The sequence below is a fragment of the Culex pipiens genome, chromosome 2 (assembly GCF_016801865.2).
Source record: "Culex pipiens pallens isolate TS chromosome 2, TS_CPP_V2, whole genome shotgun sequence".
Taxonomy (NCBI): domain Eukaryota; kingdom Metazoa; phylum Arthropoda; class Insecta; order Diptera; family Culicidae; genus Culex; species Culex pipiens.
Window position 1 is genome coordinate 101,336,042 of NC_068938.1, and position 144,179 is coordinate 101,480,220.

At 37.7% G+C, this 144,179-nt stretch overlaps 4 protein-coding genes and 2 long non-coding RNA genes across 6 annotated transcripts in view; 3 read left to right on the forward strand and 3 right to left on the reverse strand.

The window, feature by feature from the left end:
- Nucleotides 1-16,375, reverse strand: part of LOC120413105 (meiosis regulator and mRNA stability factor 1) — a 17,662-nt gene extending 1,287 nt beyond the window's left edge. Inside the window, exons 1-9 of the mRNA XM_039573811.2 lie at nt 16,103-16,375; nt 15,856-16,022; nt 15,086-15,646; nt 14,333-15,008; nt 4,658-5,373; nt 4,160-4,600; nt 3,940-4,093; nt 3,498-3,602; nt 2,542-3,425 (exon numbers count right to left, since the gene is read on the reverse strand). Of these exons, the coding sequence (XP_039429745.1) occupies nt 2,542-3,425; nt 3,498-3,602; nt 3,940-4,093; nt 4,160-4,600; nt 4,658-5,373; nt 14,333-15,008; nt 15,086-15,646; nt 15,856-16,014 (3,696 nt within the window). The 5' untranslated portion in view covers nt 16,015-16,022; nt 16,103-16,375. The remainder of the gene's footprint in view (nt 1-2,541; nt 3,426-3,497; nt 3,603-3,939; nt 4,094-4,159; nt 4,601-4,657; nt 5,374-14,332; nt 15,009-15,085; nt 15,647-15,855; nt 16,023-16,102) is intronic.
- Nucleotides 16,376-31,895: 15,520 nt separating this feature from the next.
- LOC120413087 (uncharacterized) lies at nt 31,896-32,826 on the forward strand. Its single transcript, XR_005604907.1, has 5 exons — nt 31,896-31,985; nt 32,048-32,124; nt 32,187-32,252; nt 32,313-32,388; nt 32,448-32,826. It is a non-coding gene; the product is annotated as an uncharacterized LOC120413087 (long non-coding RNA).
- A 6,510-nt stretch (nt 32,827-39,336) lies between these two features.
- Nucleotides 39,337-40,714, forward strand: LOC120413101 (transcription factor atoh8-like). Its single transcript, XM_039573806.2, has one exon. It carries the CDS (start codon nt 39,665-39,667, stop codon nt 40,538-40,540), a length of 876 nt encoding a protein of 291 aa, XP_039429740.1. The 5' UTR covers nt 39,337-39,664; the 3' UTR covers nt 40,541-40,714.
- A 19,076-nt stretch (nt 40,715-59,790) lies between these two features.
- Nucleotides 59,791-105,845, reverse strand: LOC120413090 (uncharacterized). Its single transcript, XM_039573797.2, has 3 exons — nt 105,325-105,845; nt 68,801-68,876; nt 59,791-61,240 (listed from the first exon to the last, which is right to left on the reverse strand). The coding sequence occupies exons 1-3, from the start codon at nt 105,455-105,457 to the stop codon at nt 61,078-61,080; spliced, it is 372 nt and encodes a 123-aa protein (XP_039429731.1). The 5' UTR covers nt 105,458-105,845; the 3' UTR covers nt 59,791-61,077.
- Nucleotides 105,846-127,918: 22,073 nt separating this feature from the next.
- On the forward strand, nt 127,919-129,404 carry LOC120413131 (uncharacterized). The gene is made up of 4 exons (XR_005604915.2): nt 127,919-128,725; nt 128,784-129,061; nt 129,122-129,208; nt 129,267-129,404. It is a non-coding gene; the product is annotated as an uncharacterized LOC120413131 (long non-coding RNA).
- A 3,277-nt stretch (nt 129,405-132,681) lies between these two features.
- The window catches only part of LOC120413102 (uncharacterized), a 19,027-nt gene continuing 7,529 nt past the window's right edge, over nt 132,682-144,179 (reverse strand). Inside the window, exons 2-10 of the mRNA XM_052708766.1 lie at nt 142,507-143,061; nt 142,270-142,445; nt 141,962-142,208; nt 141,362-141,903; nt 140,549-141,304; nt 140,305-140,485; nt 134,631-134,759; nt 133,742-134,441; nt 132,682-133,217 (exon numbers count right to left, since the gene is read on the reverse strand). Coding sequence (XP_052564726.1) covers nt 133,130-133,217; nt 133,742-134,441; nt 134,631-134,759; nt 140,305-140,485; nt 140,549-141,304; nt 141,362-141,903; nt 141,962-142,208; nt 142,270-142,445; nt 142,507-143,061 — 3,374 coding nt within the window. The 3' untranslated portion in view covers nt 132,682-133,129. The remainder of the gene's footprint in view (nt 133,218-133,741; nt 134,442-134,630; nt 134,760-140,304; nt 140,486-140,548; nt 141,305-141,361; nt 141,904-141,961; nt 142,209-142,269; nt 142,446-142,506; nt 143,062-144,179) is intronic.

Genomic DNA, 144,179 nt, shown 5'->3' on the forward strand with positions numbered 1-144,179 from the left:
GTAACACTTTTCAAATTTTTTTGATTTGAACGATTTATTGACAAAATACATGACAATTTGACATAAAATTTCACTCAGTGTGTGTTTTTTGGAATTGCAAAAAATGTTGTATGGAACTCGTTGCAAAACTTGATTTTTTCAGCACTCTTCGTATTTATCCAACTCGGTGAACCTCGTTGGATAAATGTACGACTCGTGCTGAAAAAATCCTCTTTTTGCAACTTGTTGCATAAACTACTATTTTCGAAAAGATCGGAAAGTTTAACGAATGTTTCATATTTTAACATTGAAAATTGGACCATTAGTTGCTGAGATATCGACATTAGAAAATAGTGTGTTGTTTGGGTGGGACTTAGAAAACATCAATTTTCCTGTTTTTAAACCTTTGCATGGCAATATCTCAGCAACGAAGGGTCGTATCAACAAAGTTCAAAAATGCAAAATATAGAGAATTTTTTCAGCTTTTCAAAAATATTTTTTTCAAAAGTGGGAAAAATGTGCACTAATTTTTTAAAATTAAAAACTTTGATTATTTTCAAAAAAGTGACCAAAAATGGATTTAACTTGAAAACGGTGCACTTTATCAAAATTTCACTGAAGCACTTTTTGATTGCAAATTTGATTTTACATCGAAAAACGAAGTTGAAAAATTTTTGCGACAAATTTTTCGATTTTTTGAAAAAATCAGTATTGATTCAAAAATTCATAATTCGCTCAAAGATTTTTTGCACAACCTGGAAATTTCTGAAAAGTTGGCATTTGATGTCCTCTAAAACATATGAAAAAATAGTGTTTTTTTGCAAATCAAGTTTTAGTGACAAAAAGTGAAATAAAAAATCACCATTTTTTTTTAATCCGTGTATCATTTGTTTCCACTGTAGTCCATATCCATACCTACAACTTTGCCGAAGACACCAAATCGATAAAAAAATTCTTCAAGATAACGTCATGATTCGAAATCCGGACACTTAGTAGCATATCATTTTTGTTATAGCTGGCAAAAAATCATGTAATAAGTTGGACATGAAGAAATATCATCAGGATGTAGTATTAACAGTCAGTTTTAAGAGAATGCATGCAAAATATGTCTTTTCTAACAATTTTTCATCTGAATTTGAAAATTAAAATGACTTGTTGTGCTTCGAATCCCGGACACTGACAAAAGCTGATTCGAAATCCGGACACTTTTGCTTCGAATTCCGGACACTCGATTTTACTTATGAATCGCACAAATTTGGACTGAAATGTTAGTGAATGGCATTCTTTAGGTCTCAAATAAGCTGTTAACATTAAAACAATCGATAGTTTATATAAAAATTTGCTAGAATTTAAGAAAATCGAAACCATAAATTTCTGCTTTGCCTTCCCGGTGCTTCGAACGCCACTGAAATATTTCATGTGAAATGTTTCGCATTTTTGGTAAACTTCTAATTTTATTGTATTTAATTGTTTTGGCATTAACTACAGCGTTCAAACAAACTTTAAGTGAAAGTTGATGTTGGAATTCATCAAATTACACAGTTTTGACATTCATAATGCGAACTTATATCCAAATAATTGATAAAACAAAATGAAGTGTCCGGGTTTCGAAGCGTCCGGGAATTCGAATCATGACGTTACAGATTTTTTGAATTTTCATACATCATTTTTGTATGGCCAGCTGCCAAATTTGTATGGAAAATTATATGGACAAACTAATGATGCAAAATGGCTTTTTTTGGGCATACCGAAGTAGGGCGTCCAATTTTCCCGGGTTTTGAATTTCCCGGGAAACGGGAAAAATATTTTTGAAATCCCGGGAATTCCCGGGATTCCGGGAATTTTGAAATATTAATAAAATCTATGTTTTCATGCTGAAAACACACATACCCACACACATACACACAGACATTTGTTCAGTTTTCGATTCTGAGTCGATATGTATACATCAAGGTGGGTTTTCGAACTTTAAATAAAAAGTTCAATTTTAGAGCAGGATTATAGCCTTACCTCAGTGAGGAAAACAAAACAGCAAATAAAATCATACCTACAAATGTAAAAATCTGTTTCTGTTTTAACCGAAATCAATCAGAAAAATCAAAACATTATGCAAAAAAATAAACTGAAACAGCTGTTCTGATTCGATACATTTGTCTTGGTTGCCAAAGATGTTTCATAAAAAAATATATACCGAAGGCACCAAAAAAGTTTCAGTCGGTTAAAAAAATACAAAAAAAAATTGAATGACCGAAATCTGAGAGAACTGCTCAGTAATTTTTAAACAATTTTCTTTTCGAGGATATATAAATCAGTCAGAAATTTTGTTGTCAAATAAAATAGAATAAAACAAATTGTTTTGAACTTTCCTGATCAACAGTAAGGTTTCAAATAAGATTGCAAAGGATTTTCACATCAATTGATTTTTCAACAATTTTTTAAAATAAAAAAAACGGCTTTAAGTACCTACTAATCTACTGAAGTTTGAATGAAATTATGTACAATTAAAGTGTAAATAAAAAAATTTAATTTAATGGTGGATAATGTTTTTTCTGCTCAACTCACCCTGGACGGTGGCGTGTCCGGCTTCGGTGGCTCGTAAAACTCCGACAACAGTTCGTACGCGAAGCTGTTACAATTGAGGTATTGTAAGCCCGACGCAAGTTGCTGCTGCTGCTGTTGCTGTCTGCGCTCGTACAGTTTGGTCATGGTCGCAGAAGCCGTGGTCTGGCCAGCAGCCTGGTCCTGCTGCCCAGCGTTGGTTGACGCAGAGGCGGAGGCGGCGGGTGTTCCGGCCCCAAGAGCTGCGGTCATCGCGGCAACGCTGATGGTGGTCGGTGCCGATCCGTAAGAGTTCGTGCCAGCGGTTGAGGCAAACTTGACCTGGGTGTTTTGGGCAAGTTGCTGCTGCTGCTGTTGTTGCAACTGTTGGCACTGTTGGAGCTGTTGCTGCTGCTGCTGTTGCATTGCGCCGTAACCGTAGTACAGGTTCTCCTTGTTGGCGGTTTGGTTCTTCAGGACCAACGGCGGTTGGTTGTAAGCGGCCATGGTGGTTTCGGTGGCCGACACTGATGAAGCCACCATGGTGTTGTAGTTGTTGCCATAGTTGAAGCGATTGTTGGCGAAAAACGGAACCTGGCCCGAAGCATTGGACGTCGGTTGGAGGTTCATCTGTTGCGACGGTTGCAACGGTTGAAGAGGCTTCAGGAGCTGCTGCTGTTGCTGTTGCAGCAAATTATGCTGAGCAACTGCTTCCTGTCGGCTGTAGAATAAATTCCTAAAATCATTAGTCATCGAAACGTGGGAAAATTTATTTTCGTCAATGGCTCCTCCGGCAGCAGCGGAGGTGGCCATCTTGGAGCTCGCGGGGGTGGAACAATTGCCAGCGATGGCACCCGGACCGAGCGTGGGGGATGTTTTGTCCTCGCACGTGAAGCAAGCTTTGCACACTGAAATGAGACCGGGATGAAAAATTATCTTTTCGGTTATTAATGAGTTTTGCGGTGTTCGGAGCTCCTTACAAATGCAGTCACGGTTCAGCTCAATATCGGCCCGCTCGTGGAGGTAATTGTTGCTGACGAAAATGTCCGGAAAAGCGCCGATTAGCGAGGAAATGTTGGGATATCCTGGAAAGGGTGAGAATTACAAACGTGACAGTCATTGTGATAACTTTCGTTGTGAAGTTAACATGTTTGGTATTTTTTTGGCTAAGCATTTGTAGAAAATTTTACATTCTGCATAATTAATTGATGTAATTATGATTTTACTAAAGAATGGTCAAGGCAGAATATTGCAAAGGGAAAAAAATCTCACTTCATTTATTTTAACGTCAAAAATATCAGCTTCAGTAAAAATAATCATATCGATTTCACATCGTACTAAATAAAAAAATCAATAATTTTCATTCTTTTTGCTCATCTTCCGAATTTATATTTTGTGGTTTTCGTCCTTCCGCGAACTTACCATACTCGAAACACGTGCATAGCGACATCTTGAGCGTACTCTTCAAATCGAACAAACTGATCGGACTTCGCTGCTTGAGCACCTGTACGATGCGAACGACGAATCTCATCAGTGGTGTCATCGCCACAGTTTGAGTTCCCTTATCGAGCTCAATCTGCAGAAGTTAAGAAAGAAAAGGATCAGCTCAATCCCCGTGGGAACAAATTGAATCTTCCTCTACCGTTATGGCGTGCTTCATGTCGAAAATCTGCTTCTCGGTAATGTTCTCCTTGAACTTGGCCAGGTAGCAGCGGAGAAAGTCCGTCAGCGGCATACGATCCTTTTGCGATTCCAAGACGCAAATGCACGCGGCGTAGCACCGCATCCGGAACACGGGATTCTCCATGTGCGAAATGACCATAAAATCGTTGCCCGAGTCAAACAGTTCGATGTACGGTAGCGCCTTTATCGCGTCCAACATGTTGGAGAAGCCCAGACAGCACGGTTGCAGCTGATAGCCAAACTTGTTCTTGTGGAAGTTCAGAATCTCGCTCAGCCGAATCATCGAAATGCTGTTTCCGGTGAAGTGCTTGATGATGTCCTGGATCTGCTCGGCAAAGATGCGCACCGCCACCTTGTGGTTGAGGAAGATTTTACGATCCTCGTCGTTGGTTTGCTCCATCTGAAAGTAACCGTTGAATCAAACTCATTGTTCAACCACCACCCGGCCAAAGCTCACCTCAACGATCCCCGAGATGGCCTCCAGCAGATCGGCCAACTTCATCAATCCATAGTCACTCAGCCGGCACTGGTACCCAAAGTGATAATGGTACGAGCGGACAAACTTCTTGAACAGGATCGAGTACTGGGGCGCATTCTTGAACAGCTCAACGACCTCGCCCGCGAAGATGCACGTCTTCTCCAGCTCAGTCGCGGTTTGCTTCCGTTTGACGATCGAAATCAACACGTCCGTATCATTGTACACCTTCGTGACGATCGAGTTGTTGTACACCAGCCCGTCAATGATGTCAAAAATGTCGCACACACCATAGTCCGTCACGTCAAACAGTCGGTTTTGGGCCTGCGAGAAGATGAGTGGCAGCTGGGACAACAGAATCGACTTGTTTGCCTGGCCGCGCAAAATCTTCAGCAGGTCGCTCGTGAATCGACGAATCTGGGTCCGATGAGTCAGCGTAATCTGGCGATTTTCACCATCACCCATGACCTGGACCACCGGCGCGAGTGCCTCAAACAGCTCGATCAGGCGGGTGTAGCCGTAGTCGGCGACCCGACACTGCTTGCCAAAGTGATTGTGATAGGCCGGAATGAAGCGCGTGAACTTCATCGTCGACTTGGGTGACATCTTGATCAGTTCGACCACCTCGCGCGAGATCTGCTGCAGGAAGTCGCTGTTCGGGCCCTTGGGCATGTAGCGCAAGTTCACCGATGAGGCATCTGGGAAAGAACGGTTAAGATAGTTCTTCTGATTATAAAAGACAATTTTGCTTTAGAGGCAGTATTTGTAGATTTTGCTCGGTTTGTTCTTGAGGTCGTGTCGAGCTAAGCTATGCTATGAGAAAAAGTTAAAACAATCCTGGATGTTTATGGCACATTTTGAAGGGGTGCAAAAGGCCTATCGAATGCATCTAAGAGATTTGGAATTGATGAATTTTACCGAAATGCGAGCAATTTTAAGATTATTTATGGTTTTCGGACCTCAAACTTCAATGCCCGTTTTACCCCACTTCCCTTTGTTGTAGAGGGCTCATATTTGACATGAGCTCATCTCATGTATAAACAAACAAACGCTGAAAGTTTCATCCAAATCGGAGCACCTAAATACGACCTGTTTCACATTGGAGATAAACTCGCTCTAAAACTTTCCTACACCCAGAACTGGGCATCGGTATACGAGAGGATAAGGAGCATGGTTCGGTAGTAAAATGGCACTGTGAACGGACGGAGAGGATAAATCCCGAAATTACCGAGAGTACTTTACTCATGGGTACTTCACTCATGGGTTCATTTTCCAAAAAGTTCACTCTTCAAAAAAAAAGTTTCGATACGGAGATTCGAACCCGAGACCTTCGGCATATTGAACTGCGCCTTTGCTGTATCGGCCACCACAGTTCGGTGATTAAGTGGCGGTCATTTCTCCATACAAGCCACCGAATGGGATGAACAGTTACTGTTTTAATGAACGAATGAACACGATTTGTTGTTGTTGTAGCGCGAGAGGACTTTACTCTCGTCAAATAGTACTTTCCTCTCGTTTCATTTTGAAAGGACTATCCGCATGGGTTTTAACTTTGGGTGCATATATCTGTTTAGGATACTAAAGAACGCTTTTGGAATTTACGCATAATTGTCACATGTTATTTTTACATTTTGTTGTTCGCCAAGTAGTAGTCTGTTCAAGAAATGTACTTTGTTCGGACAAATTGTAAAAAAAAACTCAGTAAGACGAGGAAGACAACAAGCATGATCGTAATTTCCATACACTTTAACGCGCCATTTTCCAACCAAGTTTAATTTAAAAAAAGAATATTTCTGTCAAGTATTTAATTTTATTCTATCTGTTGCATTGCAAAAGGTTCTTTAAAAACGATACGTGATTAATTTCCATACAAAAAAAAACTGTTTTATATGGAGCGTGGACAACCGCCATACCATCCCACCACACACACCGACATTTGCTCAGAATTTGATTCTGAGTCGATAGGTATACATGAAGGTGGGTCTAGGAGGTCTAATTGAGGAGTTCATTTTTCGAGTGATTTTATAGCATTTCCTCAATAAGGTGAGGAAGGCAACAAGATTGATTAATTGATTCGATTAATTCAGAGCTCTTGGGTTGGGATAATTGGGTCCTAAAATTAAGCTACCAACTCACACGAAATCGGGAAAAGTTGCCCCGACCTCTCTTCGATTTGCGTGAAACTTTGTCCCAAGGGGTAACTTTTGTCCCTGATCACGAATCCGAGGTCCGTTTTTTGATATCTCGTAACGGAGGGGCGGTACGACCCCTTCCATTTTTGAACATGCGAAAAAAGAGGTGTTTTTCAATAATTTGCAGCCTGAAACGGTGATGGTATAGAAATTTGGTGTCAATGGGACTTTTATGTAAAACTAGCGCCCGATTTGATGGCGTACTCAGAATTCCGAAAAAAAACGTATTTTTCATCGAAAAAACACTAAAAAGTTGTAAAAATTCTCCCATTTTCCGTTACTCGACTGTGAAAATTTTTGGAACATGTCATTTTATGGGAAATTTAATGTACTTTTCGAATCTACATTGACCCAGAAGGGTCATTTTTTCATTTAGGACAACATTTTTCATTTTAAAATTTCGTATTTTTTCTGACTTTGCAGGGTTATTTTTTAGAGTGTAACAATAATCTACAAATTTGTAGAGCAGACAATTACAAAAATTTTGATTTATAGACATAAGGGGTTTGCTTATAAACATCACGAGTTATCGTGATTTTACGAAAAAAAGTTTTGAAAAAGTTACTTTTAACGTTTCTTTTTGTTTCGTCGTCCGTGTCTGTCGCGGGTGACCATGAACGGCCATGATCGATGACGACCAACTTTTTCAAAACTTTTTTTTTCGTAAAATCGCGATAACTCGTGATGTATGTAAGCAAAAACCTCATGTCTAGATATATTTTTTTTTGTAATTGTCTGCTCTACAACTTTGTAGAACATTGTAACACTCTAAAAAATAACCCTGCAAAGTTAGAAAAAACACGAAATTTTTAAATGAAAAAAGTTAGAAAAAACACGAAATTGTTCTAAATGAAAAAATAACCCTTCTGGGTCAATGTAGATTCAAAAAGTACATCAAATTTCCCATAAAATGACATGTTTTAAAAAATGTTACAGTCGAGTAAGGGGAAATGTGAGAATTCAAAAAAAATAGTTTTTTTTCGATGAAAAATACGTTTTTTTTCGGAATTCTGAGTACGCCATCAAATCGGGCGTCTAGTTTTACATAAAAGTCCCATTGACACCAAATTTCTATCTCATCACCGTTTCAGGCTGCAAATTATTGAAAAACACTTCTTTTTTCGCATGTTCAAAAATGGAAGGGGTCGTACCGCCCCTCCGTCACGAGATATCAAAAAACGGACCTCGGATTCGTGATCAGGGACAAAAGTTACCCCTTAGAACAAAGTTTCACGCAAATAGAAGAGGGGTCGGGGCAACTGCTGTGTGAGTTGGCGGAGAATTACCCTGCTTAGATTGCTGATATTATTGTTTACAGCGATAAAGCTTATTTTTCTAAGTACAATGACCCTTTGTATGACAAAAAAGAGTTTAAAATGGATTTCTATATCAATTTTGAAAAAATTAACCTTGTGGCCCTTCTTGAGAGAAAAGGTCCTACTTGACAACTTTTTCCAAGGGGACCATAGTTGATCCATCGAAAAAGTTTTGTATTTTGCATTAAAATAAAAAAAGTAATCGAAAATGGTTTTAGAGCCTCAAAAATTTACATTTTTGAAAAAAAAAATTTAACAGGTTAAATCCCATTTTATGTTGAAGAGCGGAGCAGCAGCTCCTGTTACGTCCAATCAAGCTCATATTGTAAATGATACAAGAACCGAAAAGAAATTTTTTTCAAAACTTGTATCAAAAAGTAACACTTTACGATTCTGTTATCTTTTGTGAAAAAGTAGGCCTGCTTGTCAGTGGTTACGCTAGCCACCACAAAATAATACCAATGCAGTTTAACGTAATCTAATGAGTGGTCGATTTCCAATCCCCTTTCACGATCTTTCGTTGCGCTTTTCTGAGAAAGCAAAAGATTCTTCGGCGAGTGAGTGTAAATGAGGAAAAGATAAGGAGTGATAGAAAGAGAATGCGCTTGCTGGCAGTTATGAGATATAAAAAAAAGAATTTACGAGATATCGTGACGGTCGCTATATCCTCTGATATTTTGGTGCAAGAATCAGCAAATTATTATTTTGCTTCCATACCTTTTTTTCTAAAACTTCAAGAGGTTCTTCTTTTCATTGCTTTTTCGATTTCATTCATTGGTTAAAATATGGATTTTTGGCGGATATTAAGATCGAAGCCGTATTTTCAAAAGAAAGAGACATTTTTTCTGATATGCCCTGTAACATTCGAAATTCGATGTTACGAGGTGGATCAGATCAGTCATTATCGTTTATCAGATTCCTGTTTTGTAAAAATATAAGGGTCATTCCTTCCCAAGTGACCACGTGTCCAACATCGACCTTCACCAATTCTGCTCATATTTGGCATGGGGGTTGTTTTTGCTCCAAAAACAATGAATCCAATGTTTGGTGACATTTGGTCCACCCCCGCGCCCGTGGCACCCTCCTCTTTTTCTGAGATTTTTGAAAAACCTCATTTTTAAAATGCATTTTGCTAAGGGACCATCCACAAACCACGTGGACACTTTTTTGGAAATCGCAACCCCCTCCCCCCTCGTGGACAATTGTCCATACAAAAAAAAACTTTTTTGTATGGAGCGTGGACGATCGCCATACCCCCCCCGCTAACTATTAATAATTTAAGTATGTCTCCAAAAATTTCTTCAACGGAACAACAGAATGCGAATGAAATTCTAATTTATTGTCAGAATTTCAATCGCATGAAAAGCCCAGGCAAAATGAAGGAAATTTCTTTAAACATTCTCTCACATTCTTTCGACATTATTCTTGGAACTGAAACTAACTGGGACGAAAGCGTCCACCCTGAAGAAATTTTTGGAAACAATTATTTTGTATTCCTAGGCAATAGAAATTTAAATCTAAGTCAGAAAAAGTCAGGAGGCGGCGTCCTCTTAGCCATAAATGCCAGACTTAATCCAAAAGAAATTGTAACTGAAAAACATTTTCAATTTGAACAAGTCTGGGCCAAAGCCACTATTGCAGGCCAAGTACACATTTTTGCATCAGTATACTTTCCGCCGGACCATGCAAATAAACAGTCGTATGAACTATTCTTTAAAACAGTAGAAATCATAACATCAAAAATGGAACCGGAAGTAAAACTTCACATTTATGGCGACTTTAATCAAAGCAAAGTCGAATTTATATCTGACCAAGAAAATGAAGCAATTCTTCTCCCAGTCATTGGGGAAAATGAAACATTGCATTTTCTCTTTGACAATATTGCAAATTATGGACTTTTCCAAATCAATCATGTAAAAAACCAAAGAAATTCATTTTTAGACCTTTTATTCACTAACTGTATTGAAGACTTTCATGTACAAGAATCTGTAACCCCCCTTTGGAAGAATGAAGTCTTCCATACAGCAATTGAATATTCTATTTATGTCCATAAAAACACTTTGCCCATTGACTGGGAATATGAAGAAGTCCTGGAATACAATAAAACAAACTTTGTAGAAGCCAAACGTAAACTACTTGCAATTGACTGGCAAAATTTATTTAATAATGAAGGAAATGTCGACGAATTAGTAGGAAAATTCTATACGGAAATTAACACTATAACATCTGAAACCGTACCTACTAGAAGAAGACGACGTAATAACACAGGCAATAAATACCCAGTGTGGTTCACTCCACAACTAAGAAATTTAAAAAATAGAAAACAAAAAGCCTACAAACTATACAGAAACAATACAAATGACACAAATCTTCTGAATTATCTGAATATTTCCGACCAATTTTTTTCGGCACTCAATTCTGCCAACGAAGAATATAATAGTAAAGTCGAATCTGAAGTCAAATCATGCCCGAAAAATTTCTTTAATTACGTAAAATCCAAATCCAAAAGTAGTAACTTCCCATCGCAAATGCAACTGGACGAAAATGTAGGCAGTAACTCAAAAGAAATTTGCAATCTTTTTTCAAAATTTTTCAAAGAAGTATACACCTCATTTTCCGAAGAAGACCGCGACCGCGACTATTTTTCATTTATACCAGAATTTCCAAATGACGTCTCAGTCAATTCTTTGTCAGAAACGGAAGTACGCCAGGCATTGCAGGACTTAGACTCATCAAAAGGACCAGGACCCGACGGAATAGCACCTGCATTCCTAAAGAACCTTGCAGAAGAATTGACATTTCCACTGCATTATCTCTTCAACATGTCAATAAATACTGGAAAATTCCCACAAACATGGAAAAAGTCTTTTTTGGTGCCTATTTTCAAATCAGGCCCAAAATCAGACATACGTAATTATCGCGGAATTGCCCTTTTGTCTTGCATTCCAAAACTTTTCGAATCTATTATAAATGAAAAAATCTTTCAGCAAGTAAAAACCGCATCACATGTAAACAGAACGGCTTTTTTAAAGGCCGCTCTACTAGCACCAACCTTTTAGAATTTGTAAATTTTACACTGAATGCAATGCATAATCGCAATTTCGTAGAAGCAATTTACACAGACTTTAGTAAGGCATTTGACAGAATCGACATACCATTATTAATCTTCAAACTGCAGAAAATTGGAATTCAACCGAATCTTTTGGAATGGCTTAAGTCATATTTGACTAAGCGCGAACAAATTGTTCGCTTCCAAAATGTACTATCGGAATCAATTCACGTCACCTCTGGGGTTCCGCAAGGATCCCATCTAGGACCTCTTCTTTTCATCTTGTATGTAAACGACATTTCCTTCATTCTTAAAAAAATTAACGTACTTGTATATGCAGACGACATGAAATTGTATATGGAAATAGGAAATGCCAACGACAGTCATGTATTCCAAAACGAAATTAATCTTTTCTACACATGGTGTAGTAAAAGCCTACTCCAATTGAATGTAAATAAATGTAATTCCATTGCCTTCAGCAGAAAACATGAAACACCAAACATAACAGTATTATTAGGAAACCAACCAGTAGAAAAATGCAAAGTAGTACGTGATCTAGGTGTCATCCTAGACTCACAACTAACTTTTGTAGAACACTATAACACAATAATAAACAAGGCAAAAAGTACATTAGGCTTTATAAAGCGCTTTGCATTCAACTTCCAGGACCCGTATACTATTAAATTACTCTATATAACGTATGTCAGGCCACTCTTGGAATACTGTAGTATCGTCTGGAATCCATACTATGCCGTACACCAAGCACGTATTGAATCTGTCCAAAAACAATTCTTACTGTACGCACTACGTAAACTTAACTGGACTGCATTTCCTCTCCCATCGTATGAAGCACGCTGCATGCTCATAAACATACAATCATTACAAGAACGTCGTAAATTTGCCATGCTCTCTTTCATCAACGACATTATTTCTCAACGCATACAGTCAGCAGCATTATTGTCAGAAATACGCAATAGTATTCATGAACCAAGCCGTACTCTTAGACATTCACCACTTTTTAGAATAACTGCATACACGACAAATTATTTAAAAAATTCGCCATTAAATCAAATGATGCGCTTTTATAATGAAAATTCACAGTACATACATTTCGACATGTCTAAACCGGAACTACGAAAAAATCTATACAATAGAAATAATAGCTAGTATGTAAGAAAATTGTAAGTAGTCTACATAAGCTTGACGAATAAACAATAAAAAAAATAAAGTGTCCACGTGGTTTATGGATGGTCCCTAAGAGAAAAGTTTACAAAACGTGATTTTTTGAGTATGCATATTTGAAGATTTTTTTACGTAGAATCGAATGACATACTCAAAATTTACGTACAGTGTTGTCAGATATGAAAATTTTGCGCTTTAAGTTTTAAAATGCTTTTTTAACCCTTTGGACGAGCACTTACGGGAAAACTGACAATTGCATTCGATTGCTGAGAGATTTTTACATTAAATTCAATCAAAACCTCAGGGTAAAATGAATATTTCTTGAGATATCACATTTTTAAGATGGAAAGCTCTGTATTGCATAGCAAATGTTTTACTTAATCATCAATTTTCAACAGTACATTGCGTGAGGGCATAGTAGGCCTTGAAATTTGAATAATCTTTTTTTCCATTTCTTAACGGAAGCAAGTGACTGCCCAAAATTGAATTTATGTATGTATGTATGTATTGTATGCATGTATGTATTTGTGTATGTAAGTATTGTAAGTATGCATTTGAACCCCCGTCTTGGCAGGACTTGGCGTGGTTCATGGATATAAAAAAATGACAAAATGTTTAATTTCGAGCGCTTCAACAGGAATTTTCTAGTTTTATTGCCCCAGAAGCTAGCCTGATAATATGAGCTTATTTGGTTAGGGTTGGTGGGTCCAATTTTTACTAGAAGGATTTTTTGATTATTTTTTTTGCAAAATTTAAAACATGCTCAAAAAATTAACCTATATATTTTCGGGATCAATTCCTAGCGCTTTGCGATGTTCTACAAAGTTGTTCCCCGGATAAAAATATTTGAGAATTTTGACAATAAGAAAATTTGATAGCATTTTGAGAAACTTTGTCGAAGAAGATGTTAAAAGTGAAAATTCCCCATAGTAAATTAATTATTAATTAAAGTAACTTCAGGTCAAAACTGGACCCACTAAACATTAACCAAATGGACTCATATTATCAGGCTAGCTTCTGGGGCCATAAAACTAGAAAATTCCTGTTGAAGCGCTCGAAATCAAACATTTTGTCATTTTCTTATATCCGTGAACCACGCCAAGTCCTGCAAAGAAGGGGGTTCAAATGCATACTTACAATACATACATACACAAATACATACATGCATACAATACATACATACATACATAAATTCAATTTTGGGCAGTCACTTGCTTCCGTTAAGAAATGGAAAAAAAAGATTATTCAAATTTCAAGGCCTACTATGCCCTCACGCAATGTACTGTTGAAAATTGATGATTAAGTAAAACATTTGCTATGCAATACAGAGCTTTCCAACTTAAAAATGTGATATCTCAAGAAATATTCATTTTATCCTGAGGTTATGATTGAATTTAATGTAAAAAACTCTCAGCAATCGAATGCAATTGTCAGTTTTCCCGTAAGTGCTCGTCCAAAGGGTTAAAAAAGCATTTTAAAACTTAAAGCGCAAAATTTTCATATCTGGCAACACTGTACGTAAATTTTGAGTACGCCATTAAATTCTACGTCAAAAAATCTTCAAATATGCATACCCAAAAGTTCACGTTTTGTAAACTTTTCTCTTAGCAAAATGCATTTTAAAAATGAGGTTTTTCAAAAATCTCAGAAAAAGAGGGGGGTGCCATGGGCGCGGGGGTGGACCAAATGTCACCAAACTTTGGATTCTTTGTTTTTGGGGCAAAAACAACCCCTATGCCAAATATGAGCAGAATTGGTGAAGGTCGATGTTGGACGCGTGGTCACTTGGGAAGGAATGACCCATAAGTTAACGTTGTTTCAAACTTGCCTTTATGCGATCTTGACAAGAGTTTTTCAGATAAATCATAGAAATATTTTTTTCAAAATAGATTTGATACCAAAAGTCAACAAAACTCACCATCATTATCCTTGGTCGAGTTGAGCTCGTGATCCAACCAGGTCATAACCTTGATCCCAAAGTTATTGTTGGTGATCTGCACACCGCGGATGCAGCACAGCAGGTGCTCCAGCGGAACTCCGTTATCGTTCGGAACGATCTTAATCTGCAGCTCGTTTGCCACGCAGTACAGGATACTGGCCACCGGAATGTCGTCCTTGTGGGTTTTGAGCAGCGAGTAGATCAACGACTGCAGCTGACTGATGCTCATCATCACGTTGGGCAGCGGTTCGATCTCCTGTTCGGCCCAGCCCTTCTCCTTTTCCTGCTTGAAGTGGTAGATGCAGTACGGAACGCTGTGCTGCGACGACTCGACCAACGGATTGCTCTGCAGTGTGTTGATCACGTCCGGCTGCAGGCAGATGTACTTCTCCTCGTTCTTGTCCAGCGTGATCGTGCACACGTCCGGCATGCGGTACAGGTCCAGCACGCTGATCGACGACTTGAAGCGCGATTGGAACAGCTCACGGAACTTGTTGATCGGCAGGCTGTAGTAGGGCACGTCCTTGAGCAGACCGGCCACCTGGCAGCGCAGCGCTGACGATTCGGCCGACGAGGGGTCCTTGATGTAGGACACGACCATGCGCTTGTGGCCAATCTTCTTGCGGTGTAGATTCGCAACGACCAACTTGGCAAACTGCGGGTTGTAGTGCAAACGTAAGTTGATTAGAATTGCTTTGGGACACTGACCCAGAAGGATGGTCAACAACTCACCTGCGTTGAGGGCACCTTGACCTTCGCCAGCGAAGGACTTTCGATGACCAACGAGATGACCGGCGTGATGGACTTGAGCTGACACAGCAGATACTGGTGCATCTTGTGCTCGTCGATGGACGGGTCGAGATTCCCGATCTGCAGTACGACCATCTCCTTCTGGTCCCCGCCGGTCGAAGCCATCCCGTTGCCCTGCTGGTACGAACTGTTCAGCCCACTTCCGGTTCCGCCACTGGCGCTGCTGTTGCTGCACTGGCTTGTGTTGCTTGAGATGGCACCGGAGCTGGTGTTTGAACTGCTGGTACTGTAGAAGGTCGAGTTCTTGCCAGAGTCCGAGCCGGTACTGTTCAGCGACGAGTTCAGTGACTTATTGGCATTTCCGTAGCTGACATTAGCCGAGGAAGACTGCTGGAACAGGTTACTCTGATTGGAGGCCGACGACGACGATGACGCTGTGGTCGATGGAGGCAACGGTTGATTGTGACCGTGGTTACGGTTCGGGTAGGGCGCGTAACGTTGCTTCTGGTAAAAATTGCCATACATCTGCGGAACGTACGGTGTCTGAAAGGTTGGAAAAATATTCAAAATAAAAGTAAACACTCTTTTTATTTTTCACAACGTGTTCATAAAAATTTCATAAAACCTTATTGAAATAAAGTATGAATCAAAGTAGGTTATGTTTTAAAATTTAGTAAAAGTACGATAATTTTTAGAAAATATGGAATACAAAATGGTCATGATCATAATTATAAAGAAAAGTCTAATCTCACCTGGTAATTGTTATAGTATTTAACGTTGTAGCCCTGGTTGCCGTGGTTGCCACCGTAGTGCCGGCCATGGTGCTGCTTGTTGGCATTCTCGGAGGCCAGACTGGCCACCAAATCCGGGATGGTCCGCTGCGGGGCATTGTAGTAATTGCCGCTACTCATGGTCAATTCTGGTGGGAGCACATGTATGCCAGAAAAAAAAAGATTTCAGTTTAGAAATGGGGAATGACACCATTTTGTATCGACTTACCTTTTGTACGTTAAGAAAGCTTCGTAACGTGGAAAAAGTTAGAAAAAAATCTGCACAATGGTTATATTTTAACACGATTAAAAAATTGCTAGTGTAGACGTATAAAATACAATTGTTTTTGACAGAATAAAAAAATATAGGTACACTAGAATAATATAATAATTTTATGTATAATTAGATTAACGAATAAATTTAGTGCGAGTAACAATTAAAACCAGTTGAACAGATAATGCATGCTTCAACTTATTGCGTGCCTGCAAAAGAAGCAATGGAACTTGTGAACAATAGAAAGTAAACCAGAAGCCGCAAATCCAGTACGAGACTCTCTCAACAAGATGTGAGTTACTCTTTAGTGGTGAATATAAGTCGTAGAAAAGGGATGTGCATTTTTTTTATAAAAGACATCGATCCAGATCAAGAAGCACCAACTACATTAACTTTTTAAAGAAAAAATATAAATTTGCTGAAACTGTTTCGATCTATAGTACATGTTGAGAAATAATAATTTTTAAAAATGCATTAGCTTTTATTTTCAAATTTCTTATTAGGCAGGTACAAATTTGATTTAAAGTTTTTGTTCCCATCCTCCCCTCCCCTTCAAAGTTGTCCCGAAAAATTAGGGGGCCAAACTAATTTTTTTTCTAAAAACTTCAAAATTTCAAAGGAAATTTAAATACAATCAGCTGAAATCAAGAGAGAATGCGTTTCCCTGCGTTTAGAATCACTTTTAGCATGTTTGAGTTGATTTAAGGTATTCAATATTTTAAGCACTTTTTCATAACCCTTTGAACAAAAAAATGGAATCTGGAGTGTTTTGAACAATTTTGAGTATTTGTTTCATCAGTTTTTTGTTTTTGAGCAGAAAAATAGCCATTTGAAAAAAAAAGTTTTTTTTTGCCTGTTATGGACCCCCTTTTCCTATAGTGGACCCGGGTCCACTATAGGCAAACTGTTATTTTTATACCTAATTTAACCGATATTTGATGTTTTGATGCATTGTGTGGGTCTAATGATAGATATAATGAATAAAAGATGGATTTTGCTCACTTTTCATCATGAACAAATATGTTTTGTTAACAAATTTGGCTTTAAACAACAAAAAAACCTAACAGACATTAAACACATTTATTTCCGAAAAAGATCAGAGAAAACGTTTCAAAAACCACTGTAAACATACAAATAATTTAAAAAAGTAATTTTGATGCAATGTTTTCCATATTAATTACATAAATGATTGACCGAAACTAAACAATAGATTTGTTTACAGTTTACAGGCTGATAAAACCACGCATGTTTATTTAAAAAAAATTTTTTGTAATTGATTTATTATTATAAAATATCATTTCAAACTGCAACTATGATGCTTCAGTTAAGTACCATTGACTAAAGTTTTGATTAATTATAAATTCTTTCGGCTTCAGCATATTTGGTACTTTTAACATGAAAACAGCTATATTTATACTCATAATTGAAAAAAATATGCGTTTAGGTTGATTACAACAAGCATTTATTGTATATTTAAGAGAAACTTTTGCCTAAATACACAGTTTTCTTTATTTTTGTAAGTTAAATTAACAGGGGTCCACTTTTGGAAAAGTTTAGATTTTCGTTGTCCTATATTGGACCCCCCTAATTTTTGCTCGAAAATGAGCAAGTTTATTTTAGTAAACTTTCTTAAACTCACATTATTTCGACCTGCTGAAGTTGAATAATCAGTCAAAAAATGATTGAATAGTTAATTCAATCATTAAATATAAATACAGTTTTGTTGTGAAAATGGCCATGGCTGATTTCAGATGTCGAACTCAATACACTTATTTTGGCTGAAAGGACACGTCAATGTCAGCCAACATTGATTAAAATTATGCTGAACATGCCAAATAACAGATTTGTAGACAAAAACACGCTTGAAATTGTGATTTTATTGATTTTTTCATCAAAAACACTTCAGAGGGTCCACTATAGGAAAGGGGTCCACTACTAGATAATGTACCCTATAAATCTTTTGAATGTTTGAAAATTTTCAATGTTTATTTCGCTAAAAAAAAATTTTCCTCAAATCCCGGCCAGAGCCGAGGGACAAAAGCTTTGCAAAATATTAACATCGGCCTTAATTGCATCTTCAGCCAAAGTTCGAACAGATTTAGGTCAACACCTAAACTGAACATAACAGTTTCACCAACTTCAATTTTCTCAGGTAAATACTTCTAAGAACATCTAGCACCTTCTTATCACAAACATTTCGCACCATGTCCATCAAACCTTGTTCCTAGCATCATAGCTGACCCTTCAAAACTCTACACTCCAGACAATTTTCACCGAATCGCGGCTTATCTCCAGACATAATTGACCTTGTCCGACAACTCCTGAACAGTCAAATCGCTGAATCCCTCAGGGCAATCCCAGCATCAGGAAGCAAATCCATCGGCGATAGTCCCACAGTTGAGTTTATTTTATTGCCATCCCAACTGCAATAAAGATAAACCCGAGGCATACACTACCGAAGATCTATTTACACGCATTGTTGGACCAATTCTTGCGCCAAACAATCATTTTCGTGAGCCTCTACTTTTGTGTTGTTATCTCTCTCGATGACCGGGTCCAGTCGACATCTCTCCTGGGACATCTTCTCGGCAGGCCGTCAACGACCGCTCGGCGACTCCTCAAATCTGTGCCGTACTTGCCGGTGGCGCTAAGGACAACAATTGTGGGCAGGATCGTGTAGGAAGAAATGAATGACTTTATTGCGTCATAAATTTTGTCTAATTTGACAGGTTTTAACAACCGTAAAATATGAATCCAAACTACTGATTCTGCAACATCAGCAGCACCAACAACACAATGCCTGGAGGTGTTTTGCTCTCACCTTGAATTTTATCGATTTTTGTCTGCTCGTTTACTTCTGAGCAACCTTTTCTTCCCAAATAGGACAGTTTTAAGGCTAGGTCAGAGAGGAGAATTATTACCGGTGTGGAAGCCGGGTCCCTTGTCCCAGACAACTTAATTACCAGCAGTGTGTCCCCGCTGCCGCCGGGAGTGCGAAATTTGGGACTTGCCTTTTTTACCTTTCCCACAGGAGAACAACGCAACAGGTCACGGTTACAGCAGCATCCAATAGGGACCAACGTGGGAAGTTGTTTGAAGTGAATCAATCAGATGGAAACGCTTGGAGATTGATGAACGCGCTGCCGCGTCCAATTTAAGGGGCGAGGTTTTATCAAACGGCTAATTAATGACAGGGATCAAACGGTGACACGTAATTAAATGTTCTTCGGAAACAATTTGGTGATTTTGTGTAAGATTGATTTGGGAAATTCGGGAAACGGTGCCAAAAAGGTATTGTTTATAATGTGCTCGAGGTTTGATTGGTTTTCAAAAAGTACCCCTTACTACAAATTGTCGAGAGAAACAGATTGGACTATGCAAAATAAATCAGCACTGGCAACGTATGTTTTGCGCTTGCAACACTGCCAGTTTTGCTGGGCGTAAAGGGCGGTTGGTGTCCAGCGCGTTTGGATCTGTCAAACATTGGCCAATCTGTTTCCCTCGACAATCTGTACCCCTTACCTTCCAATAACACCTTTTTGATCATTTGTTTTCAATATTGCAGGATAAGGTTTGATTATGAAAAAAAACTCAATTTTTGTAACCACTAGTCAATTCCGATTGTCCTAATTTAAATTTTCGGGTTATACACCTCCTTAACCTGATAAAAAGTCTGACTTACAGGATATTGTAGTTAAATAAAATTACAATTACAATTACAATTCGTTTCCTTCTATTAAAAATCTTTCAAATAATCAACGATGTCACAGGTGTATCTTGAATGTAGAAAATTAAATATATTTTTAATATGAAGCTTGACCACAGTTGATTCAGTTTGGTCATTGCAAAGATAAGATATCATGGGTTACGATTAACGATATATAAATTTTGGGCGGTTGGAAAAGTATATTTGAGTGTAATCAATCCTGATTTGAAAATAACATTCAAAATCAAATCAAATTATTCGCTCTACAGCATTGCCTTGGCGTTCTCGATTTCGAGATTCCTACTCGAAACTAGGTGTCCGAAGGTTTGATTGTTGAGGCAATTGCAAACCTCTTTTTACACCTAAGCTTCCATCCATCCCGGGATTCGAACTGACGACCTTTGGATTGTTAGTCCAACTGCCTACCAGCGACTCCACCGAGACAGGACCCAGGGAGACGACTCCTACACCTGGGCTGAGCTTACGACCTAACTTTTTTTTTAGGTTAGTCCGGGGCCAACATTTACTTCCCTGTCCGACGGAAGGCGTGATCAGACAAACTCGTCTCAAAATTTGCCACCGGGACCTTCTGGGATCGAACCCAGGCCGACTGGGTGAGAGGCAATCACGCTTACCCCTACACCACGGTCCCGGCTTCATAACATTCATTTTGTGTAAATTTGGAAGAAGTTATTTTAGAAGGATGAATATTTAAAAAAATATTATCACATTTTTTTACTGTGTAGCATTCAAACATTTGTTCAGAGAAACCGATGAGAAGCAGCTACAAATATTTTTCAAAATAATGTAGAGGACATTGACTAAAAACAAAGGAAGGCAAAAAACTATACATAAATTAAATAAAATTATTTCAAGCTAGGGATTTATTTCATCAATATTTTAGCAACTGTCTTGCTGTCACTAGTTTTCAAAAAGAAGCTGTTCGAGCGAGTCTGGTTTGTGAAAAGTAAAAATTCAAACATGCTTAATCTGAACTGAAACACAGGGATGATCCTGTTGAAATATTTTTGAAAAATTCAAAGTGCACGCTTCCCCACGAGTTGAACCTACACTATTAGAAATCCTGTTAGCCATTTTGGTAACTCTATTTTGGCGAATTTTTAAACATTAAAATGATTCCGAAACCGTTGAAAAATCGTTTTCGACGTAAATGTTTTCGTAATCGACAAATGTGTTGTTCAACATCAGAAAAAATGTTGACGGTTTTGGAAACATATGAATGTTAGTTACTTGGTAAGCTTACAGTATTTCAAACAATGTACGCTGTCACTTTTGTCAATTTTTGTAGATCATTGTAATTTATCGATTAATGTTCATTCTTGCTGATATGGATTCTAATTTGTCTAAAGTATAAGTCTCATATTTATATTCTGGCTGGAAGTGGGGACGCGAAATCGTGATTATGCAGGTTAATTTTTTTGTGTCGCTATTCGTATGGGGTGAGTGATCGTGGTAATCGAATAATAGCATGACTTACTGAATTATTTGTTTCTTGAGCGTAATTTTCGTTGAGTAATTGGTGTTTTTTTCTGATCTTAATTAATTGTTTTGTGATTTTCAAAGCCTTTCCTATATCATCGTTGATCGGAAGGCACGGCGTCGGGTAAATTGTGTATAATTTTTTGAATAAGGTTTTATTTTTTATGGTGAAAAAGCCATTTCTATATAATGATCGAAAGACGCACTGACAATTTGGATCGTTGAGTTAATAGTGGAGCAAATAACTGTGTGTGAGTGAGTTTGTGTGTTAACCAGAAAGACCTTCCCATAGCATCGTTGCTCGGAAGGCTCGCCGACGGGTCTGTTATGAAAGTCCTCCCCATAGCGTCGTAGCTCGGGAGGCATCGAAAAGCCAATACCTTATCCTACTAACCCAAAAAAAAAATTAATCACGTGATGCTTGAAGGAGATGCTGTGGATTCAACGGTCTCAAGCGGTATCAACAAGTATATAGCGAAAAACTGTGTGCTTGATGAGTCTGCAACTTCAACTATCGGACTAACATTCCTCCCTTTCGTTGAACTGCAGGCTTCTTGGGAGGGCGCCGGTATTGACTAATAAAGTAGGGATCTTCAGAGGTTAAACAGTGAACGTATGGTTGGCTCCCACTGATCATTTTTGATTCATTGTTTAACTTCAGCTGATCTGTCAATAACGGAGTAGCAGCTCATTGGCAGTCAACCATGCTCATGCTCATGCTCAGTATAAGTCTCATATTTATATTCTATTATTTATATAATAATAGTCCGAGCTGAAGCTGAACATGACTGTTTAGTGGATAAAAAGTATAGAATTTTCTAAAAATTCATCAGAAATAGAATTTTTCATAAAATTCTCGGTTTTTGTGTTAACCAAAACATGTTTTGTAAAAGAGTAAAAAAAAAAATCCACTTATACTAAGAAGTTTGTTATCTTTTCGGAAGTCAAGTGCTTTGGCGTTTCATACAAATGCCCTTACAAAGTGTGTACAAAGTATTCGTATGAGACTGCCGGTGGGTTAAAAATCAACATCTACCAGAAAATCAGTTCTCAAGGAAATCTTTTGTTCTAAACCCATTTTATCAGTTGAATGCTCAAAGTTCGTGCAACCTACAAATACTAAAACAGTGTTGTATGTTTATTTAGAGAGAAAAAATATTTTTCAAAAGCATTCCAGAGACCTCCCAAAAAATGCACGAAATGTGGAAATTAGGCTAAAAGCATTCCGCATTCCTGTAGGTTCAGTTAGCTACCGTTTCAAGTGAATTGTATTATTCCTTGAAAACGCGCTACAACCTGGGAACAACGATTTCGGCTAATAACTTCTCCCCATACAACATTAGAACTAACAATGCACATCGCACCGAAAGTGCACTTTGCAGAGCATAGTAGGGTAATGATAATAACACCACGCACATACCTTCTATTCACATTCGGGCACGAAAGGATGCAACCGACCAACCTTTTGTGGGCCGTCATTTCGCGGTCTCCTGAGGACCATATGGCTGCCACCGAGAGAAACCACAAAGGCTCCAACCAACCAACAATAGAAGTCCGACCACAAGTCAGAGCAGAGCTCCAACCCTATGGGGTAGCCGGAAATGGGAATCTGCTCCTTTTGTGGTGTGCGGTGAAGGCAGATGAACCCCCGTGCAACATGTGCCAATTAAAATAATGATAACACTGAACTCTGAACTTGAAGACCTCCTTTAAAGGAGTAAATTTCTGATCCCACATTGCATAATTCTCAGATTGTACAAAAGATATGCCTGATCTCACGATGCTGACCCCTTCCTTTGACCGGAAATACCTGTTGCAGCCTTTCTTTAAGCCCTCTGCCATGGGAACCATATGCTCGGAGTGTTACAAAAGGGTATTAACAATAAATCCGACTTCCTCGAAGCAATATTCTTCCGTTTTTCAATTGAATGACAAACTGTGCCGCGCACCAGGAAAATGCACCTCAGTGGCAAACTCTTATTCAAAGAAGGAAGCGGAAGTAGAGCCTGCAACGTGCCAACGGAGGGGATATTCATTGCATTTGCGCGCCAATTGAGTACAAGACAAACAGAAGTTGAGAAATTGTGCACTCTTTCTCGTGGTGGGTAATGCTAACACCACTTACGCGAATGATAGTTTTGCTTGAAGCGAAACGGCACACTTCAGACCTCTTCAGATAACATCGAGAGGTGGAGGAGGAAATTATGCAGAAATGCCACGTTGCAATCGCGCAAAACGGTAAGATGATAAGTAGGAAATGGCAAAACAAAGGAGTGGGTGGAAAAGGAGTTGTTTTGCAATCGAAGTATTTGATTGCGTTTGTGAAAATAAAATGTAAATTTAATTGCTGGCGGTAAGCCTTGAAAAGAAGTAATTGTTTCGCAACGTCTACAACAAGGATCGAGCACAACACATTCGTCGATTCTGGACTACTTGTAATTTCAAAAATTATGGATTTGATTGATCATTTCAAGTTGGTGAAGTTATGAATCGAGTCGTGAAAATGCAATGTTTTGAAACATTTTTCTTAAAACGCTAGGGTCTCTGGGAAATAAAATCATTCTCTTGATTGCATTCTGTACAGGTTATAAGATGTACTAAATGTTTATTTCAAGACATAAGAGAAAGTTTTTCACCAGTGTGTAACAGGTCGTATCGAGGTGCCCCGATTTGGATGAAACTTTCAGCGTTTGTTTGTCTATACATGAGTCTAAATATGAGCCCTCTACGACAAAATGGGAAGTGAGGTAAAACGGGCATTGATGTTTGAGGTCCAAAAACATCAAAAAATCATAAAATTGCTTCCATTCCCGTAAAACTTGAACATTTCCAACTCTCTTAGATGCATTTGATAGGTCTTTTGAAGCTCTTCAAAATGTGCTATATACATCTAAGATTGGTTTGACTTTTTCTCAAAGCTTTTGCAAATTAGTGTTAAAAATTGATTTTTTGAAGCCTTAATATCTTTTTGCAACAACCTCCAACACCCATACTTCCATAGGTCAAAAGATAGGTAATTTCATGGACTAAAAACCTACGTAATTAATTGTTTGGCGAAACGCAGTTTTTCTCATAGATTTACGATTTATTTATAACCAACTTTTTACAACGTTCACTTTTGCCCTGTAGCCCAGGAAGACGGCACGTGAAATTTCCCGAGGAAAAATCAATTTTTTGCAGTAATTTGCAAAACTATGAGAAAAAGTCAAACGAATCTAAGATGTATATAGCACATTTTGAAGAGCTTCAAAAGACCTTTCGAATGCATCTAAGCATGATTGCTTGATCAATATTGAGAGATACTTAAAAATTATACATTTTTTTAATTGTTTTCGAGCATATTTTTTCAGATAATTTAACATGAGTCATTTACAAATTCCGTCCCTTCATTTTTTATGCAATTTTAATAGGTATTTTTGAGATACTTTTTTAAGAAATCAAATTCATTGTATTGGCCACTTATTTTAAGAAACTATCCAGTAACCATGAAATTATTTCTTGGCTTTTGCATCGTTAGCTTTGGGCCATCCATAACTCAAGTGGACACTTAAAGGTTGTCAGTTGTCTCCGCTCGAAAAAAAAACCTATTTTAGTATAGACGGATACCACAAGAGCAGAAATGAAAGTCTGAATGTCAATTGATATTGGAATAATACAAATTTTAATTTTTACTCTGTAAAAATTGTGATAAGATTTGTAAATGGTTCTGCTGCTGAGAAAGTGGGAAAGGGTGTGAAGTGGGAGAATAAGTGAAGTTTGGTGCTAATAAATATTACATTGGGCAAAAGTTGAGCTATTCCGGATAGGCGGGAAAAAACCATAGTTTAACATCCACAGAAGCTCTCCTGAAAGTTTCAGCCAATTTGGTTCAGATTCCGAGGTGCCTGGTCGAAACTGTATGTATGTGATATTATTAAATGCAATTTCTGGATTGTATGAAAGTGCGATGAACCACCCTAATCTTTTGTTCATATCGAAAAGTTCAGTGAGCAGTACTTATAAATATGTCGTTAAAGATACATTGGGAGAAAATCTCATATTTTTTCATAAAGAGTATAGGTAATACCGTTTTTGAAGCAGCAAAATAAAATATCCATAATGTATCCCGTTTGTAATTTTAGTAGTCAATGTTTAATGCTAAAACATCTTATATTCCAAGAATTTTAAAATACCTCACTTTTGTTCACTAAATTCAAGTCTCTGCATCAGTTTTGGTTGTAAAAATGTTTGGCTCATTTTACGGAGTAATTTTTGTTTTTTTCCCCCTGAAAAATATTTGTTTCTCCTTAACGCCCTGCCACGCCCAATCACAACAAGCTGAAATATGTCTGTACGGGATATTTTTCAGGGGATATTCAACTATAACTTGAAGCCCCAGACGATCAAATTTGAATAACTTTAGTATGTTTGTGGGTCTCGTGGCGCAGGGGTAGCGGCTTCGGCTGCCGATCCCGATGATGCTATGAGACGCGGGTTCGATTCCCGCCTTATCCACTGAGCTTCTATCGGATGGTGAAGTAAAACGTCGGTCCCGGTTTCTCCTGTCTCGTCAGAGGCGCTGGAGCAGAAATCCCACGTTAGAGGAAGGCCATGCCCCGGGGGACGTAGTGCCAATAGTTTCGTAGTATGTTTGTTACGTGCACTTCTGAAAAATACTCGAAAAAGGCACTTCTTTCATTAAAGCCCAGCGCGCGAGTTTTAACCCATTTTTGGGATTTTGTTGTTGCTTGGAAATCATTTTTGTCTATTTTTGTACACAGTGAAAACAAAGTTTACTTTAGGAAGGTTCTAAATTGCACTAAAAAATTTGGAATATTAAATTTAATGAAAGCGCTCATTTGACGTAAAATTTGTTCATGTAAATGAGAATTTGATGTAAAATTATGTTTGTTTTGCCGTAATAAGGCCAAATTTACACTGTCATGCCTTTGCCAAACATTACATTATGCGAAATCTAATAAAGCATAAAGTTTAACCTAATATTACATTAAATTTGATGCACATAACTAGAGCGTGTTTTGCCTTCCTCACTGAGGTAAGGCTATAATCCTGCTCTAAAAATGAACTTTGTATAAAAACGTCGTAGACCCACCTTCATGTATACATATCGACTCAGAATCGAAAACTGAACAAATGTCTGTGTGTATGTGTGTATGTATGTGTGTGTGTATGTGTGTGTGTATGTGTGTGTGTATGTGTGTGTGTATGTATGTATGTGACCAACAAACTAGCTCATGTTTCTCGGCACTGACTGAACCGATTTGACCCGAACCTGTTGCATTCGACTTGGTTTAGGGTCCCATAGATCGAGTTTTATACAGACTGAAGTTTCGATAAGTAGTTCAAAAGTTATGTATAAAAATGTGTTTTCACATGTATCCGGATCTCACTTAAATGTAGGTAAACTATGTCCGGGTCTATCATCCGACCCATCGTTGGTTAGGTTATCAAAAGACCTTTCCAACGAGTCCAAAACATTGAAGATCTGGCAACCCTGTCTCGAGATATGTACACTTAAGTGACATTTATGTACTTTTTTGAAGCTGGATCTCATTTAAATGTATGTAAACTATGTCCGGGTCTATCACCCGACCCATTGTTGGTTAGGTTATTAGAAGACCTTTCCAACGAGCCTAAAACATTGAAGATCTGGCAACCCTGTCTCGAGATATGCAAACTTAAGTGATATTGATGTACTTTTTGGAAGCCGGATCTCACTTAAATGTATGTAAACTATGTCCGGGTCTATCATCCGACCCATCGTTGGTTTGATTATCAAAAAAACTTTCCAACGAGTCCCAAACATTGAAGATCTGGCAACCCTGTCTCGAGATATGGCCAATTAAGTGATATTGATGTACATTTTGGAAGTCGGATCTCACTTAAATGTATGTAAAATAAGTCCGGATTCACCATCCGACCCATCGTTGGTTAGGTTATCAAAAGATCTTTCCAACGAGTCCAAAACATTGAAGATCTGGCAACCCCTTCTCGAGATATGCAAACTTAAGTGATATTGATGTTCTTTTTGGAAGCCGGATCTCACTTAAATGTATGTAAACTATGTCCAGATTCACCATTCAACCCATCGTTGGTTAGGTTATCAAAATACCTTTCCAACGAGCCTAAAACATTAAAGTTCTGGCAACCCTGTCTCGAGATATGTACACTTAAGTGATATTGATGTACTTTTTGGAAGCCAGATCTCACTTAAATGTATGTAAACTATGTCCAGATCCACCATCCGACCCATTGTTGGTTAGGTTATCAGAAGATATTTCCAACGAGCCTAAAGCATTGAAGATCTGGCAACCCTGTCTCGAGATATGCAAACTTAAGTGATATTTATGCACTTTTTGGAAGCCGGATCTCACTTAAATGTATGTAAACTATGTCCAGATCCACCATCCGACCCATCGTTGGTTAGATTATCAAAAGACCTTTTCAACGAGTCCAAAACATTGAAGATCTGGCAACCCTTTTTCGAGATATGTCCACTTAAGTGATTATGTACTTTTTGGATGCCGGATCTCACTTAAATGTATGTAAACTATGTCCGGATCCACCATCCGGCCCATCGTTGGTTACACATGAAAAAAAAGTTGAATTATGGAATGTTGAAAATTTGGTAGGTTGAATATTATCTCTTTATTTGTGTAATATTACATACAAAATGTGTAAAAATGTAAACCTGATGAAAATGATGAATATTCATCAAAAACTGATGTAAATTCAAAATTTTCTGGGGTAAAATTTATCATTTATTTTGCCACAAAATCTGTCACCATTTCCTGATGAATATTACCATCATTTTTTTCTGTGTAGGTTATCAAAAGACAGTACAATTCCATCATATCAGCCATTGTTGGTAATAAGTGAGGAAGGCTCCAACCACATAGGTGGATTAAGTTAGTTTTTAGATGTAATATTACCGTCAGTGGGGGTGACATTGGGTCTGGGGGGGTGAGATTGGGTCAAAGTGATTTTTGACGGATTTTACCATTTCTCAGGTTCTTCTCAATGAAAATGAATTCTGTTGAAAGGGTTGTGTAGGGGACATCTTAAGATGACTTCGCTGAAAAAATCTCGTTCCTAGAACAAATCCTGCTATTTTGGCAGCTGTCTAAAGTTGGGGTACGTATTTGGCCAAAAATGACCTCTCGAAAAATCATTTTTCTAATATTTTTGTTAGAATTACTCGAAAACTACCCAAATGTTTGAAAATCTCCATTTCAAACATTGTAGCGTGTCAATACGATTCCCTCGAACAAGAAACACTGTTGGATGACTTGTTTTTACCATAACGTTGTATTTGAGCATCATTTTAGTTTCATTTGACCCAATGTTTCCCCCTCTAAGGGGTGAGATTGGGTCAATTTTCAAACTATTAACATTTAAGGTAATGTTCATCAAAATCCACCATGTTTTGGGAAAATGTTAGTAAACTATCTAAGAACAAATGTACGTTGAAAGATTTTCGATGCTATTTAAATTGTTTTTGTTATTAAGAAAATACGAGAGGTGTATCGTTTTTTGACCCTTAGTCATCCCCACTGACGGTACATCAGATAAAACAGAATATCCACGTTTGCCGAATGTGTTATGCAAAAAAGTGACAGCCATATTGAAAATCGTGGAAGTAACTGTGACTGGAGATTTTCTCCTCATTTATTGGCGATGTTTTGTCGGAACTTGCATTAAACGACCATCAGGAACATTTACAAGCGGTAAGCAAAGGTAAATATACTATATTTACGTGAAATCGGATCGGATATGGGATGAATATTACCTCTTTTTTGAGTAATTCAACTAAAATAATGTGTAAAAATGACAAATTCAAATGAAACTGATGGAAAATTCACCAGTTATGACTGCAAACTACACATTAGCTTGACTCAAAATCTGTCATAATTATCAGATGTAATATTAAAATTATGTTTTTTTACTGTATAGGTCGGTGTAAATTTTGGTCTAATTTTGGGTAATATTGAATCAATGTTAACAAAAATAATTGGTTTTCAGTTTGTTTGAATTTCTTCATACCAAAATGAATTCTAGTGCGCACCTTTGTCCCGTAAAATGATTCGTTTTTGGGAAAATAAATGAAAATGTTTTTTTCGTACCGTAAACTGGGGTCAATCGGGACACATGGGGCGAATTGGGACAGCAGATTTAACCATGTTGGAGCACAATATTTTGATTTTTCTGATTGGTTTCGGTTAGAACAGACTCAGGCCAACAAAATGTGTACATCCATCTCCAAATTTAAAAGCTTTAAGTGCTCTAAAAACTGCTGTCCCTATTCAGACTGTAGTCCCGATTCACCCCAGATTACGGTAAATCAAACGTCGAAAATCTCAATATGAGCTTTAAGTATTAAAATGGCTTCTGCCCCGTCCAACTCTATGGCATTTTTGGACGATTTGAGTGTTTTTTTGCCTTCCTCACTGAGGTAAGGCTATAATCCTGCTCTAAAAATGAACTTTGTAAAAAAACGTCGTAGACCCACCTTCATGTATACATATCGACTCAGAATCGAAAACTGAACAAATGTCTGTGTGTATGTGTGTGTGTGTATGTGTGTGTGTATGTGTGTGTATGTATGTATGTGACCAACAAACTAGCTCATGTTTCTCGGCACTGGCTGAACCGATTTGACCCGAACCTGTTGCATTCGACTTGGTTTAGGGTCCCATAGATCGAGTTTTATACAGATTGAAGTTTCGATAAGTAGTTCAAAAGTTATGTATAAAAATGTGTTTTCACATATATCCGGATCTCACTTAAATGTATGTAAACTATGTCCGGATCCAGCATCCGACCCATCGTTGGTTAGGTTATCAAAAGACCCTTCCAACGAGTCCAAAACATTGAAGATCTGGCAACCCTGTCTCGAGATATGGCCGCTTAAGTGATATTGGTGTACTTTTTGGAAGCCGGATCTCACTTAAATGTATGTAAACTATGTCCGGATCCACCATCCGACCCATCGTTGGTTAGGTTATCGAAAGACCTTTCCAACGAGTCCAAAACAATGAAGATCTGGCAACCCTGTCTCGAGATATGGCCCCTTAAGTGATATTGGTGTACTTTTTTGGAGCCGGATCTCACTTAAATGTATGTAAACTATGTCCGGATCCACCATCCGACCCATTGTTGGTTAGGTTATTGAAAGACCTTTCCAACGAGTCCAAAACATTGAAGATCTGGCAACCCTGTCTCGAGATATGGCCCCTTAAGTGATATTGGTGTACTTTTTGGAAGCCGGATCTCACTTAAATGTATGTAAACTATGTCCGGATCCATCATCCGACCCATCGTTGGTTAGGTTATCGAAAGACCTTTCCACAGGTTCAAAACAATGAAGATCTGGCAACCCTGTCTCGAGATATGGCCCCTTAAGTGATATTGGTGTACTTTTTGGAAGCCGGATCTCACTTAAATGTATGTTAACGATGTCCGGATCCATCATCCGACACATCGTTGGTTAGGTAATCAAAAGACCTTTCCAAAGAGTCCACAACATTGAAGATCTGGCAACCCTGTCTCGAGTTATGACCACTTAAGTGATATTTATGTACTTTTTTGAAGGCGGATCTCACTTAAATGTATGTAAACGATGCCCGGATCCATCATCCAATTCATCGTTGGTTAGGTAATCGAGAGACCTTTCCAACGAGTCCAAAACATTGAAGATCTGGCAACCCTGTCTCGAGATATGGCCCCTTAAGTGATATTGGTGTACTTTTTGGAAGCCGGATCTCACTTAAATGTATGTAAACTATGTCCGGATCCACCATCCGACCCATCGTTAGTTAGGTTATCGAAAGACCTTTCCAACGAGTCCAAAACATTGAAGATCTGGCAACCCTGTCTCGAGATATGGCCCCTTAAGTGATATTGGTGTACTTTTTGGAAGCCGGATCTCACTTAAATGTATGTAAACTATGTCCGGATCCACCATCCGACCCATCGTTGGTTAGGTTATCGAAAGACCTTTCCAACTATTCCAAAATAATGAAGATCTCGCAACCCTGTCTCGAGATATGGCCCCTTAAGTGATATTGGTGTACTTTTTTGGAGCCGGATCTCACTTAAATGTATGTAAACTATGTCTTGATCCACCATCCGACCCATCGTTGGTTAGGTTATCGAAAGATCTTTCAACGAGTCCAAAACATTGAAGATCTGGCAACCCTGTCTTAAGATATGGTGTACTTTTTATTCCGGATCTAATGAAATTTGTGTACAGCCAGTGTTGGTAATGAGTGAGGAAGGCTCCAACCACATAGGTGGATTAAGTTAGTTTTTTTTACCAGTTGTTACGTCATCTGACGACGTAGCCTCCGTAACAAACCGCCGAACTCTTCGCCCGAGGTTACAGAAAAATACAACGCAGCTCTAGAATGATAGGCCACACCCAGTACCATCAGAGGGATCGTTATCATACGCATCGGCAATAGCGAAAGAAGAGAAATACCTAGTAGGAATAAGAAGTGAACTTGAAATGAGTAGGCCTTTGTAATAGCTTCTATTGTATCTACAAAGTACTGCACCGAGGACGCGCTGTTAAAAGCTGGACTAAGATCGTAGAATATTGTGCATGGCAGTGACCTAAATTTACGATCGCAGGTGAAAAAGCATACTATATGTTGTACACGCTGCGGTACTTATATTATTGACCCCCATTCTAGCCCTACTGCGCGTTTTACCCCAGAACAAATTGTGCGCCACGCTAATATGATCCCCGTAGATCGAGCGCAATAATTAGGTAACGATTAGGCTAGATTTGTTGATTTTTGCGTCCTCACATTTATACTATCGTCCTCGTAGAAATTGAATTCCCCTCGTGCGAGGCAGCCCAGCCGATGAACGGTTTAGAAAAGTATAAATATTAAGGTAATTTCTCTAAATTCAATCCATAAACAAGAGCTACATGTAAATCTATTGTTCTAACAGTAAGCCACAACCTCGCTGTTGGACCTACCGTCAGTGCATGCATTCCGGCCGTTGAACGGTTATAAAGGGCATAAACGTAAGTTCGTGCAAACTTTTCCCTAACGCTGGACTGATCAATTGAATTTGTATTTGTAGGGAAAATTTAATCACGTCAAAATAAACGGATTCAAATTTGTGGAAAACTCTGTTACTTGACCAATTCTCGTAACACCAGTGATAGTGAAGATCTACCAGCCTAATGAAACAATATAACCAAACATGATAAACAAAAACAACGATTCAAAAATTCCTTCGCCACCACATTCCTTCATCGTCCTGAAATTCCAGCCTCGTCATCGCGATGATGCCGATCTTCCACATAAATAATTCCGCTTGCCAGCCCAGACGTAGCAGTAATGAATGGCTGCAAAGATAGAGCGCGAACGATCGACCTTATCGTTTGGAGGGGATCAAAGAAAGTGTGGCACAGGAAAATATCCTTTGCGGACAACGACCGACTCAACTTTGAATTAAGTTCAGATCAACAACAAGAAAAACTACAGCTAAAAACAAGGCAATCAACCCTCTTTTGCTAAACGGGAGCACACGTTACCGGCCACGTGTCAGAGTCGGAAAATAGACGAGGTTTTTTGAAAGTCTAAATGCGCTTTTAGGAATTAACACCAACTAACACTCATTTTAAAGCGTAGTTTCATGAATAAAGATATAAAAGCCTTGAGCAAACTTTTTGAAGCCTCGTTCATTTTCAGCCACATGTAATGAAAAACAACGGGGCTCCCAAAGAAAACTCCTTATCGGGATATCCCAGGACACGAGCCGATCATGGACACACTTCAGAGGCTACACGAAGAAGGGTCTATCGCTTGGTCTTCAATGAATTCCGTCGAACATCTGTCCACGCTTAAGGCCACTGTTGGCCGTTTTTTTTCACGCCACGTCGCGCCCCGCTTCCCTCGAAGAAGAATGAAGAAGACACGCGACCAACGCAACGCCAGAAGACGCCTCAAGTCGTTGACAGCTGTTCCCCAGCAATGGGTGAGGAGGAGGGCCACGGCGAGAGTGAAAGCATTGATAATGTATGGATTTAAGATGGGGATTTCTCCAAATTGTTCCTGCAACGGAAAAGCTGTGTTGCCCCCCGGGAAATCTGGCACTTTCTGGAAGGACACTTTCAGGTACAGCTGAATATACAGTTAAGCACCATATGTGTTGTAATGAATAAATCAAAGGTTGTTGAAGCTGTATCAATTTGCAATCCAATTAATTCGCGCTAATGAGTCCGTTCTTTGATAATTACGAGGAGGCGAAAAACATCTGACAGAGGGAGGTGGGAAAAGGGACCATATGGTTGGGTTGCCCTTCGCACCTTTTTGTTATAAGGTAGATAGGTAAGAGAGACTTGCTCCCACGTGAATGTGAAAAAGTGAATTATTTCATGGTATCACATCCCGTAGAATAGTGTTAGTTTGAATCTCTTTGCAATTCCATTGATCCATATCTGGATCCATTCAAATCTTATAAAAAATCAACGATGTTTTCTTTAAATTTTTTTCGTTAGACAAAGTTTAATATATTTAAAAAAATCCAATAGTAATCTTTCGTTGACTTTATATCCTTTTTTTTACTTGTAGTTCTGGATAAGTTCTAACTAGGATTTTCATGTTAACTTTTTGAATTCCTCGGACAACATCATTATTGGCGCTATGGCACTAAATGAGCAATTCTCTACGAAATCGGTCTTTTTTCTTCAATTTTAATTTTTGTATTTTTTAATCCGGCTGAAACTTTTTTGGTGCCTTCGGTATGCCCAAAGAAGCCATTTTGCATCATTAGTTTGTCCATATAATTTTCCATACAAATTCGGCAGCTGTCCATACAAAAATGATGTATGAAAATTCAAAAATCTGTATCTTTTGAAGGAATTTTTTGATCGATTTGGTGTCTTCGGCAAAGTTGTAGGTATGGATACGGACTACACTGGAAAAAATAATACACGGTAAAAAAAAATTGGTGATTTTTTTATTTAACTTTTTATCACTAAAACTTGATTTACAAAAAAACACTATTTTTAATTTTTTTTATTTTTTGATATGTTTTAGAAGACATAAAATGCCAACTTTTCAGAAATTTCCAGGTTGTGCAAAAAATCACTGACCGAGTTATGAATTTTTTAATCAATACTGATTTTTTCAAAAAATCGAAATTTTGGTCGTAAAAATTTTTCAACTTCATTTTTCGATGTAAAATCAAATTTGCAATCAAAAAGTACTTTACTAAAATTTTGATAAAGTTCACCGTTTTCAAGTTATAGCCATATTTAAGTGACTTTTTTGAAAATAGTCGCAGTTTTTCATTTTTTTTAAATTAGTGCACATGTTTGCCCAGTTTTGAAAAAAATATTTTTGAAAAGCTGAGAAAATTCTCTATATTTTGCTTATTCGGACTATGTTGATACGACCTTTAGTTGCTGAGATATTGCAATGCAAAGGTTTAAAAACAGGAAAATTGATGTTTTCTAAGTTTCACCCAAACAACCCACCATTTTCTATCGTCAATATCTCAGCAACTAATGGTCCGATTTTCAATGTTAATATATGAAACAATTGTGAAATTTTCCGATCTTTTCGAAAAAAATATTTTTGGAATTTTCAAATCAAGACAAACATTTTAAAAGGGCGTAATATTGAATGTTTGGCCTTTGTGAAATGTTAGTCTTGATTTGAAAATTCCAAAAATATTTTTTTCGAAGAGATCGGAAAATTTCACAAATGTTTCATATATTAACATTGAAAATCGGACCATTAGTTGCTGAGATATTGACGATAGAAAATGGTGGGTTGTTTGGGTGAAACTTAGAAAACATCAATTTTCCTGTTTTTAAACCTTTGCATTGCAATATCTCAGCAACTAAAGGTCGTATCAACAAAGTCCAAATAAGCAAAATATAGAGAATTTTCTCAGCTTTTCAAAAATATTTTTTTCAAAACTGGGCAAACATGTGCACTAATTTAAAAAAATGAAAAACTGCGACTATTTTCAAAAAAGTCACTTAAATATGGCTATAACTTGAAAACGGTGCACTTTATCAAAATTTCAGTAAAGTACTTTTTGATTGCAAATTTGATTTTACATCGAAAAATGAAGTTGAAAAATTTTTACGACCAAAATTTCGATTTTTTGAAAAAATCAGTATTGATTAAAAAATTCATAACTCGGTCAGTGATTTTTTGCACAACCTGGAAATTTCTGAAAAGTTGGCATTTTATGCCTTCTAAAACATATCAAAAAATAAAAAAAATTAAAAATAGTGTTTTTTTGTAAATCAAGTTTTAGTGATAAAAAGTTAAATAAAAAAATCACCAAATTTTTTTTACCGTGTATTATTTTTTTCCAGTGTAGTCCGTATCCATACCTACAACTTTGCCGAAGACACCAAATCGATCAAAAAATTCCTTCAAAAGATACAGATTTTTGAATTTTCATACATCATTTTTGTATGGACAGCTGCAGAATTTGTATGGAAAATTATATGGACAAACTAATGATGCAAAATGGCTTCTTTGGGCATACCGAAGGCACCAAAAAAGTTTCAGTCGGATTAAAAAATACAAAAAAAATCGAATGACCGAAATCCTAGAGAACTGCTCAAATGGAAACAAGCGATTTCAACTCTCCGCATTTTCTGTCAAACTAAATTTGGCATTTCTCGATAAGTGTGTAAGCCAAGTTTGTTGTGATTTTATCTATCTTGTTTTGATTGTCAAAAATTTCAATCCCTGTCAAGTTCAAAGAAAAACGAAAAAAATATTACCCAAACGACTTGAGAAAACAAATTCTTTGGATTAAGGGGTTACATACATGTAAATCGGCATAAATGTCAGAGGTTGGTTTGAGCACAAACATAAATATTTTTTAAATCTGATTTCAGGGCATTAAAATATATATTTTTATCTGTTAACAAAACAAATTTGAGGACATTTGGTTGTATCATGGCCGAGTTATAGGTATTTGAAGTTGGCAGTTTCAAAAACGGGTGCCACGATATCTCAACACTGCATTGACCAAATCGGCTCAAAATTTTGGTGAAGACTCGTTAAACCGGTCCCGTGTGCATGACGAAGGTCGATTTTCAAAAAGTTTATTTTTAAAAAAGATAAAAATATTTTTATGTTTTTCATATAAAAAATCGCAAGTTTTTGATTTTTGTATTTTTAAAAAATGCAAAATTTCAAAATCGCGCTTCGTCATGCACACGGGATATGTCTTGCGAGTCTTCACCCAAAATTTCAGCCAATTTTGTCTATCCCATGTCGAGATATCGTGGCACCCGTAAATCAACTCGGTGCTCAGGTTTTTCTCTGAGCACCGAGTTGATTTACGGGTGCCACGATAAGTTTGACAGTTCGCTTTGCGCATGGCAAAATTTTCAGCTAAAATCGCCTGTAACTTACTTTAATCATAAAATATCTTCATGAAACTTTCAGGAGTGATAGAAAATCATCTTTTAAGTTGATTCAATAAATTTTCTGTAATATGAAATTTTGTGATTTTCTACATGTATGTAACCCCTTAAGCGACAATAAATGATTAATTCGCAAACCGCTATGTTTATGTTTTTTCAGTGACGTTCTTCCTCGTGTTCATAGCCAGATTTTGCCGATGCAACAAAATCAGGGGTTTTTAAGACCCCTTCAAAAATGGAGCAAAAAAAGATTTTGACTAAGTTCCAAAAGATTAATTAAATGGTTCAAACGATTGAAGATCTGATATAATGTAATTTTTACTTAAATGTTATATAAGAGCAATTCCAGCTCAAATCAGGAATTTTTCTGGTATTTTTGTACCCGACCCTCTACGATTTCAATGAAACTTTATAGACATGTTATCCTAGACCTATATAAGCCATTTTTGTGTACATGGAGCCAATAGTTCTCGAAAACAACATTTGAGAAGGGTGTAAGGAATTTAAATATTTTTGTATTTTGCAACATAAAAATTACTGTATCTCGAAGCAGTTGCGTCGTATCAAAAAGTGGTCAAAGACAAACTTCTAGGAAATTGGACGAGCTTTCTGAAAAAAAACACTGAAACAAAAATACACGCCACTTATATGAGATTTTTTGATTTTTAAGTCTAAAACTTAAATTTAAAGGTGATGTCACGATTTTTTTTCGTTCAAAATTTTTGAGGAAATAGCCTAAGATGTACCAACAGACTGACGAAAAATGCAGGATGGTATGTCTCTCCTCAAAAAATACAAAAATCATTAAAACGTCGAAATTTTCAAAAACCGGTAGAGGGAATTGAATCCCCAGACAATTTTACATTAAAGTCTCCATATTGGCCATTATCCTATGTCCAATTCTTGGGAAGATACAGCGGTTTTAAAAATAAAAATGTTGAAAAAATGGGTTTTTTGTGGTTTTTGGAAATTTCTATATGACAGACTTGGTTTTTCAGTCTGGTAAATATTTTTACCGGAAAGCTCGTCCAATTTCCCATAAGTTTGTCTTTGACAGCATTTCAATTGGATGTAAAGGCTTACAGATACCTTTCTTACGCGTCCAAAATATTAATGTTAAATCTTAAATGTTAATTATACACTTTTTTAAGCCAAATCTCAGATTTTTTGATAAAAATGATGTCCGAATCAATCATGCGACCCATTGTGCAACCTCGACATTATTGAAGTTGATGTCAATAAACGCTTCAGTTTTGTCAAGGTATTATAGATTTGGGTTCCCTGAAAAAGCCCCAATCGAGAGAATTGAATTTTAGTGAAAGTGGCAATAAATAAAGTAATAAATTTGGGAATAAATGCTATGGAATCATGTTTTTCTTTACGGAAAATTCGCAACCCCTTGTGTGCTTCTTTTGCGTTTCAGTTTGTTTTAGTTTCATGATGTTTTGTTAGTAAAATTGGCAAAACGAACAAATTGAACTTTTGTACATATTTTTCCCTTTGCACGGTACGCTACTTTTAATCAGCAACTGCTGTAATCACTATGCTTAACTTTGAAAGCATCTCAATTGCAAGAAGTACCAACAACAAGCACCATATCCAAATTTGTTAATTGCTTAGGAATTTAAACTCTCTTGTGAGTAATTTACAAACATTCATACCGTACGTGGATCATTGCAAGCAAAAAATGAAAAAGAAAAAGCCAAATTGGACAAAACAAAATAGAATAACAACCTAAGCCTGAACCTAAAGTCCCGATCTCCCAGCAATGACCTGCGCGTATAACAGCAAACAAAAATGTTGTTGCATTATTACGAGATAATTTTTCCTGTGGGTTGTAGGTTTTGCATCATGGAAGCAAAAGGCAAAAATAAGGGAGAAAAAACTCGCACTTCAGAGCTTTAATTTGAGCGTGCCGCTAGGAAGCGCAGCTATTCGGGAAACAAAAAAAAATCGGAACTACAGAACGATGATCTCTGGCGCTGGCTGGCCGGTGAACTGCTCTGCACCAAACGAGGAGCAGCTGATCGGGAAAATTGCCCATGATTGCGTAAGCAATCGCTTAATTGATGCTTCCTCATTACGTGCTGGTGTGGAGTTCGTGGAAGAGGTTTGAGCTGGGAATGGCGAGAAATATGGATTTTTGAAGGGCACTGGCACTGGAAGCTGGGATGGCTGGGAAATAATTGCTGGTGAAATTTTGCTGGAATGTGAAGTTTTCATGGCTTTTTGAAGCAATTGAGATTAAAACTTCGAAATAATTGTCCCTCAACATTTAAATCTATAAAAGCATAAAGTTCAAAGGATTAACTGAAGTTTTTTTTACAAATACAACCAGTACCAGACCTCAATACTGACGATCATTAAGTCAGAAGGGACACAACACATATGCGCTCTTCCCTCCGTTTGCTCCAATTAATGCCGAAACACATTTGCTCGATCCCCGAACACTCACACAGGATCCCGATCCTGTCGGCTGCGTCCGATAAAGGCACGACGCGTGCGCGCCCGAATTAAGGAGCAGCAGCAGCACCGAAGGCCAAAAGCCGACCGCGCAGGTCGAATGCCATCGCAGTACGTTCGATGCACTCGTGCCGACAGGATCGTTGAACTAAAGCCGCGAAACCCGAGGAGGGGCCGATAATAAAAACACTTTTTTATGTTACGCAACAACGAGAGCGAGGTTCGTCGCTGGCTGTTCTTTGTGCTCGCGCGCAAGTCACTTGAAGAAAACAAGGCGTTAAAGTGGCGCAGTCGGAAGCAGGATATTACTGGAGTGAGAGACTGCTTAAAAGAAGTTAAGATAAATCACGAAAAGATTGAAGAAGGCGAAAAAGTGATGATAATTTAAGTGTGAAATCGTGGCGTGGTCGAGAACAAGCTCAAGAAGATGCAGGCTAATGTAGAGCACTTCCCAGTGGCGACGACGACGACGACGTTGGTTCCAATGGTCGTTGGATTGGATCGCATCAGCGGCTACGGGATGATGGAGGGCTATTTGCCGAATTACCCAACCGACACGTCCCTGTACCGCAGCTTTAGTTCCTCGGGCGACACAAGCCCATCGTTCACGGGTCACGACGGCAGCAGTCTCAATTACAGTTCGAGTGTTGGCGGCGGCGGTCTCGTTTCGTTCACGGAAATGATGATCGACGGCGAAAGCTTTGTTCCGGTGCCCGCAGACGATAGCTATCTGGATCAACGACTTCTGGACGTCGGCGTCGAGCACGCACCCATAACGACCACTCAACCAAATGACTCAATCAAGCCGCAAATCACCTCCAGCAAGTCCAGGCGCCGAAAAGCCTCCTCCACCTCAAATAAATCAACAAAACTAGCAAAACTAGATCAAGACCAACCCAACCAGTCTTCAACTCCACCGAGCCCCACAGTGGTCCGGAAGCGTCGCTTAGCGGCCAACGCTCGCGAGCGGAAACGGATGAACAGTTTGAACGTGGCCTTTGACAAGCTCCGCGAGATCGTCCCGTCGTACGCCCCCGAGCACAAACTGTCCAAGTTCGAGACGCTCCAGATGGCCCAGACGTACATCAACGCGCTCAGCGAGATGCTCGAGAAGGGAACCGAAGCCGATGCGTACAGTCTGTTCGTGGATGATTCGGACGAAACAGGGGTGACATCGCCGGAAGATCGCCGAGAGGACTCTGGCCACGGTAGAAGCGGCAGTGATAGCAATAACAACGGCCACAGCCAGGACCAGAATGTGGTGTACGAGATTCAGAGATATTATGAAGTGGATTTTATTTGAATTATGACCTCAACAGGAAGTGTGAGACTGTTTCAGAGTAGAATTAATATATGCACCAAATATGTAAAAATCAAGCCAAATCTAGTCTTAAGGCAAATCGATGATACTCATTCGGACAATGACACGCACATCAATCAAACTTATTAAACAAGTGTACTATTTACAACAATCTTAAAACAAATAGTTTTGATTTATTATCACAATTTCCCTAAAGCATCACTCACAAAGTACGGAGATTTGTAGGAAAGCGAAATAAATTTTCATTTAAATGGGAAGCTAAAACAGTCTGAGCCACGGAGATCCGGGTTCAAATCTCGGCGCGGACCAACACAACTGGTGAAATCTCTTCCCTTCTGGATGCTTAGTAAGGGAGCGTTCTTTTATTACGTAACGCAGATGGGGGGAGGGAGGAGTTCACATTAACTAAATTAATAGCCACTGAAACCGCTTTGTAATTGCGGCCCCGGTATCCTTGACCTGTTAAAGAGGGGCCCTTTTAGACAATTTATGGCAGTGGTTGTCAACATTCGTGGATCTATTTTACCCTTGAAAAATATTTAAGAACTTTATTCTAATTTTCAACTAATTGGTATCAATGCATAACAATCATCAATGTTACGGAGAACAGCATCTAATTGCATCGCGACTCTAAATGTTACTATATCAGCACTTTGACGTTCAACTACAGCTCATAATAAGCGCTTTCAACTGATATCGAGTGATAAATAGCTCAATGGGAAGTGAGCGAGCTAGTTACTATCCACAGTTTTACAAAATCAGTTGATTAAATAGTGAAAATCATCTAATTGGTTGGAGTTAGGAGCGAGAGCTTATCCTGCTTAACATTCAAGAATTTCCCCTAATTTACTTTCGCCAAAAAATAAATATAATTTTATTTTTTTTTTCAATATGTATTCATTACCTTCATGCAAACTCATTTAATTAAATTACTTTTGTTTAAAAATTCAGCAAAACGTCAAAGAGTTCAATCATATTTTTTTTATTTCTCTTAACTTATCTAATGTAATCTAATCTAATCTAATCTAATCTAATCTAATCTAATCTTATCTAATCTAATCTAATCTAATCTAATCTAATCTAATCTAATCTAATCTAATCTAATCTAATCTAATCTAATCTAATCTAATCTAATCTAATCTAATCTAATCTAATCTAATCTAATCTAATCTAATCTAATCTAATCTAATCTAATCTAATCTAATCTAATCTAATCTAATCTAATCTAATCTAATCTAATCTAATCTAATCTAATCTAATCTAATCTAATCTAATCTAATCTAATCTAATCTAATCTAATCTAATCTAATCTAATCTAATCTAATATAATCTAATCTAATCTAATCTAATCTAATCTAATCTAATCTAATCTAATCTAATCTAATCTAATCTAATCTAATCTAATCTAATCTAATCTAATCTAATCTAATCTAATCTAATCTAATCTAATCTAATCTAATCTACCACAAACGCATCCAGTCAAATGAAAGCATGCTGGAAAGTCTTGTGTAAGATTACGCCACAAGCACTTTCTTTGTCAATACAGTCGACTCTCTGGTTGTCAATATCCAAGGGACCGTCGAGGAAGAGAATCATCAGTTTACAGAACTATGCAAAATGAAGACTCGATTGAAAATATTTTTTTCTTGATACCCATCTATGGGAGAGAATCATGGCAACGTCCATCAAACAAAAACAAACTAATGTCAAACACCCTTCAAACCTTCGTTTCGCCAAAAAAATGTCTATGCAAGCCATGAGAAAGTGAAATTATTGACAACCGGAAGAGATTTTTAAAGCAAACAGAATCCAAGGGACCGTCGAGGAAGAGATCCTGCAAGCAAGGGAAAATATCGAGGAATGAAGATAATTGAAGTATGCAGATTGAAGGGACTGAAGAATTCATCGATAGATGGAGAATTATTGATATCGAGAAGATCGACAGCCAGAGAGTCGACTGTATTAATAATTGCAGTACATCCGAGAACACACGAAAATTTATTGCAAAAATGAAAGCGGGCAGCCCTACTACGATGTGTTTACCGCATAGAAAATTCTGAGAACGGATCGCATTTCACAGAAGCTACATGGGGTATGGACAATGCGTACCAAACGCTCCAGATTACAGTTTCATTTGTATTTTGTAGGATGTGTTTAGTGAAAATATGGTGTTGTTATATAATCAATTAAATATAGTAATGCAATACTATGATAATTTAATAAAACCTCTCCATCAATTTATAATCACCACTCACCCAAGCACACAAACAGTTACACAAATAAAATCAAAATGAGACTGTGCGTCATCGTGGCCAACACACTCCAATCATAATATTTTTTTTATTTCTCCCAAACACACACAAACAAATAAGAAGAAAGAAAGCAAAACTCATAAACATATTGTTTGACAACTTTTTTTTTAAGTTTTTAGTAATGCTTGAAATAATCATAAAATAATAAAAATAATAAATTTTGTTCTCAATTAATTTTTATATTGAAAGGATACAAATCCTCACATTTTTGAAAAAGTATGCTAATTTGATAAACATTTTAAAGGGCTGATGAATTTTTTAAGCAAAAGCCAGATAAGTATTGAGGATTTTGGCAAAAATGTTTTTAAAAAAACATTGAATTTCCATTGCATCCTGGTTCCTCCACAAAAATGGCAAATTCCCCCACTGTTTTTTGTTGTTGTTGGATTTTTGAGAAATTTGGTGTCGAAGGGACTTTTGTGAAAAATTGGACGCATCACTGTTTTTGGGAATTTGATAGGAAATTTCTTTGGAAAAAGTAATTTAAACTTACTCGTACTGATCCATAACATTATGCATCAATTCGCCTCGAAAGACTCTAAAATATATATCATAACAGCAAAAGATTTCAAACTAATTTTTGTTTATTAGGGATTAACCATAAACCACGTGGACATATTATAAGATGGGGTAGGAAGTTTATTAGGGGCTAACCATGAACCACGTGGTCATATAATAAGGGGGGGTCTTAGTAATTGTCCACGCTCCATACAAAAAAAAAATTTTTTTCTGTATGGACAATTGTCCACGAGGGGGTGGGGGGAAGTTTCCAAAAAAGGGTCCACGTGATTTATGGATGGTCCTTTAAGGTATTTTTGAATGATCCCCTGGGATCCTAAACTAATTTACGAAGGTCAGGTCACGTGCCCCTAAGCCTGCCCCCATCATGGTAACACCAGTGATCATTTGTGCACGGATTAGCTTTTCGTTTGATTTACAAGACAATTTTAGCTTAGTTTTCAGGGGAATTAAAAAAGTAAAGAACGGGGAAATATGTTATTAAGACTCTTTAATATAATAGTATTTTACTTAGAGTCTTGCTCGAAGTAAATCCGTTCCAGTCCGTTCGTTAGACTCTGCGGCTTCTGAATCACAAGCAGAAATTTCGGGGATCATATCTCGGTTAGTTACTTGAAATTTGGAACTCAAACAGCTAAGCGAAACTCTCCTGAAGGAGATTCTTATATCACTTCTTGCAGTAAATGACGATCTTGTATCTCTTTCTCACGCTCAAATTGGTTGGAATTGGAAAACCTTTATTATTTTAAGCAATATTCGTAAACGAAATGAAAATCTTTAAACATTAAACCGATTAACTTATGAAATCTATTTTTCCTAAATTCTTAGATGAGTTTAAATAGTGAAACATTTAACAAATCACAAACAACGTATAAAGTTAAAGTATAAAGTTAATTGATAATCACAGTTCGAAACCATCCCTCTCCATATGGCTCCAAATCGAAACCCAACCGTGGCCAATTGATTCGAACGTGCCAATAGAGCGCACCTAACCTAGTTATTATCTTGTTTTGCCTTCCAGAAACCCATCACCCCCGCCAGGAACACGTGTCTGATCTCCGTTTGAGTCCGATCAGCATACCGTATAGGGTGAGGAGAGCACCACCCTAGAATGCTTCGTCGTCAGTCAGCCAGCACGGGAGGGTGCACTAAATGAGCCTATTTATTGATGCTTGAATGACCTGTCGAAAGGAAAGGATCGAAAACAGGGCGACATCTGGTCAACTATCGAATCGAGGCTTCATGAAAATGTTTGAAGAAGATCACCGCAGAACACACGGGTCATAAATTTTCAATTTGAAGGAAGAAAATTGAATTACAGGAGGTATCACATCGAATTTATTCAAAGGGTTTTGCTTATAATTTCTGATAAAGTTTTAAACATAAAAGTACCTTTCTAACATTTCCAATAACACAAAATTGTTGCAATCATATAACAAACTTCACATATCAGTAACTTTGACACGAATAACATCCCTCACTTTCAACAAATGTGATTGATGATCCCTTGTTGAAAAGCGAAGCCAATCAAGCGTTCGAGGCAATGATCCAATTAAAAATGAATAAACAAATCGATCCCGCTGGCATGACGCGAGGGTGTCATCCACGTGGCACACGGCAAGGAAAAAAAAGGACGAAGCTATCAACCGTTTGCCGTTTGTCGGTTATCTGTCCAACTTGGACTTTTACGATCCCCCTCGGCACAACGTGTTCCAGTAATGTTCAGAAGGCACCCTCGTGTCGTCTCGTGCTGCAGTGGAATTTTATTCGATCTAGATCCGACCGTAATTATTTCGAAAAAAAGGAAGATCCTGTGTCAAGGGGCTTCGTGCAGCTAACTTTGGGACAACAACTGTTGTCGGTGTGTGTGTGTTTTATTTTTTTCTCGGGACCACGATCGGGAATTAATGCGGAATAATTATATTTGGAAGCATGGTAATTGATGGAAGCAAACAGTATGGCACATCAACCGTAACGATTTTTCTTCCCTGCTCTTGTTTGAGTGGAAGATTCGTTAGGGAATGTGGCTAGTTTATTTACGGAATAAGTTTATTAGGTATTTCAACTCTGTATAAACCCAACTTCGGCTAAAGTTTCGATTTATAAATTTGAGAAAAAAAAAACATATTCAACCAGTTTTTGATCTTTACAAAGAATTGGGAAGAATTTTTGCACGTGTACAAGTTCGCAAATTGAGATGTTGAATATTTTTGAGTGTTTTGACATTTTAAGGTTAAATGAATTAAGGTTGCTGTACTTTTTGAAACGCTATGTTTAAGTGCCACTTTTCTAAATTAAAGGTTTATGGATAAATTCATGCGAAAAACATGCTTAAAAAATTCAAAAATCAACTGACAAAAACGAGAAAAGCAACCATAGAAATGGTGAAAGATGTAATAGGGTTGTAGAAAAAAAAAATTACAACCAAATACAAACAAACTGAAAATAAATATAAAAAAAGGTACAAAAAACTGGAAGAAACTGTAGAAAACTCTAAAAATACGCCTAACACAAATTTGATCTCAAGAATGAGACATTAGACATTACATTTTTCATGAAATGTTATAAACAAATATCGTTTTTGAGCGAGCAAAATAAAAATACCCAAAATATATGCCTTCCCGTTTGTAATCATAGTAGACAAAGATTTATGCTTAAAACGCTTATGTACTAAGAATTTTGACAACTCGGCACTTTTTGTTCACTAAAATGCAAATATCTCGGCTTTGGATGGACATAAATTGAATGTTAAAAAAGCAAAATGTTCTCCGCGAAATTTCCTATAAGCTGCATGCATTAGTTTTGGCTGCGATTTCTGATTTTTTTTAACAAAAAAATACAATGATTTCTCCCTGAAACGCCCTGCTATGCCCAAACATAAGCTTTTATGGAGTATGTCTGTACAGGAATTTGTTCAGGGGATATAAACTGTAACTTGAAGCTCAAATTTGAATGACTTTAGTATGATTGTTGCGCGCATTTCTGAAAAAAAAACTCGAAAAATGCACTTTTTTCATTCAACCTCAGCGTGCGAATTACCATTTTTGGGATTTTTTGATGTATGGAAACATTGTTCCTGCCCCCAGAACTGGACATCGGCATACGAGAGGATAAAGAGCACGATTCGGTAGTAAAATGGTACTGTGTGCTGACTGAGAGGATAAATCCCGAAATTACCGAGAGTACTTTACTCATGAGTTCATCTTCAAAAAAAGTTCATCTATCAAAAAATAAAAAGTACCGGTACCGAGACTCGAATCCAAGACCTTCGGCATATTGAACCGTGCCTTTGCCGTATGGGCCACCATGGTTCGGTGACTAAGTGGCGGTCATTTGTCCATATTAGCCACTCAATCAGATGAACTGTTCCATTGAACGAATGAACACGCGAGAGGACTGCACTCTCGCAAAATAGCACTTTCCTCACGTTTCTTTTCGTGAGGACTATCCCCTCGTTCTTTAACTTTGGGTGTGACATCCTCATCTATCATTCTAGAGGTGAGCACCGAAGTTTTGACAACTTTGCATTTTTTTGGGACGCCCTAATGATACATTTAAATACGGATTTCATGATTCGATTATCCAAAATTAATCGAATCTTCGTATATTAGAGGCTGTAGCAACTGATGTCTTATAAATACATTTGATTAGTACTGTATTGCACTTGCTCATAAATTGTTCCTTATTATGAGCATATTGTCGACATGACCTAATTCATGCGCATCGCTCGCTCGCAGAACAATTTAACGAAAGCAATCATCGCGGTTATTATCGAGTTTTCGAAATGAGAATTCAGCGCGAGTCAATTTGCATTATCAACGACGATGCACGTTACTCACTAAAAATTCGACATTTGACTGGCCGTCAACTTGATTGACACATTATTATCTGCATCGGGCACACAATAGACCTTCATTGAATAATAATGTGTGAGAGGGCCCCTCGCGAACCTCGTCGCCAGTGTCGCGATTTCGCGTTGGTCCGCGTTGATAGTGAACTTTTCTGTCAAAACATACAAAAGGTTCCCCGAAGAACCGGGCCGGGCCTTCAATCAATCTCCCCCGAAATAGCGGCATGGCCCGCAAAACGCCAACAAGGAAGACAAAAGCCAAGTTGACCGGCTCCGGGTGAATCTTCCGTCACGACACGTGTGATAGAGCGGGTGGAAAAGGTCAAAACCTGTGGCAGCACGTCGTAGCTGTCGTCGTCACCGTTGTACGGTGGGTTTGAGATCTAATTTTTTCAATCAGTCTTGAATCTTTGAATCTTTGAATCTTTGAATCTTTGAATCTTTGAATCTTTGAATCTTTGAATCTTTGAATCTTTGAATCTTTGAATCTTTGAATCTTTGAATCTTTGAATCTTTGAATCTTTGAATCTTTGAATCTTTGAATCTTTGAATCTTTGAATCTTTGAATCTTTGAATCTTTGAATCTTTGAATCTTTGAATCTTTGAATCTTTGAATCTTTGAATCTTTGAATCTTTGAATCTTTGAATCTTTGAATCTTTGAATCTTTGAATCTTTGAATCTTTGAATCTTTGAATCTTTGAATCTTTGAATCTTTGAATCTTTGAATCTTTGAATCTTATATTTTTTATATATGCCACAAGCCCACCGTTACTCTCTTCCTAGGGTAATTCCACCCGCAACAATCCCCCTGGTCCAACCTTCCGCTACTTCCCCCCTGGTGGGCTTTGGCAGGAAAAACAACAACTTATCACACGCGGCGTCCGCTCCACCACGCATCAATAACAGAAGTTTGCCCCGTTCATCTTCATTAGGGCGATAATCGGCCGAAACTATCAACAAAAACTTTTGACGCCATCTCCGCCGATTTTTGTTTGATTCCCCTTTGATGTTGGTACGCGTGATCACCTCGATTTCTTCGCGGCTTTGTTTGAAGAGCTTTTTGAAGTCTAGCGCGCGGGTGCCGCTAATCATGGCTTTCTACCTAAGGTACTCGCGATTGAGTGTGTTGTAGTGCGGTTGTCAAAATCGTTATCTCTGACTCTCTCACTCCACTGACACTGACATTGTTTATGTTTTGGTTTTCCTGGCACGGTCCATTGTTCGTTTGTTATTGTTTTGGTTTTAGTGGCACGGAGCCATGCACTCACACTAATGCAAAGTAAGATCGCGAGTACCTATGATATACAGCCTTGGCCGCTAATATCTTTCATTTTCCTGGTTCCCAGGACCCGGAATGTGTGTACGTGAGAGCGTGCGAGGGGCTCATACAGTGACTTATGGAATTTGATCAATCAGTTGCTTATCTGACCATCAGAAGCAACCAAATACAGGCAATCGAATGTTTTATTAGGTGATATTCGGATCTCGGTAAGCGATTGATTATGTTTTTGAGGCAAGTTAGGGTAACCAATTCATTCATAATTTTAATTATTTAAAAATGTAATACAAAAGGTCTAAAAAACAAATCAAAGCTGATTCCATATCCTTTCACATCTTTTTTTTTATTTTAAAATGAAAGTGTTACAATATAGTATAATATTTTTTTCGTAGGCTATCGGTCTTCATTTCTTTATATTTGTAGTTCGCTAATTTTATGAACATTCTTCTTTTTGAATTTCACTATCCAACTTACTCAGCAATGGTTATGAAAGTACGGTCCGTAACTGGAATGTAAATGGAACCGATTTTTATCTAAACATTTTTACACATGGGACATTTATTTGAATAACTTTGGTAACGTTGGATGGATTTTTGGGACATTTTTAAAATATCATCCAACTTTTTTCGCAAAAAAATGCAGCATATACAACAGTAGGGTGACAATAAAAAAATCTTCATGAGGGATACCTCTTTTAAATACTTTATACTTTTTTACACCTAATTAGCCTCTAAATTTCAACTCGTCTATTGTGTGCTATCTTGTGACAACGACCATTTAGTACTTTTTGAGAAAATCGATTTTTAAAGTTTGATGGTAAATAATTTCAAAACTATGAGGGATGGAGCCAAACTTTTTGAAGCAATCGGTTCGTATACTATCGCTTAACAAACGCTCAAAGTTTCAACTAATTTTGTTACACCGGTTAAAAGATACAGTAAATTATGTAAACAAAAATCTGAAAAACACGTGTCACAAGTGTGTTTTGAAAGTAAATTTGTACTACGTGTCACAAGTGTGCACAGAATTCCCATACAAACTAAAATAAGCTCAAATCAATGGTTTAATCGACTTAATCAGTATATTTTCAAAAACAAAAGATGAAATTGCTTTTAAAAAATAAGTATCAACACAAATTTGTGAAAAATAAGAAATTTTTTCCACATTTTCCAACAACATGTATGACGTGTCACAAGTGTGCACAATCATTTTGATGATACATTGGTCTATGTCACAAGTGTGTATTGCGATATCCGGGAAACGGAAGCGAATTTCCAAAATCGGATGTAAGCATCTTGTAGTGTTTGTTAAGTATAGCAAAACGTCATCATTAACTCATTTTCGACCAAAATGGTCGTTGCCACAAGATAGCACACAACAGACGAACTGACTATTGATCCGATTTGTGATGTCAAACAATAAAACCTATGTGAAATTGAAATAACTAAATTTAGAAAATCAAGCATTATTTTTGAAAAGGTCTATAATAAATGATTTTTCTAATTTCCTGGTTTGGACCAAATGATTAAACTTGAAACAGTTTTAATAAAAAGATCAGGAAAAAGTTTCATTGGAAATCGGATCATTAGTTTCCGAGATATTGTCAGTTTAAAATTTCAGGCCAATTTTCATTTGCATCGATTCAAATTGCTTGCGAGACTGTTTCACAGAAACTAATGGCCCGATATTTAATGTTCCAGAGAGAAAATTGAGGAAAATTTTCTGAGCATTAAAAAAACGTTGCCACTCCAATAAAGTTGATTTCAGGACACCCTAACCGCAGCTATTTGTATCAACCCCAAAACCCTCTAAAGACCACGCGGTGGTCGCGGTATTGGAGGATGCTTTGAAGTTTGGATATCATCATTTTAGGATGATTGTTTCCTGCTGGCAGGGGCATCAAGCAATAAAGCAAAGTAACGTGGGCAGCGGGGGCGAAAGGTAAGTAAAACCACCCAAAATAGCTCTCGAGCCTTATCGATTTCACACCTTCAAATAAACAGCGCACGAAATGAAGATGCCTGATACCGGCGTTGAACTCCCACCCGGAACGCGCCACATCTCAATCAGGCCGCTGAATGCGGAGCAATTTGTGTACTTGAAACGTCGGTAAATAGAAATTTATGTGGCGCAAGGTTCGAAATACGATAAATCACGCGAAAGGACCGCCAGGCCACAGTCAGTGAAATAAGCAGAAACAGCAGCCTCGGGGGCGTCGAAGTTGAACAGTCATGCCCCCTCCACACTGTTGGTGGCGGCGAGGTTTAGTGATGGAGAAAAAGGGCGATAAGATTCTTCTTGTATCTGCCGCCTTTAATGGTTTTGTTGTTGTTCGGTCTAAGACAATATCTGGGAATCATAAATCAACACCTCAGGCGCTTGGAAGAGTTGAGATTGGGCGAAATTTGGAGGAATAAACATACTCTATCACATTTTTTCAGGATCAACTCGTTTGGCAGAATGTTGAGTGTTACGTTAAGAAATCGTTCCAGAAAAAAAAACTTGATCCTCTATGTTCAACGTACTAATATCAAAACCATGACTACAGTTTTCAGAATAATCAAGAATAGCTTTCTAACTATTGATTTTCCCTTTTGTTTTGAAATCATGAAACAAGTCTAGTCCACATGCCCTTTCTAGGATTCGATGGAAAACAAAAATAACTCTTTTCCAAGATTCTATGATGTAGACTGTAGAGCCGGCCTACATGCTTGATAATAAATTCCATGATTGATTGATCATTTGCATTGTTGTCTCGTTATCTCGTAAATCTCATATTAGCTTATTTTTAGGATATGATTGCCAACAATCCTCTATCACAGAATTTATTTCTATCTATCTTAATGGCGAATCACCGTTCCGGAAATAATTTTCCCATAATGGTTGCAATGCATCATGTAAAATGCAAATTATCACCGCTCGTTGGCATGTTTCTGTGGAAAATCAATTTTCATTACCAAGGATGGCTCGTTTTTCGATTTTCCTATTTCGGACAACTGTCCGCGATGCCGTGACGACGAATGAAGAAAGAAATATAGATACATATCCGGATGGATAAATTGGATTGCTAAAAGGGCAGATTAGCATACGGTGGGCCGGGCTAGACCGTTATCGGAATATCGATTACCGCGGCGCGGGCAGAGATAGGTGGACATTGTGTGGTGAGCTAATGTTAGCTACAAACCAAACTGATGCTATCTTGGTGTTGTAATGTGTAACGTAAATATCAGTAGATTCGACTGATGTGTTTAGGTAAGGTAAGCTATTGAATTCGAATTCACTCAGAATTTTTACTGATATTGCATAGGCAATAAGTTTCTTTTATTACCAAAAATCTAGTTAAGAAAGGAGAAAAACATAATATTTACTGTCTCGTGATACTTTGTGTCCTTGCTTAATTTTTAGACTATTTTGACCAATTCTTAGCACTTGTTTACCAAACAGTCATTTTTCAAATTAAACTTTGGATGGATCTAATAATTTTCCATGTTTTCCAACTATTTAAACCATACAAAAACATATTTCCACACCTTTTCTAAACATATCTGTGAGCAGAAGTTATAAAATGTATAAGTGCTGGAAATTTTAAATTTTGCAAAACTTTTTTAATAAAAGTGCTCAAATCAATGGATGGAATACAGATATTTAATTATTCTAAAGAAGCGTTCTTTTATTACGTAACGCAATAGGGACGGGAGGGGGGGTGTTGGAGGCCATGTGACGCTCAAAACACATTTTTTGAAATGTGTATGGAAACTTTGTTACGAGGGGGGAGAGGGTCTAAAAATCCGTTTTTTGCGTTACGTAATAAAAGAACGCTCCCTAAAGCTCTCTTATTGATAAAAGCAGATTCTGTTGGTATAAAATTATACAGGATATTTTAAAAGGGGGTATATGGAAGCGTTGTCCCATCACGAAAAAAAACAATTGTTTAGTTTGCTATGGTTCATCAAGTGAATGGAAAAACCACCATAAAAGGATTTTAAAGTTAAATCAAAAACCGTCAGTGGGGGTGACATCCTGTTATTTTAGCAGCTGTCTAAATTTGAGGTACGTTTTTGGCCAAAAATGACCTCTCGAAAAAATCATTTTTTCTAATATTTGTGTTGTATTTGCTCGAAAACTACCCAAATGTTTGAAAACCATTACTACAAATATTGTAGCATGTCAATACGATTCCCTCGAACAAAAAACACTGTTGAATGACTTGTTTCATCGTATCGTTGTATCTGATCATCATTTTAGTTGCATTTGGCCCAATGGGATGGGATTGGGTCAATTTTCAAACTATTAGCATTTATGGTAATGTTCATCAAAATCCACCATATTTTGGGAAAATGTTAGTAAACTATCTAAGAACAAATCTACGTTGAAAGAGTTTCGATGTAATTTAAATTGTTTTTGTTACTAAGAAATTACGAGAGGTGTATTGTTTTTTGACCCACAGTCATCCCCACTGACGGTAGTCAAATTTAATCAATTTGGGATTGCTGAACTCGGATACGACCTCTTGAATAATCCAAAGTATTCAGGGAATGTGAAATTCAAGATGGTGAAGCTAGACCATTGGAAATTTTTATACAAAAATGGAACAGGCAGTCAACAAGTCAAATCTAATTAATTAGGGGTTGCTGAACTCGAATATGAGCCTTACAATTCCCTAAAGTAGGGGAAATTCTCGTTTGTTTGGCAGGTTAATCACTCGCTCCTAACTCCATCCAATTTGTTTATTTTCAATATTTGAACAACTAATTTTGCCAAACTTTTGATAGAAACTTGCTTGCTCACCTCTTATTGAGCTATTTATCACTCGATTTCAGTTGAAAACGCTTTTAATTAGCTTTAATAGAATGTCAAAGTTATGACCTGCCAACCTTAGAGGCACGCTAGAATTAGATGCTGTTCCCCTACTCAGGGAATGCAATCCAATATTCTACCTTCGCCGTATTGGTTGCACATTCCCTGAGTACTTTGGAGTATTAAATTGGCTTTTGCAAAATATCTGCGTTGTCCCGACACGAAAAGAAGTGCCTGTCAAACCAACCAAATTTGACGATATTGGTTGATTCAGAAAGCAAAATTTTGTTTTTTTCATTTTCGAAACAACTGTAGAAAAAGGGTTTTCACAAACTCACTAGGAGCGCAAAGTTCTTCACTTTTGTGTTTTAAAGTCAAAATGATCCAATTGTACTATGTTGTCCCGTCACGCTACATTTGTATCTCTCTTGACTCAAACTTTGTGTTTTTTAATGTTTGCTGCATTGAATTTAATTGTAAATTTAATGTACTTTCCAAATTTGTGAAAATATTGGTACCTTTTCCCACAGATTTTAAAGTTATCAATCAGTTATCTAAATAAGCCATAGTTCCCAGATCTTAAAAAGCGTATTGTTAAATCCACAAGACGCTTGCATTCCAATGCTGTCATGAAAAATTTCAAATCTTCCAACCACTTCTAAACGGTGACCTAACCCCGAAAAGATAACGAATCCGTGACAGTAAACTTTATTGGACGCACATTTCAACATTAAGCTTGGGAACTCCACACAAAATTGCGAGATATTTTTATTTTATTTATCATTTGTGATTTGGGAATCGATTTGAAAAATTCAAGAGGGCTCCCATGAATTTTCATAATAGTTTGAGAATGTTCCCAATGCATCTTTTCTTCAGTTGGTATCCCAAATATTTAGAAATGTCCTTTTATGAAAATTGTCAGCAAAAACTTTCCATTTCAAATTGGCATGGAATCGTTGTCCCGCTGTCATCCAACCATCTCCGTCACGATCCGTTCCGGTGGATTAAGCCGAGCAGCGGTTTTCCAACGGAATCCCGCAAACGCCTGATTTGGCGTCAAATCTAGCGCATAGTTCTGGTGGTGGGCGAGGACGGTTTGGTCAGTCGCGGTGGTGGGAACCTAATCCACCGCCAACGTTCATCCAAGAAGCAACGAACAAGTGGAATTTCCTGTCCGGACAGCTTCTCCACTCAACTCTACTGGCTGCCCTGTAGCAAGTGTGGTCGATTTCTGGAAAATCAATATCCGGATAAAAAGATAGAAAGAGTGGCCATGTGAGTGTGTGTGAAGTAAGCGTGTTCCCTGGTTAGATTACTTTTCTTGTTCCTGAAGCCAGCTGACTACGTGCAACCCGATGGTGGTGGTGTGGGAGCTTCTGATTTCCGGAAATGTAATCTGCACAAGTACAGCTAATAACGAGTAATAAAATTAAAGCGCTTGGTTTGGGGTTTGATCGATGGGGCCAAGGTTTAGTGCATTTACACCATATGGATCGGAAGTATAACAGCAAAAAACCGCAATTTGTTATATGAAGTAACCAAGTTTGGATGTGCTAATTGCTTTTTGGTCTCTTGTAATCCAATTGGAAGATCATCCAGCATTTTTAATCACTTTTAGCCCAGAAGCTTAGAATAAACTATATTCGGCTTGTGAAGTTTGAAAACTGTTCTCCACATTCTAGGCACCACCATAAATGGGAGAGAAAATCTGAATAAATCAACAAAGTTAAAAAAATGAAATAAAAATATATTTGTTTTTAAGGTAAAGATCCCCAAATACCAAGTTGAAATGTTTGAAGACGATTTGACAACTCCTCAAAAACAACCTTCAAGGACATGAAATCAAAATCCACCAGGTGATCCATTACCCTGCCGCCAAACAACAACAACATGTTTCTCTAAGGTCATATCCCCACATCATAGCCGCGGTACGTTGTTTGTCCATTTTGGGGAAATTGGTCCTATCGAATTACACAATAAACAGTCGTTATTCGAGGACCATAAGGACGCACTCCACACGTCGTCGTCTCTGTCTCTTCAACGTTAGAGCAGCAGCAGCAAAAAAAGCTCTCTAACTATACGACGGTATAGGTGACGGACGGTGACTTATCCCTCCTGCGTAAGCAGTGAAGTCACTGAACTATGACGAACGTGTGGCTTTTCGGAGGGGATGAGGGGCGCGTTGCTTCGAAGGGTGGTCAACGCGACGTCGTCGTGGTCAGTGTCGCGTGGCGCAGGACGTGTGCCATCTCTTCCAAGTCCGTCACTGTCCAGTGGATTGTGTTTGTGGATTGTGGTGGTGATGTTTTAGGGAAAAGTGCAGCCAACCGTTGAAAGTGTAACGCGTGTCCTTTATAAGGAATAAGAAGGGAGGATTCACTCCTAGTTGCAGTCACTAAAATTAAGCTCATTAATAAACATAAGCCACGTACCGTAATTTGGAACTAAAATTTAGTTGAAGGCGCTTCTTTAAAATGAATGGTAACGTTTAGTATGAACGTTAAAAATACATATAGTTCATGACTAGGGAATCTTAACATCCGAAAAAAAATTACCACACTGAATATGGATTCGTTAGCAATAAATGTTTATCGAACTGCTTGAATAAAAAACATGACCTTTACGATATTGAACGTATCTGTTGATTGTGATGGATCACTGATAAAGCTTCTAATAAAATGAAGGCAAATGTAATTTGAGATAAGTCTGAGCTTTTACAGCAGCAGCTAGGTAAATTAGGTTTACCGATTGACGTCAGCGGATAGATGAAAATAATATAACTTGGTAGAAGAAATTATAAATTTACTTAAGTAATTTTTTTGACCATTTTCTACGAAATCGGCAAATTTCATAAGAATATATATTTGTTGTATTTTTTATTTGACTTTCTATGCCAAAGAACCATTATATTTAATAATTCGTCCATAGAATTTTGACAGCTGTCTTTTCAGGCAGGCGTGGCCGAATGGTTACGCTGCCCGCTTTGTAAGCGGTTGATCATGGGTTCGATTCTCATCTGCTCCAAGCATCCATCGGGTGGGGAGTAGGGAGTCGGTCCCGGCTTTTACTCAAACTCTGTTCTCAACTTTGAATTAATCAGCTGTTGAAAAGTAGTCCAGATTTCAGCTTAGGTTTGTAACTTTATACAAATATGCTTAAACAACAAAATACATCAAAATGAATTTAAAAAACTGTCCAAACTATCGTTGGATGGGTAACTGTAAGACCTTTAAAAAGAGTTTAAAACTAAGAATCTCTGGCAACTCTGTTTGAAGTTTTGACCACTCAAATGATATTTATGTAATTTTCCCATGCGGATTATTCATGTATTTCTTTGATTAGGCATATTTGTTTAAAGTTACAAACCTAAGCTGAAATCTGGACTACTTTTCAACAGTTGATTAATTCAAAATTGAGAACTAAATTTGAGGGTGCCCAAGGTGGAACGGTACGCCAGTTTATGGACAATTTCTGTTCAACTAAAAACAATTCCTTACGTCGACAGATTGCTTCCTATATAGTACTTGTTTAAGTTACGACGTATTTCTTAAAGGAGCACCCAAAAACTGGAGTTGCAGTGTCAATATGGCTCTGCCTTCCCTTTCCACCTTAAGGAGTCAAGTACACTCAACCCTTGGTGGTTGGTCACTTTTTCTTTTGACATTTTTTTAAGTTTGTACCCCGTTGCTGTTTGGACTTAGTCAAACTAAAAAGTGACGAACGTCACTTTTTACACGGGACTCACACGTACTATCAAACCAAACTTTGGTAGTAGGTGTGAGCTCTGTGTAAAGATATACTAAAAACCAGGGTGTAGAATAGTGGTTCGCAAAGCGGCCTCAATTTAGAACTATCAAAGTGGAACCAATTTACTGTTCGTAAAATGATATAGTATTGTAATCAATCTGTAATTTATTTTGCCAGGAATAAAAAAAAGTCGAAGGCGTCGAGCTTTTGAACTACTCGAAGTCAACAAATCTTAAGAAGTGGTTTGGAATCGACATTGACATAATTCGTCGCTAACATTTCGATAAGCGCTGTGTCTCGCGCAAAACCTATGTTAATGAAGCTTTTGAAATGTTAGCGATAAACTATCAATAACAATATATGGCACCTGCCAAATAATATTGAATAATCTTGCTACTATATTATCACTGCGCTTCAAAAATACATAATCTCGGAACTCCCATTCGGTTGCTCTTCTGATTCACAAAATTTCAACCACTTCTAACGCTATTTTTTGTCACGTGGAAAACAAAAAAAGGTCTCTTTTGGCCACCTTACGTTTAGTTTACTAACAAAAAAGCGCGAATCACTTATTTTTTGTGCGAAATTTTTAACATCAACAGATCCAAATGGTTTCAAAACAAGTAACTTCAGCAGCAAATAAAAGTCACGCTTGAGCTTGAACATAGCCTTCTACTTTGTTTATGTTTACAGTTGTAGTAGTGGGGAGCAGTGGAGAAGGGAAAATCACTTTACGCAATCTGTCTTATCAGCACCCAGCTAAAAACTAAAAAGTGACCCCGTTCGTTTGACAACAATTGGTGTCAAACCATCAGGGTTTATGTGTAAATCTACTGAAGCAAAAACGTTACACAATAAACTTCGACAGTTAAACCCTAAAGCGACCTGCTGGTCCACAATTTTTCGGTCAGTGCTGAGCTAATCAAGTGACATTTTTTGGAAAATACATAACCCAGGCACAGTTTTCTATTATGATTCGATTGGTATAGATGATGGTGGATCTATGTGCTTTCTATTAAAAGTTCATTTTTACACCCTATTCGCACTGGCTCCTTATGTAGCCGGAAAAAAACCATTTTTAAAACCTCAACTGTCAAAGCTATATGAGTTAAAACCTTGTTTACATTTTTAAACCAGTTATAAGAAGCCCGTTTAGAGCAGCCTTAAAGCCATTGGAAGGCAAAACAACATTGTTTATCCTTTCGAAAGTCGCGTGTTTTGGCGTGTCATATAAGTGCCCTTACAAAGTGTGTACAAAGTACACGTATGCGGCAGCCGGTGGGTTACGATCAAGAGTTACAATAAATAAAAATAGGATATAAATCTAAGATGCAAATTATGGGTTGATAGTAGTGTTGGTTTGTTTTGCCGAACAATCGTTCGACACTCTTATTTTTTGTTGAAAAATAGTCCGTTGCGTTTCCCCAGAAGATAACGAAAAGTTAGTTGCTACGAAACGCTATTGAAATTTAAGAAAAGTTAAACGGCGCAGAATTGACAAGGATATCTTCTAAAGTGGACGCCAAGAGAAGTGGGTTTGGAGCAAATACGGGTCATCACAAAATTCTAGGGCAGTCATCATTTCACATTGTCATCTCAAAAGCAGCAAAAAATAAACACAACAATCCTTATGTAGGAAAGAAAAACCAGGCGCGAACCGAGTTGCTTCTAGTTTTACTATAATTTCATATATTTATTTTGTTTTTGTATTCTTTTTTTCATCATATTCCCTCATTGATCTTTTTTTGAGACTGATCTTGTTCTCTTCATTTGCAGTGCGGTGCTTCTTCTGTTGCAACCCTTTTCTTTCTTCTATAACTCTTTACAAACTTTATACACATTTACAAAGGGGCGGCTGCTCAACTATGATAAGATGTTTTTGCTTCATTTTTTTTAAAGAAAATTAAAATCAAATTCTGTGAGACGTGTGTTATGTGTGTAAATGTGTTTAAGTTCCGGAAATTACTTGCGAAGGCGTTACTTGATGAAGGTCCACGGTCCTTAGGGCCAAGTCTCCTCTGGAAAGCTTCCACCAACTAGAAGGTCGCATGGTCTGTCCTCCTACGAAAATAAAGCTTCTACTAGGGGGGGTTACAGAGGAGAGCGAGGACATTTAGCCGGAAAAATTGGCCTCTAATTCGTAGAAGTCATGCCGCACACCACACCGAGCTCCCGTCACCGGACTGCGTCGCGAGATATGAGACCTGACGTGTGAACGTGTGATTTATGACTTTGCCATGTGGCCTTCGGGAAGGGGATCTGCGGAAAGATGCTTTTCCTGTGGGGGTGTTGGATGATGGGTTTTTGGCCCGCAGCGGGAAGGTTGACCGGATTAACTTAATGGAGGGTAAAAACCAACGGCGTTGGAGGCGGAAAATAACAGGATCGCTTTTAGAGGTCGTGGCGAAGCGATGTTTTCCACCACTGCCTGGCGGGGCGGATAAGAAGGCAAGAAGTACTTGTGCTGCACATCCACAACCTACAGAAAGTGTAGGAACTCAAGAGGGACAAGGTGACGGATTGCAGGGCTGATCCGGTTTGAGTTTGCAATATCGGTTTTGTCGTGTAAGCTCGTGTGAGTGTTTGCATGTGTGTACAATGTATGTGTGTGTATGTGTTTGGCACAGTGAACAAACAGTTTTCGATTGCTCGCTGGAAAATGGGAGACAAATCGTTACACACTCCTGGGTGGATAGATATAGAAGAACATCGGAGAGGAAGAGTCTGTTTTCAATGTGCCTAAAGCTTACTCGTAGTTTTTTTTTGTTTTACTTTTAGTTATATGTATTTATGATGTACTTTATGAATTATCGGGTAAATTTATGTCTGTTGCTTGGGAATGGGGAAAAGTGCTTGCAGAGGACTTTTCTCACTCGGCTCTGACACTCACTCGTTCTTAAAGGCTGGGAAACGGTTGTGGGCCTGCGGGGACGATGGTCTGCCCCGGGACATCCGAGGGGAACCGTGCTCCAATCACTTTTCCCTCCTTATATAAACTACTCCTAAGTTGCTCAACTCAGTAAGTAAGTTGTTGTCTGTTTCCATTACACAAACAGCGAGTAAAGTAATCGTATCAAAATCCACTGGACATCAGAAAATAACATGTAACATCGTTTCACAAAGTTGAAGTACCTAATCATCGCAACATCTTTAAGTATGTCACATTTTTTAAGTTTTGTTTTCTCTCTATGTATGTGTGCTATTGTGTGATTTTTGTATGTGTGTGTGTGATTGATACACTTTAAAAGCATTTCCGTTAATTGATTTTTCATTAGCTGCCACTTTTCCAAGGTGCTAAAATTAGGTGAATTGATTTCTCTTCGTTCTGCGTCATCGAGGCGCCCTCAACACAGCTCTTAAACAGTAAAGAATGACTCTGAATATAACCTATATAGACAATATTTTCTCTCTGTAATAATAATTATTATCATTTATCATTATCATTATTATCATTATCATTATAGTGAATGTGTTCTTCTGCAAAATTAAACCTTGCATATTTTTTTGTATCTTTTGTTCGTTACAAAGTCAGTGTCCGTCGGCGAGTCCACTAATAAAATACGCTCATTCTTCTAATACACCGTCAAGAACAACATATTTGTGCTAAACAAAAACCATACTCAGTTTAAAATACCTCAAAACAAAAGCGCATGAACCAGATTTCACCTTTTTTTTGAGGAAGTACAACAATTTTTGACTTCAACTTCGTTTCTTCTTCTCAGTGTAGTGGGGATTGTGGAGGGGGGTTGTTTTTGCGGTGATCCATTGCCATAAGTCCGTTGTGGGTTGTGCTTGATTCAGTTGTTTCAGTTCAGTTCCGAAGCATAGTTCCAGTGTGTAGATCCAGTGCGCGTTAAACCTCGTGTACGTAAGCGTCATCGTGTTTCCGGTTGCCATTTTTTGGGAGAGGACAAAACTAGGAACTGGGAACGGGGAAGTTTGGGCTTAAGGTAGCTTGAAGGAGGATTGGGCGAACGCCAGCAACGCCAGTATCATGAGTGATGGTGTGGCCGTTCATCCCCACTTTTGGAACAGACCCATCCGCTGGCACCGGCAGTTACTTCCCCAAAGGTTACACCGACACGAGGAGTTGTAGCAACAGTCATTGCTTCGATGGTCGCAGTTTCCGCCGCGCCTTATGCAGGCCCTCCTGTAGACCTGGATCAGCGAGGAGCGTCTGGAATGAGAGAAGATGGTCGGGATAGATACTCCTTTAGTACTCATGGTCTTGAACTTTTCAAAAAGAGAGGTACAATTTAAATATATAGAGATACCCGGGCAGACGGTAATAACAAAATTCATAATATTTCAATAACAAATCCTGTTAAAATAACAAACAGTGTTATTATTTTAACCTGAAGTTCAACTTCAAGAAGAAAAATTAATAACAGTTTCTGATAAAATAACAATATTTGGTATTGAAGTGATATTATATTGAAAATGTTTAATAACACGCCAATAAGAGGAAATGTTATACATTTCAAAAACTCTCCTAATAACAAAATTTGTTATTCGTTCGGTATACTGACTTAGAAATAAAATTACCACAAATCGCACAAATGGAAAAGTTTCTAAGTGTCCATAACACAATCTGTTATTATTTTTTCTTTTGTTAAATATGTTTAGATCTTTGGGATAATTTTGTCTAATTTCGTCGGGGTCAATATTTTGGCCATGAAATGGGGTCCTTAAGCTAAAATTATTCTAAAAAGTTGAAATATTGGAAGTTGATTTTTTAAATTATTTGATATACCCCCTAAGGGACTTTGCTAAAATTGGCTAGAACTATGGGATAATTTTGACCAATTTCGTCGGGGTCATTATTTTGGCCATGAAATGGGGTCCTTAAGCTAAAATTATTCTAAAAAGTTGAAATTTTGAAAGTTGATTTTTTTAATTATTTGATATACCCCCTAAAGGACTTAGTTTAAAATGGTTAGAACTATGGGATAATTTTGACCAATTTCGTCGGGGTCATTATTTTGGCCATGAAATGGGGTCCTTAAGCTAAAATTATTCTAAAAAGTTGAAATTTTGAAAGTTGATTTTTTTAATTATTTGATATACCCCCTAAAGGACTTAGTTTAAAATGGTTAGAACTATGGGATAATTTTTACCAATTTCGTCAGGGTCATTATTTTGGCCATGAAATGGGGTCCTTAAGCTAAAATTATTCTAAAAAGTTGAAATTTTGAAAGTTGATTTTTTTAATTATTTGATATACCCCCTAAGGGACTTTGCTAAAATTGGCTAGAACTATGGGATAATTTTGACCAATTTCGTCGGGGTCATTATTTTGGCCATGAAATGGGGTCCTTAAGCTAAAATTATTCTAAAAAGTTGAAATTTTGAAAGTTGATTTTTTTAATTATTTGATATACCCCCTAAAGGACTTAGTTTAAAATGGTTAGAACTATGGGATAATTTTGACCAATTTCGTCGGGGTCATTATTTTGGCCATGAAATGGGGTCCTTAAGCTAAAATTATTCTAAAAAGTTGAAATTTTGAAAGTTGATTTTTTTAATTATTTGATATACCCCCTAAAGGACTTAGTTTAAAATGGTTAGAACTATGGGATAATTTTTACCAATTTCGTCAGGGTCATTATTTTGGCCATGAAATGGGGTCCTTAAGCTAAAATTATTCTAAAAAGTTGAAATTTTGAAAGTTGATTTTTTTAATTATTTGATATACCCCCTAAGGGACTTTGTTAAAATTGGCTAGAACTATGGGATAATTTTTACCAATTTCATCGGGATCATTATTTTGGTCATGAAATGGGGTCCTTAAGCTAAAATTATTCTAAAAAGTTGAAATTTTGAAAGTTGATTTTTTTAATTATTTGATATACCCCCTAAAGGACTTAGTTTAAAATGGTTAGAACTATGGGATAATTTTTACCAATTTCGTCAGGGTCATTATTTTGGCCATGAAATGGGGTCCTTAAGCTAAAATTATTCTAAAAAGTTGAAATTTTGAAAGTTGATTTTTTTAATTATTTGATATACCCCCTAAAGGACTTAATTTAAAATGGTTAGAACTATGGGATAATTTTGACCAATTTCGTCAGGGTCATTATTTTGGCCATGAAATGGGGTCCTTAAGCTAAAATTATTATAAAAAGTTGAAATTTTGAAAGTTGATTTTTTTAATTATTTGATATACCCCCTAAGGGATTTTACTAAAATTGGCTAGAACTATGGGATAATTTTGACCAATTTCGTCGGGGTCATTATTTTGGCCATGAAATGGGGTCCTTAAGCTAAAATTATTATAAAAAGTTGAAATTTTGAAAGTTGATTTTTTTAATTATTTGATATATCCCCTAAAGGACTTAGTTTAAAATGGTTAGAACTATGGGATAATTTTGACCAATTTCGTCGGGGTCATTATTTTGGCCATGAAATGGGGTCCTTAAGCTAAAATTATTCTAAAAAGTTGAAATTTTGAAAGTTGATTTTTTTAATTATTTGATATACCCCCTAAGGGATTTTACTAAAATTGGCTAGAACTATGAAATAATTTTGACCAATTTCATCGGGGTCATTATTTCACCATGAAATGGGGTTTCAAGCTAAAATTAATCCGATAAATTAACTTTTGAGAGTTCTTTTTTTTTATTTTGTTATATTCGCTAACGGAATTGATTTATTTATTGAGAATTTTTGAAGTGTGAATAACAAAAACTGTTATTATTTTCACAGAGCCAGGAAGTCGGAGCTGACGTTGAAGTTCGAGCTGGAGTGTGACCTCGGAGACTGCATCGGATTCATCTAATTTTCAGCAACTTTTACTTGGAGTCGGAATCTGTGAAGTCGGGTATTTTTGGAGAGCTAAAGTCGTCGTTGACGTCATATCCTGCATCCAGTGTCGGAGTTGTCTTCAAAGTATGGATTCAAAGTCGCTTGGAGGTACCCGACTCTACAGCCCTGACTAGTACAGAGGAGTTATGGCAACTGCAGGTTTATTTGCAAATTATAAATAAACCAAAACAATAACTTTTTTTGTTATGGAGACATACCAGTGCAATAACATTTTTTGTTATTATGCTGCTCCACCTCTCCGCACAAAATAACAAATCTTGTTATTCCTTCATGATTCCTTCTGTGTTATTGGTTTGTTATTGCAATAACAACATAATAACAGTTTAAGTTATTCTTCGAACAAATCTTTGTTATTGATTTTTGTTATTTTAACAACTAATCCGATCATCCCAATAACATATTTCGATCTTCTCACAATATCAAAAACTGACCTTCCCAAGTTATTTCCGTCTGCTCGGGTAGTTAGTACAATTCTGGAGTTTTTTTTGAAAAGGTCCAATAAACCAAATTTTCAGGTTTTGCTTTTTGGGTGTTTTTTAATACCCCTGACTCAAGGTGGTTTCAAAAACACCCAAAAAGCAAAAACTTGAAATTTGGTTTATTGGACCTTTTCAAAAAAAACTCCAGAGTTAATATTTTCTCCAATATAAATTTGCTTTTAAAATTTCATGTTTTTTAGAGTGTAACAATGTTCTACAAAATTGTGGAGCAGACAATTACAAAAAATTTAATATATAGACATAAGGGGTTTGCTTATAAAAATCACGAGTTATCACGATTTTACGAAAAAAAGTTTTGAAAAAGTTACTTTTTGCGTTTCTCTTTGTTTCGTCGTCCGTGTCTGTCGCGGATGACCATAAACGGCCATGATCGATGACGACCAACATTTTCAAAACTTTTTTTTCGTAAAATCGCAATAATTCGTGATGTTTATAAGCAACCCTTATGTCTATATATTAAAATTTTGTAATTGTCTGCTCTACAACTTTGTAGAACATTGTTACACTCTAAAAAATAACCCTGCAAAGTTAGAAAAAACATGAAATTTTAAAATGAAAATTTTTGTTCTAAATGGAAAAATGACCCTTCTGGGTCAATGTTGATTCGAAAAGTACATTAAATTTCCCATAAAATGACATGTTCCAAAAATTTTTACAGTCAAGTAACGGAAAATGGGAGAATTTTAAAAAAAATAGTGTTTTTTTCGATGAAAAATACGTTTTTTCAGAATTCTGAGTACGCCATCAAATCGGGCGTGTAATTTAACATAAAAGTCCCTTTGACACCAAATTTCTATCTCATCACCGTTTCAAGCTGCAAATTATTGAAAAACACTTCTTTTTTCACATGTTCAAAAATGGAAGGGGTCGTACCGCCCCTCCGTCACGAGATATCAAAAAACGGACCTCGGATTCGTGATCAGGGACAAAAGATACCCCTTAGGACAAAGTTTCACGCAAATCGAAGAGGGGTCGGGGCAACTGCTGTGTGAGTTGGCGGAGAATTACCCATATATTATTTACCCACAACTGAAATTTTGGACCGAATTTATTTCAGAAGTATCTGTAATTCAACAAATTAGTTAATTAACATACATTATTCTACTTTTTCAGCGAGCTATGGACTCGGGCGTGTAATCAGGATTCTTAAATATTTATAAAAACAATGAAAGTAAATTGTTTTGTTTGTTACTTAATCCACCTTCTTCACTCATTTATTTAGTAGGGTTTCTAGATCTTCAATCTTTCTGGCTTATCGGCAAGGTCTTTTGATAACACTAACCTACAAAAAATGACAAAAATAACTACGCTGGCTGAACTCGAGGGGGAGCATGAAGTTGGGGGTCCCCAGAAACACGTGCAATTTGAATTTTCAATAATATTTAGACAAGGCACCAAAGTTTGTATGGAGAATTAGGGCGGTTCATCGTTCTTGCATACAACTTAAAGTTGCATGCAATATGTAAGAAAACTGAACAACACAGAATTCTCCATACAAACTTTGGAGAAAAACCATTCGGCCTTGTCTAAATATTTTTGAAAAACTCAAAGTGCACGTGTTTCTGGGAACCCCACAGTTCGTGCTTCCCGTCGAGTTGAAAAAAGTGAATCTTTCCCTGTTCCGGAGGGTAACACCCATGAAGAGTATGGAGGCCGGCATTTACAAAGCGGATTCAGTGACAGTTTATTAATCAACTTAATAATAACATGTTAAGGTTAATGTTAACATTCCATAGGTTGTCTTCCTAAGGTGCCTTGATAAGGTCCAGTCTTTGTCGATACACTACATTCCCTTTATTAAGCAATCAAATCCAGAAGGGAAAAGATCACCCGTCGAGTTGAGTTTGCGCAGAAATTTTGTTAATCGTTAATGTTAACCTATAGGTTGGAGAGATCCAAAAATAGATCGCTTACCAAATTTGGGCCACACGTAAGATCCGGAAATAATTTTCATCTGGATTTTAAGCAAGGATAGTAAAATTATTCGGCGATAAAAAATAGAAAAATAGGTTATAGTTAAGGAACCAAAAATAAGTTCAATTAAGATCTAGTCTCAAAAAGTATTGACAGAGTTGCCATATCTAGGATCTTTGGACTGGTTTGGAAGAACTTGCGATTACCTAACCATCGAACGGTCTTTTTATTATCTAATCAATGATAGGTCGGATGATGGATCCGGACATAATTTTCGTACAGATAAATGAGGTCCGGCTTCAGAAAAGTACATAAATAGCACTTAAGTGGTTTTGACTTGCGACAGAGTTGCAAGATCTTCGGTCTTTTGGACTCGTTTGAAAGGTTTTTGATTACCTATCCAACGATATATAAAATTTGGTAAGATTTGTGGCAATTTATCTAGGGACCATCAATAAACCACGTGGACACATTAGGGCGGGGGGGGGGGGGGGGGTCAAATGGCAATTTCCACGATCCATACAAAAAAGATTTTTTTGTATGGACAGTTGTCCACGAGGGGGGGGGGTGAGATTTCCAAAAAAGTGTCCACGTGATTTATGGATGGTCCCCTAACATCCGGATACTTGCGAAAACACACTTGTATTCATAACTTTTGAACTAATTATCGAAATGTAAATATTGTTGGAACTGAATCGGTTTGGCCTAAATTGGTTTAGCCAGTGCTGAGAAAACTGAATAACAATGTTGGTAACACACTAACACACAAATACACCATATACACATACACACAGACAGACAGATATTCTTTCAGCTAGATTCTGAGTCGATAGGGATACGTGAAGGTAAAAATCTTTTGGACATTTTGAAAAGGTCTTTTGATTACAGATCCAGACAAGGTTTTCATCAAAATTACTGGGATCCAGCCTCCAAAAGTGTATGAAAAGAAGTAAGTGTATTGATAGGGTTGTCAGATTTTTTTTGATTTTTTTTAATTAAATATACTTTATTGAATCTTCCTATAACAATTACATTTGGTTTACATAATAAGTGGTCAGCTGTGGCTCTTCAGCTTTAGTTTTCTTTTCGTGATTTAAACACTGTTCATTTTTATAACTTTAAAAGTAAATGATTTATCATTTTTGTAACGCTAGGTACAATGAGGAAAAAAAAATGAGGGTTGTCAGATCATTGTACTACATGACGGGTTTTCCGTAAGCTACCTCGGATCGTTTTGCAACCTGCGACAAAGTTGTGGGGAATCAATTCTACTGTGGGAAGGCAAGACAAAACAATCAAGCGTTGCTTATGTATCTATGTTTTTTTTTTAATCGACCTTTTCCCTCAACCTTGTAATAAAAATAGATCTGGCTAAAAGCATTCCTTTTTTTGACTTATGCAGTGACAGAAATGTTCATTGAATAATGCAGCATTCCCAGAAGCGCTGCCTAATATGGATAGCTAGCTTCTTTCGATGTCGTCCACACAAGTGTTAAACTTTATTGAACTTCCCTGTTCTGTCACATATCTGCATACGAACTTCTCCACGTCTCTTGCTAGGCGAACAGCATAAAATATTGGCCCAGTAAAACGAAGTGCCAACCAAGTCGTAGCGAATTGCCAGTCTATTTTTGGATCCCCAACAACAGCAGGGGAATTCAGTACAATGTCCTTTTCGTGTTGGTTTTGCCAGTCTAATTCCAACGAACCCTTTGCGTGTGGAATTGCTTGATTTATTGAGACCCGCTGCTGCCGTTGTGAATTCGATTAAGATTCCACAGCGGATAACAGCTTTCCAATAAACACACTCTCCACCAGGCGCCACTCGTTAATGAAATTGTTTCGATTGATTTCATTGTCAACCGACGGAATCAATTTGTCTGATGGAAACCCTTGGGGGTGTTTGCAAATACTGTTTGAACTATAATTTCGTTATATCCAACTCTACCCCAACTCAATTTGGCTTGCAGCGAAATCGGTTCTCCAACGGCACCCGCGAGAAGCCATTAGCAGCTATTGACAGACAATTTCACAATAATCCAATTTATCAATTACTTCACGCCCGCCATCGATATGCGTAAGGGAAGGGGGGAGGGTGTGTTTGATAAAATTAAATTCAATGGAATGTACGACGCGCGTAATGGCACTCCATTTGTCCAGAATGGCTCGATAACCCTCGTGGGAAGCCCCATTGATATGAAACGCCGGAAACTTGACGGGTCAAAAGCTTTCGACTGGTGGTGATTTAGGGCTACACTTGGGTTACACGACCGACAATAGAGGAGTGATACGATTCAAAGGCATTCAAGCTGCTAAATTATTATTATTTTTTCTATAACAAATTAGAAAATAATAAATTATGTTGGCCTGAGTTCAATCCCAGTTGACCCCGGTCGGATCTTCCGTTGGACATTTGTATAGACAAAAAGTATCAGACCAAGTATTCAAGAGTTTAGTTTACGGAGTCTAGAATTATTTATTTATGGTTAAATACTCACTTTGAAGCACCCTGCTGCAGCATATTATCCAGTATGCTGTCGTCCGTCAAGCTTTTGTCGGTGTCTTCGGCCTCATCTGCAAGAGAACATAAAAGCATAAAAATACATTAAACTCTTTTGAGAGCAAAATCACCTTAAACTGACGGTGATGAGCGAAAATTAAAAGCAACCAGCGTCGTGATTTTCCCACGCAAAATACGGCGTTTTATCGTTATTTTTAACAAGCGATTTCACCGGGGAGCCAAAAGTTCTAACGATTTATCTCATCAATCAACCATTTACCAGATCTCAGCGGCGGCGGTATGGAGCAGCTACCGTAATCCTTTTCCCACCAGGATTTCCCTCCCGGTGGTGGTGTGTCGAGCCGTAAACCAGAGCGCCCGGTTTATCATTTTATTGAAAAGGTCAGCCGCAAAGAAAATGGAGAGGAAACCCCAATAACCAAGTTTGTAAAACTTTGATCATCTTGCTTTCAAAGTTGGAGCAAGTGGATTTTCAATACATTTCAAAAGAGCTTTGCGAGACCACCTCAGGTAATGCTACTGTAGCACTTGATGGCAAAAGTTTTCCTATCTCTCCTGTTTCCTTGAGATGTAAAAGATCAGTCCGACCACAGGCAACGAGACCGCAGGCAGTGCCATCACCTGTTGCACTTCCTGGTGAATCGCCCAGGTGCGATATCCGGTAGTTTATTTAAATCCTCGAGGAGAAATAATTCCACAGAACACAATCACTCATTCCACAGGTGGGTGGTTGTCCACGGAACTAACCGGAAAGCCCCCACTGTACCGGACCACCCGGGATTGTCCTTAAGCCCACAATAATTAAACTATGATACCTCTGAAGCGCTGGATCACGGGACAGTCTTATGTCTTAAGTGAAATGGTATAGATAAATAAAATAAAACCGGACCACCACCACTTCGGGGGCAGGGCTTTAGTAATGAAGCAACGTGCCAGCTCCACCTCGGAGCACGAATGAGAACGGTAAACAGCACCGTTGCACCGACCGGAAGAGAGTAAACTGCAATAAAGTACAGGAAGTAAGATGCACCACGGGAATGCACTTCTTCGGGCTGGAGTGGTGGTACGCTTAAGTGCATCGGATGTTTGCATTGGTGAATATTGGATACAGTTTTTAAAATATGCATCATTTTAAATTTATCTGATAAGCATATTTAAACTCATAGTTGACCCTCCTATATTTCGGAACATTTTCAGCGAAGTCAGGATTCTTCACATAATTCTCAAAAAAAAAACTTCAATTGCGATTTCCTGTCACCATCGGTTAACTAGTTAATTGGTGTTTAAACACTAATTATTTGTATTAAATTTCATTGCATTTTCTTTGAATTTTCCCCGCATTAGAGATATTTTTTTTATTTCCAGTGGTTCTTGCAAATAAATCAAGGTCCAGGGGCTATTTTTTTTTATTTTGGTATTCAGACCCTTTTATTTTTTTCTTAAGGACTATATATTATTTATATATTATTATTTTTGAAATTTTACATTTTGCTACGTTTTAATTTTGTCAGAAATCAACACTTTAAAAATTAAAACTTGTTTACCAAATTTTGCGTTATCCCAAACTGTAGCGCAAGAGATGCTTTTTTTTGTAGACGTATTTATAGAATTTTGTGGGCTCATTTTCATTTCTTTTGTGTCGATGTTTGTGTGCTTGGGTGCGTGATTATTATAATTAAATAATGGCATCATTAGTGCGCTGCGTATGGAGTATTGTATGGAAAAGCTAATGATGCACAATTGCTTCATAGGGACATAGGGACAAAGTTTCAAATAATAAAAAAAAAACATAAAATTTAAAATCTCAAAAAACATGCTATATTCTAGAGAATTACTCAGCTGTATCATTGCAACCATCAACTGTTTCTAGCATTTGTCTCTTTTTTAAATTTTGCTGAATCGATTGTGAAAGCGTTTGCCTTGCAGGATTATTATTCGTGATCCGAGCATCCTTTTTTCAGTGATTAGTGTTACACAAACTAAACCTGCTAAAGTCGATTGCGTGCGGTGAGGCCACGAGCTTGCCTTATAGAGAAATTCTTGTCTTGAGCGTCATTTTTTGAGTCATTTGTATTTTTGTGCAATTGTAATCTTAATTGATTGTTTTGCGATTTTAAAAGCCGTTCCTATACCATCGGTGATCAGATGGCATGGCGTCGGGTAAATTGTGCATTAATTTTTCGAATAATGTGTTAAATTTTCACGGTGAAAAAGTAATTTCTATAGAATCGTTAATCTATAGACACACTGACATTTTAGATCATCGAGTTAATAGTAGAGCAAAATTTGAATTTATTAGATATTGAAATAACTGTGTCTTATTGTTTTTGTGTGTTAATCAGAAAGACCTTTCCATAGCATCGTTTCTCGGAAGGCTCGCCGTCGGGTCTATTATAAAAGTCCACCGCATATCATCGTAGCTCGAGAGGAATCGAAAAGCCAATACCTTATCCTACTAACCCAAAAATAAAAATATCCCGGGATGCTTGAAGGGGATGCTGTGGATTCAACGGTCTCAAGCGGTGGGCGTCCATATCCGAAGCAACTCTTATGGCAGAAGGGTATCCAGTAGACACACTTTTTCTCCAAATATGAGCCTGATTGGTTGAAACTACGATTTGTGAGAGCCATTTTATCATTGTTCCCCGTGTCTCATTGATGACTACTCTACCCTACACAGAAAAAAATATGTGAATTTACTCGACACGGAAAAAATGAATCACATGTAAAATCAGTTGATGATTTAAATGATGTAACATACGGAAATATTTTTTTGTGTGTACATTGTGCCAGAAATTTTCAAAATTGTTCTATCTATCAAAATGCTTCTCTGCGCATTCCACGCGTTGGACCCGATTTCGAGTGTTAGCTGTTTACCAATATTCCAATCACGATATGTGAGATATCTCCGAGACATTTCTATACATTATTCATACTAATTTATGAATCACACTAAATTATTTTAGCCGGTAGAGGGCAAACTTTTGCCGAACTTTAAACATGAGAATCATAACTAACAAAACAAAGCTATTCGATTATCATCGTACCATACACCTCCATTGCTAGAACTCAATCAATCCCATTAATTTTGATTATGAATAAATTTCATGAGATTATAAATAAATTTAAAGCCTCTTGAAGGAAAGTCACTTTCCCATTGAGCTGAAGTTGATGAAAAGTGGTTCGTGCTGGGGTGAAACACAGTGGGATGCTTCGTCCGGGCCACTGCTGTCACTCAATGGAGGGGAAATCTATTATACATTTTGATTCCTTTTTTTTCTAGGGGGAGGCTCAAAGATGAGGGACCACTTCCGGACAGACGAACTGTGTGGGGTGAAAACTTGATAATGGTGAAGTTCCACTGTAAAAAGAATAACACATTTTTCGTTGAATAACACCATAATTTATTTACAAGAAAGATAAAAAAATATTAAACAAAAGTATCAATTTAACAAACCATTTTGCCCCAATGCTCCAGACGCATCCTCCAAACGGTTGGGATCTGCCAGTGTCATCGATGGCGATAAAACTCCTCCAGTCGATTGCGGTAGAAAACGGGCCGAAAAGGCAGATCAGAATTGGCCGGCCAACCCACGTGGCACGCCGTAATCTCTCTGGGGGCTCCTCGACGGGTTGGTTTTTGATGTGTCCAACAATGGGTTGTCATTATTCGTGGATAGAGATTTCCTTTTCAGCGAACGGGTGGTGTGTGGGGTTTGCTTTTAAATCGCTTCATTATTTCCAGTAGGGTAGGTTAGAAAAAAGGACACTCGTATCCTTTCTGGTTGGCGACAGAATCCGGTTAACCGGTTGGTGGATTGACCTTTTGAGTTTTGAATCGTTCCGTTTTGGAAGCAATCATTAATGGGTAAATCTTCGAAAATTTGAAGTTCATAGGAACAAAAGACTTATAACATAAAATAAATCATAATCGGAGTTCTACATGTGAGCCTTTGAGATTTTACGTTAAGATATGTTTCAATCATAAATGGGTCATTCCACCTGAAGTGTGCAAGAAAAATGCAAATTTGAAAATTACCATCTCCGATTCTGCTCAAATTTGGCAGAGCTGTTGAGGCTATCAAAACATGCAAAAATCCCGAATTTCATCCTAATCGGACCACCCCCTCCATTTTTGTACCCTCCCAAAAAATCGACTTTTTGGCGATTTTTGAGCAAAACCCCTATCTTCAAACGACGATAACTCAGGAACCGCAAATCTTAGAGGGTCGGTCTTAGGCTCAATTTTGAAGGAAATTGGACGTAGAATCCATTTCCGTGATCAAAATTTAGATTAAAATATGTGTTCTACCTGTATTGCGCAATTGAAAACTTTAAATGGCCGTATCTCAAAACAGCCCTATTTATTTTTTAAATTTGACCTCACCATCGTATTCCCCGGCCAATTTTACATAAGAATCACTTATCGACAGAAAGGAATATGTTTCGTTCCAGAGATATCGAATTTTAAAGTTTTGAGTATTTGTGATTACCTAAATTAGCTACACTCGCCGCATATGCTAGAAGCACTCGGGCGCGTTGATCAATAACTGCTACCTGTTTATTTATTGAAATAAGATTTCATCCCAAATAATCATTAGTTAATTAGTAGGAAACTGCTGTATAATCTTAAATTAAAAAAAAGTATACGGTGCATTTATGTGCTAGCCCACAGGACAGAGCAAGAATGACACGCAATACAGGGCAGAATGGAATTCACACAGAGCTAGCAGGAAATTGCAATTGATCTTGTAAGTAACACTTCTTAAGAAAAAGTGTACGATACATTATCGTGTTAAAAATTATGAATTAACATGAATTAAACTCTCGTGAAGCATGATTAAGGAGGAGGATTTCTGGAAAAAAAGAAAGGCTTCATCCATAAAGTACGTCACGCTAAAATCAGCCAAAATTTTCCCCCTCCCCCCCTTTGTCACACTTTTCCTATACTTACAACACTCAATGTCACACTTGCTCAGACCCTCCCTCCCCCCTAGAGCGTGACATACTTTATGGATGACGCCAAAGTATAAAACTGAAAAATGTGAGAAAATCACAAAGATTAATTTGATTTATGATCTGATTAAGATCAAATTCAGTTGTGTTGGTTTCTTGTTTTTGATTTTTTGTTTGTCAATCATTTCGAAATCTTGGAAGACGATGCAGCTGTGTCCACAGGTATCAGAAAAATATGTTTTTGTTTTTGAAATTAAATGTATCAGAATTGAAAAAAAATTATCAATTATTCAGATGAAACTGGCTCACAATATAAAAAATCGGTTTTATATGATCAATCTTTCAAACCGTATGGCAGATTTTAAAGTTTTTGCTGAATGGCACTATTTCGCTACCGCACATGGCAACCCATGAGAATTATTTCATCTACTACAGCCAGCTCTACATTTATTCTTGCTTTAAATAAAAGAAGAAATTAGGAATTGGGAAAAATATGAAATTATATTATTTTCATATTTTTCCTAATGATATGAAAATGATAAAATGATATTGTAAAAACGCTGTAGCATTTGCAAATAAATATTAAAAGTTCAAAATTTACTTAATATGGTTCAAAGACACTGAGATCAGCAAAAACAATGCATTTAAAATTACTCAATAAATAATTCTTAAACAAAAAAAAGATTATTCAAGGGATTAATTATCTCAAAATCGTATAAAAAATAAAAATAATTCATCATACAGAACAAAAAGGTAGTAATTATTGATCAACGCGCCCAAGTGCTTCTAGCAGATGCGGCGAGTGTAGCTAATTTAGGTAATCTCAAATACTCAAAACTTTAAAATTCGATATCTCTGGAACGAAACATATTCCATTCTGTCGATAAGTGATTCTTATGTAAAATTGGCCGGGGAATACGATGGTGAGGTCAAATTTAAAAAATAAATAGGGCTGTTTTGAGATACGGCCATTTAAAGTTTTCAATTGCGCAATACAGGTAGAACACATATTTTAATCTAAATTTTGATCGCGGAAACGGATTCTACGTCCAATTTCCTTCAAAATTGAGTCTAAGACCGACCCTCTAAGATTTGCGGTTCCTGAGTTATCGTCGTTTGAAGATAGGGGTTTTGCTCAAAAATCGCCAAAAAGTCGATTTTTTGGGAGGGTACAAAAATGGAGGGGGTGGTCCGATTTGGATGAAATTCGGGATTTTTGCATGTTTTGATAGTCTCAACAGCTCTGCCAAATTTGAGCAGAATCGGAGATGGTAATTTTCAAGTGCTGTTCCGCTTCGGGTGGAATGACCCAAATAAGAATTATCAAATTCTTATAAAGTTATAATATTCAGGATTATCATGGCAAGATCAATGCTCAATTTACACATGCCAACACATTTAAAATTCATGCAAGTCTCGTGAGAACGTATGCCAGCCCAAACAACTTATACTGCACAAATATCAATTGATAAAACATGGGTTTATTGTACGAGTTGATCCCACTTGTCATATATTTGTCCCCGCTAATATGAAAGGTTGAAAAAAAGCAAACAACTAGTCGAAAGCTTTCCACTGAAGCACTAAATGCCCAGCTGCCATATAGCGTAGAGAGGGATCGGAAAATATAGTTTATGGGAAAAACAATAAATGCATCACAGGCTTGCGGAAAAATAATATGCAGCCGCACGTGTCACGGAAAACTCCGTTGAAAAAACAACCACACAGGATTGTGTACTAGAGCATTCACACGACACCACCACCATTACACTGGCAACACTGGCAAGTGGTGGAATTGTGCATATTCGAGCGCGTGTAGGTGTTGGATGCTTTATGAAACGATTTATGTCCTAATGAATAGTTATGTGGCGCTATTAAGTTACATTGTAAAAGCCGGAGAAAGGACAGCTCTGGGGACTGTTAAAGGGATCTCGAGTGGAAAGAGATGATGTCATTGTTGAAGGAACTTTTTTTCTGTTGGAGTGTTTGCATTACGCATCTCTTTTTCTGTTTGAAAATGTACAAGATTACGTTACACTGCAGTGCACTGTACAAAGTGAGACGATCCATCTCAAATCATGAACTAGTTGGATCTTTACCAAAACAACAAGAATACCTCAGTGGGGGTGACTATGGGTCAAAAAACGATACACCTCTCGTATTTTCTTAGTAACAAAAACAATTTAAATAACATCGAAAATCTTTCAACGTAGATTTGTTCTTAGATAGTTTACTAACATTTTCCCAAAATATGGTGGATTTTGATGAACACTACCTTAAATGCCAATTGTTTGAAAATTGACCCGATCTCACCCCTTAGAGGGGGTGACATTGGGCAAATGAAACTAAAATGATGCTCAAATACAACGATATGGTAAAAATAAGTCATCCAACAGTGTTTCTTGTTCGAGGGAATCGTATTGATACGCTACAATGTTTGAAGTGGAGATTTTCAAACATTTGGGTAGTTTCCGAGCAATTCTAACAAAAATATTAGGAAAATGATTTTTCGAGAGGTCATTTTTGGCCAAAAACGTACCCCGACTTTAGACAGCTGCCAAAATCACAGGATTTGTTCTAAGAACGAGATTTTTTCAGCGAAGGCATCTTAAGATGTCCCCTACACAACCCTTTCAACAGAATTCATTTTCATTGAGAAGAACCTGAGAAATGGTAAAATCCGTAAAAAATCATTTTGACCCAATCTCACCCCTCAGACCCAATGTCACCCCTACTGACGGTATTATTTAAACCTGCAATAAGTTTACGGGTTTAATACACAATGTATTATTTTATTGTTTTAACTTTGTTGTTGGCACAATCCAGGAATATCGGAATGTCTGCGAATAACTATTGATCAAGCAAAAAACTTTGCTTTTTAAACCAGCTAGTTATTTTGATTGGTACGGTCCTGGGTGCTGAAAAGACAGAATGCGTAACGTGATTTTCGAAAGCTCCCCACTGCTCCCCACTAATACAGCTGCACTAAAACTGTAAACATAAACAAAGTAGAAGGCTATGTTCAAGCTCAAGCGTGACATATTTTTTGTTGCTGAAGTGAATTGTTTCGAAACATTTTGGATCTGTTAATATTAAAGTTTTCGCTGAAAAATTAAGTGCTTCGCGCTTTTTTTCTAAGTTGACTAAACGACGGGAGGCCAAAAGAGGCTTTTTTTTGTTTTCCATGTGATGACAAAACAAAATAAACTATAGATCGATCACAATACTTGCCACTTCTTGGTAGCATTTTGCAAACAGTAAATTGGTTCCACTTTGACAGTTCTAAATTGAGGCCGCTTTGCGAACCACTATTCTGCACCCAGGTACGGTCTTATTTTTTTCTGCAAGATGAGAAAATAGCGAGATTTTTGGTAGTTCTAGCAAACTTTCTAGAATAACAATTGAAAAGATCATGAGATACATTCAAATGCCTTTTTGACAGTTTCTGAACAAAAAAACTATATTTTTATGATCATTTTTTTTATCTAATTCATCGAGAAATATCAAAAATGCATTTGCTGATCAGCTCTCATAATTCTTTTTTTTCTGATCGAACTCAAACTTAGTGAAACTTTATTTATATACAAATCGGGCTACCGATCTTTTTTGCCACCTCCCCAAAATTTGGCATTTTTCACGATTCTCTTAACCACTATCGTTGACATAATCCTTAATTGTTTTCATATCCGTTGTGGAACGGTTAACTTTTTCTGTCCTTTTCGAATAACAGTACTGAATCCATCTGAGAAACTTGTACCGCAAAATAATACTATCCGGTTTTATTTTGAAATTTTACAGTTATCTTAAAATCGAATAAAATTCAAGGGAGTGCCTTCCTCACTTCTTGTCAAAAACCGGAAATAATTGACATCTGACATCAAACTTGGTTTCTGGTACAGAACCAACTCATTGAATGGACCGATTTATCTAACATCCGCATATATTCAACACACATTTTTATGCATAACTTTTTAATTAATTATAGTTATAGACATCACAGCGTCTTTTCAGACTGAATTTACTAACTAACGGGACAAACACAGAACACTCAGAGGAGATGGGCGGGAATCGAACCCGGGCCCCTTAGCACACATGAGGGATCGGCAGCCGAAGCCGCTAACCACCGCGCCACGGGGTCCAACTTTTGAACCACTTTTCGGAACTTCGAACAATACAATAGTGACGGTTCAGGCAGTGCTGAGAAAACTGAGTGACATTATTGGACCGTTGTTCAGTTTCTATTCTGAGTCGATAGGTATACTTGAAGATGGGTCTACGAAATTTCTTTGAAAAATTCATGCAAAGGGTGTTTTCGGAATTGCTTCAACTTTTATAACAGATTTTATATTAGATATCACCGATGGGTTGATTAACTGCACGATTTTTTCTCCAGCCTGAGCAAATAACTCGAAACACAATTTTAGATCCCCTTGACTGACAGAAACTGTAATAAACTGTTATACACATAATAGAAAACAAAATCGTAGCAGGCCATGCAAAAAACAATTTTCAAATGTTTACAAATTTCCGTCCATCTTCACGAACCATTTTCGATAATATTCCATTTCATAACCATTTTTTTGATAGATGAACTTTTTTTCAAGATGAACCCATGAGTAAAGTACTCTCGGTAATTACGGGATTTATTCTCTCAGTCCGTACACAGTACCATTTTACTACCGAATCGTGCTCTTTATCCTCTCGTATGCCGATCTCCAGTTCTGGGTGCATTAACATGAAAATTTGGCTAAAATCGGATTTCTCAATGATCCAATGTTTTCTACACATTATTCATGCCAAAAAAACAAAAAAAAATACCTGGGCCAGGTTTACTTTAAACGAAAACACCATCTAGAACAAGCTGAGTGCCGTTAAAAAGAGCTCTTAGTGCCGATGCCTGTCTGGGTATAATTTTCATACCCCTATATCGTAAAAATGCATGAGGACAGTTTTAATGCAAAAATTAAGCGACCACCGTTTGGATGATGGTCTTATTTGAATACCGTCAACTGGGGCGAACTGGGACACATGGGGCGAATTGGGACAGCAGTTTAACCATGTTAGAGCACAATATTTTGATTTTTCTGGTAGGTTTCAGATAGAACATACTCAGACCAACAAAATGTGTACATCCATTTCCAAATTTGAAACCTTTAAGTGCTCTAAACACTGCTGTCCCTATTCAGACTGTAACAGAGTTCGGAAACTCACTCACAAGTTACCATGAGGAAAAACTAAGTTACCTGCAAGTAAATTACTCATCACTCTCGGTGAGTGTGAGGGCCTTCCTCATTTACTCACAAAGAGGGCTTTGAGCGCTCATGAGGGCTATTTTAGAAAACAAATTTCGAGATGTCAAACTGTACATCGGTAATTTTCTTGTTCACTCAACAGCGAAAAAGTAGTCCTGATGGTAGAGGCGCAGTGCTATCAATTAGAAGTTTTTTTTATCACAGTGGTTCAAATCCAGATTTTAATCTGTTTTCTTTTCAGCTGTTTGTTGTCAGCTTCCAGCTGTCCTACCGACGGATTGGTCGAAGGTTGTTTAGACGGGGGATGCCTCTGCGGGTGAATTTTAACAGCTCTACCAGCAGTGGATGGCCATGTTACTGAGGTAAGTGGCCACTCCCGGTCGTCGACATTTGTACAAATGTGTTTTGGTTAAGAATCGGGACATGCCAGAGAAGTTGCAGTAGCCACCGGTGGCTTTGGCTTGGAGGTTCACTGAAAACTAAAAAAGGCCGATCCAGTGCTTTGGACAGCTTTAGGCTAGGGCCACCGGCGGCCGCTGAGGCTCCATTGGCGTATCCTGGTTCTTAGGCAAGACATATTGGTAGAACTGTCAGCGACCGAGAGTGGCCACAGTTGCACAGCTGTCGAAGGGAGTGACCATTACCCACAGCAACACGGCCATCACCCACCCGCAGAAGCTGCCCTCGTCTGTGGCCTCCGATTTATCCTGCGGTAGGTCAATCCACAACGGATTCGACCGGTCACCAATCTTAAAATTATGAAAATAATTGCCCATCCGCTGGACTTTGACAATCCAAGGTTTCTTTTGAAACAATGAAAAAAAAATACGAGACAGACAACAAAATATTGTTTCTACTTTAATACCAACACATAACCTTCGGATTAATAGACATTGACGCTACCTCGAATGTACAACCGATTGAAAGAGTCAGTTCATTTTGGATTGATGTGGTCATTGATTTTGTAAATAACAAATTGTTGGAAACGGCCTACTCACACCCTCATTTTACTCAAATATGAGTAAATTTACTCAGCCCTCACACTCACGGTGAGTATCGAGAGTGTTTACTGTGAGGAAGCCCACTAAATTTGTGAGTGTGAGTGGTTTTCCGAACTCTGGACTGTAGTCCCGATTCGCTCCAGATGACGGTACCTAATATTCGAGGAAAATTTGAGGATCTGTTAGATGAAACAAAAGTGTTCAAAAGTGTTGTTCTCGCTGCAATTATTTTAAAACGAAAAATTTTACAAATTAAAGAACCGCACTCGAGGCTAACAAACTTTGATTGAGCGATACGCAAGTTCATCGCTCCGCTTTATCATGTGAACCCTTTTTCAACTGACATTCCTGCAAACAAAAAAGTTCCGTTGCATAGTTGAGCCATAATTGATAAAATTATGCTTTACTTTTTATCGTTCTTTGGAGAAAATTTACGGCGTTACTTTTCCTTTTCCCCCGCTCAGCTTCCGATGATGTGTTTCGTTTGCAAAAGGGGCCAACTTTTCGCTCCGGGATCAACTTTTTTCTTTATCACTTTGCTGAAACTGTTCAACTTTCATCGGCGCTTCTTTTTACGCAGAGTTTACCCTTTATGTGACACGAGAGGTCCAAATCCCGTCAGCAAGGGGTCCTTTGGGTATATGAAAAAGTACACGCAGATGAACTTACTCGACGAAAATGTTCACTTTACGATAATGGCGGCGCACTTGTGGATCCGCGCTCCAGCGTTCCTCGCTGACAGCAGTCAGCTCGGGGGCGCAAATTGGGGTTAATCTCAAAAATTATACGAAACTTCGCCGTGGTGCTTTTTTGGACTGCTTCTTTTTCTTCCTTGGCCACTCTCGGCTAGGATGACATTTCACAAACGACACCGAGCTGTATCTAAGCGGAAAATCATGTCCTTATCACGTGGGACACCACGCGTAACACATGTGTTACTCCGCATGCATGGAGATCGTGACGTTAACGGAAAGCCAATATAGTCTTGTCGAAGCCAAATCACACATCAGCAGCTTCGTCATCATCGTTATGGTAATATTAATATGCTAGAGGGTACTTGGAAATATAATACAATTTCTTGATAATAGCTTTGAGTTTTACACCAACTGTGACACACAAACAAAAAGAAACGAATCGTTCAATTAAGCTCAATAAGGACACCTCGTCCAGAACCACCCTAACCGTGGCTGAACCTACAAGACTATGCAGTGCAACGTACCTTCAGTGATAAATTCCAGCCATTGAGTAGAAGAAGAGAAAAAAAGTGTCACGTTGTGATGCGTAACATGTAGATAACGAGCTCTGTGTGTGGAGTATGACTATGAGAAAAAGCAAATTCCAAGAAATTGTAAGGCTCCAGAGGGATGGAAAATTGAGAAGAGAAGTTTTGCGTCACACAGGGAATCCAATTATTTACGCAAAGTTTATTATTAGCCTGGGTGTAAAGCTTAAGGTTAGACAACGCCGGATTCTTTGGAAGTAACGATCGAGAAATAATTAACTTTCGCCATGGCGAACACACGTGGTATTTAGCTCTTGGTAATGATCTTACAAGGAGATTTCACCTGATTAAAACTTATGAGCAGCTTATGAGGAATTTTAGATCTAAATAAATATTTTACAAAAAAAATCATATTTTTAATATTGAAAAATAGGTGATGAACTAAATTTGGGGTTATTCTCTACCAACTCACACGAAACCGGAAAAAGTTGCCCCAACCCCTCTTCGAAAAATGGCAGGGGTTTTAAATTTTTTCTAGTGTTTTTTTAGATGAAAAATACGTTTTATGGAATTTTGAGTACGACATCATTTCGGGCATCCAATTTAACATAACCGTTTCAGGCTGCAAATTACTGAAAAACACTTCTTTTTTCGCATGTGAGCAATTCTCTACGAAATCGGTCTTTTTTCTTCAATTTTAATTTTTGTATTTTTTAATCCGGCTGAAACTTTTTTGGTGCCTTCGGTATGCCCAAAGAAGCCATTTTGCATCATTAGTTTGTCCATATAATTTTCCATACAAATTCGGCAGCTGTCCATACAAAAATGATGTATGAAAATTCAAAAATCTGTATCTTTTGAAGGAATTTTTTGATCGATTTGGTGTCTTCGGCAAAGTTGTAGGTATGGATACGGACTACACTGGAAAAAATAATACACGGTAAAAAAAATTTGGTGATTTTTTTATTTAACTTTTTATCACTAAAACTTGATTTACAAAAAAACACTATTTTTAATTTTTTTTATTTTTTGATATGTTTTAGAAGACATAAAATGCCAACTTTTCAGAAATTTCCAGGTTGTGCAAAAAATCACTGACCGAGTTATGAATTTTTTAATCAATACTGATTTTTTCAAAAAATCGAAATTTTGGTCGTAAAAATTTTTCAACTTCATTTTTCGATGTAAAATCAAATTTGCAATCAAAAAGTACTTTACAAAAATTTTGATAAAGTGCACCGTTTTCAAGTTATAGCCATATTTAAGTGACTTTTTTGAAAATAGTCGCAGTTTTTCATTTTTTTAAATTAGTGCACATGTTTGCCCAGTTTTGAAAAAAATATTTTTGAAAAGCTGAGAAAATTCTCTATATTTTGCTTATTCGGACTATGTTGATACGACCTTTAGTTGCTGAGATATTGCAATGCAAAGGTTTAAAAACAGGAAAATTGATGTTTTCTAAGTTTCACCCAAACAACCCACCATTTTCTATCGTCAATATCTCAGCAACTAATGGTCCGATTTTCAATGTTAATATATGAAACAATTGTGAAATTTTCCGATCTTTTCGAAAAAAATATTTTTGGAATTTTCAAATCAAGACAAACATTTTAAAAGGGCGTAATATTGAATGTTTGGCCTTTGTGAAATGTTAGTCTTGATTTGAAAATTCCAAAAATATTTTTTTCGAAGAGATCGGAAAATTTCACAAATGTTTCATATATTAACATTGAAAATCGGACCATTAGTTGCTGAGATATTGACGATAGAAAATGGTGGGTTGTTTGGGTGAAACTTAGAAAACATCAATTTTCCTGTTTTTAAACCTTTGCATTGCAATATCTCAGCAACTAAAGGTCGTATCAACATAGTCCGAATAAGCAAAATATAGAGAATTTTCTCAGCTTTTCAAAAATATTTTTTTCAAAACTGGGCAAACATGTGCACTAATTTAAAAAAATGAAAAACTGCGACTATTTTCAAAAAAGTCACTTAAATATGGCTATAACTTGAAAACGGTGCACTTTATCAAAATTTCAGTAAAGTACTTTTTGATTGCAAATTTGATTTTACATCGAAAAATGAAGTTGAAAAATTTTTACGACCAAAATTTCGATTTTTTGAAAAAATCAGTATTGATTAAAAAATTCATAACTCGGTCAGTGATTTTTTGCACAACCTGGAAATTTCTGAAAAGTTGGCATTTTATGCCTTCTAAAACATATCAAAAAATAAAAAAAATTAAAAATAGTGTTTTTTTTGTAAATCAAGTTTTAGTGATAAAAAGTTAAATAAAAAAATCACCAAATTTTTTTTACCGTGTATTATTTTTTTCCAGTGTAGTCCGTATCCATACCTACAACTTTGCCGAAGACACCAAATCGATCAAAAAATTCCTTCAAAAGATACAGATTTTTGAATTTTCATACATCATTTTTGTATGGACAGCTGCCGAATTTGTATGGAAAATTATATGGACAAACTAATGATGCAAAATGGCTTCTTTGGGCATACCGAAGGCACCAAAAAAGTTTCAGTCGGATTAAAAAATACAAAAAAAATCGAATGACCGAAATCCTAGAGAACTGCTCATGTTCAAAAATAAAAGGGGTCGTACCGCCCCTCCGTCCCGAGATCTCAAAAAACGAACCTCGGATTCGTGATCAGGGACAAAAGTTACCCCTTTGGACCACGTTTCACGAAAATCGCAGGGGGTCGGGGCAACTTCTGTGTGAGTTGACGAAGAATTACCCATTGGCCTTTTGAATATCAAAAAATAATAACATAAAATTCAAATTTAAAAAACAACGTCATACATATATATTCTCTTCAACCAATAGCAACTGCAATGTACCCAAACCCAAGCAAATTGCAAATTTATTCATTTTTGAGAGGAAGAGAGGAAAAAACATTCCCCACTAATGTTGACCGGAATTGTTTCAAATTGCTTTCCAAATTCAATTCATTAGCTCGATTTACCCGTGAGCTGGGGTGGGATGCTGCGCGATATTTCACCGTGGCCTGGTGGTCTCCCCCAGCAGCTGACATTTCACAAGTTAAACCAACCGACAAACCGAAAACGTTTTTCTGTCATAAGCTTAAAAGCTCGACATCAAGTGACATCAAGTTTGAGGGGACGGGTGGGGTCAGATGGCTACCTGATCTTTAAGTTTTTTTTATTTTCTATGATTTTTTGAGGATATCTAACAATTACAGTAAAACATTAATTAAAAAATCTTATCTTTCAAAACTTCTGTCAAAAATTCCTTTTTAGCCAAAGAACTGCCACCGAAATGGTTGAAATGAAAAACAACACAGTCACAGGAAAATGATTTGCATTCCCCGGCTGGCAGCGGAAATTAGCGCCAATTTGCACATTTTTCCACGCTCTGGCGAGTTGTTTTCGCAATAAAGGTCCTGCGAGAACATACCGCCGCTCAAAGGACGAAAAAGGTACGTCTCTGGCTCATAGATTGAGCTGAGAGTAAAATTGTGTTTTTTTTACGTGAGGTTTTTATTTTTTGTCGTTGCTTTTAATGTTCGAGATTTTGAATGTCAATTTGGGCGCTTTGTCAGGGAACGAGATTTTCTTCAGTGATTCAATTGAAATTTCTGCCATTATGCATTTGATTTGATGAAATTAGTTTATCTTTATGAAGAGAAAGGTTGATAACATTCAAAACTTATTTCTATTTCATTCACAGTGGACTCTCTCTTTGTCGATATTATAGAACGAAAAATCGAAGCATGCTAGAGGAAATTCTCATATGTTTGGCAGGTTAAGCTTTCACTCCTAACTCCATCCAATTTGCTGATTTTCACTATTTAAACAACTAATTTGCAAAACTTTTGATAGAAACTTGCTTGCTCACTTCTTATTGAGCTATTTATCACTCGATTTCAGTTGAAAACGCTTTTAATTAGCTTTAACTTAATGTCAAAGTTCTGACCTACCAACATTAGAGGCACGCTGGAATTAGATGCTGTTCCCCTATTTGAAGGGACTGAGCAATTCCATGCCTAATAGGGAATCGGTTGTACCCGGCCCTCTCCGATATCAATGAATGTTTGTAGACATGTTATCCTAATGCTCATAGCCATTTTTGTGAATATGCACTCGTGAATGGAATTTTTATAATTAGTCATTTGTATATTGCTGTATCTCAATGCCGTTGCATCTAGAGCGTCCAATTTCCCGGGAAATCCCGGGAATTCCCGGGAAATTTTAAATTTATTATAAATTGTTATGATCTTGGCTTTAAATAATATTATGCAACAAAATTGTATAGGACATCAACATAAATGGTTTAAATAAGTGTGAAGATCAAGTAACAGCTTTACTGCATGTAAAAAATCATTCAACTACAAGAAAATGTATTTTGGTATTTTTTTAATGAGAAAAAAATGTAGAAATTATGTTTTTCTTTTTGCCTTCCTCACCTCACTGAGGTAAGGCTATAAAATCACTCGAAAATTGAACTTCTTAAACATACCTTCTAGATATACCTTCACGTATACCTATCGACTAAGAATCAAATTCTGTACAAATGTCTATGGGGATGTGTGTAGACATGTTTTTTTTCCGCACGATTTTCTCAGAACTGACTGAACCGATTTTGGCCGGGTCAGTCTTATTCGATTCGTTTTGAGGTCCCATAAGACCCTATTAAACTTTATTCTGTATAGTAAAGTATTTAAAAAGTTATGCTAAGAAAAAGATTTTTGTATCTACAAAAAAAGGGTGATTTTTTCGCATAACCTCAAAAAGCCGGGTCTTTTTGTTTACGTGCAAGAGCCGCGCCAGATGAGAGACGGCCGGTTGCCACATTGATTCAAATCAGAGTCTGCATGTTTTCTGGAAAAGTCTGTATCAGGTATATATTTTTATCATAAACTTATTTTCATTATTTTTTTTAAATGTGAGGAAGGCACCAACCACCTAATGGTGGATCAAGAAACGTTTTAATGTTGGTTTTACTCCAAACAACCCATTGTTTAAATATTTGAAGCAAGATTTGAATATATTTTTGCATTTTTTGAGAACAAACAATAGAAAGTAATTTTTCAATGATTTTTTTTTTTGTATTATTATGCAACATGATTTAAATTATACGATAAATTAACATTATTTCACAAAAAGTCTTCTATTTTTTCACATTTAACCCTATCACACCTGTAGCTGCACCAGTACTCCATAATTCTTTTACTTCAAATTGTAATTGCTCTAGTACTAGGTATTCAACCAATTGAATTAATGCTTTTTGCACAAATTCGATTTTCATCTTATTTGATTATGGTAAACAAAAACGTTAAAACATCTCAATTTTAATTTGGAGGTATGGAGTTAATATTGTTTTGAGGAAATATCATCAATCTGTTGAAAACTTACCTAATTGTAATAATTTAATACTCATTAAGCAAGATCTATTCCCAGTTGCTTCAAAAATTAATATTATCAGAAATAATTCTGATATCAAAATTTTTGATAATCTGATAAATTATATATAAACCAAACAATATATTTAATTGAACAAAGTCATGTTGAGTTTGTTCATTTATTATTTTTCAGAGCATTTTCAAAAAATAGTTCCAAAAATTTGAGAAAATGTATGTAAAAAATATTTCTCGTTTCCCGGGAAATTTGTAAATTTCCCGGGAATTCCCGAAATTCAAGCAGAAGTATTTTTCTCAAATTTTTGGAACTATTTTTTAAAAATGCTCTGAAAAATAATAAATGAACAAACTCAACATGACTTTGTTCAATTAAATGTATCGTTTGGTTTATATATAATTTGAGAAAATGTATACTTCTGCTTGAATTTCGGGAATTCGAGAAATATTTTTTTTCGGGAAATCCCGTATCCCGTATCAAAAAGTGGCCAAAGACAAAATTGTAGAAAATATGACGGACTATCGGAAAAAAGAACACTTAAAGTAAAAAACTCAAATGCCATTCTCGAGTGCAACTGGCTTCATATTCACAAAAATGGCTTATATATAAGCATATGATGTTGCCTCCAAAGTTTCATTGCTACCGAAGAGGGCCTTTTCTGTTCATTCTTCTTTTAGGCAGGAATTGCTCGACTGAAACTATCACAGGAAAAAAAGTGAATTTACCAGACCATTTAAAAGTAGCGATGACTTTTTTTTCCTAAAAAGTTTATTCTAGAAAACACGCCGTAGGTGGTAGTATACTGTACTCCAACACCCAAAGCTGTCTTTTACTTTGATATGCTATTCCCAGTTTCCAGATGTAATTGAGCCCAGCCAGAAGGAGTACACCAGTTCCTTGTGGAGTACGAGCAGAATCGTAGCTTGTGAAGTGCAGTTTCAAGTAAAACGCCGGATACTCAATTAGTTCTGCAGCGTGCAACTGTAATTCTATTACCTCGGAAAGTGGGAAAGTACACGGTGACGGTTGAAAAGGAGACTAGAAATAGTCCTTAGTGCTATTTGAATCAGGGATTTGCGGAATGCAAAGTCAGAAATATTTGGGCAAAGTCACTGAAATACCAGATTTGTAAAAAATGTTCAGTGTTAAGAAAATTTCACAAAAAAATGTTAAAATCATCCTGGAGCACAAATTGGACATCCCTTTCCTTGTGAAAAGTCCGTTACACAAAAACATCAGCATATAGCCACCAAAGATGGTTTGCATGATATCTTGCAAAAAGCTGTCACCACTTCTCAAGCCGTCCCGGACTACTCATTTACGACTCGTTTATAATTAAATAGAGTGCTTATGCATAACTAACCGAAACCATACCAACTTTATCTCAGATATCCCGCCACAATCCTGTACCACCCACAACTCAACCCCCTTCCCAGCTCAACCACATATTGTTTAGAGCCCCTCTGTAGGGCGCCAAGAACCAAAGGAATCTTCACCCGACTTTCGTCCTGCGGAAAGGGAGACGTCGTCGGTTTCAACTTGCAAGGATTCCAGCTGAGCGATAAGTGGTGCGCATAAGCTCGTATTACACACACACAGACACGTCACGTGGTCTTGGCAGGCAAAAGTGAATTCAATTTCCCAGAGTGTCAACATAAAGCACTGCTGCTCTGGCTGCCCGGATCAATTAACATGGCGCCACACAGATTTTATTACCATGGCACAAGTGGAATTAATTCATTAAAAGTTTGTCCTGCGCCCGGAAATTACAAATCACGGTTACAATTACAGCGTGGGGACCGTTCGGCGTTGCTCGCAGGATAATAAAAAGCTCTTACACGGGAGGAAGTTGATTCCGCTGATTTGATGTGTCAAAAGTTGGCAACAACTTGGTGCCTTGGTGCTAAATTTTGAACCACTACGTGACATCATACCGTGTAATGAGTTCGACAAAGTTTATTCCGAGCAACCAGATGCTATGAAATTGAGACTGAATTGAAATGACGCACGATGCAATGTCAAATAAAAAATCAAATGGCGTCTAGGGCGTCGCGAGGCGCGACGCATATCTTTTTTGCCGGGACCGATTTTTCGAAAAAATGCCAATCTTTGAAGGCCTGTACCGAGCTCCAGGGTGCTCCAAATGTCAATGTTATATATACCAAAAGATGCGCAAGGATCTGGCCTACACGCCAGTGATGTTTTTGGTAAACGCATTGGTGGCCAAAATGCCTCAAAAAGTGTCATTTTTGAAAAAATCTTTTTTTTTACGGGTTAAATCCCATTTAAAATTGAAGGGCGGAGCGCCAGCTCCTGTTACGTCCAATCAAGCTCATATTTTGGATTTGAGCTTAGTATGCCCACCGGAACAAACCCTTGAATGCTCGCCAAAAAGTCATTTTTGTTACATCCTAGTATACAGTCATCCCTCATATTCGGAACAGTTTACAGATCGGACAATGTTCAAAAAATCATAGTTAATCGATAATTGAACTTAATGATTCGCCTTTACCTTCATTTGAAAGCTTTTCTTGCGAATGCTGTATCGAACAACTGCAAGTTTTAACTTTAATATGAAGTTTTTGAAGAACAACTTTAACCCTTGAAATCCACAAACTCAGAACACTCTTACGGATGTAAACAAATGTTGGCTCTCTCTACGAGTACATAATTTTTACAAAAAAATTACTTCACGTACTGGAACCAACGAAATTCAATCTTAGTTATGCTTAATGAATTGTCTGATAACTTTTTGTTGTGAAAATATCAGTTAAATTCAGGTGTTCCACAATTGTAGGAGGCACAATAACATCCCACAATTATGAAACAGGCAATTTGGAGGCAGTGTTTGGATGCTCGGAATATAATCGTCTTGAAATACATTTTTTTTGTTCAAAAAGTGCTTCTATTACTAGTGAGATAGCAAGAGAATGTCCAAATAAAGGTCCTAAAAATAGTAGGGACAACAGTAAGGATGCATTTAGCATGCTATTGACAAATTATCACAAAAGTGTTCCGAATTTGTGGGTGTTCCGAATATGGAGCCTAACATTTCAAAAGGGCACAAAACTTTTGTAAACAATAATGTATCCCTTTCACTCAAATGACAGTTTGCATAAGGTGTGAGAGGGATACACTCTTGTTTACAAAAGTTTTGTGCCCTAATGAAATTGAAAGCACGATATGTGGGATGACTGTACTTGATGAAACAATAATCAGGAATTCTGAAATTTTTGCAGTGTTTTGGCGGGGTTGAAAAATAAACAAAAAAATACCATTACCATGCATTCTGCTAAAACGCTCAACCAAACCACAAAAAATACCGTAATATGGGGCGAGTCGGGACTTCAGTCTGAATAGGGACAGCAGTTTTTAGAGCACTTAAAGCTTTTAAATTTGGAAATGGATGTTCACATTTTGTTGGTCTGAGTCTGTTCTAACCGAAACCAACCAGAAAAGTCAAAATGTTGTACTCCAACATGGTGTAAACTGCTGTCCCAATTTGCCCCATGTGCCCGATTGACCCCAGTTTACGGTACCTACATTTTTATTCTCCTATAAGTATTTTTTGAAGGGATCACACAATGACCTACATAATTGTTTTTCAAAATTATGAAAAGGTCCAAAGAAAGAAGTTTTAACCTTTTTAACATTAGGCTGAATAATTTCAAGTATTTTTTTTTTGTTTTTGCTTTAAGGCCGTTGCAAAAATATAAAAATTGAATTTACAAGCCTAGGTTTCAACATTCGCATGGAAAAAGTGTTTTAAAATGCATTTTACAGGCGTACAGCTGCTTTCCAATCAATAGTTTTGAAAATATTTCGACAAAAAAAACTTTTCGTGGAACTGTACATTGGTATTTCATGAAAATTTAAAATGTTTTCAATCATGCTGAATATGATTATAATCGCGGAAAAATGTATTTTAAATGGTTTTCAGTTGATTAAACTTTAATTTTCATAAAAATTTTGAAGTTTTTCGAAAAAAATATTTTTTTTGCCCCCTGATTATTCAGGCCAACTTTGAAGGGGGGGGGCATAAGCTTTGAAAAATATTTGCTACGGCCTAACCACGAATGGCTTATCATTAACATTTATGTTTGGACCAAGAGTTGCTTAAATACCAGCAAAACATACCATACTTTGAAACACTCAAACAACCTCATTTTTCTAATACTTTATTTCGTTATTTATGTATACCAACAACAATAAATCCAATCTTCAAAAAAAAAATATATATTTGAACAATTCTCTAGATTTTCGGAAATCAACTTTTAATTGTATTTTTTATGAAACTTTGTCCATCAATAACTTTTGTCCAAATAAGCCAATTTACATCATTAGTTTCTTCATACAAGTCTCTATTAAAATGGGCTGTCCATGGAAAATTTCTATGAAAACATTGAAAAATCCGTATCTCGAAAAGAGATTTTCTGATCGATTTGGTGTCTTCGACAAAGTTGTAGAATATGTTATGAAAAGGACTATTAAGAAAAAAGTTACACTTACAAAGTTGACCCATTTTTTAAATAAGTTTTTATCACAAATACTCGATTTTGACAAAGTTTACCTCCTTTGATTTTTAAATTGTTGTTATGTTTTAAAATAGAAATAAAAAAAATTTACATTTCAATGTGTGATATGATTTAATTTTACTTCAATACATTTTATTTGGCTACACTGGACAATTTAAGTTGACATTTTCAAGGCATCAGCTAGACATTTAAAGGATTTGAATCACTTTTGGCTGTTTTAAATTTATATCTTGGAGAAAGTTATTCCAAATTTCAAGAAGGTTCTACATGCAACAATTGGTACGGATCGAACAACTATAACATCCACAGGCCAAAAACTGAAACAGTTGCTTTTCTCCATACAAACATTTTGACCATTTTCCCATACAAACTTCAAGGACGTTGAAATTTCCAGCAAAACAATGTGATTGGGACAATGAATTCTAATTGATGATCTTTAAACATTTTATCGTTCACTGCTCATCTATGAAAAAACAGCTATTATTATTTACTTTTGGAAAAATCGAAAGTTTTGCTCCAGGTGGTAGAGGATGTTTCAACGCATCTTCCAAAACATTAATTTCACTAAAATATTGTTTAGTTTTACCAACCAAGCGACGAATTTCCCATTCCCCCTTTGAAATAGCCGTGGCAAAGTTTTGGTGACAATCACCAAAAACGTTCTTCTTGGAATAATTGATTTGGCGTAAAAGCTGAATCTTTAATTATGGGCCGTTCTTAAACCTTACCCAGCAATGTTTTGATTTCCTCCATGCATCGCTCCAATGATTGAACGCATTTTCAATATCAGCTTATTGGATTACATTTTTTGCACCATCTGCAAAACTTCCATAAACGATCCTCTTTCTTGAGGGTAAACCAAAAATAAAATGCCAAGTGCACAAAACATTCGAAAGCTGAATGAAGCAATTTTAATCCCCAACAGGCATTCTCAAGTTTTCCACCACGGTTATTTCGTCTTATAATGGAATTACATTTTCCACATGTTTCAGGTGATTGGATGCCCAAGTTTCGATCTCACTAGGTTTTTTGGCCAAATTTTCCCTAGTTTCTGTTTAATTGCATTTGAAGAACCTTCTGTTACCAAACGGTTATTGAAAAGGAAATAGTTGCAAGGAACACCAAATCTCTATGAACCAGTTATTCACACAAATTGTAAAATTGTTATTTCGGTAAATAAAATGAATTGAATTGAAGGTGATTGGATGCGGGGGCGAACAACATTGGGCTCTTGTCAAAAACTTTAAAAGTTTCACCTTGAATGCTTTATATGAACGGCACCGTAAAACCACAGGTGACGGTAAAATTCCCATGGCGTGGAATAAATAAGCTCATTTTAGAACGGCCCGAAATAAATGTTAACATCGGCGAACGTCATTCATAATTTCAATTTATCACAGCCCAGGCACATTTCGCACCCAGAGTTCCCAGAACTGCCAACATCACAAGGAAAACTAATTTCCCTCCATCAGTGAGTTCACCACGTTCAGCACGTGCACGTTGGCTGATATTTCAATCACGTTCGCTGGACAATTTCTCCTCCCCTCTGGGCTGGACAAAAGTCTCTTTTTCGCTCAACCCGTGTCAAAGAGGAACATTTTCCTTCGAAGTTGTCAATCCGGTCGTCCCCGGGAGGACTGCAGCAGCAGGTGGTCGATATTGAGCCAATATTGACGATAAAATTAATCTTTTTCAGGCTGAGGAACGAATCAATTTACATCAACGCCTTGCAAAGGCACCTCTTGGACCGTAAAACTACGATGGTTTGGCAAATTGAGACAAACGTTTCTGTATTTGCATGAATTGCATCATGAACTGGACTGATTTAGTTTAAGGTTAAACATAAAACTATCTCAAAACTGTAAATCACATTTGAGAAAACTTATTCTTTTAAAAAAAATCTATCTTGATAAAGTTTTACTCAGTTTATGCCCAAGAACTTTTCAGATTTCACGCCGCCTGCTTTTCCAAAACTTATCCAGCAAAACTTTGCTAGTGAAACCATACACTACCGTGTAGCCACACTCTGTACCCAAACCCTGAGGATATTTTTCATGGAAACACATCTCAACCCAGAGAGTTCTCCGCCGGTGGTGACCCCGTATCGTAAGCATGGCATGTCAAACTTTCATGCAAGTTACACCACACAGTAAAGGTACAGCGAGCCAGCCATCAGTGAGTGGGAGAGGTGGTGTACGTGCTTGGAGAACCATAACCGAAGTGGAAAGATTCCGACACCTTTTGGAAAAACCTCAATTCAAATACGCTCACCAACAACACTATACTGACTGGGGCAATTCTGGGAAAGCAACAACTTTCCATATACAAATAAACAACATTAGCCAACGTACAAAGGAGTGTGAACTTTTCCTGCCAACCGGAATGAAATCGATAGGGTGAACAGATCTTGATACTTTCAAACCTGTTGGAAAACTGTTCAGATAGATTTTTCTTTTGGTGGCTGTTCCTCAGCAGCCGATGGTCCGATCATCAAATATTTTAAACAAAGTAAATAATTCTAGACCTGAGTAATTTTCTACGTTTTTACGAATCAATTTTCAATTATAATTTTTTTCTAAAATGTTTATCTCATGAAGGGATTTTCTGATCGATTTGATGACGTCGAAAAAGTTTTAGGTTATAATTAAAAGTTTTCAGGAAAAATCTAAGCAAGCGGAAAACCCCCAATTTTGACTAGACTTTCAACTACTTACAGTTGAATTCCCAAATAGTAGTTTATGCAACAAGTTGCAAAAAGAGGATTTTTTCAGCACGAGTCGTACATTTATCCAACGAGGTTCACCGAGTTGGATAAATACGAAGAGTGCTGAAAAAATCAAGTTTTGCAACGAGTTCCATACAACATTTTTTGCAATTCCAAAAATCACACACTGCGTGAAATTTTAAGTCAAATTTTCATGTATTTTATCAATAAATCGTTTAAATCCATTTTTTTTTAAAGTGTTTCTTTTTCGAAACAAGTGCTGAAAAGTTCAACTTTTCAGCACCCATTTGAGTGCTGAAAAGTAGATCTTTTCAGCATTTGTTTTGAAAAGTGTTGCTATTCGATTCTGTTATTTTTGGTACAGAAATGTAAGCTATTTCATCGTTCAAGAATGACAGGAAAAGTGAGTAGTTTCACGACGGAATTGCAAAAATACATATTTTGTAATTTTTATTTTTTTTTGTAATTTTCAGGGGACTAAAAAAATGCATTGTTTGCTCACAATTTTTGAGATTTAGGCAATTAAAAACTAAACAAAGTTCATTTTTTGATTTTTTTTTAAGTCTTATCAAGATATGTAAACAAGATATGTTCATAAGACCTTATAAAAATTATGTCTCGATTTTTTACAATTTAAAAAAACATAAGGCTGGTACAAATTTTATTTAAAGTTTTTGTCATACCGCCCCCCCCCTCCTTCAATATTGGCCCGAAAAATCATGGAGCAAAAAACATCAAAATTTCAATGGAAATTTAAGTGCAATCAGCTGAAATCATTTTATTCTCCTGTGTTCAGAATTATTTTTAGCATTTTTGGGTAGAATAAAAACCACTTTGAATTTTGAAAATTTTCGATGTACAGTATTGCAAAAAGATTTTTTTCGCTTTTTTTTTGTTTTCGTCAATCTTCCATTTTTTGAAAACTATTTTTTTACCCCCTTCCTCCACTCCGACCAGAGTCGAGGGACAAAACTTTGAAAAATATTTGCACTGGCCTAATAAAGAGAAAGCTGAAGAAATTACCAATGATTTTCTTATTTTGAAATTCTTGATTGGACTGTTAGTTGTTGGCATAGTTAAAACATTGTGTAAAATGAGTTTTTTCTCAGTGTCACCTAATCAACCATTTTTTAACTTGCGATACCTCAGAAATATGTGGTTCAATTTTCAATGGTAAAAAATGTTTTTTTGCTGTTTTCTATAAAAAATAACAACATTTTATTTTAATAGTTTGTTGATGTATGAAAAGCCATAATCAAAAAATAAGCCGATAATTTCTATTTCAAAAAACTTTTTTTTTACAATGAAAATATAACCAATAGATTCCGAGGTATCCAGAATTGAAAATAAGAGCTAGTGAGAAAAAAAAACTATTTTTTCACAAAATTTTAACTTTAAGAGACTGTTTCTCAGCCACTAGCAGTCCAATAAACAGAGCAAAAAAAATATAAGAACTCTCCTTTTCGAGTATTTATCAGCATTCATCATTAAGAACTTTAAAGTTGCAAAAAACTTAACGTTTTTCGAAAAAGTACCTAAAAAAGAATTTTACTCAAAAAACGGAACATAAAAATAAATTAAGTCATTGTCGATACTAAATTTGATTTTGTATCTGAACAATTTTTTTTTTTACCAACATTTTCAGTTTTTTTCAAAATTAATTTTTTTTTCTAAAATTCATATCTCATGAATTTTTCACCGCCTAAACTCTAGAGCAACTTTAACTACCTTAAAAATATAAAAAAAACCTAAAATTAAAAAAAATACTTATTTGGGGTATTCAGCTTATAATGATATGTATGAAGTCAAATGAACAAGTCGAGAATATTTTCCCGTGTGCTTATTTTTTCTGAAAATTACTTATCATAATCATCATAATCATCAAATTTGCCGGACACACCAAATCGATTAGAAACTACCTTCTTAAGATGCAAAATTTCATACAGTTACATACCTATTTTGTATGACCAGCCTTAAAATTATATGGAGACTTGTACAGAAAAAAACTAGTGATGCAAAATAAATTTTGTTCACATAGGGAAATAGTTTCTTCCAAATTAAAAAATACTAAATTAAAAATCTCGAAAAATGACATTTTGGAGCAACTCACTTTAAAAATAATCAGACATTAGCAACCATGGACACTATTGAAAAAGTTCGAAAATTTGCACAATTTAAGCAAAAATCAAACCTTATGTAAGTTCTTCTCGAGAACAGTGTAATAAATAAAATTTTAAGGAAACGCTTTTCGACTCCAAATCTTTGGTGAATTTTATGTAAAGACCTTTTCGATTTCATTTTTTGTTAAAGAAATGTATGAAAAAAAATGATTTGTATTTTTCCAAATATCTTGATTTTTCTAGATATAAATAACAACACTTTGTAAGGAATAGGCCGCACTAATGAAAAGTAAAAGAAATCAAAATATAAACATATTTAACCGAAATAAATATATGGAGATTGGGTTAAATTTACCATTCTCCTTATACAAAAAAAATAAATATTACTTATAACATGAACCTAATATTCTCAATTAAAGGTTGTATATAATAAAAGTTTAAGTTGGTTACATCCAGCTTTTAAAATAGGTTTATTAATTTTCGTCTTTACCGAACTCAAGAGATTTCTTTTTTAATCTCCTTAAACATATTAAAAAAAACAAAGGCAGTATTTTTGCGGAAATTTGTTCTAAAGATACATAGAACCAAAAAATCAAACCATCCACTTTAACGACCCCCAGGTCTTTTGCGGTCTCTATTGCAAGTTTCTGCTCGAACTTAGGAATCCAAAGGCTTGAATGGGGAGAGCACCCAAACCTATTTTTACTCCAAGGAATCTTCCACTCCAGGGTTCGAACTGATGACCTTTGGATTGCGAGTCTAACCGCCGCCAGCGATTCCACCGATACATGTTATGTTATAGATCATTTCGATACAATTTTCGTTAGAGCAAAGAATTTATGATGCAACCTCTTTTTTCTTATCGGTAGGGCCCACATAGTTAAAACCAAATTAAAAAATACCAAAAATAGTTGGTGGCCGAAATTCTGGAGACTTGCCCAGCACTGAAATTCGAGTAGAGTAGGCTAGTCATCAATGAGACACTTTTGGTTTTTAAACTTCAACGATTTTTGTATTTTTATCATTAGCATGTTTTAAAGAGCTTTTTGTTGCATTTTCTTTCTTTTAATGTGTTCTAACACTGACCAAAATATGAGATCGATCCTACCTCTACAGCCAGAGTTATTCAACTGTCTCATTGTAGACGCACTTGGCAGGAACAATGAGACAGCTGGGGAACAATGAGACACTCTATGAAAATCAATAGTTTTCTAGTAAAATATCATGTTTTGTATTGTTCCATTGCAGATGACTTGCTTTGAACATTTTCAAGCAATTTTGTCAACATGAAACTTCAAATAACAACAGTTATACTAGAAAGTATTTAAATTTTGTAAAATCCATATATTTTACCAAATAACTTTATATTTTTGGTTAAATGAAGTTCAAACTCACTAAATATGCCAAAATTCACTTCCAATTCATGTTTTGAAAGATTTCCATAGATTTTGAAAAGTTTAATGAAGAAAAAACAAAGTGTCTCATTGTTACCCATGGGCTGAAAGGAGTGGGGAACAATGAGACAGCCCTGGATTCTGGGTATATTTTAAATTTTGACCAAACCTAATGAAAGGACATTGTAGCCCAACTAATGCCCTGTGAAATGACGAAAGAAATTTGGAGAAATATTAGTTTTTGTGTTAATGGCAGTCTATGAGTAAAAATGTAATTTTTAGTCATAATTTACTTTTACACCCCAGAATCAAATATTTATGAATAACTTTGCAAGGGAGCGTCCATAACCAAAGCCACTATTATGGCAGACGTGTATCTAGTAGACACACCTTTCCTCCAAATATGAGCCTGATTGGTTGAAACTACGTCTTGTGAAAGCCATTTTATCATTGTTCCCCGTGTCTCATTGATGACTACTCTACCCTAATAATTGATTCTCTCACGCTTGCAGCCGTTGATATACTAATACCCACAACAAACCGTCTGTGCTGACCTTTCCACTTCACCCAGAATTAGTGTTTTCATCCAACACGGTCGGACTAATTATCTCGAGTTTCCCCCATTTCACCGTGGCGCAAAGCATCTTATCAACAAGTGTTTCCCCTTTTTTCTGTGCACTCTAACAAACACCCCGTTGACTCCCGGAGGAAACGGGGAAAAACTTTTGTTTCCTTCTGCCATTTTCCCTTCGGCCCCAAATGGTGCGGAAAACGTGTTTGTCTGACCACTTTTCCGGCCTCTTTCTTTTCCCACGTTAGGCTTCCCCCCATCGTGTGTGTTTGCTTGTTGCGTGCTGAGGCGTAAGAAAACATATGTTTCCACACGGTTCTTCTTCTTCTTCTTTTTCACCGGTCGTCGATTCACCGAAAGTGGCACCAGGGGAGCTCAAGAGGTCAGCTGCTATACTCCCCCGCCACCTGATGAGTTAATTGAGCCAACACGAATGTGCTAATTGAACGTCGATAGCCATTTGCCATCGCAGCGGTTGGCCAGTCGAGAGGAAAATCGATATGACGCCTGAAAGTAGGCTACAATGGGGAGTACGAGTACCCACATACGTGCACAGCACACGTGAAAGCCCTAATGTCGTTTAAATGACTTCCAGTATTGATCAGTCTCTGCTTAAAAATATATTTTCGATAATTCCAAAAATAGCTTTCCCTGGACACTTTTCCAACAAACGACATCTCCTAATAATAATTTTGTGCAAATTTTGTACAAAACATTTGATGGCACCCACGCAATGAGACAGCTGTCAGAGCTCAATCAACGCCGAAAACATTTCCGATTCCAAGTCCTGGCCGTGCCGCAACTCCACTGGCAAATATTGATGTTTCCACACCAAGCGACACGGTTTGCACCAACCTCACTCAATTTGTTGATGTCGTCCGCATCCCAGGGCTCATTGAAAGTCAAATGGGCCCGTGATTTCGGCTCCAGCTACTCCCTGTGGTGTGTCATAAGCAATCTCGTTTGAAACAGGAAAAATTTCTTCTTTGAGGAGAAGGAGTTTATTGTTGGACGTTGACAATTGCTGGTTTAGTTTTTTTCTCTTATACCATCAGAAAATCTTTTAAATCTATTGCCAGTTAAAAAAAATCTTTGATTCACATTTATTGAAATTCAAATTCGTTTCCAAGGATACTAGATGACACCAGAAAAAAAGCAGCATCTCATTTTTTTTTAATTTTCATTTTTAAAGGGTTAAAATAGATGAAAATAAACATTTTTATGCATATTTCTATTGTGAAATTGTCTCAGGAACACGAATATGATAAAATTATCATCAGAAAATGGGATCAAAGGGGTCCCCCGAGCAAAAATTTACAACCAAAAAATTCACTAAAAGTAAAAGTGTCTATTTAATATGTTTTACTGCCTTACCCAAAGCGTTCTCAGTCTCAGATGGTAGTCCCAGATGTCCCCTACAAGCTGCAGGTCGAACCGAGTTGATATCTGGATGAAACACTTTTTTATTTGAGTTTGAAAATTGTGCTATTTTTTCACTAAAATGCCAATAACTCCCTTAAGATTCAACCAATTGGGATGCTCTACCCTGCATTTTGTTGCATTTTTTAAGCCCTTTCAGATGCATTTTGAATTTTGAAATTTAATTGAATTTTGCTCAAGTTTATTTTACGCCATTTTAAGATTTTTGACGTTTTTGAACCTTCAAACTTTGTGTCCCGATTTGCCCCATTTCCCGTTGACCTAGAGTGCTCATATTTTGACCAGATGCTAGTTTTATATGTACAAACAACCCCTGAAAATTTCAGACAGATTGGTGAGGTCGATGCGAGATGGGTATGCTTTGCTCGTGGACTCGCTCTTAAGTATTATTGAAACAAAATTCAAAACTATTTTCAGATTTCAGAAATAAGCACTTTCGGCAGAACAAGTTTGAGGAAATCTGGATTTGTTTGAATTGGGACTACATAATTTATGTTGGTTACAACAAAAGTTGATATTTTTATTTAAAAAAAAAACAATTAAATCCTTTAAAGCCTGATAGGGTGAATATGAATTAGGACAAAAATATAAACATTTCAACAAATATGAAAATTTTCAGTATAACTTTTTATAAATCTTTTAAGCTGGAAATTTCTATGTTTGATTATTTCAAGATTGAGTCCGTAAGATAAACAATTTTGGAATAAGAAGACAACGACTTTCATGGTTGCGATGTACCCTTAAGTTATATTTTAAGAGAATCTAATTTTGGTCCCGTAAAAAAGGGAAACTTTTCCATTATTTTCAACGAACAAACAATCTGTGTCAGGAAACCCAACGTCAGCATCGCATCCATCATCGTAAGGCTATATAGAATAACATACAGTTCTCGCGAGTCACAGAAAATGCTGAAAAGAACAAACGAAGCCGACCTTTAACCGGGACCCACTTGGCAGTTTTCCCATTGTAACACTTTCACTGTGCCCTTCGCTGCGTGGCCCAATGGCCCATTGAGTTTGTCACTCTTGTTCATCCCGGGAACTTCAACGTATGAAAACAGGATTAATCTAGGCGATGGGAACTGTCGACAAATTTAACTACTTCAAAAGATTTAATGAAAATTCAAATTTAATTTGTCAAAATTAGGTTTTATAAGCCTTATGGAGGCGTAAGCATTGTGGTCCTGTGAAAGCCTGTTGAACATATAACCAAGCCCCCGCCTCCTCAACAATCAACAGGGTGAACGCCTCTCAGGCTGTCAACCCAGTGACAGGCAGTGGCATTTAATTTGAGGAGACGTTTGTCGTTCACGTTGTCAAACGTTGAAGAGCGGAGGTTTTTCTTTTGGCGCGAAAACTCCCGCGGCGGTTGCGATGCTTGCGTTGTTAGCACCCCACGACGGCGGCGTCCTATTCAATCTTGCGGAAATTGTGTTGACTGTACGTGATTGGAATTGGGAATCACCCGAACGCGTTTGCGTATTATAATGTAGTAAACAAGTGCGCCTGGTTTTGATTTTTTGCGGTATTTTCTCGCAAGGGTTTCGTAGTATCAAGAAATGAGGTTAAGAACCGACGGCGTAATTTTAATCAGAAAAAGCTATTACACAGACCAAAACAAATCTGTAAACTTCTGTCTCAAGAAGCGTCCGAGGTTTCACAAAAGTAAACAAGACCTGACTTTTTTTTCAAAAATGTATTATTGTATTAATTTTAAGGTCAAATCTACGACTCCAATACTCCAAACATACGTTGAATTTCCAGAGGATTCCGAATATGTCAAAATGAAGACTGAAGAAGTTTGTTATCGAAAAATCGTATGTGCTGAACTATGAGAAAAAGTCAAATAAATCCCGGATATTTATTACACATTTTGAAGTGCTTCAAAAGATCATTCGAATGCAACTAAGAGAATTCGAATTGGGATCAAATTTTACGAAAATGCAATCAATTTTAAGATTTTTGCTGTTTTTTGGACCTCAAACATCAATGCCCGTTTGACCCCACTTCCCTGTGTCGTAGAGGACTCATATTTGGCATTAGTTCATCTCGTGTAGGGGAGAGTGGGGAGACTTGATCCCCGGGGACACTTGATCTCTAGCATGTATCTCGTCAGCATGTGGGTAATACAAAAAGCTTCTAGAAAGTTATAGCTGTACATGACTTACTGCGCTTTGAACTTTTTTTTTAATGTTTTGTAAACAAAAATTATAAGCTTTAGTAGACGTGCTCAATTTTGATCTAAATAAAAATATTTTGAGTTTTTAATTATTTTACCAACTAAAATTGTTACATTTTGACCACAAACGAACAGGTTATATGTGAAATTGCTGTAACTAATAGAAATTCAATAGTTTGGATGAATAAGAAACATTTTGCATAAGATTCTAATATTTAAAAAAAACGCTTGGCTTGATTTGAAGAGTTCATATGATTTAATACCCTTATTAGCCAAACATAGTTGAATGTTTAAGCATTCAATTCATGCAAAAAATTCAAAGATTTTTAAGGATGTCTAGATGATCAAATTGCATTACTTGATTTAATAAAATCTGTAATTTTTGCGATCAAAAACATCGTTTCAACTTTTTTTTCCTCAGAATTTTGGGCGAATTTTGTTACACACGAAAAAAAAAGTTGGAACGATGTTTTTGACCGCAAATATTGTGGATTTGATCAAATCAAGTACTGCAAAGTTCTAGGATCATCTAGACATCCTTACAAATCACTGGAAAAAATTTTCTGCACTTGGTTGGTTGGTGATTGGTTGAGTTATGTCCGAGAACCAGCGAGTTGAAGTTACCGTTCCTTCTTATTTTGAGCCTTCCCGAGCATGGGTAAATAACAAGGGAAATGCGTAATAATACCTTTCTCTGGTATCAATACCAAATTTTGGTATTCCTGGACCCTTTAAAATTTGTCTTGAGGATTATGCAAGAGCAAAATGTGGTATCATACCAATTTAAGGTATTGTTTTGATATTGCAAAATTGCAGAATTTGTCAATGGTCGAACACCACATATTGGTATTCTTTTGGTATTACAGTGTTTTAACAAATTCCTCTGAAACTATGGGAAAATTTTGACCAATTTTGACAAAATAATTAATTTTGCGCTAAAATTATGTCTCAAAGCGAATGCTTTAATTGAAAACCGGTAATTTCGAACTTGATTTTAAACATTTTTGATATACCCCCTACAGAAATGACTTGAAATTGTGGAAAATTTTCTAAGTCAGGATGGCACATTTTGGTATTCTTTTGGTATTACAGTGTTTTAACAAATTCCTCTGAAACTATGGGAAAATTTTGACCAATTTTGACAAAATAATTAATTTTGCACTAAAATGATGTCTCAAAGCGAATGCTTCAAACCTGATTTTACTTCACTTACTTGAAATACTTCAAACTTGATTTTAAACATTTTTGATATACCCCCTATAGAAATGACTTGAAATTGTGGAAAATTTTCTAAGTCAGGATGGCACATTTTGGTATTATTTTGGTATTGAAAGGTTTCATCAATTTTCTCTAAACTATGGGATTTTTTTTACCAATTGGGACAAGATAACAAATTTTGCGCTAAAATGACTTGAAAAAACACCAAATACTTTGAAAAACGAGTCAGTCGAAAGATTATTGAATTTTGGTGAATTTCAATCCAGTTTTATTTTAATAACACTTATTTTTCAATCTTGTTATTTTTCAGAATCTTCAAGAACTTCATGCACAGGCCGTTCATCAATGACAAATGCATTCGGTGTGGTGAAGAATATCACTAATAACAACATGGAATCATCAGGTGAGTAGATTTGGCTGTTGCATATGGATCATTTCCGTTTTTTCACTAACTGCAACTGCTGCACTAAAAATGGTATGAAAATACCAAATTTTGGTATTACTTGTGCAAATATCAGCGACCATAATGTGCTCTTGGTTGCCCAGTAATAGATGGTAAAATACCATCAAATCATACCAAAATCATGTATGTGGAAGAACAGGAATATCAAAATATACCTAAAATTAAAACCATGGCAATACCAAGTTTTGGTATTCAAGCAATGTTCAAAAATCCAGAAGACCTTAACTTGGTATTGAAATGGTTCTATTTTGAGGTATTATTTTACCCTTGGAATAACATGGTTTGGTATCGTTGTGCCCTTCCACATACAAGACTTTGGTATGATTTCATGGTATTTTACCATCTATTACTGGGCAACCAAGGGCACATTTTGGTCGCTGTTATTTGCTCAAGTAATACCAAAATTTGGTATTCCCATGTTATTTACCCCAGCTCTGGTTGGGAGTTGGAATGTTAATAATAGTTTATGCAACAAGTTGCAAAAAGAGGATTTTTTTCAGTACGAGTCGTACATTTATCCAACGAGGTTCACCGAGTTGGTTAAATACGAAGAGTGCTGAAATAATCAAGTTTTGCAACGAGTTCCATACAACATTTTTTGCAATTCCAAAAAACGCACAATGAGTGAAATTTTATGTTAAATTTTCATGTATTTTGTCAATAAATCGTTTAAATCAAAAAAATGTTGAAAAGTGTTACTTTTCGAAACAAGTGCAGAAAAGTTCAACTTTTCAGCACCCATTTGAGTGCTGAAAAGTAGAATTTTTCAGCATTTATTTTGAAAAGTGTTGCTATTCGATTCTGTTATTTTTGGTACAGAAAAGTAGGCTATTTCGTCGTTCAAGAATGACAGGAAAAGTAAGTAGTTTCACGACGCAAAAATAGATTATTGAAATAGATTGGTTCTTTATGATTCAGGTTCACAACAGAACACAAGGTTGAAATCTCTTCTAAATAATATGATTTTATGTGCTTCAAGTGCAACTGAGTTGGTGTGACAATTATGCGTAGAAGTGTAATGATGGGACAAACAGACTTGGTTTTGATTTTGAGAGCGAGTCCACGTCTGCCTGAAATTTTCAGGGGTTGTTTGTACATATAAAAATAGGCTCTGGCCAAAATATGAGCACTCTAGGTCAGGCCTGCCCAACCTTTTCGGCTCAATTTTCACATTTTTGATCGCCAAAATTACAATTGTTCATTTTTTCATGGTTTCTTTAATGGAATCGGTTCTTAGATGACCAGTGAACATAACTTTTCCAAAAGTTTGAGAAAATATTTATACAAGTCGTTTTTATCTACATTTTACGTCAAAAATCAATCCGGCCCGCGGGCCGGACCATGCAAAAATATGTTTTCAAACTTTTATCAATGTTATGTTCACTGGTCATCTGAGAACCGATTCCATCAAAGAAACCATGAAAAAATTTACAATTGTAATTTTGGGCGATCATAAATGTGAAAATTGAGCCGAAAAGGTTGGGCAGGCCTGCTCTAGGTTAACGGGCAAATCGGAACACAAAGTTTGAAGGTTCAAAAACGTCAAAAATATGAAAAAGGCTGAAACTTAGACAAAATTCAATAAGGTTAAAAAAAATCTTCGAATCACATTTAGTACAAGATTTTATGTGTTTTTCTAAAAGTATACGTCAAACTAAACCTAAAAGTGCTAAAAAGTTTATAATCAACCAAAAATGACTTGTGACAATTCTGTTTGGAAAGTATTTGAATTTAATTTACTTCCAATCCTGTCCAAGGCATTTCCATCTAGCAAATTACAACAGTCACACTATCATCTTGATGTCCTGCATCACGGTTCATGTGTGACAACAGAGTCTCTTCTCACTCACAACGCTGTGTGCTGTTGACCCAACTTCACACTCCCGAGCCAGACACTCCCTCTTTCTAGGCATATGACACACGCTGCGTGATTATACTTGTGCAAACATATGTTGTATGTTTTTCGTTTCTTCCTGAATAGTGAGCTTCTTTTCTATTGTTTTTTTTTTTGTCTTATCGCAAAAAAAAACTACTTACCACCACCGTCCAGCAGATTTGGATACCGTTGTTCCTCCGAGTCGTAAAAGTAGTTGCTCGCGCCCTTTGCACTGGCCACGAACATGATCAACAGGCAGATCAGCAACAGTCTTCCCATCAGGTATTTATGCATTTTGGCGCATTAATTTTCACCACCACTTCGCAATCGGCTTCAACCAAGCCAACAATATGCTCTCTTCCGGTTATCACTCGAAGGGAAATTTTCACGAACTTCCAATTTCCACCAACACCGTTTTTGCGTTATTTTCAAACTTCGTTTCCACTCGACCGGAAGTACTTCCTGCTCGAAGCGATTACCAAAAAATCCACAAAATCAACTACCGGTTGACCGGAAGTGCTGCTTTCCAAACACTGTTACACTGTCGCAGGACGCCCTCACACGTTATGCCGGATGTGGCTCCGACGGGGTCGTCGTCGGCGTCGTAGTCGTTATCAGTGGCGGGTTCACAGTGAAAGCACCGCGAGCACCAGCGGAACACCGATAGTAAAGTGATGAACGGATGCCAGTGGCCACGCGTTCTTATATGAGCTTTCGTCGACCGGCCCTGGGGGGGAAGCAGGAAGGACGACCGAAACGAACGGTGATAAGGGTGGGTGGGTGAGTTATCGTGTCGTTGCCGACGTCGCGACGCCCCGTATCATCGGCGCGGTGGCGTCGTCGGCACGAGTCGGGTTTTTAAGCGTCGTCGTCGTCATCGGTGTTGTTTTCCTCGGTCGTCGACGATGGCGGCGTCATGCCACACAGTGGAAGAGATGAAAACAGGAGGGAAATATCGAACGTATTTGCAAACGGTCAAATGTTGTTGTTTATTTTATTAACGCCGGTCAAATGAATCCGTTAAAAATTCTATTCATCTGTGACAACAATTTATTCTAAATTTTAAAAAAATTTCGACATTTTCCGGAATAGAAATCCTGGGATTTTTCTAAAACCTGGATTTCTCGAATCCCGGGATTTTTTATATTTTGTCCCGGTTTTCCCGAAATTGAAAAAAACATATTTTGGTCAAGAAAGTCCGATTTAGTTAAGAAAATAGTGGAACAATTTATAACTTAGCAGTCGAAAGGATTTTAAAGCACTAAAATTTGAATTATTAAGGATTGTTTCCGTAAATTGGCTAACTTTTTAAGTGTTAACAATGTAATTTAATTATTTTTAAAGATAATTTATTTAGTTTACCCATATTAATGATTTTATTTCCTAAATAAATTTGAATATTTAATCGATTTTTCCTAAAAACCGGCATCTTGGGCGCATCAGGACAAATATAACGAATTGAGACATCTGTTGAAGACATATTTTTTACACAATTGTATGATATTTTGATTCATTTCGGTTAAAACAAAATAAACAAACTTAATTTTAAATTTAATTATGTACCTATTTAGTCTATTGAGCAGTTCTCTTATATTTCGGTCATTAGATTTTTGTTGTATTTTTTAATCCGACTGAAACTTTTTTGGTGCCTTCGGTATGCCCAAAGAAGCCATCTTGCATCATTAGTTTGTCCATATAATGTTCCATACAAATTTGGCAGCTGGCCATACAAAAATTATGTATGAAAATTTAAAAATCTGTATCATTTGAAAGAATTTTTTTATCGATTTGGTGTCTTCGGCAAAGTTGTGGATATCCCGAATATGGGTAAATAACAAGGGAAATGCGTAATAATACCTTTCTCTGGTATCAATACCAAATTTTGGTATTCCTGGACCCTTTAAAATTTGTCTTAAGGATTATGCAAGAGCAAAATGTGGTATCATACCAATTTAAGGTATTGTTTTGATATTGCAAAATTGCAGAATATGTCAATGATCGAACACCACATTTTGGTATTCTTTTGGTATTACAGTATTTTATCAAATTCCTCTGCAACTATGGGAAAATTTTGACCAATTTTGACAAAATAATTAATTTTGCGCTAAAATGATGTCTCAAAGCGAATGCTTTCATTCAAAACCGGAAATTTCAAACTTGATTTTAAACATTTTTGATATACCCCCTACAGAAATGACTTGAAATTGTGGAAAATTTTCTAAGTCAGGATGGCACATTTTGGTATTATTTTGGTATTAAAGTGTTTTATCAAATTCCTCTGGAACTATGGGAAAATTTTGACCAGTTTTGACAAAATAATTAATTTTGCGCTAAAATCATGTCTCAAAGCGAATACTTTCATTCAAAACCGGAAATTTCAAACTTTATTTTAAACATTTTTGATATACCCCCTACAGAAATGACTTGAAATTGTGGAAAATTTTATAAGTCAGGATGGCACATTTTGGTATTATTTTGGTATTAAAGTGTTTTTTCAAATTCCTCTGGAACTATGGGAAAATTTTGACCAGTTTTGACAAAATAATTAATTTTGCGCTAAAATCATGTCTCAAAGCGAATGCTTTCATTCAAAACCGGAAATTTCAAACTTTATTTTAAACATTTTTGATATACCGCCTATAGAAATGACTTGAAATTGTGGAAAATTTTCTAAGTCAGGATGGCACATTTTGGTATTATTTTAATATTGAAAGGTTTCATCAATTTTCTCTGAAACTATGGGAAATTTGTTAAAAAAATTTCTCGAGTTAATTAATTTTGCGCTAAAATGACTTGAAACCCAAAAATGTTAAAGATGTTTTAAAAAATTAGTGTGATATACCCACTAATATTTTTTTCAAAAACGTTGAAATATCTCTAAGTCGGGATAACCAAATACTTTGAAAAACGAGTCAATCGACAGATTTATGAATTTTGGTGAATTTCAATTCAGTTTCATTTTAATAATACTTATTTTTTAATCTTGTTATTTTTCAGAAGCTTCAAGAACTTCAAACACAGGCCGTTCATCAATGACAAATGTATTCGGTGTGGTGAAGAATATCACTAATAACAACATGGAATCATCAGGTGAGTAGATTTGGCTGTTGCATATGAATAATTTCCGTTTTTTCACTAACTGCAACTGCTGCACTAAAAATGGTATGAAAATACCAAATTTTGGTATTACTTGTGCAAATATCAACGACCAAAATGTGATCTTGGTTGCCCAGTAATAGATGGTAAAATACCATGAAATCATACCAAAATCATGTATGTGAAAGACCACAGAAATACCAAAATATGATTTTCCAAGGGCGCGGGAATACCTAAAAATAAAACCATGGCAATACCAAGTTTTGGTATTCAAGCAATGTTCAAAAATCCAGAAGACCTCAACTTGGTATTGAAATGGTTTTATTTTGAGGTATTATTTTACCCTTGGAATAACATGGTTTGGTATTGTTGTGCCCTTACACATACAAGATTTTGGTATGATTTCATGGTATTTTACCATCTATTACTGGGCAACTAAGGGCACATTTTGGTCGCTGTTATTTGCCCAAGTAATACCAAAATTTGGTATTCCCGTGTTATTTACCCCTGCTCGGGTGGATATGGACTACAGTGAAAAAAATGATACACGGTAAAAAAAATGGTGATTTTTTATTTATTTATTTTTTTTTTTTTTAACTTTTTGTCACTAAAACTTGATTTACAAAAAAAAACTATTTTTATTTTTTTTTATTTTTTGATATGTTTTAGAGCAGCGATTCTCAACCTTCTTCTATGCCGGTACCCCCTACCATGTAAATCAAGTAGGCCCGGTACCCCCGTTGAGAATCGCTGTTTTAGAGGACATCAAATGCCAACTTTTCAGATATTTCCAGGTTGTGCAAAAAATCTTTGAGCGAGTTATGAATTTTTGAATCAATACTGATTTTTTTCAAAAATTCGAAAAATTGGTCGCAAACATTTTTCAACTTCATTTTTCGATGTAAAATCAAATTTTCAATCAAAAAGTACTGTAGTGAAATTTTGATAAAGTGCACCGTTTTCAAGTTAAATCCATTTTTAGGTGACTGTTTTGAAAATAGTCGCAGTTTTTCATTATTTTTTTTTAAATTAGTGCACATGTTTGCCCACTTTTGAAAAAAAAATATTTCTGAAATGCTGAGAAAATTCTCCATATTTTGCATTTGTAAACTTTTAATGTAAGAAAAAGGCCGATTTCGAAGAGAACTGCTCTATTGTCTCCATTTGCCTTAGTTGGCGACCATTTTCTAAGTTTCCTTTAGATTTTGTTTTTTCAGGCATAATCCAATATCTCTAATAACATTATTTTCAATTTATTTATTTTTGAGAAATTTATTTAAACGAAATCACTTTAAATAAAGAATTCCGATTAATTATGCAATTTTAAATGCTTTTAAGCTAAAGTCTACTGTCATTGTTCAAGTTGTTGTCAAAATTATCACCATGTAATGGAAATCGACTATTTCTATCATTAAATGCTTTGAAATATTTATAAATGTAGTGAAAAATGTTTTTTGGCCATTACAAAAATATCCCGGGAGTCCCCAAGATTTTAGATATAATTTTCCCGTTTCTCGAAAAATTCAAAACCCGGGAAAATTTCATGCCCTTAATTATTTTACAATACTTCTGGTCAAAAATATATTTTAAAAATCTGTTAATCGTTTAAAACCGTTAATTTATAAAGTTTGAGTTTTGACCAAAGATTAGAACACTGAATCACTATGCGGAGTCCGAAGATGTGACGGAAAAAGCGGGCTGTGAAAAGCTAGAGCAAAGTTGGTCCATACGGCAGTGTGCGCTAGACGTTCGTAAGTGATATCATCTATGAGAGGTGAAAAAGCGTAATCACCGAATAAAGGGCAAAACAGCAGAAATATTGTTTTCATGCAATATTGTTACTTATGCTGCTTGAGCTGGTGTGAAAAGTGGCGTTTGGGAACATCCACCAAGCAAATCATAATCAATGAAATTTTGTTTTTTTATCAAGTTTTTTGTTTGTCTCCAAGTTAGGGCCCAATAATCTGTTTTTGATCAATAATTATTGAAATAATAATAATAATAATTAATAACTGTCAATGAGTTTTTGAAAGTTATTAAAGTCTTTTCAGATCTGTGTTCCAAGAATTCCAAATTTATAAAAAGATTTCGTTATTTGATTAAATATGCATAAATGAAACAACTTTATTTTGGTTGTGCTTTTTTCATGTGGAACTGCTGTATAAGCTCCACAATTAAATATTATCGAAAAAAACTATCAAGAAGAATCATTGGACAAAACGCATCCCAATAAAAAAGTAATAATTTTGAAATTAAAATTCTCTAAATCAAACACTTTGCAAGTTTTGCAAATAACAACCAACGCGGATAACGAAATCGATTGTGATAGAAAACCTAAAAAACGTGCAAACTAGCTAGGTGATGTAAAAGTTGGCTCCACCAACCACTGACCACGTGCCGAGTTGATGGCAAACTATCGACGCCCACTCAGCAATACAAACCGGAAATCGAGGGATAAAGTTGTAAATAACGCAGGTATGTCGCCGGAAACTTGATCAATGGGAATACTTTTAAGATTGAAAACGCCCTAGGGGGACAGCAGCATCCGGAAAGACAAACACAAACGACCGAACCAAAGCCAAAAGTTTTACAAATATTTGATAGCAGCACAGAAAGTGGGAGGACTCTAAATAGAAACCGAAAACAAATCAATTTGAGTTATTGTAAGTTGATGAAAATGTTGGCTTGACTTGAACGCAAATTTTTATAGAGATTTTTCAAAGAAAATGAGATGAGATGAGGTAAAATGAACTCACTCATCATTTACTGAAGACTTGCCGAAGACCCAGAGAATTTCCCTGTTACGAAATCGAACCGGAAATATTCTGATATCCTTGAAATGTAAGTTTAATTTTTGTTTAAACTGTCTTTCAACTTGACAATTTCATTGTTTTTTTTTCGAACAATTGAATATTTATAAAAGGTTCCAAAACAAAACATCAAAAAGTCAAAGTAGTTATGCCACGACATAACTGAAATGGCGTTGAATAAAGTAAGTTGATGTTTTTTTTCAGTTTATTCATTCAGTTCTAGTACCTCTACTAGAAATTCAAGATAAGCCATGACGGTAAACGTTAGATTTCCTTCAAAATGTTTTACATTCTAGGTACTTGGTACTAATTCTCCATATAAATCTGTTACATTTGAATAAGTTTTCCGATCAATACGGTGTCTTCGGCAAAGTTGTACACAGCAAATTCTGATGTTCGTTTTCAGTTAATATTTACTGAAAACTGCACTACTGAAATTTTCAGTTAGTTTTTCGCTGATCTAAAGGTAAAATTTGTATGGAGCTGTCAAATTTTGCCGAAATTTCAGCAAGTTTTCATTTCAGTAGTGCAAATTTCAGTAAATTTAACTGATTTCAGTAATGAGAAATTGGTGTGTACACAGAAAAAAATATTCCTGTGAATTTACATTATTTATCATGTACCAAAAGGTATCATGATACATGATGTATATTTACATTAGGTACATCGGAAATTTACATTAGATTCATTGGAAATTTACATTAGTTTTGAAAATTTACATTAGTTTTGGAATTTACATTACTTTTGGAATTTACATTAGTTCAAATCAACAAATTCTAATTAGCCAATGGGAATAAGAAGCTCGACTTGGATTGCAGTAGGAAAAGGGTGTGGCCTATGTTCTATTTTAAAATGATTGAAGCGGGCAGCAAAAGGAAATTCGGATTTTAAAAAGTTGTTTCACAGGTAGGGGACGCTTTCTCGTCGACGGCCAAGTGGAATAACGCTGGACTGGAATCGAACGGACGACGGGTAGGATGTTCGGTGTTACTGCTGCTACCCGCTGCCGACTGAGCCATCTTCGCATTTTATAAACGAGCGGCTAAAGCACCAACTTGTTCAGGTCGATGCTCAGGCAGTGGGCCAGCGAAGTATGAGAGCGATAGAAAGAGAACCAAATATAACTATTTTTAGTTCGGGTAGTTTTGAAGTTAACGTTTGGCAGAAATACATTGGATATATGATTTACATTGAATAGGAATTTACAGGAAGCCGAACACAGGTAAAAATTCATCAGATTTGAGTTTCCATGCTTAACGTTTCCATTATATTCATGATTTACATTAGATTTAGATTTACATTGGAGCAATTTCCATGACTTTTTACTCTTTACATCATATTTCAACATTACATTGAGTGAGTTTACATAAGAAACAGTAATTACATGCTGTGTAAATTTACATATTTTTTTCTGTGTAGGTATTGTTGAGGAGGTTCAGAATAAAAAACAGGTACGATGTTTACAAGATCTCAATTTCTCAAAATCCTTTTTTTTATTTGCAGAGTTTTTTTATGTGTGTTAAGGGACAAAAATCCGTAACTTTTGAGCCATATGATTTTTTTGAAAAAGGTGATTTTTGAATAAAAATTAAAATTTCAAACATAAACTTTTTTGACTATTTTTTTCTATGTAAAATTTAGTTTGCAATCGAAAAGTACTGAAACAGTTTTCCGGCCAAGCATTTAATATTACGCCATTTTAAAATGTTAGTCTTGATTTTAAAAAAATATTTTTTTTCATAAATAAAAAATATTGTTTTAGAAAAGATCGGAAATCGGAAGATCGGGTTTTCAAAACAATGTATGATGAAAACGTGCGCGTGAATTGGGTACTAAAGCCCTATGTAAATTTTTATGTACAACGGTAAAAAACCATTTCTGATCACTTTTTTTTTCATTTTAATGCAAAAATTTTTTGGACAAGACAACATTTTTTCGATGGTTCAACTCTGGTTCCCTTAGAACGAGCTGTCAAGTGGGAGCTTTTCTGTCAAGAAGGACCGCGAGGTTAATTTTTCAAAATTGATTTAAAAATCCATTTTAAACTCTTTGTGGTCGTACAAAGGGTCATTGCACTCAGAAAAATAAGCTTTATCGCTGTAAACAATAATATCAGCTTCATTTTAGGACCCAATTGGCGTCCCTCGGAAAAGTTGAATTTTATTGTGTATTTGGTAGGAACGAGTTATGGAAAATGTTGAAAAGTGTTCATTGAGTGTTGATAAATCGGAATATCGTCAAGTTTGCGAAATTTAAAACGAAAAGTGCGAATTTGAACCAAAAAATGTGTTGCAAATTTTCTTCCCGATTGATGTTTTTTGCCTCGCCAAAATGAGTTACCAGCTGAAAGGGAGGTGCAGAACACCTCGTACAGAAGACGTCAAAAGTGAGTTCCACCAGGAGGGTGGTACTGAACTAAAAAAAGAAAAACTTTTCTCTGGAAAGTAAAGAATGCGGAAATGGTGAATAATTTGCGTCATAGTAATTTTGTGAAAATTGTATGGGAGATCGTAGTAGTCGTGGTGTGCGGGCGTGATTGGTTTTTCGATCCGTCACGTGTTATTGAATTTTTTTTTCGTTTTTTTTTTTTGGAAAACTTTTCTGAAAAAAGTTCAACTTAATGCATAAGAAAAAGTTGTTTGAAAAATTTTGGAATAAAATCTACAAGTGGAAGTGTATCAAGCAAAGGGGAAGCAATCCGAGATGGAGCTCATTCCGGAGAAATCAGGACAGGCAGAAACTGGAAACCAGTTCGAGGCGACGGCGGCAGTCGTGACTGCGGCGGACCAGCTGGCGGTCACATCCGGCAGCCCAGGAGATGCCAAGGAAGCGGGGAAAGAAGGACAAGTTCCACATACACAGCTCTCAGGATGGAAGTGACGTCGTTGGTGTGGGGTCAAATTTGGTGAGAGCGTTCTTATTTATTTTTTATTTTCATTATTTTATTACTGCATTTTAAATTTCATGATATTTACCAACCAAAGCCTACTACTTCATTCGTCGGTGAAGTATCCCATCAATCCTTTTCCCCTTCCAAATCCGGATATCTTGGAGGTCGTCTAAGTTCTTAGGCATCTTTCGAGGGTATCCAATCATCAAATCCCTCCCCCACTTCCCCCGTTGATCGTGAGGAGTCGACCAAAAGGAAAAATGAATGGTAATGTGTCATTCGGAACATTCCTGACGCATTTATTTTCCTTATCGGCGCCAACCTAGCTTTTGCGAGCTTTTTGCTCGGCTAGAGTACGGTCAACCAAGCTATGCTAAATTAATATTGTTTTCGAAAAGATCGGGAGATTTAACAAATGTTTCATTTTTTAACATTGAAAATCGGTTGCGGAAATATCGACATTAGAAAATGGAGGGTTGTTTGAGTGATACAAAACTTCAATTTTCCTGTTTCTTTTTCTTTAAGCCTCTGTTCTCAGCAACCAGAGGTCCAGTCTTCAATGTCTCTTAGACAATTTTATAGCAAACTTTCGGTCACTATTTTTAAAAATCGAAAAACTGCAAATATTTCGCTGAAATCAAATTTTATATCTCGAAAACGGGCTCTTTATCAAAAAATCTGTAAAGAGACCATCCATAAACCACGTACACACCTTAGAAGGGGAGAAGGTCAGCGATTGTTCACGCTCCATACAAAATAGATTTGTTTTGTAAGGAAATTGTCCACGAGGGGCGGAGGGGAAGGTCTGAGATTTCAAAAAGTGTCCACGTGGTTTATGGATGGTCCCAAAGTACTTTTCGATTGCATATTCAATTTTACATACTAAAAACTAGGTCAAAAAATTTATATGTATAATATTTAATTTTTTTCAAAAAAAGACTTTTTTTCAGAAATTTTTAAAATTTTCGGGTTTTTGTTTCCTAAAACATATAAATAATTTCTAAAATCAAAAAGTTCAGATTTTGGGAAATTGGTTTTTTTTGTAAAAAAAAAGTTAATTAAAAACTTTGCCTTACAACTTTGCCGAAGACTTGGGGTCTATGGATTAAAAAAACACATTCAAAAGTTACATATTTTAGAATATTTACGTACCATTTTTGTATGCACAGCTGCCAAAATTGTACGGACACTTGTATGGGTGAACCAATGACACAAAATAACTTCTATGGTTATAGGTAAGACCTCCAAAAAGTTTGAGCCAAATCAAAAAATGAAAATGGTCGTAGAGAATTACTTAGTGGTAGAATTGAAAAGATAAGACTAATATAGTAAAAGGGATCATAAATTCAATATTACACAATTCAGAAAATTGTAGTATGAAACCATTTAAAGGGAGACTAGAAAGTAAAAGCCAAAACGGTTAAAAGATAATGATCAAATGTAGTAGTATAGGTCTTATAAGAAAAGAGAACTTTCTAGTATTGCGTATAAAAATACATTAAAAAATAGTAGATCTTTAGATGTTGGTCTAAATTTTAGTTTTTTACAGACAGTTCCTGCAATAAAACGTAGATATTCAATTTCATTGTTAAAAAAAATGAAACAAACAAAATCCTTAAAAGTTAAAACCCCTTTCTGGATATCTGAACTCACTAACTATCTGAACATGCAAGAATTTCTCCAATCCGCTGACATTTACATTTTGCCGGGCACACCGGCATCATCTCTCCTCAAGCGGCATCTCATTAGCCTCTAAGGATGATGATATTTAGTCGTGAGCTGGAGTGCACTGAGAGGTATTCTGCCGCGTTGGCACGCATTCTCAGAAGTTGACTTCAGTATCATTATCATCATTCGCTAATATGGAGCTGCTTGAACCAGCTGTTAACATTCCATTTCTTTTCTTGCATTCACTAACCGGCTTCTGTCGTAGACTGTCATTTAGAAGAGATGTTTGTATTTGATTTTTTTAATTGTTGTTATTAAACTAAGCATAATTTATGATTCATGGGCCTACAAACTTCCACAATGTTTCGAGTTGAATTGTTTCATAAGCATCCCTATTTTCAAAGAAAAAATCTATTTCCGCTCTTTTCTTCGTTATTTTTTCCAGGAGGTGAGTCTTCCTCACGTCGAGCCAATATGCAAGCCAGCAGCCACCGTCAACGAGGAACGCCGTCGTACCCCCGCGGATTCCGAAGCATCTGATGCTTACGCCCGGTGTGTTACGAGGACGCTTTTCACACTTTTCCGAGAAAGACCGTGTGGTGGGAGGGTTGCATCGCCACGCCACCCGACAACGGCATTGCTGCGGATATTGCGACAACATTTTTACATATTTTTTCTTGAAGATATCTATAGGGTGGTCAAATTATGTTGAACAATTACAAAACTTTAATATTGAAGTTTTTTTATTCACCTTGAAATAAAAACATCTTTAAAAAAAATCTTTAAAAATAAACCTTGAATTACAAAAAACGTAACAAAAACGATTACACTCTCAAAGAAAAAGGGCCAGAAAGACTGTTGGATTGGAAAATTCCCGCCCAATCCACCCTGCTCCACGTGGAGGAAACCACGCTGTTGTTGTTTTTGCTGTTCGATGTCCCCTGGTGAGATGATGTATTATTCCTGACGATTCGTTTGAGAGGCACCGCGCTGCTCTTGCTGGGAGAAAGACGATTGGTTTATTTGTGAGATGAATTGTTTATTTTATGACACGCAACATAATGGGACGTATAGTGGATCATAAACCGGATCTATTGATCAGAGACCCGACTCTTCATAGGGTGTGGGGGGTTATATTTTATGAGCGCGCAATTTGGTTGGCAGTTGATAGTTGTGGTGCATTTGCTGGATGATTTTTTATTGTTTTTCAATACGTAACATCAAATAAAAGATATTTTGTAAGCAACATGTTTAATTCAATATTCATGGGAATTAGAATCAACAATAAATTTATGTATTTTTTCAAAAAATCCCCAAAAAAATATGCTTAAAAAATAACATGTACAATTGATTGCACATTGTAAAACTCTTATTTTTGCACTTTTATTGTTAAATTGTTAAATTGTTAAATTGTTAAATTGTTAAATTGTTAAATTGTTAAATTGTTAAATTGTTAAATTGTTAAATTGTTAAATTGTTAAATTGTTAAATTGTTAAATTGTTAAATTGTTAAATTGTTAAATTGTTAAATTGTTAAATTGTTAAATTGTTAAATTGTTAAATTGTTAAATTGTTAAATTGTTAAATTGTTAAATTGTTAAATTGTTAAATTGTTAAATTGTTAAATTGTTAAATTGTTAAATTGTTAAATTGTTAAATTGTTAAATTGTTAAATTGTTAAATTGTTAAATTGTTAAATTGTTAAATTGTTAAATTGTTAAATTGTTAAATTGTTAAATTGTTAAATTGTTAAATTGTTAAATTGTTAAATTGTTAAATTGTTAAATTGTTAAATTGTTAAATTGTTAAATTGTTAAATTGTTAAATTGTTAAATTGTTAAATTGTTAAATTGTTAAATTGTTAAATTGTTAAATTGTTAAATTGTTAAATTGTTAAATTGTTTAATTGTTAAATTGTTAAATTGTTAAATTGTTTAATTGTTAAATTGTGAATTAGAAGTGATTAGGCTAAAACAGTTTTTTTTAATATTTATATAAAATTCAATTCATATTATGTCAATGAAAACAAATAAAATAAGGCTAGGAAACTTTCACGGCATTTAGATGGCAGCAACAACCATTCACTATCAAACGAAGCATGACAGCTATTAAGTCTGCAAAAAGTGGCAAAAACAGCACAGCAATACTTGATCATTTATCATAAAGATTTGTGTTCCATTGGAGGCTGACCAAGGAATATTTATTTGATGTTATACTTCTGCTTCCTTTTCATATTATTATTACTTTAACTTGAACAGAAGTTTATCACATTTTTGTCGAGAATAGCTTTTTTAATTTTTGGTAGGATACACAATTTCTAGAAATTCAATTGAGATTATATTAATAAACGATTCAAACGAGTTATCTAGAATTCTTGTAGGGGTTACATACATGTAAATTGACAAAAATGTCAAGGGTTGTTATGAGCACACTAAATATTTTTTAAATTTGTTTTCATTTCATTGTGCATTGAATGCACATTTTCATCTATTAACAAAATAAATATGAAGACATTTGGATGTACCATTGCCGAGATATAGCTATTTTAAGTTAGCAGTTTCAAAAAAACGGGTGCCACGATATCTCAAATCGGCTCAAAATTTTGGTGAAGACTCACTAAACGGGTTCCGTTTCCATGACAAAAGCCGATTTTATTAAAAAAAACGTTAAATAATCCACCCTTAGGTGGTTGGTGCCTTCCTTACATTCAGAGGGTAATGCTATCCAAAATAGATACATAAGGGTGGACTTGATTCATTATTCATACCATCAGATTGGTTAGTCAGATCTCCATAATTCAGGGCACTTATGTGTCAGATCTGCAATCACTCAAACTCGCTGGAAAGGTCTTTTGATCACCTATCCATCGACAGGTCGCATGATAGATCCGGACAACGTTTTCATCGAAATATATGAGATCCGGCCTCTAAAAAGTGCATAAATAACACTTAAGTGCGCATAACTTTTGATAGGGTTGTCAGATCTTCAAACTTTTGAACTCGTTGGAAAGGTCTTTCGAATACCTTTCTAAAAATGTATAACATGACAAGGTTTCTTACAAAAACCACCCTTTTAACAATCTTCCGAACTTTTGTTAGAATCGTTTTTTAGCATAACTTTTGAAGTACTTTACTAAACTTTGTAATTTTCAATAGCGATTTATGGGACCCCAAGACGGATCGAATGAGACCAATACGGTCCAAATCGGTTCAGCCAGTGCCGAGATAATCCAGTGCAATTTTTTTATCAACATCCCACCACACACACAGACATTTGCTCAGAATGTGATTCTGAGTCGATAAGTATACATGAAGGTGGATCTAGGAGGTCAAATTAAGAATTTCGTTTTTCGAGTGATTTTATAGCCTTTCCTCAGTAAAGTGAGGAAGGCAAAAAGATAAAAATATTTTTTTTGAACAGTTTTCGATTTTTGCAATTTTTAAAAAAAAACCTAAATATCAAAATGGGGCTTCATCATGCACACAGGATATGTCTTGAGAGTCCTCACTCTAAATTTCAGCCAATTTGGTCCATCTCATCTCGAGATATCGTGGCACCCGCAAATCAACTCGGTGTTTTGAGAAAAACGCTCACAAACTTTGACGGTTAGCTTTGCGCATGGCAAAACATTAAACTTAAATGGCCTTCGACTCACTTAAATCATGGAATATCTTTATGAAACTATAAGCAGTGATTGGAAATCATCTTTTGAAAGAATTTAATAAATAATTGGAAATATAAATTTCAAAAAGCCAAATCGGAGAAGCCAACAATTCAAATAAATGCCTCGTTCATTTTCATACGAAATTCCGAGTCACCAGTGCAAAAGTGGATATTGTTACACGGATTCCTACGCCATGTAACACCCCCGCAATCAACGGGGATAAAAGTGCACTCCGCGGCATTAAACCTATCGCACGAGTTGCGTGATTTATGAATGGCGTTTTTTTCTTCTTCTTCTTTTCAAAGCAAGCAAGCAATAAAGCAATTGCCGTTTGTTTTCCACGTAGGCAGCTGGTGCAAAGTGAAAACTATTGGATTTCACACGTAAGACGTTGTGCATATTGCTTACACGCGGGGAAACTTTCCGACGTCAGCGTCTGGAAAGATTAGATCGAGTTACAGCAACTCTTGCCCCAAGGAAACCGCACAATGAGCAAACGTCGAATACAGGCAAAGCAGTTGGTTTATAGGAAGGTCTCGGTGATATTTCTGGAACGACGAGGAGTATCTAATTTAAATTATAAACTTTCAAGCCAGAGACAGAGCGGATTTTAGCTTTGATCTCCTCGAAGCATCAAATTGACACCTTTTTCGATTATCAGTTTTTAATTAGGGAAAGGTAGTCAAAATTAATAATAGCAAGCTAATTAGAATCCCAGCTTTTTGGAAGTCATCTTACGATCTTACCCATCTCATCAAAACCGTCTCCAGCGAAATGTGATGAGCAATCAATCAACAATTGAAAAAGTAAACTTTCCCCGGCAAACAACTTTCATGGAGACGCACGGTCTGCCAATTGATTTTGGTGTTGCGTTTCGGCTGAAATTGAATATCTGCCTTTTCATTCATAAAAACGAACTCACTACGAATGAATGAAAACTTTGGCTGTGTTGGCCCTTCTTCCCCGAAACATGAGCCACTGCTTATTCGGCTCGAAATCAGAGATGCCAATCAGTGGCTCAATTTAGTTCACGGATTGCATTACCAATTAGCTGCTTCTTACGCAATGACGTTCTCGCTTGACTCTTGCTTCTTCAAAAAAATGTCTGGAACTTGACCAATTCATCATCATATCCCTAGAAAATCGTTAAAAAATAGAAGCTTATGCAACAAGTTGCCAAAAAACAGATTTTTCAGCAAGAGTCGTACAATCATCCTACCAATTTTGAGATTTACCGTGTTGAATAAATACGAAAAGTGCTGAAAAAACATCAAGTTTGGCAATGTGTTGAGTACAACTTCTAAGCAATTCCGAAAAAAACACGTTTGTTTCTACGTATGAATGTTGTTTGCCGTCAAGATAGGTGCCAAACTGTATCGAGAGATATTTTTTTCGATACAAGTGCTGAAAGGTTGAACTATTCAGCGCTCAAATGACTTCTGAAAAGTACTTTCAGCATTGTTATTATTGGCCGACCCATCGTTAGTTCTGTAATCAATTGGGAATTGGGCAAACCCGCTCTGTTTAAGGAGCTGCGTATTTTCGCTCGCTGAAAATGGATATTCAATTGTCCGGGACCGTGGTGTAGGGGTAAGCGTGGTTGCCTCTCACCCAGTCGGCCTGGGTTCGATCCAAGACGGTCCCGGTGACATTTTTCGAGACGAGATTTGTCTGACCACGCCTTCCGTCGGATGGGGAAGTAAATGTTGGCCTAGGTCTAACCTAGAGGTCACTGGTAGGCAGTTGGACTCACAATCCAAAGGTCGTCAGTTTGAATCCCGGGGTGGATGGAAGCTAAGGTGTAAAAAAAGGTTTGCAATTGACTCAACAATCAAGCCTTTGGGCACCTGGTTTCGAGTAGGAATCTCGCAATCGAGAACGCCAAGGCAATGCTGTCGAGCGAATAAGTTGATTTTTTTTTTTTATATATTCAAAGCATGGTGTGATTTTATGTTTTTAATTGGATTTTTATAAATCATTTGAGAGAAAAACGTGAAAATTCGCTTCCAAACCAAACGGGTTGGTGGTCTCTATGTTAAGATTTCTACTCGAACCTTAACTCGCAATTCGCAATTTTCAGTGTAAGAACGGGCCTTATGCACCAGGTTCCCGACGAACACGCACTGCCCTTACACCTACATCTTACCCTTGCTCTGAGTCAGTACGAGCAACACGCTAGAACACGCTTTGAGTGTTCGTGCCAGGCATGCACACCTTCTTTTCCGGTTACGCATTTTAACTCGGCCGGGGGTGGTACATTACGTAAGGTGTGATGCAAGTATAAGCGCGACTAACCATTTATAGTGTGCCTATCAACTTTCACTAAAGCAAAAACTGTTATATTTTTAGTTTGAATTCAAAAACTAGTTGTTATTTTACTTTCCTAGTGTTGAGTCGTGTTTATATGTTGCTATTTCTTTTGTCGCGGTGTTTTGTTACAATTTTTGGTCCAAAGCATTTTATAAAGGTTTTTCAAAAGTACAATAGGGTACGTTATCCATTAGTGGACCCCTTTCCTATAGTGGACCCTCTGAAGGGTTTTTGATGAAAAATTCAATAAAATCACAATTTCAAGCGTGTTATTGTCCACAAATCTTTTATTTGGCATGTTCAGCATCGTTTAAACCAATGTTGACTGATTGAATTGTCCTTTTCACCAAAATAAGTGTTTTGAGTTCGACATCTGAAATCAGCCATGGCCACTAGCATTTTCACAACAAAACTGCATTTATATTTTATGATTGAATCAACTATCCAATCATTTTTTGACTGATTATTTAACTTCAGCAAGTCGAAATAATGTAAGTTTAAGGAACTTTACTAAAATAAAGCGAAGAACTGCTCATTTTCGAGCAAAAAATAGGGGGGTCCAATACAGGACAACGAAAATCCAAACTTTTCCAAAAGTGGACCCCTGTTAATTAAACCTTCAAAAATGAAGAAAACTATGTATTTAACCAAAAGTTTCGCTTAAACATTAGCGTGGTTCAGCGATATATGAAAAAGACAAAAGTTGTTATTTTTGAGCGCCTCAGCCGGAATTCCGTTCTACTATGTCCCCAAAAGCACTCCTGAAATTTTGAGCCGATTTGGTTGAGGTTTAGTAGTTCCACCATCGATCCAAAGTATGTGTGGTTTTTGAGAAAATTACTGTGGAAAATGAGCAATTTCTATATCGTAACAGAAAAAAATGCACATTTTTTTTTCAAATGGCTTCATTCTCGAGATTCATATAGATATTGGTCTAGGGAATAACTTTGTAGAACATTGCGAAACGCTGCGAATTAATCCAAAAAAGATACTAGTACCTTTAGATAACCCATTTTTGAGGGGCTTCATGGTGTGGGTTAAAACGGGCCCTTTCTCGTTTGTTGCTTTTTCATCGATGGTGCTTTGACTTCTTTAATCAATGTTTATGAAAGTTATTTTTAGAACCAATGCGAAATTTTATTTCAAAACAACCAACGATTGGTTTGGCCTGCGGTGTTAATTCTTTTCGAAGCGGTGTTGTTCCAGGTCATCAGAATGTTCACGAGACGGTGTGGCCACCGGGGATGTTTATAAAATGCTTAGGATGTCCAGTTCTCAGGACGATGTGGCCTCCGAGGTTGACGGAAAGCTTAAAAGACGGTTCGGCCACCGGTGTTGTTGTAGGTCTTTAAAAAGTGTTGTTCCAGGTCGTCAGAATGTTCACGGGACGGTGTGGCCACCGGGGATGTTCCAGGTCGTTAGTTCTCAGGACGATGTGGCCTCCGAGGTTGACGGAAAGATTAAAAGACGGTTCGGCCACTGTTGATTTTCTAAGTCGTCACCGGTGATGTTTCTGGTATTGTTGTTTCTTATAGTTAATAGGACGGTTTGATGTTGTAGGTTAGTTAAGGGACTATGTGGTCACGGAATTTTGTATAAATTTTTGGACTGTGTGGCCATCGGTGCTGTTACAAAAAAAAAAGTGTTATAAACACCAAGAACCCATGTTTGGCCGACTTTGCAACCCAGAGATCTTTGTTGTTTTTTACCAAGATGGAGATAGAAGCATCATTTATGGAAAGCCCATCAGCGACATGGCAGCAAAATTTGAACTTCCTGAACGGCGAAAAACGTGTGAAACAACTGATGATCGTTAATGACCTGGCTGAGTGGGGCGTCAAATTGTGTGAAGAGTACAGCAAAATTTTAACCAAAGATGACGAAGAGAGAGAGTTCATTATGCAAGTTGTTGAGAAAAATCGGAAGTCCATCAGCACAGATTACACAAAAAAGGAACTAACGCTTGCATTGAAGAGTGCATGATTTATTACCTAATATTTAATTGTTGACCTGTTAATTGTTGAAGTTTGCGTTCAGTTATTGAATTAAATTATTAAAAATGTTATGAAAATAATCAAAACAACACAAAAAAAAGTCTTTACTTCTACAATGATAATAGTCCTAAACTCTATCCGAAAGTCTTGATCTCATCTACACCCTCCCAGAGCATTTCAACCGGTGGTCCTATCGTCCCATGCACTAACACATGACTTGACACAACACTAAACCGTTCCATAAACATTCCGACGACCTAGAGTAACTCCGGTGACGGTCCTGAGAACTAACGACCTGGAACATTCCCGGTGGCCACACCGTCTCGTGAACATTCTGATGACCTGGAACAACACCGCTTCGAAAAGAATTAACACCGCAGGCCAAACCAATCGTTGGTTGTTTTGAAATAAAATTTCGCATTGGTTCTAAAAATAACTTTCATAAATATTGATTAAAGAAGTCAAAGCACCATCGATGAAAAAGCAACAAACGAGAAAGGGCCCGTTTTAACCCACACCATGAAGCCCCTCCAAAATGGGTTATCTAAAGGTACTAGTATCTTTTTAGGATTAATTCGCAGCGTTTCGCAATGTTCTACAAAGTTATTCCCTAGACCAATATCTATATGAATCTCGAGAATGAAGCCATTTGAAAAAAAATGTGCATTTTTTTCTGTTACGATATAGAAATTGCTCATTTTCCACAGTAATTTTCTCAAAAACCACACAAACTTTGGATCGATGGTGGAACTACTAAACCTCAACCAAATCGGCTCAAAATTTCAGGAGTGCTTTTAGGCGAACTCTCAAAAGTGCGATTTTGGACTTAGCGAAAATTTTGAAATTCGTTGAAACGTTTCGTCTTGAATATTTATTGTTAGTTAGTTTTTGCGCTCCGGAGCTTCGGGATGATTTTCGGGTGAGTAAAAAGGACGGATTTTCATGGCGAAAAGGACGGTTTAATGGACAAGAATGCAAGAGGAATCCGTCCGCCGGTGGACGGATTGCCTTCCAATGTTTGCGAAAAGGTTCCGGCCACCGGTGAACGGATTACGGCACAAGGTTTTGCAAGAAAAATCCGTCCGCCGGTGGACGGATTACGGTACAAGGTTTTGCAAGAGGAATCCGTCCGCCGATGGACGGATTGCCTGCCAATGTTTGGCGAAAAGGTGGACGGAACACTGGACAAAGTATTGCAAGAGGAATCCGTCCACCGGAGGACGGGTTGCCTACCAATTTTTGGCGAAAAGGTTCTGTCCTCCGGTGGACGGATTACTGGAAAAAAAAATGCAAGAGGAATCCGTCCGCCGGGGAAGGATTGCCTGCAGGGTGGCCACCTCGGGAAAAAACCGGGAAAACCGGGAAAAACCGGGATTTTTATCCACCGGGAGAAAACCGGGAAAAACTCGGGAATTCGACTGACAAACCGGGAAAATATTTTAAGTTTAGTAAAATTTTTACAAAAGCCTCTTTAATGAGTTCAATATGTTCTTTTCTCAATTAGAATATTATTCCTGTTATTTTAAATGAAGAATTCGCGAAAACTATGTTTGAATTTGTGTAATTTTTTTTCTGTTGTATCCTATTGTATTTTTACTTGGCGATTTTTTTTAATAAAACGAAATGTTTCCTCTACCAGCGATTCTCAACCTGGGGACATGTACACCTGGGGGTACCACGAGCGGTCTCAGGGAGTCCCGAGGACAATCCCCGCAATGGCGGCCATTTGTCCCAAGCAAAATATTTGAGAGAGAAAAAAATAACAAATTGCTTTGAAGCAAAAAAATAACAACCATGCTTAAGGTGCAATGAATTACGGGCGAATTGTTTTTGACCAAATCAGAAAATGTTTAAAAAATATTTGAATGATAAATCTATAATTTGCATTCGTTTAGAAATTTTTAAGAATTTGAAGTAAAGTGCACCGTTTTTTGGATTATTTTGTTTTTTTTTTCTACAAATATTTGTTTCAAATTTGTATATTGTGCCAACTACCATTTACTACCATGTTGGTAAAAATAATCTTATGTTTCATGATTTGGATATTTTCAATTCGTCCTTTTTTTGCTAAAATATTAGTTTTGCATAAAATAAAAATTAGGATTTTTTGTAAGTGGAAATTATGGATCTCATGGTACGAAAACAACATTACAGTAAATATCTCTCTAAATTTAAAGATCAGACATTTCCTTCAAATTGTCACACAAAATACACTATTTTAAAATATTTTTCTTGGCCTGTATCTCAGCAACAAAAGAATGGATCAAAAATATTCAAAAAAGAAAGCAGAAAAGAATTTTCTCAACCATTTAATAGATAATTTTTCAATTGAAAATAGCTACAACTTCAAAAAAATACTATTTACAAAATTTAAATCTCCAAAAATTAAAATTTAAAAAAAATATAGGAAATGTCTGTAGAAATGAAAAAAGACAGCGAAAATTTAATTAACAAAAGGAATTTCTACAGATAGTAGATAGTTTTAAAGAAAAACAGGGTACAACATTTTATTTTGAAGCTTTATTAAGAAAACTGATTTGAAGAAATGTACATGGACGTTGTGTGGCCTATCCAGTATGTTTTTAAACAACTCTAGAAACATGATTTACGACATTTTTAATACTTCAAAATTCAAGTTTCTTTCTTCGTGAATTGGAATGTAGAAAAATCTCATGCAAACGAAAAATTTCATGTATGAACGCTAGGGGGTACCAGCAGCTTAAGTAGCACTAAAAAGGGTACCTAGCCTAGAAAAAGTTGAGAACCGTTGAATTATAATATATTTCAACTTAAAAATAATAATATCATGGAGTTTCTGTTTGTAAATATTATTTTATTTGATGATATTTGAGATTCTCAGCCAGACAAATTATTAAGGACAACTTGCAATGATTTTTTTTGCAAAGTATTTTTTTAAATGTCGTTTGAAATTTACACAGCTAAAAAAGTAGTAATCCAGCTGCATGTAAAAGGCGTTGGTGTAAAATAAATATTGCATTATTTTATGCAATTTTATGTGATTTTACACCCTGAAATATGTAGCCCATCAGTATGGGAAACCTACTTGACCGAAATGTCAAGCTCATATATGCGTTTATCCTTACAACTTTTCATCGGTCTGATGGCCGAGTGGGCTAAGGCGCCAGTCCTTACTGTTGGTGCTGGGTTTGAATCCCGTCGGTTGCAACTTTTTTTTGTGTTTGCAAAAATTGTACATGCAGTGTGTAATATTAAGTGTTTATTTTGACGAAGGTGATGTGCATGCTTTTGCATGCGATTTTACTATCGGATTTTTTGCTGTGTATGTAAAACTTTCAGATATTTGAAAAATACAACATATTTAGAATTCTGCTACAAAAAAGTCACTTGAAATACAGGCAATCACTTTTAGGTGGTTACTACATCAACACAAAAATTTAAATCATGTTGAAAAAAAAGCCGATGCTAATATTTTTCAAAGTTTTTGTCCCTCGGCTCTGGCCGGGGTCAAGTGGGGGAACAATCCATAGTCTCAACATTTGAATGCAAAAAGTGTTCAAAAATGCATTTTACACTACTTTATTTGTTTTGCAACCATTAGTCTTCAAAAAATGTAAGATTTGACGGCAAAAAAAAAACTAAAGGTGTAAAATTTTAAAAATTAAAAGATTATTAAATCAACCCAAACATGCGCAAACACGCAAACGCGCAAGGGAATGCATTTTATTTTGATTTCAGCTGATTGCACTTAAATTTCAATTAAAATTTTAATGTTTTTTGAAAAATATTTTTTTGCCCTCTGATTTTTCGGGGCAACTAACGAATTAACGAGCATTTACATAAATTTACAGATTACAGATTTACAGATCTTTTCTACAAAATTAATAAATTGTAGTAATAATCAAACTCATTTTAAAAAGTTAAACGATTTTTTATTTAGAGTTTATAAAATCTACATGTATGATGATGAAAAATCCCAATCATTATGGAAATTAGATGTTTTGATTGGAAACAGATAAAAACGGCTTCGTTTACAACTTACCTACTTTTTATTCAAGATTTGAAAGCTTTCTTGAGGAATTCAAACTTTTAACCAAATGTATGCGTTTAAAAAGTATGTTGGTTCTAACGTTAGCATAAAAAACATTGTAATTTGGTTTAAAAACATTTCGGAAAATTCCTTCTGGGCTCGGGAAAAAACCGGGAAATTGAAAATCCAAATCGGGTGGCCACCCTGAAATTGCCTGCCAAAGTTGACGAGAAGATACGGTCCACCGGTGGACGGAATATTGGAAAGAGTTTTGCAAGAGAAATCCGTCCGCCGGTGGATGGATTGCCTGCAAATGTTGGCGAAAAGGTGGACGGAACACTGGACAAAATTTTGCAAGAGGAATGCCTGCCAATTTTTGGCGAAAAGGTTCTGTCCTCCGGTGGACGGATTACTGAACAAGGTTTGCAAGATTCGGATTCGTCCGCCGGAGCACAACAATGTTTTCCAAGAGTAATCTTGGTTATGTTTGCAAGAGGAACTTTTATTCTGAAGGATGATTTTTTTTCGTAATTTTTGCAGATGGAACCGGTCTACCTACACCAAAATGGACACCGCGCCGCCGTCAGGTTTCCGGTCTGTAATTACTCGGTGAATGCCAGCCTACGCCGAGATGCTGGTATCGCAGAGTCCGCCGGTGCAAAACTACTCGCTAACCTACTACATTGCCAAACAGTCGACCCACTGCGGCCAGCGTCCCTGCAGTTGACCCCGCCGCCGTTGCGCCGTCAACCGACGCCCTTCAATCCCGCCGCGGCGATAATGCCTGGTGGTGCGTCCGGAAGATCTGAGAAGGGCCTTTCAGAGATTCGCGCTTTCTTCAACAGAGACCGCGCCAGTCAAGTACGACCAGCAGGGCGCGAAACACGAGGAGTTTGCGGAACTTTATCCGGGACACTGGCGTGGCGGACCGGTTCGAGGAGTTTCCGATGCTGCGAGATAAGATCCTGCGGACAACAAATTGATCTCCAGCAACTTTTGCGATGTTGACCACACGATGACGAGGGAACGGATGAGAAGATCAGGACGAGACCATTTCAACTTTGAACGTGATGGACACGGACCAGTCGTTCTTCTGGTAGTTCGACTCGAAGGTGTCAAAGGTATGTCCCAAAGGTTCGGCTAAGCATCAAACTTCATCTAACTCAACCTTTTTTTCAGATAACTCAGCTTGGCAACTAGTAACGTGCTACAGACGTATGTAGCCCAAACGGCGGGTTCGGTCGTTGTCAGCGACACTGGCCGAAGGCGCATTTAATAGAGAACACGGTTCCGGCATCTCCGGGAAGGCCGAGACACGCCATAGAAATCCGTCCTCCGGAGGATCAGTTTCTCATGCCAACATGTTTGGAGGTGGAATCTGGCCAAAGTTGAGAACAGTTTTGGTCGGTCTTGAGCCTGTACCCTCGTCGAACACGAACTTGGTCGCTCTCAATCCGGTACGACCTGGTCTAGGCTGTATTAACTGATCTTAAAGATCTGCTTTATTCTTCTTTTAGGCGATCCACGACCTGACGGCCTTAACCCGGTACGCTCGTTGAAATCATTCACCATCTGCGAATTCGGACTTGGTCGCCTTCAACCCGGTACGACCTATTCTGTTCTGTATGAACTAATCTACAACTTGTTTTGTGGTTCTTCTAGGTGATCCACGATCTGCGATAGATTCCGCCAACATCCTGTGATATACCTCGTGCGCGATCAACCCTGATCCGGTACGCTCGTCAAATTCCATCTCAATCTGCGGTAGATCTCGTGCGCAGTTGGACAAGATGATGTCCGGGGACGGCGATGTCATCAACAGTCACCAACGATGGCGTAACCATTTTGAAGCTGATAGATGTAGATCACGAGATCGGCAAGCTGATGGTGCAGCTCTCGCAGTCACAGGACGGCGAGATCGGAGACCGGGGAATTCATCCAATTCGTATTGCCGATGGGTTGAGCTGGCGGCGCAGTGCGCTATCAAACATATGGACTCGATCGCAAGTCCGTTTCCGATTTCTTTAGACAACAAAGAACCGCTGATCCATTTGGCGATGACGGCTCGTAAGACTGTGAACAAGTGCCACAGGACAATTGCGGAGATTGCCGTGGATGCGGTGTTGACCGTGGCGGATTTGGTAAAGCGATGACCATCAGACCGGAACTCGCCTGTTGTCGTCATCGTGCTTCCGGCCTTTGTCACCGAACCCAACATTCTCAGCGGGGACAAGCAATCCTGTCCGGAGCAGTATTCAAAGTAGGCGACTAACATTAACTCCACAATCCATACCTTTTGTAATAAATTTCCGAGTTTTTAGTATATTTTATTTTATTTTTTTTTTTTTTTTTTTTCCTTGGATGGCCCACCTCTTACCCATACACAGTTTTTGTAGCATGGAAGGTTTACGAGCAGATATCTTTCGATAATTCGTCGTTCGTGTTTTGAGAGTGTCCTGTAATCTTGACTCTACTTCCGTGTATGCCCATCCATTTCTCTCGTGTCCTATCTCAAGGCGCTCTAACAAATCCAGTGTCGAGTCATTTTATCAATCAGATTGCAGTATTTTTATCCATTTAGGATATTGGAACCATTTGCTATTCCACGCACATATGAGCCCATAGGGTTAAACCGCGCCCAGATTCGCGTTACTTTTGAATAAATTTATCATATGCGGCCCAAAGTGATCCCATGCGATGTGTACCGATAATGAAGATGGCCGACCGTCATAACGTGCTCTTCGTCACAGTACCATCGTGGGTCACTTCTACTCCAACGGCCGTTGCCGTACAAACTCCTTGCAGCTCCGCTTAAACTCGTTTATGTTGTTCGTCATCTTTGCTGCCTCTGGAAGCTGGTTGTATAGTTTAAAACCTTTATAAAACAACGAGTTCTGTGTACAAGCCTTCCTCCAAATCTGCAACCTGAGATCGTCAGCTCCTCTAGTGTCGTGCTCATGGATATCCCTTCCGCGTACCATGGCCTCCGTCAAGTATTGTGGTGCCATCCTTTCCTTCACACGAAAAACAAAAACAAGTGTGTTGTATTCGATCCGTTGCTTCACCGACATCCACTGCAAACATTCGAGTATGCTCCGTCTTGGTGTCAGTCGATCACATCTAAGGATGAGCCGCATAATTTTGCTCTGGAGAACTTGCATCCTCTTCATTTGCCGTTGTGTTGCCAAGAACAAGATCGATGAGCAGTAGTCGAAGTGCGGCGCGATCAGCGAGTTGTACAACTGAACCTTTGTCTCTGCTGTCAAGTAACGATTAATCCTACACAAAACGCCAAACTTTCGTGCTGCTTTCCGAATAGTGTAATCGATGTGTTCGTTGAAATTCAGCTTTTCATCCAGCATGACTCCGAGATATTTCATCGTCTCGACACGCTCCACGATTCCTCCATCCATCTGTACGCTCCTTCTGCAATCCTTGGTCTGCCGTGTCGTCACCAACATGCACTTTGTCTTCGTAATGTTCAGCTGCAGTTTTTTCCACTTTAACCATTCTGAGAACCCGCCCAGCTCTTCGTTCATTATATCAAAACACTCATCGAAGCTGTCACCAACAACAAATAGTACCGTGTCATCGGCGAACAGGTTTACCTGTACTCTCTTCAGCGCCTGTTTGATGTCGTTTATGTAGAGGATAAATAATAGTGGCCCTAGCACGCTTCCTTGTGGAACTCCAAGATCCACTGCTGTTTCCGCTGAGACTGCGTCGTTGTACCTCGTGACCTGCTTCCGGTTTTCTAGGTAACTGCTGAACCATTTCAAGACCGTTCCACGAATCCCGCTTTTCTTCAGCACACGTATCAATTTAGTCCGGTCAATGGTCTCGAAGGCCCGCTTCAAATCTACGAAGACTGACAGAACAATATTTCCTTTTTCAATGCACTGTTTCCACTTCAGCAACAGGAGATTCAGCGCCGACTCGCACGAGTGATGTTTTCGAAATCCAGATTGCTCTTTCAGCAGCACGCCAGTTTGATCAATGAACGCCGCCAGTTGTTCCTTCACGATCGTCTCCATTACCTTCTCATACAGCGGCAGCATGTTGATAGGTCTATGGTCTTCAGGTTTTTTGGATTTTGGAATTTTCGGGATTGGAATTACCAAGGTCTTTTTCCATGCGTCCGGGAATTCACCTCGTAACAGCGATTTGTTGACGATGTCTAGTAAGTCCAGCAATCATGAAAATCATGATTTTGCCCAGAGCTGAAAATGTCAGGGATCATGACGCGAAAATCGGCGAAGCATACACGAATTTTTCAGATCCATTCACTGAACCGCAAAACCGTGACATAAACAAACCCGACTCAGTCGTGAGTGCCCTAGCTCACTGAGCAGCTGGAATGCGAGGCAGTAGTCGACCAACGCTCATTCGACGTTGCACGCACACACATAAAGAATCAAGTTTTACACAAAAAGTTGGTATTTATGCGTGGAAACGTAATTTTCAATATAAGTAATGGTTGTTTTAAGTGTTTTGCACAGTCTAGAACCATTCAATTGTTTGAAAATAGTCAAAATAGTGTTTAGAGAGGATTTTACGAGTCAGTCATACGACACGAATTGAGTGAGTGTAGCTCATTTTTTCACGTATCTCATTCTCCAGCAGCCGACCGGCACGTGTCAGGCGGCAGTGGTTGAACGGACACAGTAGGCTTATAGTCAGATGCTAGCAGTGAACTGACATTTTGGTTTGCTTCATGTGTACGCTGGGTTGGAAACATTTTGCAGGCCTGATTTTGCCAGTTCGACCCACTTTACCAAAAAAAGTGTTGAACTTCAAATATCATGATAATTACCATTTTTTTGGTTTTATTTGGTAAGCGTGTATTGATGGTTTGATCGTCGGTCGAGCTTGGTATAACCAACCGAAAAATCTGGCTTGAGGGAGACTTTCAATAAACAATTAAAACAAGTTTCGTTTTCAATTTTACTTTTTCGTGTTTACTACATTAACCATTGTTTTATGTGGATTAATTCTCTGTATCTGTTTTTTGTTACATCATTTAGTGCAGCTTTTAATTCGAAAGAAACAACTCACTATTTTTCTTTCTTTTTCTTTCTCTCTCTCTCTCTATTGCTACAAAGATGGGAGGGGGGAAGGACGACATGTCGTTCAACACTCGCTTCTAATGATGATGAAAAACATGCACACGCGCGCGTACACACACCAAACCATTTTGGTCTTCCTCTCTGGTTCATTCTCTTAGTACAGCAAACTAGTATAAATAGTAGTAATAGATTTGTATTTACACGCTCAAAAATATCTCAGATATTAGCAATGCATTGTTTGCTCTCCTTTCTTATAAGATGGTGCCCTCAATCTTGTAAAATTAGAGTTTGCGATTTTCTTTTTTCTTGTTTTCTGCAGATCTAGTCGAGTCCAAAGTCGTCGATGTCCTAAACTTATTTGTCAACAAATAATAATGGCCAGTGCAGAAAGTGCAACCGAAAAGAAACGGGTCCAGTCCGTTTCGTCCCAGAAAAAAAGTTCTTTTTTTATCCGCGCCATCACTTCTTGTTCAGCTGCTCTAAAGTGGGCGCAAACTGAGTGATTAGCTGGAGCACGTCTCCTCCGTTCCGAATGAACGAGTCTAACCTGGGAAGGGAGGAAGTGTGAGGGGGATTGAAAGGTAATCGAGCAATTGTAGAACGAAATCAAACATAAAGGTTTACTTCCTAATTCTACACCTTCTTGAGGACGACACTCTGCGCGCGTTATTTACACGTGTGGCGGCTATTTCACTAATTTTCACGAAAACATTTTCATTATTTTTCTGCTCTGCCCTTCGCTAACTATTTTCTTTTGGTTCTAAGTTTTCCGAAAACTGAAACTAAAGAAATAAACAACATTCATGCAATCTCTCATTCACTCTCTCAATCTTTTTCTCACAATTCTAATGACGGACTTGTGAAAATGAAACTAGACATGAATTATTCTAAGAAGAGGTTGATTTTTGTGTTTAAATTCTATTTGCAAACTCTCATAGAGTTTCGTTTTTCTCAAAACTTTAATATTAATCGTACAAATATATGCTTAATAAAAGTTAAATTTCTCATCCACACCTCGTGCTCGCACACACCACAAAGACATACAAACAAAAGAAAAAACAAACTATTTACCAATTGCCTCCCCTGTTGTTGTTGTTGTGATGGCCGCCTCCCCCTCGGAACTTGCCCCCACGGAAGTTACCTCGGCCACCACCCCCACGGAAGTAGGGCGAACCATGCCGCGGTCCACCACCACCACCGCCATCCCGTGGTCCTCCCTGCCACTGGTTGTTTCTAAAGTTGTTGTTGTTCCCCCGATTGCCGCCTCCGTTAAACGGCGACCCTCCAAAGCTTCCCGGCGGCGGTCCCCGGTTCGGCGAGTTGAACTGGTTGTTCCACACGTGCGGCGGCATGCCCGGCGGCGAACCCATGTTGGACAGCCCGGCCGCAAGACTCGGGAACTCACCAAAGTTGGCCAGATCCGTCAGGCTGGGAATGCCGGGCGTTCCTCCAAAGTTGTTCATCTGCGGTGGCATCGGCGGAGGCAGATCCCACTGGTTCCGTTGCTGTTGCTGCTGCTGTTGTGCTTGAAAGGCAAAGTGTGGTGGAAACCCGGCCGGATCCGGAAGCAACGGTGGCCGCTGGATCGGTTCCGCCATCAACGGTGGCGGCTGCTGGTGTTGCTGATTCGGTTGCGCCATTCCCATTTCCGCCTCGTCCGGAAACTCCGGCACCGGTTCGTCCGGATCTTCACCCTCGAACGGTTCGTACGGTTCCGCCGAGTCCTCGTAGATGTCACCGACGCCGCCGCCGCCGCCGCCCTCTTGAAGCTCTGAAAGAGAATCATTCGTCGTATCGTCTGAGCTTGTAGCACTGGGCTTGGCACCGAGGGCGTTGTTGCCGTTATCGGTTCGTTTGTGGGTAGAAGAAGAAGAGGGCGAGGACGAGACCACCACCGAAGGTTTCGCGATCGAAGAAGATATCGTAGAAGTAGAAGGAGCCGGCTTGGTGCCACTCTTACCTGACGACGAATTGTGGGCGGCCGATGCGGCCATTTGGTCGAGTTCTAACGATTCCTCCGGTTCGGACAGGTCCATGTCGACGCTCTCGTTGTTGTCCGCCGGTTTCCTGTGCTCGTCCGAGGCATCGTCTGTGGAAGGAAAGGCATCAGATTTAATCATTTTAAGAAATAAGAATCATCCTGTCGACATGCCCTCTGAGTAATGATGTTATGGGAAGGACTTAACATACTTCAATTGTTTTATCATTAAACACGTAACCCTGAAATTTCGACACGCTCTAAACATATAGGGTAGGGTAGTCATCAATGAGACACTTTTGGTTTTCAACATTCAACGATTTTTCTAATTTTTTCATCAGCATGTTTTAATGAGCTTTTATTTGCATTATCTTTCTTTTAATGTGCTCTAACATTGACCAAAATATGAGATCGATCCGACATCTACAGCCAGAGTTATTCAACTGTCTCATTGTAGACGCACTTGGCAGGAACAATGAGACAGCTGGGGAACAATGAGACACTCTACGAAAATCAACATTTTTCTAGCAAAACATCATGTTTTTGGATTGTTCCATTGCAGGTGACTTGCCTTGAACATTTTAGAGCAATTTTGCCAACATGATACTTTTAATAACAAAAGTTACACTAAAAAGTATTTAAATTTTGTAAAATCCATATATTAATACAAAAAAAACTTTGTATTTTTGGTTAAATGAAGTTAAAACTCTATAAATATGCCAAAAGTCACTTTTAATTCATGTTTTGAAAGATTTCCATCGATTTTGAAAAGTTTATTGAAGAAAAATCAAAGTGTCTCATTGTTACCCATGGGCTGAAATGAGTGGGGAACAATGAGACAGCGCTGGATTCTGGTTATGTTATAAATATTGGCCAAATCTAATGAAAGGACATTGTAGCCCAACTTAATCCCTATGGAACGTCGAAAGAAATTTGAAGAAATATTAGTTTTGGTGTAAATGGCAGCCTACGAGCGAAAAAGTATTTTTTGTCCATAATTTACTTTTACACCCCAGAATCAAACATTTATGAATTACTTTTCAAGGGAGCGTCCATAACCAAAGCCACTAATATGGCAGACGTGTATCCAGTAGACAACCCTTTCCCCCAAATATGAGCCTGATTGGTTGAAACTACGACTTGTGAGAGCCATTTTATCATTGTTCCCCGTGTCTCATTGATGACTACTCTACCCTACAAATAAATTCTCGCCCACATGATTTGAAGATCAAGTTTTCGAATCGTAACTTTCCTTGCGGAAGCAATCCAGGTAGATACGTCAAGCTTGATGCAACCTTACATACTTTACTTTATCAGCAACAGGTCTATCGACCTAACGCTGAACTAATTGATGATTACCAGCAGAATCCCGTCCGGGTTCTCTGCTGAATATCGTTTTAGCTGTTCGCTCGTCCGACACTCTGTCTACATGTCTCGCCCATTTCATCCTGTCGTGTTTAAAGACTTTCACGATATCAGCGTGTTTGTAGTCTTGGTACAACTCAAAGTTTATGTGCCTGCGCCATCGGTCTCCTACTAACTTGTCGCCGAAGATAAACGCAGGATTCCCTCTGGTCAGTCCACTCTAGCATCCGCGATTCGATCTGACTTTCGAGCAACACCCTCCAACGCTATAATGAGCTTCAATCCATCCAACGTCCAACGGATGTCTCGTCAGCTATTCGCACGCTTGATTTTGCTCCGTCGAGCGTCGCACGAATCAGTCTAATCAGCTTCGTCGGAAAGCCGTGTTCTAGCATATTCTTCTAGAGTTCGTTTCTTTTGACTGAATCATACGCCGTCTCACGGAAAAAACGGAATCGACATAACACCTTATGATGTGGCCCTCTTAAACCTTGCGGTTTCGTCAACGGATCCACAGGCGTGTATCGTTCTTTTTGCGACAAGACTCCGCCTCCCGGGTCTCCTAAGTGTGAAGGTATAGCACAGGGAGAGGGCACCGAATACCTATATTAACACTTAACATTTTTGCGTCTGCCTCGGGATTCGAACCGGCGACCTCTGGATTGCGAGTCCAGTGCGCGGTCCGATTGATCCTCACAGGCAGACGCTGTCTCACAGTCGATAGATAAATGGTATGCTTGCTGGTTGTACTCCCGGTACTTGTCGAGGATTTGTCACAGGCCTGATCAGCCGTTGACCGACCTGCTCGAAAACCGCAATGGTATTCGTCGACTATGGTCTTGGTCATCGGTCAATTGAGTCTTTGCTTCTTTTGTAGATTGATGTGATAAGCCACCAAATACGCTTAACGATGTGTCGATCTACGAGAACAATGAAAGCTGCATCAAGCTCGTGGACGGCGACAAGATCGAGAAGTGGACGAAGCACATCGAAACCCGGTACTTCTACGTTCGCAACCGGAAGAATAAGATGATTGATCTGCAGTATTGTCCGACTGAGAAATTTTTACGAAGCCGTTACAGAACCTGCGGATCAAGATGCTGCGTGAAGAAATCGGTCTACTACCGGATCACGTCCATGAGGAGTAATGGAAATCGACGAAGATCTGATCATAGTAGACTACATAAAGGGAAGTCGTAGGTGTAATGGGATGACAGTCCAAAATAAATATCAACCTTTTACTAACACTCAGCTGAAGTTGTTGGGTCTCTGGCTAATTTCCCAAAACATCCGCGCGCTCCGCTGTTTGAAAAGTTCTGCCGGGTGAAGGCCCTTTCCCGAAGATTTCCATTCTTTAGGTCCTTTACGGAGTTACCCAAGTCCTCCAACGTAGGCGGGTCCACAGCTATTCCATCATTCTCAACGTTCATCCTGTCCTCGACGACTCCCTCTCGCATCTCACCGTTCAACAGCTGTTGCTGTTATGTACTTATCGTTGAGCTTCAGCAAGTACTCTCTCGACGTACTCCAGGTATTTTTGGCGGTGGGTTCGTTTCTCAGCTATTCGCAATTCACTGTATCCATCATATGTTTCCTGGCCTCTTTCTATTCGTCCGTTACTCGCTGGCACTCCGCATCGAACCGCCCTTTGGCTATGCGTCCTCTATTCATGCGATCACATCGGTAACAGTTGTGTTCACGATGCTCTGGAGAACTCCCCATTGCTCGTTCAGGTTACCCGTGGATGTGTCCTCGTTGATCCGCTCGTCGAGCTTCCGAGTATACTCTGCGGCAACGTTGCTGCTCGAGAGACGCTGGACGTTCAACCGCGCTATCCTCGCAGTCCGCAGGCTCAGCTCATTCGACTGTACAGCTTGGATTTTGCACGCTATTAGAAAGGTGCTACAGATAGCCATTACTCTGGCTGCGGCGAAATTGACCAAATGTTGGCCGTTGTCATTCGTGTGAGGAAGAAGCCTTCCCTTCCGACCTGCGCGTTTGCGTCGCCGATGACTATTTTCACGTCATGTCTTGGGCACTCTCCACAGGTCTTGTCGTAGAAAGCGTATTTATCGTCATCGGGCTTGTCGTTCGTCGGAGCGCAAATGTTGATCAGGCTGTAGTTGAAGGATTAGCCATTCATTCTCAACACGCAGATACGGTCATTCACCACCTTCCACTTGATGACTCGCTCCTTCTGCTCCCCTATCACTACAAAACTGACTCCGTACATCTCCTTCTCGCCGCCACTGTAGTAGATTTGGTACTTGAAAGGAGTGTTGACGATGGGGTCCAACGCTGTAAATTCTCGCTCTCCGGGCCATCGAACTTCCTGAATGGCGGCAACATGCACGTTCAGCTTTTGCAGCTCCTGGGCCAGCACGTGCAGGATCTTAGAGAGTTCGAACGTTCCAAGTACCGAGTTTCCAATCGTTGTCCTTTTTACATCGCCTGATCTGATGCCGATTAATCCGTCCTGAATTTTTTCTTTCGTTTTTCTAAGTTGGTGATTTGCTTCGGTATGCCGCCTAACCAAGGCTGCGAATACCTAGTCTAGGGTTGGACCTTACAGCTGGGTAATTCTCTACCAACTCACACGAAATCGGGAAAAGTTGCCCCGACCCCTCTTCGATTTGCGTGAAACTTTGTCCTAAGGGGTAACTTTTGTCCCTGATCACGAATCCGAGGTCCGTTTTTTTATATCTCGTGACGGAGGGGCGGTACGATCCCTTCCATTTTTGAACATGCGAAAAAAGAGGTGTTTTTCAATAATTTGCAGCCTGAAACGGTGATGAGATAGAAATTTGGTGTCAAAAGGACTTTTATGTAAACTTAGACGCCCGATTTGATGGCGTACTCAGAATTCCGAAAAAACGTATTTTTCATCGAAAAAAACACTAAAAAAGTTTTAAAAATTCTCCCATTTTCCGTTACTCGACTGTAAAAAATGTTGGAACATGTCATTTTATGGGAAATTTAATGTACTTTTCGAATCTACATTGACCCAGAAGGGTCATTTTTTCATTTAGAACAAAAATTTTCATTTTAAAATTTCGTGTTTTTTTAACTTTGCAGGGTTATTTTTTAGAGTGTAACAATGCTCTACAAAGTTGTAGAACAGACAATTACAAAAATTTTGATATATAGACATATGGGGTTTGCTTATAAACATCACGAGTTACAAGTTACTTTTTGCGTTTCTCTTTGTTTCGTCGTCCGTGTCTGTCGCGGGTGACCATGAACGGCCATGATCGATGACGACCAACTTTTTCAAAACTTTTTTTTGTAAAATCGCGATAACTCGTGATGTTTATAAGCAAACCCCCTATGTCTATATATCAAATTTTTTGTAATTGTCTGCTCTACAACATTGTTACACTCTAAAAAATAACCCTGCAAAGTCAGAAAAAAACACGAAATTTTAAATTGAAAAATTTAGTTCTAAATGAAAAAATGGCCCTTCTGGGTCAATGTAGATTCAAAAAGTACATTAAATTTCCCATAAAATGACATGTTCCAACATTTTTTACAGTCGAGTAACGGAAAATGGGAGAATTTTTAAAACTTTTTTAGTGTTTTTTTCGATGAAAAATACGTTTTTTCGGAATTCTGAGTACGCCATCAAATCGGGCGTCTAATTTTACATAAAAGTCCCTTTGACACCAAATTTCTATCTCATCACCGTTTCAGGCTGCAAATTATTGAAAAACACCTCTTTTTTCGCATGTTCAAAAATGGAAGGGGTCGTACCGTCCCTCCATCACGAGATATAAAAAAACGGACCTCGGATTCGTGATCAGGGACAAAAGTTACCCCTTAGGACAAAGTTTCACGCAAATCGAAGAGGGGTCGGGGCAACTGCTGTGTGAGTTGGCGGAGAATTACCCAGCTACCGAAACCCAGCTGTGGTTTTCTCTCTTGTTCTCCAACTGCCTGATCTCCCTCTTCACCCTCTTCAGATCAGGTGCCGACTACTGTTGGTCAGCTACAGGAGGTCTAAGTTACTCGTTGAAGAACTGCTGCCACCTCGCCTTTTTCCATGAGAAGGTTTCGCTGGCGTCCCGATATATGTTGGCTTGCGTTGCATAGTCTTAGCTGGTCCGGTTAACCTTGAACCAGCGCTGTTTACCGACTTAGGCCTTAATACCTTTCGCGGATTAAGCTCCGTTCTTGTCCTAACCTTGCCAACTTAGTCCCCTGGGCAAGCGTCAGTACATTCCACGTTCCGATTCGTGTCCATATTTTCATGCTAAGGGTCGTTGCATTTCTCGAATTATTATCAAGTACTCACCATGACTCGACGGCCGTTGTGGCTGCGCCGGTGGCCCCCTCCTGGGCGTCGAAGCTGCCACGTTCGATAGTGACGACGTCAGCGACGGCGGTGACGGCGAGGGCGACAAATCGGTCTCCTGGTTGCTCATCAGCTGCGAGGGCGGTTTGCTCATGTCAAAGTTTTCCCGCTCAAAGTTTTGCTGGTTGAAAGCAGAAATGGGTTTAGAATGTTTGAAGAAGACAAGGAGGGGACACCAACTTACCAGAAAATCGTCAATTTCGAGCAACGACGCCGGCGTCTGGAGCAGCTGCAGCGACTGCAACCCGCCGGGCACTTCGTCGCCACTCTTCGAATCTCCCCCGATTGAGCCCACCTCGCCAAAGTGCGAGTCCAGCGTCTTCTGCATCGACTGTATCCGCATGTCGAGATCCTTGGACTCGGAAGTGGCGTTCGTCGCTATGCTACTGTTGCTGTTACTGCACAACGTTGATGGTGCTGTCGTCGTCGTCGTTGGCACTGTTGTAGATGCTGCCGCCGTTGCTGCCACCGGTGGAATTCCAAACCTGAGGTCAACATCGCCGGAGTTGGCCCAGTAGGAGCTGGAGCTCGCAGTGTTGACCACCGGTGAAACCGGAGCTGGCACTGGCGTTGGCTGCTTGGCGGAGGATTTTGAATCGCCTCCTTTGTGTCTATTTCCCGTTAGCAATATGTCGTCTTCGTCGTCATCGTCCACGTTCTCCAGATCGTCGAGGGCGGATTTGTTCGAGAGCAACGGTCCGGGCGAACCGGTCAGCGAGATCAGGTTGCGGTGATCCACGTCCATCAGTCGGCCCTTTTCCTTCATGAAGGCCGGCGGAAGCTGCGCCATGTTGGGCAGCTGCCGGTGGTCGACGTCCTGCAGCGGACCGTCCTCGTTGACGCCGTCGATGTACTCGATCACGTTCGTATTGCGATCGCCTTTCCGCTCGTAGTGCGGTGGCGAAACGGGTGTGTCGAGCCCTTGGAAGCCGGACGAGTCCTGTCGGGGGGAGAGGATGTTTAAAGAAGGTCGGAGATTGAAAGTGGTTGAACTTACGTGAGGTCCGTCCCAGGTCATCGACATGTCCCAGGTGGAGTTGTACTCGTCGGATCGATCCAGGTTGACCGGCGGTGCCGGGGGAGGTAGGAGCGGACCACGTCCTCCCGACGGCGGCCCTCGTCCACCGGAATAATCCGATAGCATCGGTTGGTTGTACTGAGGACCTCCTCCGCCGTAGTTCCGGTTCATGCCCATGCCCGCTCCCGGATGATGATTGTTAGGTCGAGCACCCAACCCGGGCAGGCCGTAGTCGGTTCCTCCTCCGACCACGTTGGAAGGTACGCCGTAGCTGTTGAGTCCGGCCGTGTAATCCGCGGGACCTCCTCCACCTCCGTAATCATCCATCGACGCGTTGCTGCTGGGACCAAACCCTCCGGCGGAAGGTCGCTGGGGAGTGTTTGGCTGCTGCTGTTGAGCTGGAGGACGACCTCCACTGAGCGGGTAGTTCCGCCCGGGGGTATCCGGAAAGAATGACTTTAGAAAGTCGTTCACCCCTTCAGATTCTTCCTTTCTCGAGTTGATCACCTGTATTGGTTGCACTGTAAAGAAGGCAAGATCGTTAAATTTTATTCGGCACACTTCCGTTCAATGTCTTACCCGTGCTGGAGGACGACTCGCGCCGGAAATCGCTGATATCGAACGGCAGGTTGCCGTCCATGTAGCTGCTGTTCATCATCCCGTTCATGTTGAAGTAGCTCTGCTCGTCCGGCAGCTGCAGATCCATGTCCGGCTCGGGTGAGGGCGCGTTTATGTCCGGCGACGGGATCGGACTCGGCAGCGTCGTCGTCAGCTCGTCCAGCTTTTTCTTCATACTTTTCAGCCGATTGCCAAAGTTACGGTAAGCCTGATTTGAAAAGCAATCATCAGAAAAGCAACTCTAGAAAACAATTCTAGAAAGATCTTACATTGGCCACCACCTTCACCTCCCCCCGTTGACTATGGTAAAAGGTTTCGGCTTGCTCCAGCAAACTGATCAACATTCGCCGCGACTTCAACTCCGTCTTCAAGCTGTGCACGTAACTCTGGTAATGTACCAAGTTCTCCTCAATCTCACGCTCAATATCCTCGACGCTCTTTCTATCTGCAAATCACAAACTCATAAAACCATAACCAATAGACAACCCTCCCGCAACCCCCTTTACCTTTCCCCTTGATCGAATTCTTGACCGCCTCCACGTCCACAAACGGTGTCTTGTTCAAGCTCTTGAACGTCGTGTCCGTGTCGTTCTCGTTCTTGACGCACTCCTTGATGGTCGACACGAGCGACGCCGTCTGGAAGTCCTCAATGTCCAAAACTATCACGGCGGCGGCCGCGGCCACCGCCTGCTTCGTCTCCGCTAGCCGGGTCGGTCCGGTGGCCAGCGTTGCACCCGACGACGACGACGACGTTGAATTTCCCGTCCTTTCCGCCGATTCTTGGCTCTTCTTAGCGGCGGCAGCCGCAGCAACACTGGACGAGGTGGTCGCGCTCAGCAGCCCGTTCAGATCGGCCAGGAACTCGTCGTTGTAGACCTCGCGCTGCTCCCAGATCTTGAAGATGCGCAGAATCTTGTGCTTCACCTTTTCGTCGCGCACCAGCGTGGTCGCCTTCTGGAGGTACGTGCCCCAGCTGTCCACGTACTCGTAGTTTTTGCGCTTGCTATACTGGATGACGTCGTTCGCCAGGTAGAACAGCGTGAGCCGGCTTTCCACTTTCACTGGGGAAGAAAGCAATCGAAATATTTTTAAAGATAGTGTTCAGAGAAAATGCATATGAACTTTTTCGCGATTTTTAAAATTCCCTTTTTTGATTTGGATGAAACTTTGTCCTTGCTTGTTCCTATGTCAAAAGAAGTCATTTTGCATTAATAGGTTTTCCATACAAGTCTCCGAACCATTTTGGGGGCTGCTCAAATTCTTTATATTGAGAAGGGATTTCTGATCGATTTGGTGTCTTCGGCAAAAAAAATAATAATCAAGGGCAGACAAAAAAAATCAAATAAATATATAAAGAAATGGCAAGGGATAATTAGAATTAACATCGCTGCCGCATTAAGGGAAACTTCATTTGTTTAGGAAAACACACAGTTTGTTACAACAGTATTGATTGGTTAAATAGAGTGGAAGTTATATAAATTGGTGAAATAGATTTGAAAGTTGATAAAATCTAAATCAAATGGTGGATAATAAATAGAAGCCGTGTTAAAAAAAATCAGTGAAACAAAATAAAAACAGAAAATAGATTGTAGCTGAAAATGAATAAAAGAGAACCCCCGTTCTGCGATGTTTCAGGTACATTCACAACATTTGACTCTTCATGCTGCGAATCAAAACAATACCGTCTACAATCACACATTTCTTTCCTTTCCCACATTGGTGCGCCCCTTTCTTTTAGCCGATGACGAAACCAAGCCAACGTGAAGTTAAGAAAATTAGCTGATGTACGAAGTGATTTGTTTACCTTATTCGGCACCCTCCGCAAACGTCAAAAGTGCGAAAAAGTGCGTGACAGGGGGGAAGAGGGGGTGGTTCTGAAATCCCGAAAATCCTTGGACATAATATTTTAACAACCCCTTCCAGGATGTTCCTCATCCGGGTGTCAACCGAAGAGGAATCATCCACCCTTGTAAAGAAGAGGAATGGAACAGCATCTAATTCCATCGTGCCTCTAATATTGCCATATCAACACAGTGAAGTTCAATTATAGCTCATGGAAAGCGTTTCAATTGAAATCGAGTGATAAATAGCTCAATAGGAAGTGAGCAAGCAAGTTGCTATCACAACTTGTACAAAACTAGTTGCTTAAATGGTAAAAATCGACAAAAAGGATGGAGTT

Coding starts and splice junctions, on each gene's coding strand:
- LOC120413101 (XM_039573806.2), top strand. CDS start 39,665: ATGCAGGCTAATGTAGAGCACTTCCCAGTGGCGACGACGACGACGACG.
- LOC120413090 (XM_039573797.2), bottom strand. CDS start 105,457: ATGCATAAATACCTGATGGGAAGACTGTTGCTGATCTGCCTGTTGATC. Junction 68,877..105,324: donor AAATCTGCTGGACGGTGGTG/GTAAGTAGTTTT, acceptor GTTCTCTTGCAG/ATGAGGCCGAAGACACCGAC. Junction 61,241..68,800: donor CTGCAGCAGGGTGCTTCAAA/GTGAGTATTTAA, acceptor CTCTCATTCCAG/ACGCTCCTCGCTGATCCAGG.